At 37.1% G+C, this 144,179-nt stretch overlaps 3 protein-coding genes across 3 annotated transcripts; all 3 read right to left on the reverse strand.

Moving 5' to 3' along the window:
• Positions 1–8,549: 8,549 nt before the first annotated feature.
• LOC140168694 (uncharacterized) lies at positions 8,550–46,934 on the reverse strand. Its single transcript, XM_072192105.1, has 5 exons — positions 46,438–46,934; positions 43,136–43,209; positions 42,793–42,875; positions 9,390–9,500; positions 8,550–8,558 (listed from the first exon to the last, which is right to left on the reverse strand). Exons 1-5 carry the CDS (start codon positions 46,623–46,625, stop codon positions 8,550–8,552), a joined length of 465 nt encoding a protein of 154 aa, XP_072048206.1. The 5' UTR covers positions 46,626–46,934.
• Positions 46,935–48,902: 1,968 nt separating this feature from the next.
• LOC140168076 (TLC domain-containing protein 2-like) lies at positions 48,903–56,051 on the reverse strand. Its single transcript, XM_072191379.1, has 4 exons — positions 53,775–56,051; positions 51,550–51,623; positions 51,000–51,088; positions 48,903–50,693 (listed from the first exon to the last, which is right to left on the reverse strand). The coding sequence occupies exons 1-4, from the start codon at positions 53,960–53,962 to the stop codon at positions 50,340–50,342; spliced, it is 705 nt and encodes a 234-aa protein (XP_072047480.1). The 5' UTR covers positions 53,963–56,051; the 3' UTR covers positions 48,903–50,339.
• Positions 56,052–56,145: 94 nt separating this feature from the next.
• On the reverse strand, positions 56,146–67,711 carry LOC140167214 (TLC domain-containing protein 2-like). Its single transcript, XM_072190562.1, has 4 exons — positions 67,437–67,711; positions 58,173–58,246; positions 57,017–57,099; positions 56,146–56,601 (listed from the first exon to the last, which is right to left on the reverse strand). The coding sequence occupies exons 1-4, from the start codon at positions 67,622–67,624 to the stop codon at positions 56,251–56,253; spliced, it is 696 nt and encodes a 231-aa protein (XP_072046663.1). The 5' UTR covers positions 67,625–67,711; the 3' UTR covers positions 56,146–56,250.
• Between the last annotated feature and the right edge of the window lie 76,468 nt (positions 67,712–144,179).

Raw genomic sequence — 144,179 nt, forward strand, 5'->3', positions numbered from 1 at the left:
CCAGGAAGGGATTTTCCCTGGTCTTCTTCCTCGTGGGTAAACTTTATGCTGCCCGTAGGGTCGATGGTGTTGAGATGTTCTGTAAGCTTGAGTGTAGTATCTTTCTGAATGATCTCTAAAACATCGTCAACGTATCTCCTCCAGTACTTTGGCTTACAATCTAGTGGTGCTGTCATTATGGCCTCTTTCTCTAACCACTCCATGAAAAGATTAGCCACGATTGCGCTGAAACGGTCAAAGACACAAAGTTCACCCGAGCAAATAGAAAAGCGTCAACATCAGAACAACATAAGTCAGCAATCACAGATCACGTCGCCCAAGAAAATCATGGTATCAATTGGGAGGGGCCAGCATACTAGACAAAGACTCAAATGCTGTTTCAAGAAGAATCCGAGAATCAATTCAGATCCGCAAGAAGGGGGCTAATGCAATCAACCGCGATGACGGCTCTTTTTCTCTGAGTCACGTATATGATCCACTGCTAAAACAAACTTTGATCTCTATTTGATCTCCGACAGCTAATCACCACAGCCACTCGTATTACTGATACAACATCAACTTGTATTGATCATATTCTCACTAACAATCCTGAGAAGATGTGTCAATCTGGTACGAACAGTATTGGTCTCAGCGATCATCTCCTAATATTTTGTACTCGAAAAGCTGTCAGAGGTCAGGTAGGTCAGCATAGAGTTATTAATATCAGGTCTACTAAGAACTACAGTAAAGACATTTTCTTGTCCAAACTGTCCTCCATAAATTGGTCTTCTGTGTACAAATGTACTGATGTTAACCATGCATGGGACCTGTTTAGTACCATACTTCTGAAAATTATTGATGATATTGCACCGATGAAACAAATCCGTTTGAAGTCAAGAACAGAACCTTGGATGGATGATACAATTCTTGAAAGTATTCGGACAAGGGACCAACTTCTTTATGATTTCAAGGAAGACCGCTCAAATGCTGATCTTTACAACAGTACTGTAAAGTTAGAAACAAAATTCAAAGGGATATTAAAAGAGCAAAAGCTGGGTATTTTAGTAGTAAAATTGATGAGCATAAAAATAACCCCAAAAAAACTTTGGCAGCAGTTGAAAGCCCTTGGCTACAGTACTAAAACTAAAGAGCAGTGCAAAGTTGTTTTGGAAATTGACGGTGAAACTTGTTTTGATTCTACTAAAGTTGCTGATCACATCAACACTTTTTATACCACTGTTGCTAGTAACCTTGTCAAAAGCTTCCTCTCACTAAAAATGAATTCAGCACTGACTCATAAAAATTCCAGAAGTTTTATTCTGATAAAGGTATCACTGAATGTAGTTTTAAACTCTCTCCTGTTACCACTGATTTTGTCTTTTCTGAATTGTGCAAATTACATCCTAATAAAAGTACTGGATTGGACAACATTCCTACTAAATTTCTTAGGGATGGGGCTTCTGTCCTGAAAGATCCTATTACTTCTATTATTAATTTGTCTATTTTAACCAATTCAGTTCCTGTTGAATTGAAGTGTGCACGTGTCACCCCACTATTTAAAAAAGGTAGTAGATCAATGGTTGGTAACTATAGGCCCATCAGCATACTAAGTGTAATCTCAAAGATTCTTGAGAAGTCTGTGCACAATCAACTTTACCAGTATTTAACTGACCATCATCTTCTTTATTCCCATCAATCTGGTTTTAGAGGTACTTACTCTACCGACACTTGCCTTATTCACCTCACTGATCACGTGCGTACACAGATTTCTCAAGGCAATTACACTGGTATGGTGATGTTGGACCTACAGAAAGCCTTTGACACGGTCAACCACGATATTTTGTGCAATAAGCTCCGTGCAATGGGGATTGAATCAGTAGATTGGTTTAGGTCTTACCTAAGTGAGAGACAGCAGATAGTCTGTGTTAATAAATCCAACTCCAAACCTATGGCAATTACATGCGGTGTGCCCCAAGGCAGTGTCCTGGGGCCACTTTTATTTCTCTGCTACGTCAACGACATGCCGATTAGTGTTGACTGTAAGCTTTTACTTTATGCAGACGATAGTGCATTGCTTATTGACGGCAAAGATCCAAAGGAAATTTCTTCCAAGCTCAGCAAGGAATTGGAGTCTTGTCAACAGTGGCTTATTGACAATAAGCTGTCTCTTCACTTGGGTAAGACCGAGGCCATTCTGTTTGGTTCACACAGGAAATTGAAGAAACACTGTGATTTTAATGTCATGTGCAATAATGAACCTATCAATCTACCCAATCTGTTAAATATTTGGGTATCACATTAGATCAGTACTTATCAGGTGAATCAATTGCTAATATGGTTCTAAAAAGGCTGGTGCAAGACTCAATTTTTTATTCAGACAAGCTCAGTTTCTTGATCAAAAAACTCGCAAAACTTTAGTGTCTGCTTTGATTCAGTGCTATTTTGATTATTCTTGTTCTTCTTGGTTCTCTGGTCTTTCTAAAAAACTCCAAAATAAACTTCAAGTCATGCAAAATAAAATTGTTAGGTTCATTCTTGGTCTGGACTCACGGACACATGTTGGCCAGACTGAACTTGATAGGCTTGAGTTTTTAAATACTGTTGATAGAGTTAAACAATTGAAGCTTAACCATGCTTTAAAATTTTTTAATAACATGTCTCCAGATTATCTGAGTGACCATTTTATAAAAGTAACTGAAAGACACCGGTATAATACCAGGGATAGCCACCTCAATTTTGTTGTTTCAAAGTTTCATGGGCAAATTGGTAGTACCACCTTCCAATACACTACAGTCAAGGCCTGGAACTGTCTCCCAAGCAATATTAAATCCATCAATGGCTATGCCAACTTCAAAAAAGAAGTAAAAGCTCATCTTGCTACAAAAGCAAGATCACAAGAAGGGGGTAGTTCTAGTACTTGACTGTTTCGTTTGTTTCCTTCTTTTGTCATTGATGTTGTCCCCTCTTAAAGGACCCCAATGGAAATAAGCCTCCATGGCTTTTTGGGCTATCCTTGGTCTTATCAACGTGCTCTCTATAAATATGTGCTGTTTATATTCTTATTCTGTTTTTATAAAAATGTATTTAAGTATTTTCTATATGTGCCTTTTAAAATGTCAATTGTTGTTGTTGATAAGACTAAATAAAAATATGAAATGAAATGAAATGAAATGAAAGATCCTGAGGAGTGAGAGTGCATCCAAACACCACGGGAAATGCAGTGGACCAGATCACTTGTGATCAAGCCATCAGCCTGGAGGGCGAAAGCTCAAGTCAGTGAGTATATTTTATTGGATTTGTCACAAAAATCCAAATAACCCGTGAAGACAAGTTGTTGGTATTCTTGTCTCAGGTTGGACGATGTTGAAAACAGAGCCAGGAGAAATAACATTGTGTACCTGACTCTTGAGATAGAGAGAACATTCGATGTAATTCACAAACTTCTGATAGAGTTTGTGGGTGTTGATCAGAAATTTGGAATCCGATTCAGCGATGTCATCGCACCCCATCTTTTCAACTCCAGGTGTGGATTACACAGAAGCCACGCATGATTCACATGGCTTACTTGGATAAAGAACAGGTATGCAAATAGTGTATTGAAACCCCATGAGAACTACCTGCCGATTGGCCAAAAAGAAGTTTTCATTATCAACGTCTCAACAAGCCTATTTGACTCTACCACCTTAGACAATAGCTTGTCTGAATCTGATGTTTTTGAGAACACTAAGAGGAGCTTATCAACCAGCAGCAGCAGCTCTTCCGAACCAGGGTCACCAAATGCCCAGTCTTCGCCATCAAAGACATCCATGCACAGCAGCAGCAAACCTAGCTACAGCACTACCAATCTTCGTTCGCTTACTATAAACTTTCAAAGCATCTATAGAAAGAAGGAAGTGCTATGGAGTCTAATTGACGCTGTGAAACCCGACGTTATATCCGGTTGTGAAACCTGGCTTAAACCAGCTATAACTCATGGAGAAATCCTTCCTCCAGACTACAAATTATACCGTAAAGATCGGCACGATGGATACGGTGGAGTTCTTCTTGCTGTTCATTCCAGTCTTACCAGCTATCAACTTGAAACCAACTCTGATGCTGAATTTGTGGCTGCTAAAATCCTGAATGGTAAAGAGAAACCCCTGGTCATTGGCGCCTTGTACCGGCCAACCAACAACAGCCAAGAATACATAGACTCTCTAAACAAGACCATTGAAGATCTCTGTGTGTCAAACCCTGAATGTGCAATCTGGATTAGTGGCGATATCAATCTGCCTGATATCGAATGGTCTACTGACCAAGTGATCGGCCATCAATATCCAAAAAGCCTCAATGAGTCATTCCTGCAGACACTGTCACGTACTGGACTTGAACAGCTCGTCGACTTCCCCACAAGAGGTGACAACACTCTTGACATCGTGATCACCAACCGGCCTTCATTGGTCAACCGATGTGAAGGAATGCCAGGTCTAAGTGACCACGACATTGTTTATGTGGACTTGAATATCCAAGCAAGTCGGTCCAAACCAGTCAAGCGCAAGATTTACCTCTGGAAACGTGCTGACCTTGACGCAATCCACTCTGCCACTAAAACCTGGGCAGATAGCTTCGTCTCAAGATACTCCACCTCCACTCCAGTTGAAATACTTGCTACTGAAGTTGAAGATCAGCTTGAGAAGATCCTAAATGAGTATGTGCCATCAAAACTCAGCTCTTCAAGATTCAGCCAACCGTGGTTCTCAACTTCCACCAAGAGAATCTGCCGTAGAAAGCATCGTGCCTTTAGAAAGGCGAGAAAGACCAATAAAGACAGAGACTGGCGTCGCTTCAGGAGACTTAAGAAGCAAGCTCAAACAACATGCCGGCAAGCTTACAGCCAACATCTCACCAACATCATATGCAGTGAACCAGGTGGAAACAAACGTCTTGGTGCGCTAATCAAAGCCAAGCGCTGCGACCAAACAGGAACTGCTCCGCTTAGAGATGGCAACATCCTCCACAGCGATCCAAAGACCAAAGCAAGCATCCTGAACCGCCACTTTGCATCTGTATTCACTGATGACAAGTCAACCACCCTGCCAGACCTTGGACCTAGCCCGCATCCTTCAATGGATAGAATCACAGTCAACGTTCAAGGTGTCATCAAGCTTCTCCAGAACTTGAAACCCCACAAGGCTACAGGTCCAGATGGAATTCCGGCAAGACTTCTCAGAGAAACGGCAGTGGAAATTGCTCCTGCAATCACCTTACTATTCCAAGCTTCTTTGGATCAAGGCAAAGTACCAGCTTCTTGGAAGAAAGCATCCGTCGTTCCGATCTTCAAGAAAGGGAACCGCTCCTTAGCTGCCAACTACAGACCTATTTCTCTGACATCCATCCTGTGTAAGCTCTGCGAGCATATTCTCCACCATGCTATGATTGGTCACTTTTCCAAGCACCAAATTCTGACAGACGCACAACATGGCTTTCGGAAGAAGAGATCGTGTGATACACAACTCATCCTCACCATCCAAGACCTGGCTAAAGGCATTGACGAGAAAGGCCAGACTGACCTGATACTGCTGGATTTCGCCAAAGCATTCGACAAGGTGTCCCACAAGCTGCTTCTACACAAGATCAAGCACTATGGAATCCATGACAACACGATCCACTGGGTGCAAGACTTCCTTAGTGGCAGGACCCAGAAAGTGCTCGTAGACGGGCAAAGCAGCAGCGAAATCGGAGTAACATCAGGTGTTCCACAAGGCAGTGTACTCGGCCCCTCTTGTTTCTTGCCTTTATAAATGACCTTCCAGCCAGTACCAGAAGCTCTGTCACCCGCCTCTTTGCAGATGACTGTGTCCTGTACAGACGTATCTCAACGAGTCAAGACACCAAACTTCTTCAGGACGACCTAGATGCATTGCAGGAGTGGGAACGCACTTGGTTAATGCAATTCCATCCATCCAAGTGCCAGGTAATCCATGTCACCAACAAAAGGAAGCCTATCACCACTGCCTACAACATCCACGGTGTAACCCTTGAAGAGGTGTCCTCTGCAAAGTACTTGGGTCTGAACATCGACAGCAAACTCAACTTTAACACTCATGTTGACATCATCACCAAGAAAGCCAATGGAACCCGTGCCTTCCTTGGACGTAACTTCCATCGCTGCAGCAGGAAAATCAAGGAGGCTACATACAACACCTATGTAAGACCAATTGTAGAGTACGCTGCAGTGGCCTGGGACCCCCACACCCAGCGCAACATCAAAAAGGTGGAACAAGTCCAAAGAAGTAGTGCGCGATTCGTCACCAGCCAGTATGATCGTAGGACCAGCGTCACCTCACTTCTTAATGAGCTCAAATGGCCGTCACTCCAATCTAGACGTCGTCAAGCCAGACTCGCCATGCTGTACAAAATAAGGTACAATCTGGTCGACATCAACTGGGAGCAACATCTAACCGTAGCAACATCTAACACCAGAGGACATGCTTCCAGATTCTGGACACCATACTGCAGCTCCCAGACTTACTTGGCTTCCTTCTTCCCACACACCAGCAGAGAATGGAACGCCCTCAGGAAGGACCCAGGAGACTTCACCTCGCTCGATGCCTTCAAGGCAGCATTGAGCGAAGTCTCCATGTAACCAGCCGGCCTCCTTCCTTTTATCGCACATCACCTTGTATATATTTTGCACCTGATTCTACCTGCAGCCATATTCGTCATAGCAGGTACGCACAACTGCAGTGTGAATATATTCAGTTCCTGAAGCACACACTTACCAAGAAGAAGAAGAAGAAGAAGAAGGACCAATCAGCAACATTATTAGAATAATTTCACCAAGCAAAAAAATTGCGTAAATTGGGTGAATTATTTGCAAAGCTGCATTCTGATTGCTGATCCGGCCCAATTTTGTACCTATTTTGGCAGTTTTCGCAAAAAATATAGCGCATTGGTGACAAGTAAGATATGTAGGCCTATATTATAGGGCAAGGACTACAACTACACTCTCTACAGCACTGGAAATTTTATTTCAGCACAGTTGTGGAGTTACAGTCAAAAATGAGGTAAATTTAAAACCAATATTTAATCGATAAATCAATAACTACTTACCTTGAGTTGCTGAATTTTCAGTGTAGTAGTTGTAGTCCTTGCCCTAGGGCGGCGCTCAAGAATCTAAAAAGTGTGTGTGTGTGTGGGGGGGGGGGGTCAAATTTTTTTTTTTTTATTTTTTTTAACTAGTAACTACTACAACATTGAGCACGATTTCGTAACACATTAATCCTTTATAATATGGCTCTTGCAATTTGCCGACAATCACACATACCTTTGACTACATTTGCCGACAGTCACCTGGTTTTGACGAAAATGGTAAATTTTTGCCGACAAAATTGTGTAACACCACCATACCCACCCTCTAGCGACGTATCTGACCGTACGAGAAAAATATACTTACCGAAACTCTTCGTTAACCCGAAAAAAACATTTTCACCGACTTCTCACGTCACGTCGCAAATTGATTTCACTTCAACTAAACGGAAAAGACAATGACTCAAGCAAATCACGAACTGCAAAACACTTGAAAGTTGCAGAACTGTGAGAACACTTTATCACTGAGTTCAGTACGGTGTCTGAAGCATTGCCACGATTACGCGGGATTACGACCACTTGTTGCCACGCGACATGTTGACGCACTCAACGCACGCGTGATTACGCACTATCTGGGTCCTTCTAGCCTATGTCTCAAATGCCCTCTCTTGCAGATGGCAACATACCAGCGCAACCTATACGTATCAAGAACTAGAGGATTATAAAAAACTAGATTTCGCGGTTCTCGGGTTGGGCGGTTCTCGTGATAGGCCTATCTCTAATTACCCAACACCCGTTACCCATAATACTTGTCCTAACCTTTCAAACTACTACGATCTGCGTCGCTCAATGATTAATCAACTCTGTTAATGTTTTGTAGCTGTGACAGTAATTCCACAAGGAATTAGCCCCATTTACAAGAAACATTTACATGTTCTTTTTGCATGGATGCTTGAAAGGGACGACATTTAATGTTATACGTCAATTTTAAAGAATTCCATTTCCAAATATATCAGGTCACCCTCCTTTAATTTAGAGACAAAAAGCAAGCTTTCGTCGTCACCGCACCGTAGGGTAGGATGGAGCTGGAGCTAGTGTTAGGCTACAGGGGTAGGTCGTTACGATCACATTTATCATTACCCAGTATCATAAGATAACAATGACCAGACAAGAATCAAGAGCCAATAATACCCGATGTATAGCATTAGAGAGGCAGCGAGAGAGGAAAATGTTTTGCCGCCCTAAAGGTTTGAGTATACGTAAGATTTAAGATTGGGGCACCAAAATGAGGCCGTCTCCGATTGATGAAGGAGGGTGCGCGGAAGCGTTTGAAATACATGTATTTTATATGAATTGTACCTTAAATAATGAATTATACGGAGCCCCCAGGGTACTTACAAAAATACCTCACAAAAATTATTGGGGCCGACATCCCCCGGTTCCAATGACATATATTTGTTTTGTTATTTGTATCATGCTAAAAATTTAATGAGCACATAATATTAATAAAGCTATAAATAAAACCAGAGAGTTAAAACAAAATGAAATTACTATGAGCCTACGCCCTATATATACGCGTGGGTAAGTGCAGAACCTGTAGTAAGCATGGTATGCAGCATCATGATGAGTAACCAAAATACCAATTTATTCACATATCGTGCATATTGAGGGCAGTAGTAAAATAAATGCGCGCTTGAGTAATTATGTATTACGACTCCGCCCATTTCAGGAGTCAGTAGCGAATACTGAAGTTCCGCTCCGGATAGTGGTGAAATTACAGACAATACCCCTGTAAATGGGGATTAAATATGGACACACTGGTAACGTTCTGGTCCTGAAATGACACAGTCAACAATGGGACCCACAAAAATCTTAGGGGTGAACTACTCATAAAGTTCACCACCGGGGGTAAAACATTCCGAAATTCAGTCCTGCGTAACTATGGTAAAAGTGGTGAATTCTTTTGTTATACAGGGCTGGTTCTGGTCCGGAATTACCAGTCATTTTTACCTGGGCAAGCATTCAAAATCTTGATATATGCCGAAATTTTGCTCTATTTTCACTTTTTTGTGTAGCTTTAATTAACTGGTTGGTTATAAGAATTAGTCTTAGTACAAGTCTTTGGGCTTGCTTGTAACAGCATACGAAAAACACCCTAAAACGCATGTTTTTGGCCCTTATTTCAAAAAATTGCTAAATATTAAAATTTGACTTTTATTGCTATTAGGACTAACTAAAGGATTAGGATTTAGCTATGTTTCATTTGGCAAAACAGGATAATATTTTTAATCCCCAAAAATTAGGGAGTAGAGCTACAACAACATGTAAATCTGCTCGCTTACCTTCGTTTGTTTGTTGACCGGTTCGTAAGTGACCTTGGACGGTTTCTTCGAATTCGAAGAAACCGTCGTCCCCATATTCGAACGAAGGATGGAAGTTATGCTTGCAGTAAACTGAAAGAACAAAGATGAAAAAAAAACCAGGACAGTTGAGTTTGATTGCAATACTAATAATGAGGAAATCAAAAAACTGTTTGATAAAATGTAAAGCCCGTGAAGACAACCGTAAACAGATGCATCGGTAGGATTGTAGATCAAATTATTTAGATTTTTGTGTGACAAATCCAATAAAATATACTCACTGACTTGAGCTTTCGCCATCCAGGCTGATGGCTTGATCACAAGTGATCTGGTCCACTGCATTTCCCGCGGTGTTTGGATGCACTCTCACTCCTCGGGATCAAAGTTTGTTTTAGCAGTGGATCATATACGTGACTCAGAGAAAAGAGCCGTCATCGCGGTTGATTGCATTAGCCCCTTCTTGCGGACCTGAATTGATTCTCGGATTCTTCTTGAAACAGCATTTGAGTCTTTGTCTAGTATGCTGGCCCCTCCCAATTGATAACATGATTTTCTTGGGCGACGTGATCTGTGATTGCTGACTTATGTTGTTCTGATGTTGACGCTTTTCTATTTGCTCGGGTGAACTTTGTGTCTTTGACCGTTTCAGAGTCTTTTTGATGTTCTTTTAGACGGACGCCGAATTGCCTTCCTGTTTCTCCCACATACGACTTATCACAACCTTTGCAGGGGATTTCGTAAACTGCGTCACTGGTTTCTAAGATGTCTTTCTTGTCTTTGGGATGCACAAGAATGCTTTTGAGTGTGTTTGTAGGTCGCATGGCTGTTGAAATTTTGTGTTTTTGAAAAATCCTTTGGAGTTGTTCAGAAAGACCTTCGACATAGGGGATCACAACCATACCTTTTGATGGTGTTTCGTCGGATTTCTTAGGCTTTTTTGGCTCTTTGGTTTTCGCTTCCATCTGGTGTTTGACTCTGTCAAACGCCCACTTGGGGTAACCACATTCCATTAAAGCATTCTTGATCTTTCTTTCTTCTTCCCTTTTGTCTACTTCTTCCGTCACTATATTATCCTTTCTGTCCATGAGCGTTCTAATTACACCGAGCTTCTGGTGGAGTGGGTGTTGAGACTTGAAATTAAGATACTGATCCGTATGGGTCTTTTTACGGTACACGAGCATTTTACCGAACCATCTTCCTTGCGAACTATTAGAGTATCCAGGAAGGGATTTTCCCTGGTCTTCTTCCTCGTGGGTAAACTTTATGCTGCCCGTAGGGTCGATGGTGTTGAGATGTTCTGTAAGCTTGAGTGTAGTATCTTTCTGAATGATCTCTAAAACATCGTCAACGTATCTCCTCCAGTACTTTGGCTTACAATCTAGTGGTGCTGTCATTATGGCCTCTTTCTCTAACCACTCCATGAAAAGATTAGCCACGATTGCGCTGAAACGGTCAAAGACACAAAGTTCACCCGAGCAAATAGAAAAGCGTCAACATCAGAACAACATAAGTCAGCAATCACAGATCACGTCGCCCAAGAAAATCATGGTATCAATTGGGAGGGGGCCAGCATACTAGACAAAGACTCAAATGCTGTTTCAAGAAGAATCCGAGAATCAATTCAGATCCGCAAGAAGGGGGCTAATGCAATCAACCGCGATGACGGCTCTTTTTCTCTGAGTCACGTATATGATCCACTGCTAAAACAAACTTTGATCTCTATTTGATCTCCGACAGCTAATCACCACAGCCACTCGTATTACTGATACAACATCAACTTGTATTGATCATATTCTCACTAACAATCCTGAGAAGATGTGTCAATCTGGTACGATCAGTATTGGTCTCAGCGATCATCTCCTAATATTTTGTGCTCGAAAAGCTGTCAGAGGTCAGGTAGGTCAGCATAGAGTTATTAATATCAGGTCTACTAAGAACTACAGTAAAGACATTTTCTTGTCCAAACTGTCCTCCATAAATTGGTCTTCTGTGTACAAATGTACTGATGTTAACCATGCATGGGACCTGTTTAGTACCATACTTCTGAAAATTATTGATGATATTGCACCGATGAAACAAATCCGGTTGAAGTCAAGAACAGAACCTTGGATGGATGATACAATTCTTGAAAGTATTCGGACAAGGGACCAACTTCTTTATGATTTCAAGGAAGACCGCTCAAATGCTGATCTTTACAAACAGTACTGTAAAGTTAGAAACAAAATTCAAAGGGATATTAAAAGAGCAAAAGCTGAGTATTTTAGTAGTAAAATTGATGAGCATAAAAAAAAAATTCCAGAAGTTTTATTCTGATAAAGGTATCACTGAATGTAGTTTTAAACTCTCTCCTGTTACCACTGATTTTGTCTTTTCTGAATTGTGCAAATTACATCCTAATAAAAGTACTGGATTGGACAACATTCCTACTAAATTTCTTAGGGATGGGGCTTCTGTCCTGAAAGATCCTATTACTTCTATTATTAATTTGTCTATTTTAACCAATTCAGTTCCTGTTGAATTGAAGTGTGCACGTGTCACCCCACTATTTAAAAAAGGTAGTAGATCAATGGTTGGTAACTATAGGCCCATCAGCATACTAAGTGTAATCTCAAAGATTCTTGAGAAGTCTGTGCACAATCAACTTTACCAGTATTTAACTGACCATCATCTTCTTTATTCCCATCAATCTGGTTTTAGAGGTACTTACTCTACCGACACTTGCCTTATTCACCTCACTGATCACGTGCGTACACAGATTTCTCAAGGCAATTACACTGGTATGGTGATGTTGGACCTACAGAAAGCCTTTGACACGGTCAACCACGATATTTTGTGCAATAAGCTCCGTGCAATGGGGATTGAATCAGTAGATTGGTTTAGGTCTTACCTAAGTGAGAGACAGCCGATAGTCTGTGTTAATAAATCCAACTCCAAACCTATGGCAATTACATGCGGTGTGCCCCAAGGCAGTGTCCTGGGGCCACTTTTATTTCTCTGCTACGTCAACGACATGCCGATTAGTGTTGACTGTAAGCTTTTACTTTATGCAGACGATAGTGCATTGCTTATTGACGGCAAAGATCCAAAGGAAATTTCTTCCAAGCTCAGCAAGGAATTGGAGTCTTGTCAACAGTGGCTTATTGACAATAAGCTGTCTCTTCACTTAGGTAAGACCGAGGCCATTCTGTTTGGTTCACACAGGAAATTGAAGAAACAATGTGATTTTAATGTCATGTGCAATAATGAACCTATCCAATCTACCCAATCTGTTAAATATTTGGGTATCACATTAGATCAGTACTTATCAGGTGAATCAATTGCTAATATGGTTCTAAAAAGGCTGGTGCAAGACTCAATTTTTTATTCAGACAAGCTCAGTTTCTTGATCAAAAAACTCGCAAAACTTTAGTGTCTGCTTTGATTCAGTGCTATTTTGATTATTCTTGTTCTTCTTGGTTCTCTGGTCTTTCTAAAAAACTCCAAAATAAACTTCAAGTCATGCAAAATAAAATTGTTAGGTTCATTCTTGGTCTGGACTCACGGACACATGTTGGCCAGACTGAACTTGATAGGCTTGAGTTTTTAAATACTGTTGATAGAGTTAAACAATTGAAGCTTAACCATGCTTTAAAATTTTTAATAACATGTCTCCAGATTATCTGAGTGACCATTTTATAAAAGTAACTGAAAGACACCGGTATAATACCAGGGATAGCCACCTCAATTTTGTTGTTTCAAAGTTTCATGGGCAAATTGGTAGTACCACCTTCCAATACACTACAGTCAAGGCCTGGAACTGTCTCCCAAGCAATATTAAATCCATCAATGGCTATGCCAACTTAAAAAAGAAGTAAAAGCTCATCTTGCTACAAAAGCAAGATCACAAGAAGGGGGTAGTTCTAGTACTTGACTGTTTCGTTTCTTTCCTTCTTTTGTCATTGATGTTGTCCCCTCTTAAAGGACCCCAATGGAAATAAGCCTCCATGGCTTTTTGGGCTATCCTTGGTCTTATCAACGTGCTCTCTATAAATATGTGCTGTTTATATTCTTATTCTGTTTTTATAAAATGTATTTAAGTATTTTCTATATGTGCCTTTTAAAATGTCAATTGTTGTTGTTGATAAGACTAAATAAATATGATATGAAATGAAATGAAATGAAAGATCCCGAGGAGTGAGAGTGCATCCAAACACCGCGGGAAATGCAGTGGACCAGATCACTTGTGATCAAGCCATCAGCCTGGATGGCGAAAGCTCAAGTCAGTGAGTATATTTTATTGGATTTGTCACACAAAAATCTAAATAACCCGTGAAGACAAGTTGTTGGTATTCTTGTCTCAGGTTGGACGATGTTGAAAACAGAGCCAGGAGAAATAACATTGTGTACCTGACTCTTGAGATAGAGAGAACATTCGATGTAATTCACAAACTTCTGATAGAGTTTGTGGGTGTTGATCCAGAAATTTGGAATCCGATTCAGCGATGTCATCGCACCCCATCTTTTCCAACTCCAGGTGTGGATTACACAGAAGCCACGCATGATTCACATGGCTTACTTGGATAAAGAACAGGTATGCAAATAGTGTATTGAAACCCCATGAGAACTACCTGCCGATTGGCCAAAAAGAAGTTTTCATTATCAATGTCTCAACAAGCCTATTTGACTCTACCACCTTAGACAATAGCTTGTCTGAATCTGATGTTTTTGAGAACACTAAGAGGAGCTTATCAACCAGCAGCAGCAGCTCTTCCGAACCAGGGTCACCAAATGCCCAGTCTTCGCCATCAAAGACATCCATGCACAGCAGCAGCAAACCTAGCTACAGCACTACCAATCTTCGTTCGCTTACTATAAACTTTCAAAGCATCTATAGAAAGAAGGAAGTGCTATGGAGTCTAATTGACGCTGTGAAACCCGACGTTATATCCGGTTGTGAAACCTGGCTTAAACCAGCTATAACTCATGGAGAAATCCTTCCTCCAGACTACAAATTATACCGTAAAGATCGGCACGATGGATACGGTGGAGTTCTTCTTGCTGTTCATTCCAGTCTTACCAGCTATCAACTTGAAACCAACTCTGATGCTGAATTTGTGGCTGCTAAAATCCTGAATGGTAAAGAGAAACCCCTGGTCATTGGCGCCTTGTACCGGCCAACCAACAACAGCCAAGAATACATAGACTCTCTAAACAAGACCATTGAAGATCTCTGTGTGTCAAACCCTGAATGTGCAATCTGGATTAGTGGCGATATCAATCTGCCTGATATCGAATGGTCTACTGACCAAGTGATCGGCCATCAATATCCAAAAAGCCTCAATGAGTCATTCCTGCAGACACTGTCACGTACTGGACTTGAACAGCTCGTCGACTTCCCCACAAGAGGTGACAACACTCTTGACATCGTGATCACCAACCGGCCTTCATTGGTCAACCGATGTGAAGGAATGCCAGGTCTAAGTGACCACGACATTGTTTATGTGGACTTGAATATCCAAGCAAGTCGGTCCAAACCAGTCAAGCGCAAGATTTACCTCTGGAAACGTGCTGACCTTGACGCAATCCACTCTGCCACTAAAACCTGGGCAGATAGCTTCGTCTCAAGATACTCCACCTCCACTCCAGTTGAAATACTTGCTACTGAAGTTGAAGATCAGCTTGAGAAGATCCTAAATGAGTATGTGCCATCAAAACTCAGCTCTTCAAGATTCAGCCAACCGTGGTTCTCAACTTCCACCAAGAGAATCTGCCGTAGAAAGCATCGTGCCTTTAGAAAGGCGAGAAAGACCAATAAAGACAGAGACTGGCGTCGCTTCAGGAGACTTAAGAAGCAAGCTCAAACAACATGCCGGCAAGCTTACAGCCAACATCTCACCAACATCATATGCAGTGAACCAGGTGGAAACAAACGTCTTGGTGCGCTAATCAAAGCCAAGCGCTGCGACCAAACAGGAACTGCTCCGCTTAGAGATGGCAACATCCTCCACAGCGATCCAAAGACCAAAGCAAGCATCCTGAACCGCCACTTTGCATCTGTATTCACTGATGACAAGTCAACCACCCTGCCAGACCTTGGACCTAGCCCGCATCCTTCAATGGATAGAATCACAGTCAACGTTCAAGGTGTCATCAAGCTTCTCCAGAACTTGAAACCCCACAAGGCTACAGGTCCAGATGGAATTCCGGCAAGACTTCTCAGAGAAACGGCAGTGGAAATTGCTCCTGCAATCACCTTACTATTCCAAGCTTCTTTGGATCAAGGCAAAGTACCAGCTTCTTGGAAGAAAGCATCCGTCGTTCCGATCTTCAAGAAAGGGAACCGCTCCTTAGCTGCCAACTACAGACCTATTTCTCTGACATCCATCCTGTGTAAGCTCTGCGAGCATATTCTCCACCATGCTATGATTGGTCACTTTTCCAAGCACCAAATTCTGACAGACGCACAACATGGCTTTCGGAAGAAGAGATCGTGTGATACACAACTCATCCTCACCATCCAAGACCTGGCTAAAGGCATTGACGAGAAAGGCCAGACTGACCTGATACTGCTGGAATTCGCCAAAGCATTCGACAAGGTGTCCCACAAGCTGCTTCTACACAAGATCAAGCACTATGGAATCCATGACAACACGATCCACTGGGTGCAAGACTTCCTTAGTGGCAGGACCCAGAAAGTGCTCGTAGACGGGCAAAGCAGCAGCGAAATCGGAGTAACATCAGGTGTTCCACAAGGCAGTGTACTCGGCCCCTCTTGTTTCTTGCCTTTATAAATGACCTTCCAGCCAGTACCAGAAGCTCTGTCACCCGCCTCTTTGCAGATGACTGTGTCCTGTACAGACGTATCTCAACGAGTCAAGACACCAAACTTCTTCAGGACGACCTAGATGCATTGCAGGAGTGGGAACGCACTTGGCTAATGCAATTCCATCCATCCAAGTGCCAGGTAATCCATGTCACCAACAAAAGGAAGCCTATCACCACTGCCTACAACATCCACGGTGTAACCCTTGAAGAGGTGTCCTCTGCAAAGTACTTGGGTCTGAACATCGACAGCAAACTCAACTTTAACACTCATGTTGACATCATCACCAAAGAAAGCCAATGGAACCCGTGCCTTCCTTGGACGTAACTTCCATCGCTGCAGCAGGAAAAGCAAGGAGGCTACATACAACACCTATGTAAGACCAATTGTAGAGTACGCTGCAGTGGCCTGAGACCCCCACACCCAGCGCAACATCAAAAAGGTGGAACAAGTCCAAAGAAGTAGTGCGCGATTCGTCACCAGCCAGTATGATCGTAGGACCAGCGTCACCTCACTTCTTAATGAGCTCAAATGGCCGTCACTCCAATCTAGACGTCGTCAAGCCAGACTCGCCATGCTGTACAAAATAAGGTACAATCTGGTCGACATCAACTGGGAGCAACATCTAACCGTAGCAACATCTAACACCAGAGGACATGCTTCCAGATTCTGGACACCATACTGCAGCTCCCAGACTTACTTGGCTTCCTTCTTCCCACACACCAGCAGAGAATGGAACGCCCTCAGGAAGGACCCAGGAGACTTCACCTCGCTCGATGCCTTCAAGGCAGCATTGAGCGAAGTCTCCATGTAACCAGCCGGCATCCTTCCTTTTTATCGCACATCACCTTGTATATATTTTGCACCTGATTCTACCTGCAGCCATATTCGTCATAGCAGGTACGCACAACTGCAGTGTGAATATACCGTAAACGTTCGCCTAATGGCGCTTTTGGATTCTTAGAAATGTGACAGCGCCATCCTTGTAAAATCTCAACAGCATTAAGGATACGTGTATGTTAAATTGAGCAACCTGGACATAATGCCTTAGAAAAAAATATAGTGACATGACCCAATACTTTAGGTCACTAGGTTAGTTGCTAGAGCAGCAAATGTTTTGGGGTTTCTTCAGGTATTCTTTCTCAAAGTGCCATTGGACTTAATTTGTAAATCGATTTATACGTTATACTTAACTCATTTTGGTAAATCTTTTTATAACATTGTAATTTCTTCATATTTTTGTGTCAGTTCCTGCAGAACTGACACCTTTAGTACAGGTTTGACGATCACGTGACAATTCGAATCATCATATCGAAATATCACGTGCTCTGTAAAAATATCAATATCGATATCGATACTATTCGTCAATTCAGCCCCAAACCAAATCGCCCACATGCCAATTCGAACCCTGTATATTGATGTACAAAAAAGTTGGCCAAATTTAACTATTTCGTGATTTTCTCCATAACCGTTGTTTTTACACCAAATCTGTATATTTAGATGAATTGATGTCTTGCATTCGGTCACAAACCAATTCGTTGTACTTTGTGCAATAACCATCTATCTTTTAAACCAAATATCCTAAAGAGTCGTGCGATGTCGAACTTTGCCTCTGGTCATAAAGAACAAAACAAGTCAGCGTTCGCGTATCTGTACGTAGCCGCAGTTTGTGGCCCTCACAACACGGGCTTCCGGTCCTAGGAAATGGAATATTACCGATAAATATATAGAGATGGCAAAATCAGTAAACCACTTTAAGTTACAAATAAAGAAAAGTCTAATAAAAAATTACATCTAATATTTAGGGATTATTTAATGACCTCATCCCCCCCCCCCCCATCTCCACTCCAACTATCAATTTCTTGTGTGGACTGTGGAATATCTATATGAAATGTTATAAATATTTATATTGGAGTCTTTCTTTGCATGTTCTTCTCCTCTTTCTTTTTTCTTTTATTTGTTAACTTTGTGTAATTGTATGTTGTAACTTAAAGCAGTGTAAGGGGGTGCTCGCTTCAGACCTTTGGGCCTTTTGAGCATCTCCTCATTCAAATATTGTGTCTTATATTTTGTATGTTGATTTGAATGAAAATAAAATGATGATGTATGATGATGATGATGTACATCATTTCCTACAGAGTCGTGAGATATGTCAAACTTTTCCCTTGGTCATAAGGAACAAAAAAGTCAGTGGTCGCATATCTGTAGGATCATTGGTTAATAAGATATATTCACTTTTAAAAAAAATTTTAAACCAAATATCCTAGAGAGTCGTGCCATATGTCAAATTTTTCCTCTGGTCATAGGAACAGAAAAGTCAGTGGTCGCATATCTGTAGGATCATTGGTTAATGAGATATAGTCACTTAAAAAAAAAAATTTTGTGCACTTAACCCTCTATCTTTTTAACCAAATATCCTTGAGTCGTGCCATAGGCCCTATGTCGAATTTTTCCTCTGGTCATAAGGGAAAAAAAGTCAGTGGTCGCATATCTGTAGGATCATCGGTTTTAGATATAGTCACTTTTTTGTACGTTGTGCACTTAACCCTCTTTTTTTTTACTTCTGGATATCGTTTGGAGTCAAATGATTTTTCATTTTAAAGCTTATGATATATTTTCTAAACACGAAATAAAACAAAATTGACCGCGAGCCGACTTTACAGCTGTTTCGAGATGGACGGTCACATATATTCATTAACATATTAAATCGTTTATCCCTTTTGGTCAATATCGAATTGGTTTGTGGCTGACTTAGCTTGGGGCCAAATGCATGAATTGACATATGGCCAAGTCAACTGTGGACGAATTGATTTGGCCGAATCCACCTGCTTCCATGCTGACCAGGAAGTGCCGAAAAATTACGTACTTTTACAAGGCAAAAAGCAACTTTTCTAGGCATTGTTGACATGGTGCTTTCGCCCAAAAGGTTTCCTACTATAAAGACCTAACTTTTGAGATGGTTTGTATGTTTGAAGGTGCAAAATTAACAATAAGCTTAAAATCATGGCCCGGTTTACCGCCGAGTTTTGCAAGTCATCATCAACAGATGACGTCAAACACTTATCTCTGTCTTGATAATATCGACATTTAGGTTTCCTACTATAAAGACCTAACTTTTGAGATGGTTTGTATGTTTGAAGGTGCAAAATTAACAATAAGCTTAAAATCATGGCCCGGTTTACCGCCGAGTTTTGCAAGTCATCATCAACAGATGACGTCAAACACTTATCTCTGTCTTGATAATATCGACATAAGTCTTGATAGTATTACGCTGTCTTACTTAGCCTATATCTGGTGGCAGCAGCATTTTCTCTACAGTCACGTGATAATGGCGCCGGCGGATAATACACGGGGGGAACTGACGGTGTCCACATCTTTTTTTTTCTTTCTTTCTTTCTTTTTCAGTTTTTTGTATTTTATCAGTACTTGGAGCTGGTGGGGGAGAAAGCATTAAAATACATTCAGGAAAAATACAACTCGAACCAAAGATGAAGGCTCCATTTCAAAATCAAAATTACAAAAAAAAAAAAACACCAGACAATGAGCAGGTTCAAAGACCCACAGAAGGAAGATGACAAAACAGAGTCCTGACCCTATCCGAATCCTATTTTGACCTTTACACAAATAAACCACCAGCCCCTTCTTCATCACATACAATATTTTTTGTAAAAACATCCAGCATGTCCAGTGTTAATTAAACAAAAATCTTTTTGTATTGCGCTGGTATAGGAGTTGCAAGGGCCTGATACTTTGCTGATATCGAATGATGAAATTCGCCATCTTCCTCCTGTGAAAAAATTTGAAGAATAGAAGGCTGACGTTGCGCCAAAACACGCACGCATATGTAAATGTATAATTAGGCCTATTTAATGATAAAATGAACTACCACTAAATGTTCTTGTCAGTGCTGCTGTGCAAAACTTCTCTTTAACATTACATTAAATTAATAGTTACATTGTAAATTGGAACTGACACCAATTTTTTTCAGGAATACTTGTTTTAATATTCTTCAGTTCAAAATTACACCCTTCTATTGTCTGACCCGTTAGCTCAGTCGGTAGAGGGTGCGCCTTGAATGGTGAATGGTACTTGTTCGAATCTTGATTTCTGCCCCACACTTTTATTTGAAAAAGGGTCAAGAAATGTTTTTGGATTTTGTCCCCATTTTACGAACGAATATTGTGAATTTTTTTTAATTTAATTTTAATTTTCTTATTTTTTTAGATAAATAGGCACTGCGAACAAACGGCAACAAAAACCGCTGACAAAATTTGCTCCACCTGCTACCTATCAATGCGTGATATATTCCACTACATTTAACAGTTAAATGATCTTTGAAAAATAGAACGGCCTCAATGTTTCAAATTGTGTAACTACATTACTTTATTCATTTATGCATTTTAAATGATCACCTATTTTTTTTTTTCTTAAAAGGATCAAACCCAAGTAGATCAGACCATTGATCATATAACTATCAGACCACGAAGTAGTTACGTAACTCCGTGATGGTATCGGAACCAAGCACTGTTTGTATGGCGATCATTACGATCACGCTATTTTGGTATGCCTTTTTGTGTACTGATTGTTTCGATCGTGGTTCATTACTTAAGCGCGTGATCCCGTTGACATAGTAACATTACGTAACTTCGATACCGGGCTTCGATACTGAATAGTAATTGTTGAGTGCACATAATATGGAAAGCCATTGGGGTATTGTGTGCCTTCCAAAGCGCCTTATAACATGTTCTCATTGTGTTGTGGAATCCTAGCCAGTATTCAATGATAGCTACAGAGGCCTTTTGTTTATCGATTGGCTCCAAAGGATTTGAACCGGTTTCTTCCCCGTAATCATAGCGCAGTGCAGTCCATTCAATCAAATGTTGTCATCAACCTATTTGATCGTAGTGCATTTTGTTATGTGTGTGAGACGAACTGTCGCGGTAGATGCAATCATGCTTTTGTTGAATGCATTTGAGTAGTCAGTTGTATTCAGTTGGTCGTTGTATGATTTTGTTCGTTCACTCATTCAAATTTTATTTATATCATTTGAAGACTGAGCCTATTATGATACATCCTCCGTGGAACAGTTTCAAACAAATATAGCTAGGGATTATTGGGGCAGAGGTTATCTTGAATCCTCTTAGAGGGCTATCATTTTTTCGGAAGGGGGGTCCCAAATTTACAAAAAGTCTGCGTCAATAAAATTGCGCACCCCCTATTTCGGCAACAAAAATGTTATGATCCCAAACCCCAAAATTGTATTGAAATCAGTCTTTTTGAATAAAATAACACACTTTCTGTGGTCATCGTGTGACTCCCTACATTTTGGTCATAAAACATTTTATGACCCCTCCTATTATTCTTTCCAAGACTTTATGACCCCCGTATATTTGGGACCCCCCTTTCGAATAAAATGATATACCTCTTATGACCACTAATGCATAGGCAAGGACACTCGCGCGAATTAAAGACTTTCGTCTCACACACATAACAAATGCCTATACAATCAAATAGGTTCATTACAACATTTGATTGAATGGATTGAGTTACTCTAAAATGAAACGATAAAAACAACGAATCATGAAAAAAGACACATACAAGATAAAATAATAAAATTATATAAACAATGTTAAAGATAAAAGCAAGAAAATAGAGAATAAAATTTCCTCAAATCAGAAAAAAACCCAGACATCATAATCTGTCAGAAATTACTGCATGAGATTCGAACCATCAATCTTCTCCACATGTTCTCTTTATCCTCGCACTATAGTCTAATGCTCTGCTCACTGGGCCACAACGTATCAGGTGAATGATTACTGCATTATCATGAACAAGTTTGTTCGATCTTGTTCATAATTGTATGTGTCGATAGGTTTCACTCACGTACCCTTAATGATCAGTGATAATAGTCGGCTTTTACAGGGATGGCGCTCTCTCATTTCCATGAACTCCATAGCGCCATTAGGCGAACGTTTACGGTATTCAGTTCCTGAAGCACACACTTACCAAGAAGAAGAAGAAGAAGAAGAAGGACCAATCAGCAACATTATTAGAATAATTTCACCACGCAAAAAAATTGCGTGAATTGGGTGAATTATTTGCAAAGCTGCATTCTGATTGCTGATCCGGCCCAATTTTGTACCTATTTTGGCATTTTTCTCAAAAAATATAGCGCATTGGTGACAAGTAAGATATGTAGGCCTATATTATAGGGGCAAGGACTACAACTACACTCTCTACAGCACTGGAAATTTTATTTCAGCACAGTTGAGGAGTTACAGTCAAAAATGAGGTAAATTTAAAACCAATATTTAATCGATAAATCAATAACTACTTACCTTGAGTTGCTGAATTTTCAGTGCAGTAGTTGTAGTCCTTGCCCTAGGGACGGCGCTCAAGAATCTAAAAAGTGTGTGTGTGTGGGGGTCAAATTTTTTTCGAGTAAATTTTTAACTAGTAACTACTACAACATTGAGCACGATTTCGTAACACATTTATCCTTTATAATATGGCTCTTGCAATTTGCCGACAATCACACATACCTTTGACTACATTTGCCGACAGTCACCTGGTTTTGACGAAAATGGTAAATTTTTGCCGACAAAATTGTGTAACACCACCATACCCACCCTCTAGCGACGTATCTGACCGTACGAGAAAAATATATATATCGTTAACCCGAAAAAAACATTTTCACCGACTTCTCACGTCACGTCATGAAGAAGGACCAATCAGCAACATTATTAGAATAATTTCACCACGCAAAAAATTGCGTGAATTGGGTGAATTATTTGCAAAGCTGCATTCTGATTGCTGATCCGGCCCAATTTTGAATCTATTTTGTCATTTTTCTCAAAAAATATAGCGCATTGGTGACAAGTAAGATATGTAGGCCTATATTATAGGGGCAAGGACTACAACTACACTCTCTACAGCACTGGAAATTTTATTTCAGCACAGTTGTGGAGTTACAGTCAAAAATGAGGTAAATTTAAAACCAATATTTAATCGATAAATCAATAACTACTTACCTTGAGTTGCTGAATTTTCAGTGCAGTAGTTGTAGTCCTTGCCCTAGGGACGGCGCTCAAGAATCTAAAAAAAAGTGTGTGTGTGTGGGGAGGTTAAATTTTTTTCGAGTAAATTTTTAACTAGTAACTACTACAACATTGAGCACGATTTCGTAACACATTAATCCTTTATAATATGGCTCTTGCAATTTGCCGACAATCACACATACCTTTGACTACATTTGCCGACAGTCACCTGGTTTTGACGAAAATGGTAAATTTTTGCCGACAAAATTGTGTAACACCACCATACCCACCCTCTAGCGACGTATCTGACCGTACGAGAAAAATATACTTACCGAAACTCTTCGTTAACCCGAAAAAAACATTTTCACCGACTTCTCACGTCACGTCGCAAATTGATTTCACTTCAACTAAACGGAAAAGACAATGACTCAAGCAAATCACGAACTGCAAAACACTTGAAAGTTGCAGAACTGTGAGAACACTTTATCACTGAGTTCAGTACGGTGTCTGAAGCATTGCCACGATTACGCGGGATTACGACCACTTGTTGCCACGCGACATGTTGACGCACTCAACGCACGCGTGATTACGCACTATCTGGGTCCTTCTAGCCTATGTCTCAAATGCCCTCTCTTGCAGATGGCAACATACCAGCGCAACCTATACGTATCAAGAACTAGAGGATTATAAAAAACTAGATTTCGCGGTTCTCGGGTTGGGCGGTTCTCGTGATAGGCCTATCTCTAATTACCCAACACCCGTTACCCATAATACTTGTCCTAACCTTTCAAACTACTACGATCTGCGTCGCTCAATGATTAATCAACTCTGTTAATGTTTTGTAGCTGTGACGCTTACTTCGGTAGGCTACCCATAATCTGAAAACCCATCGTTCGCCTCTTTCAAACCCTGTCCTGCTACCACATTGAGGACCCCAAAATACCCCGAAATACAACGCAAACGGGTTATACCATAACTGATGATTTTATGTTAATCCTGTCTTGAAAATAGGCCTATTGGTCCGATGAGATGCACCTGTTAGTCACACTGTAATGTTTTTCCGATGCGCGCACTGTACTCCGCGCACACTCCGTTGATACTCCGCGATAGCGCACCGCGAGCACGCGATAGTGCACCGCGTGAACGCGAAACGCGCGAACGCGATCGCGATAGCGCGCGGACAGAGAAACTGATAGACCTATTCTTTGGTAATACGGTACTGTATTCGTTTCCTGCTATCTGCAGTGGCGGCGCCAGGAAATTTTTTTCGGGGGGCATTAGGGGGGCAAAGTGAATTTCAGGGGGCAAAATCAACAAAATTTGCGCAAAATTACCGCAAAAAGTAGAAATTTTCATAATTTTTGTTTTTTTCTGGGGGGGGCAACAGGGGGGGCAAGAGTTCTGACTGGGGGGCATTTGCCCCCCCATGCCCCCCCGTGGCGCCACCACTGGCTATCTGCTGTACATATCACTGTATTAATTTCCTATAAGGATTATACCGTATTCGTTGCCTGCTATCTACTGTAGATGGCACTATATTCGTTTTCTGCTGTCTACTGTAGACAAGGGGGTCAATCCGAAGTTGATCGTGGAGGGGATACAATGTTTTTGAAATATGATCCGGGAAGTGGGTTATCTGATGGTTTTTTTTCTTCTTTTTTTTGGTGGGGGTGTTTTTTGTATGTGTGTTTTTGTGGTTTTTGTTGTTGTTATCAACAGCACCAATTGGGAGATGAAACTAATATTAACAGAATACGATGAATCTCAGAGGAGGATAACTCAGCAGTAGATAACTACTTCATTAATACCGATATCAGAAGTAGCTAGCAACGTCATCAATACTGATATCAGCTGTCGATATAGTTACTTCATTAATACCGATATCAGCAGTAGATAACTACTTCATCTTACTATAAATATGCTAATGTTGTGACTATCTATCTATGTATGAAAGTGCAAATAAACCTTGATATAAAAGTAACTAGACTTAGCTGTGGTCTAAGACCACGAACACAGCCGTGTTGTGACCCCTTACTGACCTTTGACCCCAAATTTTATGAAAACGCCCATAGACATTGGCTAATGTCAATGCATGGGTGCACGTGGCGCCACTTTGCTGTTATTTGTGGCAAAAGGGCATTTGGAAGGTTTTTCGTCTCAGACCGGAAGTGACCCCTTAATGACCTTTTGACCCCAAATAAAAAAATACCACATATGAATTGGGTAACCACAATTCCAGTGTGAACATACCGTTACTGTCCTACGTTTTTCTTAGCTAATAAAATTTTTGAATGTATTTCGTTTTATACCGGAAGTGACCCCTTAATGACCTTTGAACCCAAATCTGTCAGGACCCCATAGACACTGGGTAATAACAATGCATGTGTGCAAGTGGCATCACTGTCCTACGTAATTTGTGGGAGAAGAAGCATTTTAAAGGTATTTCGTTTTATACCGGAAGTGGCGCCTTAATGACCTTTGACGCTAATTAAAAAATACCACATATGCACAGGGTAACTACAGTTTATGTGTGAACATACTGGTACTCTCCTATGTTTTTCTTAGCAAATAAAATTTTTGAAGGTTTTTCGTTTTATACCGGAAGTGACCCCTTAATGACCTTTTGACCCCAAATCTGTGAGGACCCCATAGACACTGGATAATAGCAATGCATGTGTGCAAGTGGTGTCACTGTCCTACGTAATCTGTGAGAGAAGAAGCATTTTAGTTGAAATCACGTTTTTGACCCCTATGAGCCCTGCGTGACCTTTGACCCCACGAGTTTCATATGACATGTAGGGGCATGGTCAATGATGGTTGTGACCAAGTTAGGTTAAAATCGGTGTAAGCATCTAAGTGCTAGAGCAAATGTAGTGGTCGGCAGAAGAAGAAAGAAACTAGACTAAGCTGTGGTCTAACCCACAAACACAGCCGTGTTGTTACCCCTAATGACCTTTGACCACAAAATATATGAAAACGGCCAAAGACATTGGCTAATGTCAATGCATGGGTGCATGTGGCACCACTTTGCTATGTTACTTGTGGCAGAAGGGGCATTTTGAAGGTTTTTCGTCTCAGACCGGAAGTGACCCCTTAATGACATTTGACCCCAAATAAAAAAATACCACATATGAATTGGGTACCCATAATTCATGTGTGAACATACCGTTACTGTCCTATGTTTTTCTTAGCAAATAAAAAAAATTGAAGGTTTTTCGTTTTATACCGGAAGTGACCCCTTAATGACCTTTGACCCCAAATCTGTGAGGACCCCATAGACACTGGGTAATAACAATGCATGTATGCAAGTGGTGTTACTGTCCTACGTAATTTGTGGGAGAAGAAGCATTTAAAAGGTATTTCGTTTTGTACCGGAAGTGGCCCTTAATGACCTTTTGACACTTAATAAAAAAATACCACATATACACAGGGTAACTACAATGTATGTGTGAACATACCGTTACTGTCCTATGTTTTTCTTAGCAAATAAAAAATTTTTGACGGTTTTTCGTTTTATACCGGAAGTGACCCCTTAATGACCCTTGACCCCAAATCTGTGAGGACCCCATAGACACTGGGTAATAACAATGCATGTGTGCAAGTGCTGTCACTGTCCTACGTAATTTGTCGGAGAAGAAGCATTTTAAAGGTATTTCGTTTTATACCGGAAGTGGCCCCTTAATGACCTTTGACCCTAAATAAAAAAATACCACATATACACAGGGTAACTACAATTTATGTGTGAACATACCGTTACTGTACTATGTTTTTCTTAGCAAATAAAAATTTTTGAAGATTTTTCGTTTTATACCGGAAGTGACCCTTTAATGACCTTTGACCCCAAATCTGTGAGGACCCCATAGACACGGGATAATAACAATTCATGTGTGCAAGTGGTGTCACCGTCCTATGTAATCTGTGAGAGAAGAAGCATTTTGAGTTGAAATCACGTTTTTGACCCCTATGACCCCTGCGTGACCTTTGACCCCACGAGTTTCATATGACATGTAGGGGCATGGTCAATGATGGTTATGACCAAGTTAGGTCAAAATCGGTGTAAGCATGTAAGTGCTAGAGCAAATGAAGTGGTCGGCAGAAAGAAGAAGAAAGAAGAATTAGCTGTGGTCTAAGACCACGAACACAGCCGTGTTGTAACCCCCAATGACCTTTGACCCCAAAATATATGAAAACCCCATAGACATTGGCTAATGTCAATGCATGGGTGCACGTGGCATCACTTTGCTATGTTATTTGTGCAGAAGGGGCATTTTGAAGGTTTTTCGTTTCAGGTCGGAAGTGACCCCTTAATGACCTTTGACCCCAAATAAAAAATATACCACATATGAATTTGGTAACCACAATTCATGTGTGAACATACCGTTACTGTCCTATGTTTTTCTTAGCAAATAAAATTTTTGAAGGTTTTTCGTTTTATACCGGAAGTGACCCCTTAATGACCTTTGACCCCAAATCTGTGAGGACCCCATAGACACTGGGTAATAACAATGCATGTGTGTAAGTGGTGTCACTGTCCTACGTAATTTGTGGGAGAAGAAGCATTTTAAAGGTATTTCGTTTTATACCGGAAGTGGCCCTTAATGACCTTTGACCCTAAATTAAAAAATACCACATATACACAGTGTAACTACAATTTATGTGTGAACATACCGTTACTGTCCTATGTTTTTCTTAGCAAATAAAAAAAATTGAAGGTTTTTCGTTTTATACCGGAAGTGACCCCTTAATGACCTTTGACCCCAAATCTGTGAGGACCCCATAGACACTGGGTAATAGCAATGCATGTGTGCAAATGGGGTCACCGTCATACGTAATCTGTGAGAGAAGAAGCATTTCGAGTTGAAATCAGGTTTTTGACCCCTATGACCCCTGCATGACATTTGACCCCACGAGTTTCATGTGACATGTAGGGGCATGGTCAATGATGGTTTTGACCAACTTAGGTCAAAATCGGTGTAAGCATGTGAGTGCTAGAGCAAATGTAGTGGTCGGCAGAAAGAAAGAAGAAAGAACTAGACTAAGCTGTGGTCTAACCCACGAACACAGCCGTGTTGTTACCCCTAATGACCTTTGACCACAAAATATATGAAAACGGCCAAAGACATTGGCTAATGTCAATGCATGGGTGCATGTGGCACCACTTTGCTATGTTACTTGTGGCAGAAGGGGCATTTTGAAGGTTTTTCGTCTCAGACCGGAAGTGACCCCTTAATGACATTTGACCCCAAATAAAAAAATACCACATATGAATTGGGTACCCATAATTCATGTGTGAACATACCGTTACTGTCCTATGTTTTTCTTAGCAAATAAAAAATGTGGAAGGTTTTTCGTTTTATACCGGAAGTGACCCCTTAATGACCTTTGACCCCAAATCTGTGAGGACCCCATAGACACTGGGTAATAACAATGCATGTATGCAAGTGGTGTTACTGTCCTACGTAATTTGTGGGAGAAGAAGCATTTAAAAGGTATTTCGTTTTGTACCGGAAGTGGCCCCTTAATGACCTTTGACACTTAATAAAAAAATACCACATATACACAGGGTAACTACAATGTATGTGTGAACATACCGTTACTGTCCTATGTTTTTCTTAGCAAATAAAAAATTTTGAAGGTTTTTCGTTTTATACCGGAAGTGACCCCTTAATGACCTTTGACCCCAAATCTGTGAGGACCCCATAGACACTGGGTAATAACAATGCATGTGTGCAAGTGCTGTCACTGTCCTACGTAATTTGTCGGAGAAGAAGCATTTTAAAGGTATTTCGTTTTATACCGGAAGTGGCCCCTTAATGACCTTTGACCCTAAATAAAATAATACCACATATACACAGGGTAACTACAATTTATGTGTGAACATACCGTTACTGTCCTATGTTTTTCTTAGCAAATAAAAATTTTTGAAGATTTTCGTTTTATACCGGAAGTGACCCTTTAATGACCTTTGACCCCAAATCTGTGAGGACCCCATAGACACGGGATAATAACAATTCATGTGTGCAAGTGGTGTCACCGTCCTATGTAATCTGTGAGAGAAGAAGCATTTTGAGTTGAAATCACGTTTTTGACCCTATGACCCCTGCGTGACCTTTGACCCCACGAGTTTCATATGACATGTAGGGGCATGGTCAATGATGGTTATGACCAAGTTAGGTCAAAATCGGTGTAAGCATATAAGTGCTAGAGCAAATGAAGTGGTCGGCAGAAAGAAGAAGAAACTAGACTAAGCTGTGGTCTAACCCACGAACACAGCCGTGTTGTTATCCCTAACGACCTTTGACCCCAAAATATATGAAAACGGCCATAGACATTGGCTAATGTCAATGCATGGGTGCATGTAGCACCACTTTGCTATGTTACTTGTGGCAGAAGGGCATTTTGAAGGTTTTTCGTCTCAGACCGGAAGTGACCCCTTAATGACATTTGACCCCATATAAAAAATACCACATATGAATTGGGTACCCACAATTCATGTGTGAACATACCGTTACTGTCCTATGTTTTTCTAAGCAAATAAAACATTTTGACGGTTTTTCGTTTTATACCGGAAGTGACCCCTTAATGACATTTGACCCCAAATAAAAAAATACCACATATGAATTGGGTACCCACAATTCATGTGTGAACATACCGTTACTGTCCTATGATTTTCTTAGCAAATAAAAAAAATTGAAGGTTTTTCGTTTTATACCGGAAGTGACCCCTTAATGACCTTTGACCCCAAATCTGTGAGGACCCCATAGACACTGGGTAATAACAATGCATGTATGCAAGTGGTGTTACTGTTCTACGTAATTTGTGGGAGAAGAAGCATTTTAAAGGTATTTCGTTTTATACCGGAAGTGGCCCTTAATGACCTTTGACCCTAAATTAAAAAATACCACATATACACAGGGTAACTACAATTTATGTGTGAACATACCGTTACTGTCCTATGTTTTTCTTAGCAAATAAAAAAATTTGAAGTTTTTTCGTTTTATACCGGAAGTGACCCCTTAATGACCTTTGACACCAAATCTGTGAGGACCCCATAGACACAAGATAATAACAATGCATGTGTGCAAGTGGTGTCACTGTCCTACGTAATCTGTGAGAGAAGAAGCATTTTGAGTTGAAATCACGTTTTTGACCCCTATGACCCTGCGTGACCTTTGACCCCACGAGTTTCATATGACATGTAGGGGCATGGTCAATGATGGTTGTGACAAAGTTAGGTCAAAATCGGTGTAAGCATGTAAGTGCTAGAGCAAATGTAGTGGTCGGCAGAAAGAAGAAAGAAAGAAGAAAGAAAGAAGAAAGAAAGAAGAAAGAACCTGTAAGAAAAAAGACACAGCCGTGACTAACGTCACGGCTGTGTAAAGAAAGAACCTGTAAGAAAAAAGACACAGCCGTGACTAACGTCACGGCTGTGTAAAGAAAGAAGAAAGAACCTGTAAGAAAAAAGACACAGCCGTGACTAACGTCACGGCTGTGTAAGAACCTGTAAGAAAAAAGACACAGCCGTGACTAACGTCACGGCTGTGTAATAATTTAGTCCCTATATAGCGAGGGTGGTCTAAAGGAAAAGATCGCCATGATATTAATATTAATGATTTGCGTTTCCCAGTATAAAATACAAAACGTTTTCGACATCATTCGCAACAGGAATATACCGAGACAGTAATGAGAAAATTTGGTGCATGATGCAGAAGTAAGAGCCAGAGAAAATGCGGAAAATATTAATATTAATGATTTGCGTTTCCCAGCAAATGTTATTAAACTAAAGGTTGTCAGAAAACGTTTAAATGTCGGGTAAAGGGTGCATAAATGGCATAAAACGTTTTCATAACATTTTGATAACCTATACTGCAAATATTTTAATATGCATGAACATGATAGAAATGGTAATTTATTTAAGCTCAATAAAATACTGGCATGCACATAAAGGAAGGTTGCCACTTCTTGTGCGCGAGTGTTCTCCGAATTGCCTTGACTTTCGACTTTGATTTAGTGGTATATTGATCGGGTACATATTGCCATTATTTCATCGGACACAAGGGAGCTAAAACTGAAAGAATAAATAAATGAATAAATAATTCATGTAAAAAAAGAAGCTATAATAATGAGAACAGAATTAAATAGATAACATGCAAACCGGAAATCACAAGCTAAGCAGGAAATATGAAAAATGGGAACAAAAAAAAGCCCAAGCTAAAAGGAGAAATGTAAGAAAGGGTAGATTTATAAAATAATGCATGGGAACGGGGTACAATAAATAAATAACATGGAAACGGAAAATCACAAGCTATTTTAAAGCAGCATATATTAAACAAATGGGAGCAAAATAGATCTATGTAGAAGAAACTGAAGAGAGAGAAAGGAGCTAAATGAATAAAAAACAAAATTAGAAAAAGAAGACAAAAAAGGTACGGGTATTATACGGGTTATGGTTTACTGTATAACTAAATGAAACGGGAGCAGGAAGGAAAGAAAGAAACTAATCAGGAAACGTCAGAAAAAAAGAAGCTAAAATAAAAAAAAACTAACCAGGAAAAATAACTTATAAATAACAACTGAAGGAAATGGGAAATCAAAAGCTAAGCAGCAAATAAAAAAAAGAAGCTAAAAGGGAAACGTATAAGAAAGGATAGATTTAGAAAATAATGGGAATGGGGTTAGGCAGTATAGATAGGTACTTACGACACCATCACCAACATAGCTATCTTATCAATGCCGATAGTATATAGCTACTCCATCAATACCAATATCACAGGCAGAAATAAGATGCTTAATAGCACTAGATAGTTACCTTCATCAACAACACCAATATCAGTTAGTAGATAGCTACTTCATCAATAACTATTTCAGCAGTAGATAGCTACCTACATCAATATCAATATCAGAAATAGATAGCTACTTCATCGATAACTATTTCAGCACTAGATTGCTACCTTCATCAACAACACCAATATCAGCAGTAGATAGCTACTTCATCAATACCAATATCAGCAGTAGATAGCTTCTTCATCAACACCAATATCAGCAATAGATAGTTACTTAGTCAACACCCCATATAGCATAATTATTAGCATTTCATCAACACCAATATCAGCAGTAGATAGCTACTTCATCAATACCAATATCAGCAATAGATAGCTACTTCATCAATAGATAGCTACTTCAGCAGTATAATTATAGCTAATCTATTAATACCAATATCAGCAGTAGATAGCGGGTACTTACGACACCATCACCAACATAGCTATTTTATCAATGCCGATATCAGCAGTATATAGCTACTCCATTAATAGCAATATCGCAGGCAGAAATAAGATACTTAATAGCACTATAGATAGTTACCTTCATCAATACCAATATCAGAAATAGATAGCTACTTCATCAATAACTATTTCAGCAGTAAATAGCTACTTCATCAATACCAATATCATCAGTAGATAGCTACTTCATCAATACCAATATCAGCAGTAGATAGCTACCTTCATTAATACCAATATCAGCAGTAGATATAGCTGTGATGTGCCCTGAGTAATTTGATTTAATTTAATTATTTAACTTTGTTTACAAGCTGAAAGTATTTCATGAGATGGGAAAGCCCCTTGTAATTGCAAGATAATGGTGTGGAAAGTCATTTTGGAATTCCCCCAAATTATTGTAAACAAAGTCAGATCTATGTTTGGAACTTGGAAAGCCCCAGTTCATTATTGCACCATCAGGAAAACCCCCCAGGAAGTGATGTAATGTGAATGTGTATAATTAATCTTGGGAAATCCCAAGATTGCAACAATGTTGTGAAAGTGTGATTGAAGTAATGGTTTATTAATAGATGATGGTTTTTTGCATGAGTACTGATATAAAAAGCTGGAGGCTTTTGTTGGGACTTTACAGAATGCCATGGGAGATTGAGATATTCCACATGTGTGTGATGGTCTTCGTGCTTCAAAAAGAAGTACATTTTAACCAGTTTATATAGCCAATAATTGAGCTAATTTTAATACAGCAACGAAGAAGACAGCGAGCACACAAAAGTGCTCTTCCTCATCAAAGGATTAAAAGTTCTTCTGTCAAATTGCTGGAGTTTGCTGGGTTTGTGAAGGCCACGCATCTGTCAAAAAACAGCGGAGCTGTGTTAAAGAAACCTGTTCCCTGGAAAAGAGTGATTGGTGAAAGAAACACCATTTTTGGAGAAAGTAGCGCAAGGAGATATATTTGAGGAGAAAGCAGCGCAAGGAGATATATTTGTGGAGATAGCAGCGCAAAGGAGATTGGAGGAAGCATCATCATTTTCGTATGAGGATTTTATGTGCAAGGATTTATAAATGCAAGTGTACGATGGACTTCGCTGATTTTCGCAGAACAAGTGAATAAGGATATATTACATCAGTCGTCCAGAACATTGCAAGAACTCTAGAATCACCAACAAGAAGACCGCTGGTTAAGTACCGATATAATAAAACTGATTGTGTGATTTTATTGTAATTGTTGTTATATGTACCAAGCATACTCTATTTTCAATTAAAGACTTAGATTTGTTAGCTTAAAAATCAAACAGTGTATTTGTGTTGTGCATTCGTGTGAGTTCGGGTAAAAGGTGATTTTGGCCTTGAGTCAAGTGGGACTCGTAACATAGCTACCTTCATTAATACCAATATCAGCATAGCAGTAGATAGCTACTTCATCAACACCAATATCAGCAGTAGATAACTACTTCATCAATACCAATATCAGTAGTAGATAACTACTTCAGATATGTCACCACATCATTCTAAAATGTTAGTACGCTCTTGCAAATGGCAACCCACTCCTATTCAATGTTGATTAAAGTACTTTTGACATTGGAAGCTCCCCAACATTGATTGAGGAGGAATGTGGGGGGGGGGGAATTGGGAAGGGGAAGCTTGAATTTGTACTTCTAATCAAATATAATCATAGTTATAAGCCTGCTATAATGAACTAGCAGCAGAGCACTAACCAAAGTTCCAACATAATTTTTCTTGATTGTAGCTACTTCATTCGTTCTTCAATTTTGCTTTCACTCTTTGTTTTTTTTAATTTAAAGTTTAGATTTTTTGTTGTTTATTGTCGGCTATTATTGTCTACTTACCATTCTCTCATTCATTCTTTCATTTTTTGTCATATATTTTTTTAATAATTATTATCATGATTATTGAATGAAATTTTGTTTTTATCCAAACATAATGCACGAAGAGTGGGATTAATATATCAACGCGCACAGACCGTGTCGAGCGCCCTACAATTTGAGTTGTTAAGAAATTGGAGTTGAATTCTAGGCAATTGAGGGCTCTCTACTACGATTCAGTTCGAGTTCGAATCACACAAATTGAAGCTATATGCAACGTAAAAGAGCGCCACACTAGATAATAGCCCAAATAATTTTGATAGATTCTCAGAGGATGTGCGATACTGGTTTACACAAGTATACTTACACACCTCTTCGATTGCCAAAAAAATCAACACAGATGATATTTAAGATAGAACACGCGATTTTAAATCAGCTTATAGTGCGCACTAAGCTAAGTTTTCATGAAGACTTGGTTCCGTCATTTTAAAGAACGAAACGGTATTTATAATAGTATCAGGATAACTACCGCCTTTCCGGCTGCGCTTACATACATAATTTCTGATTGGTTTATTACGTCATACAATCATGTTAGTGACCAATTAAAACACAGTTACTAAATATTTAAGCTCAATCCTCATTAGCCCTACCACCATTCTTACCACGTTGCTGATTGGCTCAATAAACAATAATAGTATTCTTGTAACTTGCAATCAGCAGGTAGTGCTCATACAAGGGTTTGGAAATAAAGTGGACCAAAGTAACATTAATCAATTGTGCAATTCTTACTTCTTGACATGTTTACTATTTCTTTAATTGTTTGTTCACTACAAACCTAATATGGTAAGAGCGTATTATCGTATATTCTATTGCACCATTATATAATTTACTTCCATTTGTTTTATCAACTTTTTTCAATGACCCCAACATGGTCAAATGTAACTTGTAATAATAAAAGGGCGACACGTTCTTTTGCAAATGTACGTGTCATACGATTAACAAACCTATGGCAAAATACAGTATCATTGTTTTAATCCCTTTGTATATTACAACCTTTTTACATGATTCAAATAGATTACTTGTTCACCAGCTTCAATATTTATTTATTTATTTATTTATTTGTTTATTTGTTTATTTGTTTATTTGTTTGTTTGTTTGTTTGTTTATTTATTTATTTTTTATTATTATTCATTATTTGTTACCGAATCGCTTCCTTGATGATTATTGATGCTTGCTTGAAGTGTTTTTACTTGCTTGATTTCTTGTTTTATTTTATTTGTCTGATCGATAAATTGATTGTTTCTCTTTGACTCTTCATCAATCAATTGTTTGTTTGTTTGTTTGATTGCCTTCTTGCTTTAATGCCGACTTTTTATATTATCCATCGCTTTTACAGAAAATCGGTCGCAAGCATTCTTAATGTGCAAATTGAACGTCTTTTTGCACACTGAGCATGCGCGCGATTCTCTTTTTTCTACCAAAGCGATCAACATGATCATATAAATTCATCTTGGCATGTTACACACACCCGTGTTGAAAGCGTATTTGTTTGTTTCCTTCATAATGTTCTGCTTCTTCCTTTTTGCTTATTGATTCGATCATGTTTGTTTCATTTTTGTTTATTTTTAGTTACAATTCAATTATTTGTCTTAACTATAATACAGCAGCTGTAGTTCTAAAAACAGACTTCAAATTCGATAGCAAAATATTATCTTCGAGAGAATCATTGAACAACACAATGCAGGAAATAGAAAATCGCAATGTTTTTGATGAATTCCTCTTTGGGTAGAACTTTCGCTGTCTGATGTTATAATCAAAGATCAATGTTGAATAAGGAGAACATTTGAAGACCTGAGCGCAAGAAGACCGTAAGTCCACTTGGCCCCTTAACATGTATACATTAAAGTTGCGTATAGTTTAGTATAGTTTTCACCCTGGAACATGTATTAAACATTATAAAACCCTAAGAAATTATACGTAACTTTAGTGTATACATGTTGATGGGGCAAGTGGACTTACGGTCTTCTTGCGCTCAAATCTTCATTGCGCAGATGATAGTATAATATTCTCTGTGAGATCAGAAATTGTTTGGCTGTTACAGTTGAAATCCATACACCCCCTATGGAAGACATGACCTTAATATTCCCATGACACAGGGGGTGTGAATTTCAGATGGAGTAACCTGAATGAGTGACCCCACTTGAAATCTACACCCCCCCCTGTGTGGGAGATTAAGGTCATGTCTTCCATAGGGGGTGTGTAGATTTCAATTGGAACAGCACAATGGGGGAAAAGATGCACTTAACATGGATCGAAAGATTTACTCCCAAATTGTATTTCGGGGAATCTTACAAACATTGTTTGACATAAAAGCAACGTATAAAAGAAAATGTCACATCACATGCGTGCACCGAATGTAAAGGTTTGAGGCCAAACAGTTATATATCGAGAAAGTCTCGTTCTGTAAATTTAATGTCTGCATGAATTTATGGATGGAGAAAGGATTACGCTTGGTAGGAATTTGTTAACCTAATTTTCACAATATATATACCTTTAAAAGTATCAAAGATTGGTATCGGTTTGAGTTTGAGTTCGACATGTTTGAGTTTGAGTTTGACAGAGTGCTGAATACGCAAATTCGCTGTTCTGAGTAAACGGCGTTTGAACATTTTGGTACCATTCATCGGTCATTCAAAAAATTGGAAACATCTATATTTATGACCAATCATTTTAAGTGAATATTATAGACATGAATGTAGAGTATTTATTTACAATACGTTTATGTTCTGAAAAAAAAATAGCCATGAAAACGGACATCTACCAAATTTGTACCGGAAAGAGTACGATTCGTCTCTTTGACAAATTCATTAATTTAAGTGCGATTCATCCAAATCAAAATTTTGATAAGATTTGCTATTGATTTTTGGTGGAAATGATCAACATGATCAAAGATCACCTGAATATAATCAGAAGCATACAGTAACTCAATTTGCTGAAAATTCTCGATTCGTCACTCTGTCTAACTTTTGGGGAATATGAAGCAGCGACTTCAACGGTCTCCGAATTTTGGAATTTGATATTCCCAATTGTACTAGTCATAAGCACATGCTTGTTCCAAAAATGTAAAAACTTAAGTGTTCCGATTTTAGCATAATCCTAATCGTAATATCTATACTTAACAATGCTTAAGGAGATATTACAGCAACATATATTGTCTCTTTTTTTTTTTAATACGCGACTTTCTGCTAAATTTGCAGACTCACTACCAGCAAAGAATTGAAAAAAAAAAGGATTTTTATACGATTTTCGAATGGGCAAATCGTTGAATGGGCCTTTCGTTGAATGGAAAAATGATGTTGTGGACACCTATATCACTGACATTGGGTGAACCGCGTTTTTTTAAATATTTTTTTAAGGCCACTCATATTTGATAAAGACAAAAGATAGATGGGCAGTCTGTGGCCTCTCTCTGGTCATAACATTTCATCCTCTCATCATGCTCACGCTGCCAGCTGCCAACATACTGGCCACATCATACACTCGATACATTAGCCCATGGCAAATCATAAAACTGATGAGAAAATATTATTTTACTATGACGTCCTCTTGCATCGGTCATCTCAGGAAATATCAATCATGTCAATCAAAGGGAAAACAATGACTTAACCTGAACATGTGTACTTACACTTGTCATTGTACGAACCACAATGGCCTCATCCAAATGGCATAGTTCAATAACCTCAATTAAACAACCACAGTGCAAAATGTGACCTCAAGTTGCAGAGTATGAGTTTTTGTACCCATATTTTCAAATGTCATTCAATGAATGTACAAGTGCATATGGGGTTAAACATGTTAAAGAACTGTGACCTGATAGATGAGCATGTTGTGGACCCTAGTGTGATGTGGTCAAGTTTATTTTCATGTTTATATTACCAAACATTGTAATTTTAATTTACCAGTCGAAGTGGACATCGAGTTTTTTTAAATGAATAACACGCTTTAGGCGACTAAGATGAGCGAGTGATGCAGGATATACCCGCAAGATATTTGACAATAATAATTGTCATTCAAACACATAGAATTTTGTGGAAACCCATTGAGGCATTGGATGTTAGCGTAAGTTGCCTTACATATCTTCATCCATTGCTCATTGATTTTTGCGAGCATTTAGCTTTATATATGCCCGTGGACTTGAGGTGCAAAAATCTTGAAAGATACGATCAATCATACGTCAGATATGTGTTGGTTTGACATACAGTGGATGACACGAAATCCATCTCTTTAAAAACGATGGGTAATACTTTGGCCTGGGTCGATCGCCGGGCCGGGGCCATTTGTCTTAGAAATGTGCGAGTGGATATAAGACAGTGCTGTTATGAAACATGTCCTGAGATCTGGTTTGGGTTGATTAAAGTCGTCCCTAATATGGTAAAATGTGCATTCTATTTTTTATCATTAACAAATTACTTCCTTTTGCCGTGGAAAAAGGTTATAATATATAAAGAGATTTAAACAATGTTACTGTCTTTTGCCATATTCAAGGTTAGTTAACTGTTATATGACAAGTTTGAAAAAAAATAACTTCATTTTAACATGTTTAATTTTCTTAACAATTACATCATTTTATCATGTGTGTGTCATTAGTAAAAAGAGTTGTAGAATATTTCGTAAACATGGTATTAATCATCATGAAAAGGAACCTCAAACTGAAACAGATTATTGCAGTACCTTTTGTCATGTATTTAATATACATCATATTGTTTTGTAAAGGGTAAAATATGTTTCGGTCATTTATACATAATTATTATTTCTCACTCACCCCCCCCCCCCAAATGCGAGATTGCAAAATATACAAAATACATGTACTCTCTATATGTAAAAGAGTGAAATTTTCACTCCCTGTCAAGAGTGAACTGATTTTCACTCTTATCGAGTAAAATTGGCTCCTATTTGAGTGACAAGAGAGTAATATAATTCATTCTAAAAAGATTGATTAGTTTTCACTCAATTAAGAGTGAATTACCACTTTCTTGGAGTGAGAGTCATTTCATTTCCAGTCTTTTGAGAGTGGGTTTCAGTCTTTTTAAGAGTGAGAAAGCACTCTTTTGAGAGTGAAATATTTTCACTCTTTACAAAGAGTGATTTTCATTCTTCAAGGACTGGTCCCTAGAGTCACTCTTTGTAAGAGTGAAAATTCACTCTAAAAGAGTGAATTGTCATTCTTTTACATTAAGAGAGTAAATAATTACTCAACGAATAAGGCCTATTTCAACATGCAGGTGGTGTGACTTATTCCACAATGACAAATCAAAATACGAGTGTCATGTGAAGAGACATAAAAGAAACCGCCAAACTAACATGAAAATCTTCAACTCATCAACATGTATCAAGTGACAGAAACGTTTCGAATGTTAAGACCAACGAACGAGGGACTAAAGCTGAATTCACACTTCAGTCGCTAGCGGCAAGCAGCCACCAATGAGACAAATCGTTTTTGTTGCTTTATAAAGAACGATCTATATATTTTATTGGCCAAAAATCAATCGCTCGTTGTTAGCGATTAGAGTATAAAGTCAGTTTCATACATAATGTAAACGAATCCTTAAATCTGTAAATCTTGATATCATATCAATTAATATGCGTAGCAGGTGAAGTGATGATCATGCCTTAATCCAGTATGTTACCATGTATATACTGACGATGTCTCCAGTCGCACTTCGCAGAATACAGCTGGTCCTGTGTTACAACCTGGGGTACCTTTGTGTTACATAGTAAAAAAAATTAAATGGTTCAAACATTTTACCTACGCATCTCATTTGAAGTGGTTCATCCTCCTGAGCATTTTGACACCTTTTTTTAAAATGGAAATCGGTTAAAAAATGAAAGAGTGCGGGCAAAAACAATCACAAAGTAGGGAGGATGTAACTCCACCTCTTTTTTCCACATTTACAATCATTCTGAGCAAGTATTGGTCTTTTAAATGAACTTCTGTATTTATTTACTTGGTTTAGATGTCTGGGAGTCCATTTAGACATTTTTTTACTAGATTCAAATTTTTAATGGGGGTTTTAAATAAAATTTACGATATGAATCCCTCCCCCTAATCCTCCTCCCCCTAATCCTCAGCCACCCTTGGCACATTTCATGCCAAACGTCATAAGAAAATAATTAAAAAATATTTTAAAACAGGATAAAAACATGAGTAATCTAGAATAAATTAGCCTCAATTTAAGACCTAATTGAATCTTCTAAGTGAAGGAATACTCAAGAGACAATGTTTTGAAATCCAAGCTGCACATCAAAATGTAACAAAACCACCTTTTTGGGTACCCCAGTATATGACACAGGATCATCTATATTTGATAAAACCACGTGTTACATAAAAATAACAAATGGGCTATTCCAGTTGAAATCTATACACCCCCTATGGAAAGACATGACCTTAATCTACTACATACATGACATATGGGTGTAGATTTCAGATGGAGTCGCCCAAAATAACCCCATATGAAGTTCACACTCTCTGTGTGGAAGATTGATAGGGCCATGTCTAGTCCGACGAGTAGGATATGACAGAACAGAAAATCCGGTTTTTCGTCGACAAACCGAAAACCAGGTTTATCGGCCGATAAACCTGGTTTTTTGATCGAAAAACCAGGTTTATCGACCAAAACCCAGGTTTTTCTGTTCGAATGTGCAATAAACTTGCCATAGTAGGACCTTTTTTCTTAGTTACCAAACTACACTCAGCTCAGACTATGATCACTATCTCTCATGGCGTAAGAAAGACGAATCGCAAAAATCTAGTGACTATAGCCATGTCTTCCACAGGGGATGCATTGATTTCAACTGAAATTGCCCAAATGTTTGAGTACACTGTGAGTACACTGATAATATAATATTGTTATGGAGCTCCGTTCCCGATTTTATTATAATCGGATGGCAGCTCCATGACGTCATTAACCTAACCTTATAATAAAATCGGGAACGGAGCTCCATAACAATACTTTTGTCTTGCCGTTCAATATTTATTATGAACAAAAAATCATCAACAAATCACAAAAAAAGCACATCAAACATTAAATGAATTTAATTATGATTACAAAATGATAGCTATAGACCAAATTGTACATGATCATAAAGCCATTATCATGATTATACCTAAAATAAAATAAAGATATTAAAATTCAAACTTCCATTTATGAAAATGGGAGCAATAAGCTTACCTTTCTTTTTTGCAATTATATATTCCACTTCCTTATATTGTTCTTCATGTAGGCCATAATGCTAACATTTGGTTTTTGATTTTAGTTTTAAAATATGCTTACAAACACGTGATGGTATTTAAAATATATAAGTTAAGAATTGATCATCAGGGACACAAAACAATTTGTCGCAATACCACCAACCCTTAGGGTTAGGGTTTAGAGTTATAGGGTTAGGGTTGGAGTTAGGGTTACGGTTAGCGAATTGCGGTCCATGGTTGCAGAAAATAAACACGCGGCCCGGAGGATGTCCTTGCTGTCTCGACGGTCATATTTGGCACTTCGCAAACAAAAAGAGTCTCCATTTCAAAATGATATCAAACAAATTTATCAGAAGAAAGAAGCTTCACAAACATGTATATATTAATCAATAAGAGCCCTGCAGAACCTGGAATCATGGAAAAATGCCACAAAACTGTCATTCTGTTGATGTCCCGAATAAGGAGAACTAATATAATAAGAAATGCTGGTACATGAATTGTTACGAACGAAACAATGAACAGCATATTATTGACTCTAAAAATGGTTGATGCTTTCGGGACATCATTCATGAGCATCAGTTGTCGGATATGAAGAAAGTTGGTGCTTATTTCGTTGGAGAAGAGACTCAGGATACCATAGCCTAGCCATTCTTGGTGATGTATCATGTTTATACCGAAAAAACAGCCCTGTAAAAGTAAACGGAATAAATGTTGGGGTAGTTGCCTAAAATATACAGTGTATGCCTATGTTATGCTTAAAGCCTCGAATATATTTTAATCTCCTTTTCAGACATGATAAATAAATAAATATAACAAGTTTACTTTACAAGTGACTAACTTTGGAATTTAGAGTGCTCAAACCCATTACAGGTGAGCTACAGAAACAAATTCAAAGTATAGACCTCTGGCAAGGCAACCGTTACTTAAAGTTTCACGGAATACCCTCACTTACGATCATTGGGTATACCGATCATCATCCGTCTGATGATCGGTATACCCAACATGCCCAATGATCGTAAGTGAGGGTATTCCGTGAAACTTTAAGTAACGGTTGCCTTGCCAGAGGTCTATACTTTGAATTTGTAAATAAATAAATAAATAAATAAATAAATAAATAAATAAAAAAAACCCGAAAAAGCGATAAAAACCGAACCGCGAAAGACGGGTGACCGGTAGAAAATAAATAAATAAATACTTACCATAACATGATGAAGTATAAGTGACGCAACCACGTTGGAATTAACGTTTCGAAGAAGTTTTATTGTATCATATATTGTGTAACCTGAAACCAACAAGAAACAAGTTTTTAAAAGACAAACTCCATGCACGCCTATAATACTAAGTATTGCACAATAGAACAGAAAAACCTGTTTTTTCGTTCGACAAACCTGGTTTTTCGAATCGCGAATTTCAAAAAATCTAACTTATTTGATATCAGACGGACATTCCTCGTATTCAGAATACAGTTTGGTGTGCTCTCAGGTCCCACAAAATTACTATGCAAACGTCGCTATCCGATTTTTTTGACGATACGAAACTTACCTGTGAAAATAGCCACCGTAGTTTCGCCAATGGACGTGTAGTTTAACACAAAATCAGACCATATGGTTGGTACACTACATGGAACAGAATTTATAATAAATAATTTATAAACATTTGACATCAAACATATTTGATTTTCCCTCAACAAACGTTCGTTATGAAGATACAAAATGTTGTTATATTATAATTATATTATTTGTGACCGTTAACGGCGAATGAGCCGTAAATTCCTCCCCCGGTCAATTTTGTTTTATTTCATGTTTAACAAATATGCATCATAAGCTTTAAAATGGTATATCATTTGACTTCAAACGATACCCAGAAGCGGGGTTATAGTTTGTTAAACTTTGCTCCTTCAACGACATTGAATACGACATTCGTACACATTTTACGCTGTAACTCAGAATACAATTTAGGGAATTTACGGCTCATTCGTGCTGTACGGTCACATTTATTAATAAATTGAAATAGATTGAATAACGATTGTGCCTACACATGACCCCTACTTGCCCTCTGACACTATAGTCTGAAGACCGATCGTATAGGCAGGGGCGTAGCAAGAGCCTCGTGGGCCCATGGAGGAGCATTTCGGAACCTATAAACATCTCCTTTATCAGCCTTATACCTAAGGGAACAACCTAGAAGTTCAATGAAGTCCTATAAACATCATAAACGAAAGTCCTTTCGTTATAGGAGGCTGAACTCCACCCCTAACTCTAACCAGGGAAGTGCCACAAGGTGTGAAATATCGAACATTCCAGTATTTCTAGGCAAATAAGAAAACTAAGTGCCCAAAATTATAAGGTTTAATTAGTCATAAATTTTCTATATTAATCTTTAAGGGATCTAAAATGAGCGTTTATTGCGTTTCGATAGTATTTTTTGTGGCACATGAGAGCACCTCAGACCTATCGAATTGTATTCTGAATACGAAGCATGTCTTTCTGATATCAAATAATTTTCATTTTTTGAAAATCACAATATAATACAAATTTTATGACAAATTATAAAAATTTGATATTTTTCGAATTTTTGATATATAACAGTCCTCGAAGTAAATTATATAAATCTAATGATATATTCTTAAAGTGTATGTAGCATGGAGGAAAAGCCGACGGTCAATTGAAAATTTTGACCTTTCATATTGAAAATATGGATTTTTTTCCCAAAAGACCTAATTTTTTTTGGTGTTTCTTCAATACCTTCAATACGAAAGGTCAAAATTTTCAATTGATCGTCGGCTTTTCAACCCACCTACATACACTTTAAGTATAAATCATCAGATTTATAAAGTTTACTTCAAGTACTGTTAAATATCAAAAATATCAATTTTAATGATTTGCCATAAAATGTGTATTAAATTGCGAATTTCAAAATTCAAAATTATTTGATATCAGAATGACATTCTTCGTATTCAGAATGCAATTCGATATGTCTGATGTGCTCTAATGTCCCAAAATAAATACTGTCCAAACGTTCATACCCCAGCCCTTAATATACACGAATTTTAAGACCACTGTTAAATAGATTTTTAAACATTTTACAGCGAGGCATACTATACATTAAGTAGGCCTAATTAACACAGGGGAAACAAGAGGCAAACATTTTGAATCTTAGTCATGTTTGTTGTTGGTTTTATATTTGAATGGCCCATGACCCTAGATGTATTCTATGGTAGCCACAACCCCAGAGGTCAAAGTTCAAAGGCTTTAAAAAGCAAACTAGGTACAACCTATTAACACAGTGTAACGCAATAGGTAGCGTTTTGTTAGCTACCTGTGTTTGCAATGACGAATCGTACGTCAAGGAAATTGATCACTTAACAAAAATATCCTTAAAAGGGAATGTGTAGGCATTTTGATATTGGTGCCTTGGACCACCTCAAAAGGCTGTCATTGTTGGACATGGAGTATGGTTGGTTAATGGGTGTTAGGAGGGTTAAGGGTTGTCACGGTTTGTAAGGGGGGTGACCAAGGGGTGGTCACCAGTTTTTTAGATTTGGCGCCCAATTGGGCGCTTTTTAAATATTTTAAGTGCTATGAGGATGATTCTTATATCAATTAAAGCTTATAAAAGGGCTTCCATATAATGGTCACCAACTTTTGATTTGGCGCCCAATTGGGCGCTTTTATATTTAAGGTGCTATGGGGATAATACTTATATCAATTAAAGTTTATAACAAGGGCTTCCACATGGTGGTCACCAACTTTTGATTTGGCGCCCAATTGGGCGCTTTTTAATTTTAGGTGCTATGAGGATGATTGATACTTATATCAATTAAAGTTTATAACAAGGGCTTTCACATGTTGGTCAGTAACTTTTGCATGGGGAGTGCTTGGTTAAGGGGTGGGGTCACGGGCATAGATATTCGTGTTTGCTCAAACACAAGTGGTTTCTAGTTATTCATCTGTCATTGATAATGAGAGTGTCATTCTTATCCATCTAAAGCAGGAGTAGGCCACCTTTTTAACACACCGGTCTAGAAATAACCAATGAAAAACTGCATGGGCTGCACATTTTTATTTTCAAAGTGCACTATTAAAATCATTTAGGGGCCAACAATAAATTAATTTGTTACCTATTTTGTCTGAATTAATTTTGTAACTTATGAAATTAATTCATATGTTTCCATGTTTGCTAAAGTCTATAATTCTTGGCCAAAATGTATGGTTATGAATTTTGAAACTTTAATGAGTGCAAAAACAAAATGGAAGAGGAAGTAATTCCATATTTTCATCAAACTAAATTTAATAGTCGTAAGTCTACCTGTAGCATGTGTAATGAATATAGTTATACAGAATTTCGGGGCATTTGATCATTGTAAAATACAATGGAAATTATTCATGCGTCTTCTCATGAATCAAGTAGTCATGGAAACTTTCGAAAAAATAATGTATACAAATCCCAGTCATATAAATCATTCATTGTCAACAATTTAGGCTGCATATTAATTTTCCACAGAAAATATTTGACATTGAAATAAGAAAAAATTGCGATTACACATACATTATATATATCAAGATATGAATGGATTTCGGTCAAACTTCTCAAGGGCTACACGACTTCATTAGCCATGAAGGTAGCAAATAATATAGGAAAACAGATACATTTCGAAAATGTTGTAAGTAATTATTATCATAACCAATTAATCATGTTAATAAAACAAAAATGACTCGGTTTATTTGTCCTATGATCACCTATATACCTCTATACGAAATTGAAAACATAAGATTTGTGTTTTTTTTGTTTTTGATTTCGCAAATTAATACTGATAATATTGTGGGTTTGTGAAATTAACTAACCTGAACATACTCATGAAGCACACAATACTTGTGTGTACTAAAGATACAACTGTGCCTCTCCATTTGTATTGAAGGTTACCCACATATCGTTTAGGAATTGGTATAACTTCAAACTCCAAGAATTTGTTAAAAAACGAGAATGTTCCAAAAGACGCCAAGATAATAACACAAGCAATTACAGATACCATGTTCACTCGTATAGACCGTACTATGTCGTATTGCCGGGAAGTGTTGTTATTTATCTATTCCAGCTCCAGTGACACCTCATTTAATAATTTCCCTTTCAGATGTACAGGTGTTGTGTTCAAGTAAACTAGAAGCACAACTAGAGCTACTGTGGCTCACGAGCCACGAATATCAGGCGGTGGTTTCTGATTGACCTCATTTTACCTTTGACCTTGGATAAACTCTGGTTGACAACTCATGCTCTCTCAAATCAAAGATAATTTGCATCACATCTAAACCCAATCAGGCCCATTTTAACATATGACCTTTCCTGACCTCAGATGACCTTTACGGTTTCATACTCCTCAAGGATCATTTTCCGCAAGTTACAGCCTGATCGGAGCAACTTTAAATTTGATCTGACCTTTGACCTCAGATGCCCTTTGTGGTTTCATACTCCCCAAGTGCCGAGGATTGTTTCCCCGAGTTAGAGCCCGATCAGAGTAACTTTAAAATGTGACTTGACCTTTGACCTTAGATGACCTATGCGGTTTTATACTCCCATAGTGTCAGGAATCATATTCCCCGAGTTACAGCCCAATCGGAGCAACATTGCATTTGATCTTACCTTTGACCTCGGATGACCTTTACGGTTTCATACTCCCCAAGTGTCACGGATCATTTTCTCCAAGTTACCGCCTGATCATAGCATCTTTAAATTTGACATGACCTTTGACCTCGGATGACCTTTGCGGTTTCATATGTTGCCAGGGATCGTTTTCCCCGAGTTACAGCCCGATCGGAGCAACTTCAAATTTGACCTGAAATTTGACCTCGGATGAAATTTGCGGTTTCATACTCCCCAAGTGTCAGGGATCAATTTCCCCTAAGTTACAGCCCATCCAGAGCAACTTTGAATTTGACCTAACCTTTGACCTCAGATGAGCTTTGTGGTTTCATACTCCCCAAGTACTGGGGATTGTTTTCCCTGAATTACATCCCCATCGGAGCAACTTTAAATTTGACCTGACCTTTGACCTGGGCAAAGTTTAATCACAACTTGATCACTCCAAACCCCACCACTCCCACTTTCCCTAATCACGACCGAAATTGCAGGGTCCCGATCAATTGTCACAAATACATCATTAAGGCATGATTTCCTGTGATCTAAATACTAGTAGTAACAAAAGGAAACCCCATTTAGCAGAAATGACCCCTAAATGACCTTAGACGAAATGACTCCTGGTCTTTCGGGTCATAAATATTTTTAACATGTTTAGAATGTGGTTAGGACCATTCCTGTTGAATTTGAGCTTGATTGGACCAATTTTAAAATGTGACCTTTGACCCCTAAACTTTGACCTTTGGGGTCATAAATATTTTTAACATGTTAAGGATGTCGTAAGGATCATTCCTGTTGAATTTGAGCTCAACTGGACCAATTTTAAAATTTGACCTTTGACCATAAACTTTGACCTTTGGGGTCACAAATATGTTTAATACTTTAAGAATGTCATAAGGATCATTTCTGTGCAAGTGGCATCGACACTATGTTACATGTAGCAGATATGAATTTTTGATTTTTTTTAAAGATTTTAACCGGAAATGACCCCTTAATGATTGTGATAAAACTACGTGTTACATAAAAATGGGCTATTCCAGTTGAAATATATACACCCCCTATGAAAGACATGACCTTAATCTACACAGGGGGTGTAGATTTTAGAAGGGGTCCCCCATTCAGGTAACTCTATCCATTTGAAGTTCACACTCTCTCAGTGGGTGCATTGATTTCAACTGAAATTGCCCAATGTTTGAGTGCACTGATAATACAATATCTTTGTCTTGTCTTTCAATAGTTATTGAATCTTTTTTATTATGAAAAAAAAAATCATCAACTAATCACAGAAATCACAAAAAATCCACCGCAAATATTAAAGAACATTATTTATGATTACAAAAAATGATAGCTAAACAAAGTATTGTACATGATCATGCAGCCATTAATTCAAACTTCCATTTACGAAAATGGGAGCAATAAGCCTGCCTTTCTTTTTTGTAATTATAAACATCTCAAAAAAGTAACTGACCCCCCTTAAATAATGACAATTATTCAAAAACGGGTGATTGTATTACAAATCTGTAAAATGCGTTGGAAACCTAATTTATTTCTGCACATTTTAACACCTCATTTGTAGCAATTGACTAATATTGACGTCACATCGTACATTGCGCAGAAATAAATTCTGCTTCCAACGCATTTTACAGATTTTGTAATACAATAACCCCTGAATAATGGCTTAAGGTTATTAATTATTTTAAACTGTTGTGATTTGGTAGTTCACATCATCTTACGAATGGTAGTGAGCTTTGGCAAAAATTGCATTGCTCAATTCATAGCGAGCGTGTAGAAGAATTAAAATATCACAGATATACTTTTATAGGTGCTGCGGTTCTTGAGCTACGTTGTGAAGAGGACTGAAACAACAACACTTTTGTAAAACGTACATAACTAATTAACAACAATAAATTAAGCAAGTTTGCAGAGTATACGATTTGTAGAATGAACTTTTGCAAAACATCATGGTGTTAATTTGCAATAATATCTTGATCTAGATAATGAAAATCGATTTTTATGTTGCTTCGACCAACAATACCTCGTCTACCCTTAAATGCTTACAAACATGTGGTATTTAAAATAGATAAGTTAAGAATTGATCATCGGGACACAAAACATTTGGTCAAAAAAATAAAATTGAAAAATCAATATCATGTTTTAATGATAAGCAAATTTAGCATATCCTCCTAAATAGATTACCACCTCACAATAACAAAACACGCGAGTTATTGTTTCAGGCATCTTTTCACAGAAAGTAGGCTACATAATGGCGAATCCCTTATTGAAGGAATGCCGAATTGAAGGTCTGAAGTAATCGCTGTCGAAGTGACGTAGTCGGATTAACTACCATAGCCATAGGTGAATACAATGTTTGAATAGATCGTTCTATACTCATCATATTTGTATGTCGGCAATCATAGATTGAATACAATACCGCTCTTTTCTAATATACTAATCTTACAGGTGCGAGTGATCAGCATTTCTTTGACATCTTCGGTTCAATGCATAGGTACCGCGTGCTATGCCGCGAGAACGTTGTAGTGCAGGGCGATCTATTCAAAATTGTATTCATATGCTATGGTAGTAAATCCGATTATTACGTCACTTCGACAGCGATTTGATTAATCTTACAACATGACCAATGTTCATTGCCTACAGGCCTTTACAGTAGCGGAATCATCATTACAAAAAATATATTTCGCCGATCTACCGACCCACCCCAAAAATCCCACTCCAGGGCAAACAAATAATATTTTAGCCTTATAAACATAACCGCACACCTTTCAAGCACCCCTACCAATACACCCCCACTCCCAAATACTTGACAACGGCAACCTGGGACTCACAACACCTGTTTGGTGCATGCGGGGACCCGATAATGGCCGACCAAATCCTGACCATGACTTGGCTCGTTGGATTCGTCTATACAGGAAAAACCTACTCTGATATTGTGTGACCGGGGGCAATAATAGTTTGTGCATTTGTCGCATTTGGGTGATTTCTGAATACATGTTATGAAAAATATAAACTGGTCCTTCTCTTCACATACACAATAAAAGCTGTAGATTGCAAACAAGGTCTTATCTGAACCAATCCCAAAGTGTGATATTCCTACGGATCACACAACGAAGTAATCAGAAGAAAGCAGCTTCACAAACATGTATAAATTAAGCAATAACAGTCCGGCAGAACCTGGAATCATGGAAAAATGCCATATAGCTGTCATTCTTTGGACATCCTGAACAAGGAGAACTAATATAATAAGATATGCTGGCGCACGAATTGTTACGAAAGAAACAATGAAAAGCATATTATTGACTCTAAAAATGGTTGATGATTTCGGGACATCATTCATGAGCATCAGTTGTCGGATATGAGTGAAGATGATGTTTATTTCGTTGGAGACGAGACACAGGATACCGTAGCCTAGCCATTGCTGGTGATGTATCATGATTACACCGAAAAAACAGCCCTGTAAAAGTAAACGGGAATATACATTTATGTTGGGACAGTTGCCTGAAATATACAGTGTACCGGTATGTTATGTATAAAGCCTCGAAAATATTTCATAGTTTTAATGTCTTTTTCAGACTTGACCTTATTTAAAAATAAATAAATAAATAAATAAATAAATAAATAAATAAATAAATAAATAAATAAATAAATAAATAAATAAATAAATAAATAAATAAATAAATAAATAAATAAATAAAAAAAAAAAAAATCGAATCGCGAAAGACGGGTGACCGCTGTTATAAATAAATAAATAAGTACTTACCATAACATGGTGAATTATAAGTGACGCAACCACGTTGGAATAATTTACGTTTCGAATTAGAAGATTTATTATATCATATATCATGTAACCTGAAACAAACAAGAATAAAGTTATTTAAAAAAAAAGCAAAAGACAAACTCCACGCCATGATGTGTATTATCAGGCTTTTTGTTCTTTTCAAATAGATTAAATCCTTCTTATAAATAAATGCAAAGGAGACTAAAAGTAATGGTTATCGGTAGAAATGGATCTGGAGATGATATTTGGATAGACTGCCCCGGACACCTAAAATGGGGACGAAGAAGCGGGAAAATGGGGACGAGAAGAAGGGGAGAAAAAAAGAGAAAGAAGGGAAAGGAGAGGGAAAGTGGAAGGAGAGGGGAATGAGAAGGGAAGGGTGGGAAAAATAGGGACGATACTAACATTTGCCCCCCCCCCTGCGGATGTGCTCTCAGGTTCCACAAAAAATATTGTGCAAACGTCGTTATCCGAGCCCTTGCGGACTTTTGACGAAAAATTTCGTTTTAATACTCGTTTACATTGTACTTACCTGTGAAAATAGCCACCGTAGTTTCGCCAATGGACGTGTAGTTTAACACAAAATCAGACCATATGGTTGGTACACTAAATGGAACAGAATTCATAATAGATAAAATAATAGTAATTTATCAACATTCAACGTCAAACATAATTGATTTTCCGTGAACAAACGTTCCGAATCCCAAAAGACTTAGACTAAACGATTAGATTAGATTTAGATTTATTATTATCTTTTCACTCATTACATGATACAAGAATAATACATAAGAATAATACAAAATAAAAGATATCAGGAATAATACATATATAATAAACTATGGAAATGCATAATACAACGATGAGTGAAGGAATTACAGTAAAGGCCCTAAGGCCTGTAGCTCTGTAACCCCTTGATACAGGTATATGGCATTTATTTGACATGGCAGCAGGTTGGTAGACAACAAAATGCCGAGTCCAACCAACCAGCTGTCATGTCCATCAATGACATATCCTATGTTAACATTTAAGGAAAAACAAAGAAAAACAAAATGCACATATCAAAAACTAATTATTGAAAGTAAATTAATGAAATTAGTGAACAAAATATTGGTGAGGTACACATGATTGAAAGACTAAGAATAGCTTTGCATAAGATGTTGTTTATACTTTTTCCGGAATTGCTTCACTGATGACGAGCACTTGATATCAGTATCAATAGCATTCCATAGCTTTATACCTGCATATTTAGTAGATTCCTCACAAAAGACTTTCTTGACTCGAGGTAAGACGAGATTGTTTCTATATCTAGTGTTTATAGCGTGAATTTCAGAGTGCTTTGTAAAAAGGTCGTCAAAAACATTGGGTAATATGCAATTTGTATGTTTATACATGAATGTCCCAAGCTCTAGAGCGTACATATCTTTGATGCTTAAAGTATTATATTTAAGTAACAGAGGATTAGTTCTAGATCTGTAATTACTGTTACTAATAATACGCAATGCTCTTTTTTGAATTTTAAACAGATTATGAATATATGAAGAGCAGGCACATCCCCATGCTAAAATACTATAATTCATGTACGGCAAGACTAACGAACAATATAATGTATACAAAGCTTCACTGGGTAGAAAATGTTTAACTCTGTTAATAACGCCGACATTTCGAGAACAAGTTTTAATGACATTTACAATATGCTCCTTCCAAGTAAGATTTTGATCAATTTGAAGGCCTAGAAACTTTGTGCTGGTGACTCTTTTTTATCTTCAATACAAAAGGTCAAAATTTTCATAATTATGATGGTCGGCTTTTCCTCCCAGCTACATACACTGTAACTACACACACAAAAGACCTAATTTTTTTGTGTTTTGGGAGAAAAATCTATATCTTCATATTATACGAAAGGTCAAAATGTTCATATGACAGACGGCTTTTCGTCCCAGCTACACGTATTTTAGAACATATCATTAGATTACACTGACATTTTACTTCACGGACTATTAGATTTCAAAAATATCAATTCTGAATTATTTGCCATAAAATTCGTATGATCGCGAATTTCAAAAATCAAAATTATTTGATATCTTAAGGACATTCCTCGTATTCAAAATGCAATTCGATATGTCGGATGTACTCTCAGTCGGTGACTGATGTGATCGCCGTAAAGGGCGTCATAATTACGCCAGGTAAATCACGAGAATGAAAGTTAACTGACTATCGTGATTATAATAATATTACTCGTGTCCTGCTCATTAACCATCAAGGCAGCAAATATGTGATGTGATCATAGATGATGCGATCAAGCAAAATCAGTCGGAACTCGGAAATATTAAATTTTCAGTTTCTTATAGGCCCTATGATAGTAATAAGTATTTGCGAAGCTGCATTTTGCAGAAAACCCCATTGAAACTGAACAACCTGATCCAAAGATATTAGCAATGAAAGAGTTTCCAAAACAAAAGGAAACAAAAGGAAATATTGCCTTTGTTGGGCTATTTCCGAGTTCCGACTGATTTTGCTTGATCGCTAACAGATAAATTTCATAACCATTATCATAACCAATTTATAATAAAACAAAACACTTGCCCTATGATAGTAGTACACATTATAGGCCTACCTTACACGAAATTAAAAACATTAGATTTTTTTTTTGTAAAAGTTTTTTAGCAAATTTTTACTGACAGTGTACCATGTCAGTAAATTAATATTTTGTTCTGGGACTGATTATTCTTATAGTGTACGTACGTGAAACTAACTAACCTGTATATACTCATGGAGCCCACAACACTTGAGTGCAGTAAAGATACAACTGCACTTCTCCATTTGTATTGAAGGTTACCAACATATCGTTTTGGAATTGGTACAACACCAAACTCCAAGAATTTGTTAAATAACGAGAATATTCCAAAAGACGCCAAGATAATAAAACAAGCAGTTACAGATACCATGATGACTCGTAGAACATCGCACAATGCGGTCAAGTTGCTAAAAGTGTTGTTATTTCTAGCTCCAGTGACACCTCATTTAATAATTTCCCTTGACATATGTACAGACGGTGTGTTCCGGTAACTAGAAGCACAATTATGTAATTTCCTTCAATTTTCGTGGTTTCTTTATAACGTATTAAACGCATGACGAATTTTGGTGGTTTGCGAGTGAAGATATGTCCGCACTATCGGCTGATTACGTAACTCCTTTGAATTATTTATTAGGTTTTTCAATACAATCAATGCAAAATATTACTCATTGATATATGATTGGTATTATGGGACAGGCCGCATACGGTATGACTTCCTGCTATCACGGCGTTTAGGTCAATGGTTCATTATTTTCTTCTTCTTAGTTTCAGTCGGCAGGGTGGCTTTAATTTACGTATGAGCTACAATCCGCGAAATTAATAGTTGGCACACTTGCACTAAACAAATGGAAATGCGTGCCCTATTAAAATTGGGGAGGCGAGGGAAACATGCATGCAATATATGTGAAGTATAGACTCCCCCCTATATCTCACCCTTCCCCATTCCCCATCATTCAATGTTGGAGGGTCTCACGGACCTGTTGACAACATGGCTTGGTCCAACATTTAATTGGGGGAGCGGGGGCAGAGATATACCAAAAGACAGGCAAACTGTGCCAACCTTTTTTTCCTGGATTGTAGACAAAAATGGAACACCAATGTTTTTGCTTGCTAGAGACTCTGAACACCCTCCTGAAAAGCATATTCAAAAAGGGCAACAAAAAAAAAGGCCACAGGGGAAAAATGTTAATTTACATATTTCCAAAATGGCCGCTAATGCAGGCCAAAATTGAGGAAATATGGATAGAAATCATCTAATTGTATCCTCTCATTATTAGGATTCAGAAAAAGTATAGTTTGACCTATCTCCGATGTATAGTTCTTGAGTTATAGGCATAAAGGTCAAATGTCAAAATAACTCAAGAACGGCATGTCGCAGGTAGGTCAAACTATACCATTAATATTGAAATACATATATCACAGATACATACCCCTACAACCCCGACGCCCCATGATCAGAATATACCTGACAACCCGACTCACTAATGTAGACTTTTCTTGCCGCGGGGTTTCATGCAAAAATATCGTTACGAACAATAACAGCATAGCACTTTCACGCTTTTATTCCAGCGGCCTCACTCTCCCGCACACCTCTCAAGCACGCTTACCAACTACTCTGATCTTAAGTCAAATTCAAGTTCAAGTTTATTTGTATTTATCTAAAGTCACATCATTGTTATAACATGGAAAATACAAGATAAGGCGAAGAAAAAAAGAAACCCTGTTCTACGGGCGGACGGACCTTTTAAGTAGGGTCGGTCGGTCGGCCTGTTTGGGTTTTTTTGTTGGAAATGACCCAAAAAATAATCAAAATCTGTAAAATACTTTGCAATTTGAGAAAATACAAAAAAAAATTGTTCCTGAAATTTCCAAAATTTGGGTCGGCATTCATTTGTACAGGAATTTTTTTCCCAATTTGTTCAAAATCTGGGTCAGTCGGGCCCGTAGAACAGGGTTTTTTTTTCGTCGCCTAAAGAATACCTACTCTGATATTCTAGGAAGTCCACTTTTATTATGCATCACAAGTCTACTGATTATGAACAAAGGTTGCAAAATTCGGCAAAGTTTGCTAGTTTTTTTTTGTTCTTTGAAGTCAATTGCGCTGAAGATGTCTTTGGGAGCCATGTACGTGCAGGGTTCGATTTACTTTGAAAAATTTATGTAGCAATTTTTAGCGAAAACTTTATTTAGGCGATGTTCTTATAATATTAGCATATGTTTACATTGTAAAAAAATGTTTTACAAGCTGAAGCTGAAATTTGTGTAGCAGGTTGTCCAAAATGGGGAGCATTTTGCTCCACAACACCAGTTAAATCGAACCCTGTGTACGTGTCAGGTCCTTATAATGTAGGCCCGGAGGCGTAATTATTTTCTGCAACCATAACGGGAAGCAAATTGTTTAAAAATCCTAACCATAACCCTAACCCTAACACTTACCCTAGTTCCAGTAACTGTAACCATACTCTCAGGTCCGTATATGTCATTATGTTTATGATAAAGATAAGATAAGTAAGTCTTGCTGGCAAGACTAACACTTACCCTATACCCAACCCCTTACCCTTTCCTATGTGTTCCTATGGTTGCAGAACAAAAAAATGCGTTCGACGGTCATATTCGGCATGCACTTCACAAGCACAAAGTCTTCGCTTCAAATTTGTATCAAACGAGTTTATCAGAAGAAAGAAGTTTCGCAAACACGTATACATTTAGTAATAACTGTCCAGAAACACCGGGAATGATGGCAAAATGCCACGCAGCTGTCATTCGTTTGATGTCCCGAATAAGGAGACCTAATATAATAAGAAATGCTGGGACACGAATTGTTACGAACGAACTAATGTAAAGCATATTATTAACTCTAAAAAAGGCTGACGATTTCGGAAAATCATTCATGAGTATCAGTTGTCGGATATGAAGGAAGATGCTGTTTATTTCAACAGCGACGAGGCACAGGATACCGTAGCCTAGCCATTCCTGGTGATGTATCGAGATTATACTGAAAACGCCGCCCTATAAAAGTAAACATAAAATATATTTTTTTGGGTATTGGTCTTAAATATACAGTGTATGTTATGTTTTAAGCCTGGAATATATTATGCCCTTTTTAGACTTGACCTTATTTATAATCAATCAATCAATCAATCAATCAATCAATCAATCAATCAATCAATCAATCAATCAATCAATAAATACATAAATAAATAAATAAATAAATGAATAAATAAATAAATAAGTAAATAAATAAATAAATAAATAAATAAATAAATAAATAAATAAATAAATAAATAAATAAATAAATAAATAATTTAATTAATTAAACTAATTAATTAATTAATTAATTAATAATTAATTAATTAATTAATTAATTAATTAATTAATTAATTAATTAATTAATTGATTAATTTTAAAATAAATAAATACTTACAATAACATGGTGAAGTATAAGTGACGCAACCACATTGGAATTAACGTTTCGAAGAAGTTTTATTGTATCATATATTGTGTAACCTGAAACCAACAAGAACAGTTTTTGAAAAAGACAAACTCCACGCCATGATGTGTATTATTAGAATTTTGTTCTTTTCAAATAGATCAGTGTATGATATAGCCTCAAGCTTATTTATCACCAGAATGTGCACAATTTGCACTTGGTAGTATTTCCATTTTGAAGACATTTTGCTGTCAATATGTCTTAAAAAGTGGTTGCATCATCATGGAAATAAGCCAGTAGATAAAACTATTTCCATGGTTGAATGTACTAATGTAATACATGTAGTATGTTGCATCTTCTACTGGGTATGCATATATATAGCTATGCATCATAATGTAGGCCTATACCACTTGATTGTTTTTATTTAAACCTGTGCAACAATATTTACGCCTGGTTTAAGGGCTGGGATAGCGACGTTTTCACGTATAATTTATTGTGGAACCTGTGGGCACATCAGACATATAGAATTGCAATTAGAAAACGAGGAATGTCCTTCTGATATCAAATAATTTAGATTTTTTGAAATTTGCGATATAATACAAATTTTATGGCAAATTATTAAAAAAATTTTTTTTAAATATTTAACCGTCCTAGAAGTAAACTTTATTAATCTTATGATATGCACCTTAAAAGGTGTATGTAGCTGGGATGAAAAGCCGACCATCAAATGAAATTTTGATTTTTCATATTAAAGATATACATTTTTCCCCAAAAAGATGTTTTGAGAAAAAATCTATATCTTCAATACGAAAGGTCAAAATTTTCATATGATAGACGGCTTTTCATCCCAGCTTCATACACTTTAAGTACATATCAATAGATTCATACAATTTACTTCGAGGACTGTTAAATTTCAAGAATATCAATTTTTAATCATTTGCCATAAACTGTGTATTATATTGCGAATTTCAACAAATCAAAATTATTTGATATCAAAAGGACATTCCCCGTTTTTAAAATACAATTTGTTATGTCTGATGTGTTCTCAGGTCCCACAACAAATACGTGAAAACGTCGCTATCCCAGCCCTTAAGGATTTTTTTGACGAATAATTTGATTAATTTCGTGTCTACCTTTCTGCCTTACTTACCTGTGAAAATAGCCACCGTAGTTTCGCCAATGGACGTGTAGTTTAACACAAAATCAGACCATATGGTTGGTACACTACACAGAACAGAATTTATAATAAATAATATAACAGTAATTTATAAACATTCGACATTATAACAGAATTGATTTTCAATGAACAAACATACATGTAGTATGGTCTGAATAGATTAGTTCCTCACAGTGGCGGCGGAGGGGGAACGTCAACGAGCATATTTTGTGCCCAGGCACATTTGTTACATTTCAGACTATTTTAGCCCTAAACGAAGGTTAATTTTGATATTTGAATGGCCAGTTGGTGTAATTTTGGCCCAAAATACGACGTTTTTCGAGCTAAAAAGGAAGATGCAAAGGACAATTATTGCTTTATCTTTTCTTCTAGTATAGGGTATGCAATCGACATTGCTCATGACAGAGTCATCCTCATTTAAATAAAATTGTGCCCCCCTCCCGCTTCCGCCGCCTATGCAAATCAAGTTCCAACATTAAGATGGCAACCCAATCGTGTTGCATCGCATGCAGTGCCATTCTACACCTTTCAGTGCATGACTTCTATTTAACAATTTTTGCTGAACCATGAAATGGTATCAGCCTATATGAGTGAATGTTACTAGCTTACTAGCTTACTTACTAGCTTACTAGCTTACTAGCTTACTAGCTTACTAGCTTACTAGCTTCCCAGCAAACACAAAACGTTTTCGACATCATTCGCAAAAGGTTATAAAAGGTTTTCAGAAAACGTTTAAATGTCGGGTTATATAAAGGGTACATTAATGGTATAAAACGTTTTCATGACATTAAAAAACATTTGTTGGTAATTTACTGCACAGCAAACACAAATGTTTTACAGAAAACATTTAAATGTCGGGTTATATAAAGGGTATAAAAACGTTTTAATAACATTCCAAAAACATTCTTGAAAACTTGGAACAAATCATTCTAAACAGAATGTTATTTTGGGGTTGAAAAAATATTTTGCAAAAAATGTTTGCCCAAAATATTTACAATAACGTTTTTAAAATGTTTTCACGACGTTTATATAACCCGACATTTAAATGTTATTAAAACGTTTTGTAAAAAACATTTTAAGAACATTTCTGTGTTTGCTGGGTGCAAATATTTTAACATAATGTTATTTAAGTGTTGACAAAATATTTGGCAAAAAATGTTTGCAAAAATAGTTTACAATGACATTTCGAAAACATTTTAAAAATATTGTTGTAGTGTGTTTTTATACAAAACGTTTTAAAACGATTTCATGACCTTTATATAACCCGACATTTTAATGTTATTAAAACGTTTTTACCTAAACCAAAACCCAAAATATAACTAATTTAAAACGTTTTAAAAACGTTTTTGTGTTTGCTGGGTTACTAACTGACTAACCATTTGGTCTGAAATGGACATATCTCTAAATGCCACGAAGGTATGACCCCATGAGTGGTGTCATATGAAAGAGGAAAACATAAAGAATATAATAAAAATATTTCCAAACGTCAGAGGTCATCCTGGGGTCACAGGGGTCAAAAAAGGTCATTTTAACCGAAAATGCTCCGATTGAGCTTAAATTTAAATGCAATGATCCTTATGACATTCTGAACATGTTTAAAACATTTAAAAATTTATTTAAGGGTACATGCCACCAAATAGCTTTCCATAGACTTTACGTGCAAAACAGGGGTCACGTTTTAGGCTATAAGTCGAGTTACGTCTTACTTTGAAATATATATTTGATATCATTTTAATCAGAACAAAATTCTGCATAACATATCTGAAAATGACACCATATTTTAGGTCTACTTTTTGAGAAAAATAGCGCTATATAAAAGACCCGATTTTCCCGTGTTTACGTCTGACTGCTAACCGCGTTTTGAACTCGTGTGTTCATGCGCTCATCATCGTAAACAACACTCAAATTTTCGCGTTTTCTGTTCAAATTAGTAGAGATCACATTCACAAGTTCTAGCAAAACACGATTTGCAACACTAAAATTGTTAATATTGTACCGATTTTGCACATTTTTATGCAAAGTTGGGACTATAGTCGTGATAAACTTTTACCGGAAACCGCTTCACACGCGGATTTAGTGGTATGAACCCTTGAAGAGGCTAAAACATCGTTTTTAGGCCTTGAAAATGATTTTGTTATCTTTTTCACTAAGTTTTGAATTAATTTAAAGAAATTTTAGGTTATTTTCTTTTATACTTTAGACACACTGGCGATTTCAAATACAAACATGATAACCGACAATTGCCATTTTTCGTCATTTTGACGCACATGAACGCACTATAGTTGCAGATTTGTAATTTTTATGCAGATATCAATTGATGTTAAGAATAAAAGTCACTTGAACATCTTCTACAAGTACATAACTTCAAAAATAAAACATTATAAGTACGTGCAGACTATTTAACAAGTCAAACAATGACAATCAAATAGGCCTACCCCCCCCTCCAGCTCCGTTTTAACCCGTTTTGTCCAAAAACCATATGTAATGAATGGCTATTTCAAATTAAATACTAATATGAATTTAGCTTTGAGTGTTATAACAATTTACAATACTGAACAGTGGTATAAATAAAGCAAACTAGAAACTTAAATATCTTAAAATCGAATTTTTTATGCAATTTTATTAAATATGAAGGCCAAAACTTGAGTTTAAATGACAAAAAGTTTAGCTAAAAAATAACAATGAATTTGACAAACCTCTTTGTAATTAAAACACCAATAAATAATGTTTTCAATATTTTGAAACTCTTCATTATTCATATCAAAAGGTTTCAAACTTCTACCAAAATTGGAACTTTTATTAAATTCGATATAAAAGTAAGCCTATTCGCGGAAAACGCACGTACAGCGAAAAACATGGCGGCGTCCATGCACGCGCTTGTTGATGTCCTTCCTCATTTCTTCGCGTGCATTTTAAATAGATAAAGACGCGCGCAAAACGCATGGAATTGCTCCTTAAAGGGTACATGCCACCAAATAGCTTTCCATAGACTTTACGTGCAAAACAGGGGTCACGTTTTAGGCTATAAGTCGAGTTACGTCTTACTTTGAAATATATATTTGATATCATTTTAATCAGAACAAAATTCTGCATAACATATCTGAAAATGACACCATATTTTAGGTCTACTTTTTGAGAAAAATAGCGCTATATAAAAAGACCCGATTTTCCCGTGTTTACGTCTGACTGCTAACCGCGTTTTGAACTCGTGTGTTCATGCGCTCATCATCGTAAACAACACTCAAATTTTCGCGTTTTCTGTTCAAATTAGTAGAGATCACATTCACAAGTTCTAGCAAAACACGATTTGAAACACTAAAATTGTTAATATTGTACCGATTTTGCACATTTTTTATGCAAAGTTGGGACTATAGTCGTGATAAACTTTTACCGGAAACCGCTTCACACGCGGATTTAGTGGTATGAACCCTTAAGATCATTAAGGGGTCATAAAGGGGTCAAATGTCAAGGATCATTAAGGGGTCATAAAGGGGTCAAAGGTCAAGGTTTTTAAAATGCTCCAATTGAGCTGAAATTTAAATGCAATGATCCTAATGACATTGTCAACATTTAAAAAATATTTTAAAATTCATTTAAGGTCATTAAGGGGTCATAAAGGGGTCAAAGGTCAAGTTTTTCAAAATGCTCCAATTGAGCTGAAAGTTATATGCAATGATCCTTATGACATTCTAAACATTTTAAAAACATTTTAAGATTCATTTAAGGTCATGAAGGGGTCATAAAGGAGTCAAAGGTCAAGTTTTCCAAAATGCTCCGATTGAGCTGAAATTTAAACGCAATGATCCTTATGACATTCTAAACATGTTTAAAATATTTTAAAATTCATTTAAGGTCATTAAGGGGCAATAAAGGGGTCAAATGCCAAGTTTTTCAAAATGCTTCAATTGAGCTGAAATTTAAATGCAATGATGACAGTGGTATAGGGCTACCACAATATACTGCCGAAGCCACATGGTTCAGCTATGGTGCGGTTATCGCTCTAGTTCATCGTTTATTACAACCGTTTCACATAGAAATTTTTCTCTGTGGTGATCATTTAAACCAGGGATTGGCAACATTTTTAACTTGCCAGGTCAGAAATAACCAATGAAAAACTACGTGTGCCGCACATTTTTTATTATTTTTGAAGCCCACTATATATGTCGACTGCTCAGTGCTAGAAGTGGGTAAGTGTAATAGCTGTACCCCACACAGGACAGCTAGTGCACTGGTCTATTGCCATTTGGTCTAAAACCATTTCGTCTAATTCCCGTTTAGTCTATATTCAACTGGTCTATTACCAGAAAGGCTAATTGCCACGTAGTCTAATAATTATATAGTCTAATGTCCATTTAGTCTAATTTTAAAAAATAACCATTTGGTCTAATACCCATTTGGTCTAATAACTGTTAGGTCTAATACTCGTATGGTCTAATAACCAGTTAGTCTAATACCATTTCGTCTATTTATTAATAAACTAAATGCTTGTAAGATTAAATGGCTTGTAGACCAAATGAGTATTAGACCAAATGGCTATTAGACCTATTGGTTATAGACCAAACGGGTATTAGACTAAATGGTTGTTAGACTAAATGGATTTAGACTTATTGGTTATTAGACTAAATGGCTATCGGACCAAATGGTTATCGGACCAAATGGTTAAAGGACCAAATGATTATTGGACGTAGTGGATATAGACCAAATGGGTTTAGACGAAATGGATGTAGACGAAATGGATATTAGACTAAATGGCATTAGACCAAATGGCAAATCCCCAGTGCACTTACCCACTTCTGACACTGAGCAGTCAATATAGGCCTAAGCTATTTCCAGACGATTTTCAAATCGTCTGGAAATAAGAAGGAATTCTTGAATTTTCCACCCATTTGTCTACATGAACTAATTTGGTAATGTTTGTAACGTAATTGCTATTTTTGCATTATTGGGTACTATCCATTTGTCTACATGAGTTAATTTGGTACTTGAGTAGGGTCCCGGTCCAGAATCTATGGTTATGAATTTTGAAACGTGTGATGACTGCATAAATATTGGAATAGGATGACATTCCATATCTTTTCCCATCGCAACCAAATTTAATAGTCCTAATATGTCTGCCTTTTTATGAACTTGATTCCTTTGCTATATACATAATTCATGCACGGGTCAATAGATCATAACGATATGAAACTACAAAGGACATTGTTAGTGTCATTGTTCATGAACTCACATCCATGGAAACTTTTGAAAAATAATTACTGATGCATAGAAATCAGACACTGTCAAGTCACACAAGTTTGACTACAGACTCTATACTGCGTACAAAAAGTATCCGAACACTTGCAAAAAAGCCCATAATTTTATAATATTGAAGAACGAATTAAAAATACTAGTTTGCATATGACGTTCTGTCAACCAGACCAAAAATGCCGTACTGCGCAGGTCAGCAACCAATCACGTCGCGCCTTTGCCCTGACGTCAGACGCAAACTGGTTATTTTAAATAGGTCTTCAATTCTAAAACTGAACAGTAATTAATCAAATCTTGAGTTTTAAGGGTAGACAAGGTACTGTTGGTCGAAGCAGCCAAAAAAATCGATTTTCATTATGTAAATCAATATAATATTATTGAAAAATAATACTTAATTGATGTTTTGCAAAATCTACAAACCATACACTTTCAAACCTTGCTTGATTTATCGTTGTTAATGAGTTATGTACGTTTATGTAAGTGTTGCAGGTGTTTCAGCCCTCCTACAACATAACTCAAGAACCACAGGACCTACAAAAGTATATCTGTGATATTTGAATTCTTGAGCAATGCGATTTTTGCCAAAGCTGACAACCATTCGCAAGATGCTGTGAACTACCAAATCGCAACACTTTAAAATAGTGTCAAACCTTGACAGGTGTAATATCTCATTTTATACATTTTGGCACCTCTTTGGATCTGCTGCGATTTCTGCAATTAAAGTTACAAGCATTGGGCTATTTATTCCATTTAAAATCCACACTCCCCTGTGGAAGATTTTGGAAATATCTTCCACAGGGGGAGTATGAATTACAAATAGAATGAGCACATCAGGCAGCTCCATTTAAATATCACACACCCTCTGAGAAAGTTTCAACCTGAATCTTTACCTTTGGGAGAATGAGTTTCAAATGGAGCTGATAATGTGTTCATTCCATTTGAAATTCATACTCCCCCTGTGGAAAATATTTCCAAAATCTTCCACAGGGGAGTGTGGATTTTAAATGGAATAGTCCATTTGAACGGACAAATGTCTGATTTCAAAAGTGACAAACAGGTGTCATACAAATTAGATAAAGAAGCGGGAAAACGACGTGTTTTTTTCTTCAGAAAATATTTATTGAAGCATTTTGTTTTAGTTAACAATTTTCTTCTCTGTACTTGTACTATTTTTTGTTCAGTTTCCTTGTTTCATTTTAGCTATTTGTTGCATTGATTCTTTCAATGTTTACCATGTTTAGGCAAAAACAAACAAACAAACAAACAAACAAAAACAAAAACAAAAAGCGATCATATGTAGGATGAACAATAATGATCATGATGATGGCTAACAAAATACTAAAGATGAACATGATGAAGGAAAGATAAGAATTGAAATTACAGAACTAAAGAAACTGAAACAGAAGAACTAAAAAAATGTTGTGAAAAGTACAGAGAAGAAAAGTTGAAAACAAAAACACAAAAAACATAAAAATGCTTTAATAAAGATTGAAGAAATTGCGTTGATGTTTATTTGTTCCATTTTTTGGAATATTTTCTCTTTGTAGAGCTATTTGTCCCTTTTATTTTTAGAATCAGACCTTCGCTCATTCAAATGCTCGTACATGCATGTGATTGTAAATGTCGCAGCGGATCCAAAGAGGTGTTAAAAATGCATATTGCAATAAGATATTACATCCATTAAAACTCAAAGATTAAAGATTGAATTAATTGTTGTTTAGTTTTAAAATTATGGTTTTTTTTGCAAGTGTTCGGATACTTTCTGTGCGCATATATACGCCAAGCATGTCGACAATGCACATTATTATTTTGTCAATGGGTTGTAGTGAAATTCATATGTGACATGATCAAGGGGAATGAGTCGGATGTCGTAAATATTGTTTCTGAATGGCAAAAACAGTGTTCAAATTCTTTTGTTTTATATTGTTTTAGCCATTGATAAATTGCTCATAACTCGGTAACCAGATGTTCGATTTTGATGGGGTTTGCATGAAATATAGCATTTGTAAACTGCCCGAAAATGTTGTAAAAAACTTCAAATTGAAAATTGCCGACATGTGACTCATTTCCCTTGATCATGTCACATATATGCATGTTATGGGTCCTATCCATAGTACGTTTCATTTGCAGTAGAACATTTTTGACATTTGAAATACATGTAATTGTGACTAAGTCGCAACGTAAAATCACAGAGTGCTTCTTTTATCGTGCACTTTCACTAAACAAGTCTCGCGGACCGAAATTCGCTGGCGGGCCGCATGTCTCCCGTAGGCCGTAGGGTGCACACCCCTGATAAACTATACCAAATGACCATAGTCCAAACCTAATGTTGTGCCAAGTTGAGCATGAGTAAGGCAATATCTCGATTACTCCACTTCACCCTGGTGTACTAACTTATAAATGGGTACCGACATTCATAAATGCTAGGAATGATTCCCCACCGCAACAATTCACGGCGAGTCTGGCCTAAATCGTTATCGAAAGAGAGATGGGCATTCCGTCCTGCAAAAAATGCAGGTTCGACTCCTTTACCTTTATAGTTTTTGGACATAGGTATATGTAACATGAGTAACCAACCTCTCTCTTACATGAAGCAAGTCATCAGAATTCTATATCATGTCAAGAATGAGACTTTGATGTGATATTAAACATGTTAAGTACCGTGTGACTTGCGTCATGAATGGACTCCGTGTTGGCTACTCCGGGGTTACCGTACTCGCGTCACCAATGTTACCAGGAGTTATATGACATTTTAGAACAGTTTTTTGACACTGTCAAACCTTTTGTAAGGTTTCCGTGCTTGTATAACTTATAGATCTACACCAGGCACAAAAAGAAACTCGTCAGTTATATTCCTCCTTGCTGTTCAATAACTTGATAATTTTGGATTATTCTGAAATATACATTTTGTTAATTGGACTTTGCTTGCTCATTTGACACCCTGTTCGTGAAAAACGAACAAGAATTGACCAAGATATGCGCCTCCAAAGCCTCAAACCCCAAAATCAAAAGTTGCATTTTCAACGATTTTCAATGGGAACGCATCGTGGTATTGCACACAAGCACCACGGGCCAATCAATAAAGCACACAGTGTAACAGGCACAATTGAATCGTTAAAATTGCAACTTTTCATTTTGGGGTTTGAGAGTTTGAGGCGCATATCTTGGTCAATTCTTGCTCAATGTTCACAAACAGGATGTCAAATGAGAAAGAAAAGTCCAATTGACAAAATGTATATTTCAGAATAATTTAAAATTATCAAGTTATTGAACAGCAAGGATGAATATAACTGACGAGTTTCTTTTTGTGCCTGGTGTAGTATTGTTCTTGTGGAGAAATTGAATACAAGTAAGTACTAACGCTCGTTAGAGCAAGCACGAAAAATACACCTTATATTTGCGTGCTGCAATTATGAGTCCATACGGACACGAAGCCTTCCACTTTGAAAACGCACACTTTTATCAATATTGGGTCGTTTGCGGACAAATGAATTTGCATTAAGGGGGTACTACACCCCTGGCCAATTTTGTGCTTATTTTGTCATTTTTCTCAAAAATTATAGCACATTGGTGACAAGTAAGATATGTATATTATAGGGGCAAGGACTGCAACTACTGTACAGAAAGATTCAGCAACTCAAAGCAAGTAGTTATTGATTTATTGATCAAATATTGGTTTCCCTTATTTTTGACTGTAACTCCACAATCGTTGTCCGTGCTGAAATTAAATTTCCAGTGCAGAAGTTGTAGTCCTTGCCCCTATAATATACATATCTTACTTGTCCCCAATATGCTATAATTTTTAAGAAAAATGCAAAAATAGGCCCAAAATTGTGCATGGGTGTAGTACCCCCTTAAATGCATGAAATTTCGAAGCGTATGTTAGTACACCTAATATACCTCTAACAAAAATTAAAAGAATTTTTGTAAAAAGTTTTTTTTATTTCGCAAATTACTGATATTACTGATATATATGTGAAACTAACGAACCTTATTACACCTATGACGCACACAATACTTGTGTGTACTAAAGACACAGCTGTGCCTCTCCATTTGTATTGAAGGTTACCAACGTATCGTTTAGGAATTGGTATAACACCAAACGCCAAGAATTTGTTAAACAACGAGAATGCTCCAAAAGACGCCAAGATAATAACACAAGCAATTACAGACACCATGTTGACTCATATACACCGTAGACTGCTTTATCCATCATCCTATGGCGACCGGGCCTTTGCAGTGGTGGCACCCTAACCCTTGCCCATTTCGCTTGAGTATTACTTAACAAAAATATTTTCACATTATTTTTTCACATTATTCGCAAAAGGTTATTGGAAACGTGTAAATGTCGTTTCTATAACATTCAGAAACATTTTTTGAAAACTTGCTGCCAATTCTATCATAATTTAAGTATTGACACGATATTTTGCAAAATATTTTGCAAATATGTTTGCACAAACATTTTACAGTAACATTTTGGCAACATTTGACAACTGTTTTTGTAGTGCTTTTCATATACAAAACGTTTTCATGACCTTTCTATAACCCGACATTTTAATGTTATTAAAACGCAAAACCAAAAACCAAAATATAACCCGTTTAAAATGTTTTAAAAAAGAAACATTTTGTGTTTGCTGGGTATACATACTCGGGAAATATCTTTGAGTACTGATACTACAATAATTGATAGTAACATGCCGAAGTGCCCATTCACGGTTTTGCTTGCACAAAAAAGTATTAGAAAAGTCCAGTACCAGCACAACACCTGCAAGGATCGAACACTACAAACACACCCAACACACCCCACCCACACCCCCGCACATACATAGAATGGCAATACCCGATAGCAACCTAAACTTTCCATTTCCGGGATATCCTCGCAAAAATATCGTTATGAAATTACAGAATTAAAATGCAAGGATTCAAGTACCCTCAACACATACACTCCTATACATCCAACAACTCCACCCCCACCCCACCCATTATATACAGGCACATCCATACCACCCACAGAAAACAGAATATAGCAATACCCGATAGCAACGTAAACTTTCCATTTCCGGGATATCCTCGCAAAAATATCGTTATGAAATTACAAAATTAAAATGCACGGAAGGATTCAAGCAGGGGCGTAGCCAGGGGGGGTTACAGGGCTGATAAGATGAGGACGACAAAGAGTAAAGTATCTTTAAAATAACTAAAAATGGGGCACAAAATTGACAAGTGGGGACGACAATGTGGCTTTGCCCCCTAACACTAAAATCCTGGATATATCAAAAAGTGAATGTAAAGCAGTCTATACTGTGAATACGAATCAACATGGTGTATACTGGATTCAAGTACCCATGTTTACAAAAACACCCCGACACACACACCCAACTCACCCCCTGACACCCACTCCTATTATAATACACAGTTTATACACATCCCACCCCCCCCACACACACACACTTACGCTTGACAATCTGACAACATATGTAGACTTTCCTTGCCGCGGTATTTCATGCAAAAATATTTGTACGAAATAAGACAAATATAGCACTTTTAAATATTGGGTCCCGTCGCTCATGACTATGACAGACACATAGGTACAACACACACCCACCCCACACACCCCTACCCACCCCAACAAATGCCATTACCGCCACACACCCTAAACCCCCGCACACACCCCCTCTCTCTCTTACACAGCATGTAGTTCGTTTTACCACACCACTGACTTAAGAGCGTTTCGACAGTATTTTCGTGGGACATGAGAGCACATCAGACATATCGAATTGCATTCTGAATTTTTGAAATTCACGATATAATACAAATTTTATGGCCAATTATTAAAATTTGATATTTCTCACATTTTGATATATAACAGTCCACGAAGTAAATTTTATAAATCTAATGATATATTCTTAAAGTGTATGTAGTTGAAAAGCCGACGATCAATTGAAAATGTTGACCTTTCATATTGAAGATGTGGATTTTTTCCCAAAAGACCTATTTTTTTGGTGTTTTGGGAAAAAAATCCATATCTTCAATACGAAAGGTCAAAATTTTCAATTGATCGTCGGCTTTTTTATCCCACCTCATACACTTGTATAAATCATCAGATTTATAAAGTTTACTTCGAGTACTGTTAAATATCAAAAATATCAATTTTTAGTAATTTGCCATAAAATGTGTATTACATTGCGAATTTCAAAAAATCAAAATTATTTGATATCAGAAGGACATTCTTCGTATTCAGAATGCAATTCGATATGCCTGATGTGCTCTAATGTCCCACAATAAATACTGTCCAAACGTTCATACCCGTCCCTTTAAGGAAGAAATCGTTAGTGGCATTTAAATACCAATAAAGATTTTAAAAGCCTCCATTTTGTTACAAAATCTGACTTTTAATAAGTAATGATATATTCTAGCATATCCTGCTAAAAAAACCATAACTCATTTTCATAGTAATCCACTCGACAAAATTGAATTTCAAGTTATACATTAACTTCGGTTGCCTTCAACAACTGTCTACAAGTTTATTGTGTGATTTCCGTTAGCCCTTTGCTGAATACCCAATTAACATTGAAAGTTAAAGGAAATCAGTAATTTGCTCAAAAATTTAAGTAAAACTAGCTCTATCCATCGTAGGAAATTAAAGGTAGCATTATGAATATGAAATTATCTGAAGCGGGATTCAAACCGGTGACCTCTTTTGGATTCTGAGTCCGTTGCAATACCCTTTATGATCGTAGACGAGAATCCATATTTATATTACCAATATTATTTTGCTCGAACAGCGTTTTAAAAGAAAATACTACATTATTATCATCATACAAGTTGGGGTGAGTACTGTTGGGAGTATGTGTGCCTGTACGTTTTTGTAAACGTGGGTAATTGAATTCTTGCATTTTAATTATATGCAATGTCATAACGATATTTTTGCGAGGATATCCCGGAAATGGAAAGTTTACCGTGCTATCGGGTCTTGCCAGTCACTGTTTCTGTGGGTGGTATGGATGTGGCAAGTTATAGCATATCTTTAATCATGGAGCTAACCCCTTGCTAATTTAATCGTTGTTTTTTGTTCATAATTCACCATAGCACTATGAAAATTACATCCGGTTTTAGAAATGTCCCCGGTTTCTATTTTGTCAGCCTATTCAATTGATACTTTTGCCGTGTTTAAAGATTTTTTTACTGTAAAATAATAGAAATACAATAAAATACGTGCAACGCGTCACCATATTGCTTTTATGGCGGGAAAATATCAGACGGATGTCTGCTTCTTACAATGGCGCCAAAAATTATAGACTACATAATCTCGATTCGACTTAAGAGACGTGATGTCAACCATAATGTGTTAGAGATCAACTGAATGACAGATCAAGTGCATTTAGAATAGACAAACTGATTTCATTAATGGCGCGCTTTTCTTCTGCGTGCTTTGCTCCCGCGCGATCATCTCAATGAAATATTATTCACACAAGAGGAATATCATTTCACAAGAACCACTGGACCAATACTAGGCATGTTTGTACTCATTCGAATCCATTTTTCATGCAGATTTCAAATATGATCAAAAAACTGCAAACAAAAAGACTCATTTTTTGAAGAAAAAAAAATTAAAAAAGAATAGTTTGGAATACCTGTTGATTTCAGCAGGCGATAACCACGTGGATGGGTTAATATGACTTTTGTATGGTTCTTCACCACCGACAACTGATGAACACACATATAGAAATCTGTGCTCCATTTGCTTATGTTGAAGTGCTGGTACTTGATTCCAAGTGCTTTTGATGAATGGTTTTCAAAATGCTGCACTTAATTTAGTTATGCATTTTGCAAATGTGCATGGTAGGATTATTGTTTGGTACATGGAATAATTAAATATGTAGTTACATATATTCATGTAATAGATGGGCTCGAGTGCAATTAACACAAATATTGAATGTAACATTCTAGCTTGATGAGTAGACACATTCAACCAAATGGGATACTTTATTAATTGGCTCAGTTATATAGTTACCCTACTCGTTTTCCATTTAAAATGCGAGCTAGCTTTATGAGAGCCTCATATTTTTGGGGTGAATTAACATATGACATTTATCATAATTGGAGAGCTTTAATCAACTATTTTATTGGGACAATAGACACAAGTGAGCAGAATTTATCTTTGAAGTTCATATATATTTATATATACTACTCGATTTTCTCCGTTCATATATTTCTCTGTCTTTTCTTTGTATTATACAGTTTAAAGCATTTTCCTCACGTTTTCGAAGAAAGCAAACATTTCATAAAACAAATGCCATCAGCTATCAGTTCAACACTATTTGTTCAAATATTAAGAATAAAGAGCAGTATTTATTGTGCTTTTTGATCGTAAACTTTTAATATATACTTATAAATATCAAGTGTCCATTATGATATACCTTCTTGAGTGAGTTGAATGGTACTCCAAAACTCAGTATGTAAATTTTCAGAAAAGTTGTCACAATTCTGTCTTTGTCTGATGCGTTCGTCACAAAAGTATAATTAATAACAAAATCAAAATGATGATCTTTTTATGCTTGGTAAATAACAATTTTAGATGATCTACCACTCGAATAGCACTCAAATATTCATAAGTCATATTTATGTCCATCAATTATATTGATCGTACTAATTTTTGTCAGTCTTGAAAAATGATTGAGTAAACTAAATAGAGTCAAAATCTAGGTATTTCTTAAGAGATTGTAAAAATTCTGATTCAGATTTTCAAAATATTGATGAAAGTGTTTTTCAAGTAACTGCTTGTCCATATAAACCTTTGCAGTAAAATCCAATCGGCAATCTCGTGTTATATATACCGGTGACGTAAAAGTTTACGGAATAAACACAATTAATGTTACGATAGTGTACTGTACTACGTGGTTGTATGACGTCACGAATTGTATAATACGAGATTGACCCAGAGTCAAGGTCACTAATTTACTTTAACATGTTTGGGAAAGTTACATATATCTTTCAATTATGATTAACCTGATTGACAGCCTCATCCCCCACTCACCCCCATCAAAATGCAGATTTTGCTATCAGGTGAAAGTTCATTATTTTACTCATTAATATATTGAAATTAGGAGTTCCAAATCGGTGTATTTCCGAAGAAATCATTAAAAAACTGTTAAATTAGTCTTAACTGTGGTATACCACGTTTGAGACTAATTCGACAGTTTTTTGATGATATCTTCGGAAATGCACCGATTTGGAACTCCTAATTTCAATATATTAATGAGTAAAACAGGATCTCTCATTTGGTATCAATTTATTACATGATTATCATTAATAAAGAATAATGTAGACTATATTAATCATGATTATCACGCTGTAGGCCTATTAATGTCAGTCCATGAGGAATTAGTCCCATTTACAAGAAACAGTTACATGTTCTTTTTGCATGAATGCTAGAAAAGGACGACATTTTATGTTATACGTCAATTTTTAAGAATTCCATTTTCAAAATATATCAGGTCACCTTCCTTTAATGATGAAATTAGACTCTTGTCGCTAGCCAACCAACAGGATCGTAAGTTAATATATCGAAATAACCGATCCACGTGATTGGTCAGATTTTGTTTGCACCCCGGTAGCGACTAGAGTATCGTTTCATATTTATAGTTCGGTGTGTATGGGGTGTGTTGGGGTGGCCGGGTAGGGGTGTGTGCCGGGATGTTTTTGTAAACGCGGATAATTGAATCCTTGCATTTTAATTCTCTAATTTCATAACGCGATATTTTTGTGAGGACATCCCGGAAATGGCAAATGTACGTTGCTATCAGGTATTGTCATTCTCTGTATTCTGTGGGTGGTATGGATGTGAGAGTAGGGGTGATTGTGTATGATGTGTGCGTATGACTTGTGGTGTGTATGGGGTGTGCGCCCGTCCGTTTTTGTAAACGTGGGTATAATTGAACCTTTACATTTTAATTCTGATTTCAAAACGATATTTTTGCGAGGATATCCTGGAAATGGAAAGTTTACGTTGCTATCGGGTATTGCCATTCACTGTTTCTGTCGATACTGTGTGTGGGGGTGTGCATGTGTGGGGTGAGGTTGTTGGATATGTAGGTGGGGGTGTGCCTGTATATTTTTGGATAACGTGGGTACTTGAATCCTTGCAGTTAAATTCTGTAATTTCATAACGATATTTTTGCGAGGATATCCCGGAGATGGAAAGTTTACATTGCTATCGGGTATTGCCATTCACTGTATTCTGCATGTGAGAGATATTAATGTGAGAGTAGGGGGGGAATGTGTGTGGTGTGTGGGGGTGGGTTGGGGGGGTAGGGTGTGTGTGCCTGTCCGTTTTTGCAAACGTGGGGAATTGAATCCTTGCATTTTAATTATGCAATTTCATAACGATATTTTTGCGAGGATATCCGGAAATGGAAAGTTTACGATGCTATCGGATCTTGCCATTCTTTGTCTTTTGTGGGTGGTCACTGTATATACTCGGTATGTGGGGGTGTGTGTGTGTGTGTGGGGGGTACATGTGTCGGATGTGGGGTGAGGTTGTTGGGTGTGTACACTGCAAAAACAGTGTCTAAAGATTAAACACCATTCTAGACACCATCTTGTCCTCGTCTTGTAAACATGTTTAAATGATAAACATGTTTAGGAATGTGATGCCTTATGTTTAGATATTAAACATTTGATGTTTTAAAGTTTGACTGTGTTTAAATTTTACACGTGTTTACAAATCAAGGACAAAATGTGTTCAATCTCTAAACACATGTTCTGCAGTGTAGGATTGTGTGTGCCTGTCTGTTTTTGTAGACGTGGGTACTTGAATCCTTGTATTTATAATTTCAAAACGATATATTTGCGAGGATATCCAGCAAATGGAAAGTTTACTTTGCTATCGTGTCTTGCCATTCTCTGTATTCTGTGGGTGGGTGGCATAGATGTGGGGGCTTAGGTGACTGCATTAGGAAAAGTGTCGTGCTGTGTGTGGTGGGTGGGTTGTGTGGGGTGTGTAGGGGTGTGTATATGCCTGACTCTATGTTTCTATAAGCGTTGATTCATCGCTACCATTTTGATTAAGAAAAAGTTGAAGGGACATTCCGGCAAAGGACAGTTTACATTGCTATCACGTATTGCCATTCCCTGTGTGTGTATGAAGGTTTGGTATGGTTGGGTGGGGTGTGTGCGTAGGGGTGTGTACGGGCGTCATAAATTGCAAGTACGTCCATCAGTTCAATTTCTGCTAATATAATTTCAAACATGTCTGTTTAGTTTGTATACTCATCATAACACAAAAATGAACAATTATCGGTAATTACAGCATTGATATTTTATTAAATTTCGTGAAAAATGATAGTACATTTAATACAGATATATTAAGCAAATACAAGAAATCAAATAAAGTTGTTGTTAAGTTTGTCTGTTTGTTTGTGCGTCACAATCAAGCAAGACAAAGTCACATGAATTGGTATATTTTATTTTTTTATCGTTCTCTGCAAATACGATCCTATTGTCTTGACAATCGAGACAATGGTCTTGGTAAATAACATTTACATAATTGCTTTACCGTTACACGTGACATGTCTTGCTCTATGTTACCGATTTCCAATTTATTAGGACATCACTACGTATAATAATTGAAGACCGAATTAAAAAGACTATAGTTTGCGTCTGACGTCAGGACAAAGGCGCGACGTGATTGGTTGCTGACCGGCGCAGTATACAGCATTTTTGGGCCGGTTGACAGGACGTCATACGCAAGTCTTTTTTTATTTATTTTGTTTTATTTCGGTCTTCAATTATAAATCCGTCATCATAAAAGTATGCTTTTCTGTAAGGACGCACAACTTTAACCATACGCTTATACTCATTGAATGAACTTATCATAATTTGAATAGGTGTGTTGAAAACAATACAGGTAATTCAATGTCTACAATATTCCTGTTCACATAAATTATTCTTGTATATAAGTGTTTTCAAGATCAGTGACAATATTGGGTCTTGCCTTCATGTAAGGATCACGACATTTTTATATCCCTAACCCTATTCCTAAGACCTAACACTTACCCTAATCCCTAACCCTAAACATTAACCCTTAACCCTATAACCAAACTTTAAAATTCGTGATAATGCTTGTATGAATTAGGTAGGGCCCAATATTAGCAAATAGGACATATCAAGGCGGGGCCGTGCCAACCCCCTCTAAAAAGAACAACAACATTGGACAAAGTTTTAGGAGTGGCACCCATTCAGAAACCTGGATCCGTCCCTGATTGGTAACACTCCGCAGAGATGTATGACCAAGTTATAAAAACAAACAAACAAACAAACAAATAAACAAACAAAGTCGAATATGGAAAAATAGACTCAGTGTTCATCTTTCTTCTCCTATTTGAGGAGCACAATACCCATCTGTGTTTTTGGACCGTTCCAAGGACATATACATCTTGCATCTTTCTCTATCAAGTCCACTATGAATGGTCAATTCATCATAGATCCCACCATGGATGGGACGATGAGGCAACGTATGGTCCGCAGTATCAATATCTGATAAATTATAGTACTTTACAAATAAAACAATTACTATGATACAAAATATCACCGCAACAACGGCACTTATAGCAGTTGTGATTATCCAAAACAATACACCAGATGAAACAGTTTCACACTGATCTTTACAATTCTCAAGTAAGCTTTTTGACGTTTCGGAACTGACACCGTTACCTTCGTCATGCTGTCCTGTCCGTTGTGTACTCCCAATATCATCATCTATTGGTACAATCATGGATGAACTTCTTGGTGTTATTGTTAATGGACCAATATGGCATGTTGATAGTTTTCCTGGGAACGCCGCGCTTGTTAATTTACACGTAAAAACAACGTTGTTAAGATCTTTACTGGCATAAAAAGTCAAGTCCGTACTCACTTTCTTATTTAAAGTATGCTTTTCTATACGCATATTACCAGAAACATCCTTTCCACTCTTCTCCCAAGTAAGAGTCACAACTGGATTACCAAGATCAGACGTACATGTGAATTTAGTCCGTGCCCCTTCCTGTAGCTCAGTATCACCAGCGCAAACAGGATTTTCAGTTGCTGGAAAATACACAAAATGAATCCGCACAGATCCATCAGCAATCTTCGTGTTTTCGTAAGGGTTGGTAATTTTACACTGGTACAACCCTTCATCACTGCTTGTCGCGTACATTACTGAAAGAAGATACACGAAGCTACCATCCGTGAGTTGACGAACTGCAAGAAACATGCGTTCATCCTCTTCTACAAGAAGCGTGTCATCGATCGATAATAACTTTGGCAAAGCGCCGGAAGTTTTGCGAAATATTTGCACCGAATGTCCTTCTTGGATGTTGTCAACTAGGCAGTGTACTGATAGTATGCCACCTGTATCAACTGGGTTGACTGGCGCGGATACTGTGATGTCGGTTTCGCCTCTGGCAGGTATCAAATATGTTTGGAGAGTAATCCAATAGAGAAATGTTACACAAAGTAAGTTGTGACATAAGGTAGTCACCAGGCTGGTATCGAATGAAATCATCATTGTAAATGGTGTATCTGGTTCGGTGATTTTAACTGGATACTAACGCACAACGTAAAGTCTCAAATCAGAGATTTAGAGTTCACTTATATGACACCATCAGGCTGGTCCCCATAAACAATTGTTACTGCAAAGCTACACCTGATTAAAATACAATTTGCATGTTGTATTCCGTATGCCAGTTACTTTGCTGCCTGAAAACGTCTTTTTGTGATGTCGTGCTCATATCGCTGACACACCAAATGATGAAATATGCGTGTGTTGAGTCGCGGTATTTTTTTAGCACATCGTCTCCTCTGCCTGTGGAACCTATATTTATCGATTCCGTAAAAATAGATCAATGTTTCGCTGCTGTGATGGTTGATTCGTGTTGTTGCATCAAAGTCCGGATTTAAAATGTAGCAAAAAGAAATAGTTCTCTCTTACAAATTGAACCAAAATTAAGTAAAAATAATCAGCTTTTGACGATAGTCGCTCAAATAAAATATGCTCCAAACATCAAAATTTCGCACTGCTCAAGTTTTGACGTTTCATTTTCTATATACCATACAGCTGTGATGAACTGTGATGTTTAGCTTTTGACGGTACTTGACAGTATGCGGATGTCTTTTGCCAGTCATCTTTTAAGTAAACTAGCGGCAGAACAATGAACCGGCTGACTGCATCACGCGTGGCATGCAACTGATCTTAATGATGAAAAAGTGACCCAAGTGATTATCTGTAGCTGGTGACGGATGGGAGCACTTGATGGTTGAGGAGCTTTAAAGCGAGGAGGGAAAAGCAAACGAGCACTTAAGACTGCATCGAGCAAAAAATCGTATTCCCAGCCAGCAGTGTTGCTGGGTGTTTTGTTACAAAGCGCGGCGCTTAGCAAGACGATGGGAACGTTGTTATTTGGCTTTGCATTACCAAAAATCAACTCAGTTATGGGACAAAAACATTACATAGGGCCTGCACTTTGGCTCGTTTTTGCAGGTTTACATGGTCCAATAATCACAAGATGACTGACATGTGGTAACAAAGGAAGCAGTCACTGCAATTTGATTATGTCCCATATGATTGGCCATTCAAGACACCCCTGTGAATATACTATAGCGGCCTTTTCAAAATATAATACCTGTTTGCTTGACTGCATTGACAATACCCGGGAACAATACACACAGTGTATGCATTGGAAAAACTTTTTACAATAAGCATGATAAGTGATGATGTGACCTCCAGATTTATACATCGTTCGTCTCGCACACTGACGACATTTGATTGAATGGACTGCGCCGTGATTACGGTGAGGACACCGGTTCAAATCCTTTGTTTGGAGCCAATCGATAAAAGCATGCAGGGCCTCTATACCCTATACCCATGTACAGTTTATATCCCTTACATAACCTATGTCTTGAATACGCTGGCAACGTTATGTAATAATCGGATTAATACTATATAGCAGCAGGTAAAAACAAGTTTCATCCCAGCGAAAGTGAAAAAAAAATCAAATTGTTACGAGTATAAATTTTTTAATGAAAAACAAATGGCAAAAAAACAAAACAGGAAAACGACAGTATTGACGAAGTTGAAGCCCCATTCAAATACATGTAGCTAATTTATATACTGTCAGTACCGGTATATAAATTACAGACTCACGTAAATGCATTGTTTTTTTTGTCTTAGACACACGGCTTTCGGCTGAACCACTACACTAGCAAGCTATGTTAGCACATCTATGACAATGACGAAACGTACAAAATCAGCCATAGGCCTTTTATGACCTTTGACATTCTTTTGTGGCGAGTGACATGGTCTTTCTTTCAATTCACGCCGAGTGTCCTTGACAGGTTCGACTATGCTTCAGTGGTCATGAAAGAATTCAAAAGATAACCTCTGCCCCAATAATCCCAGGCAATTATCTGAAACTGCTCCTCGGATCATAAGAACTCAGTCCTCAAATGATAGTCATAATAATGTCCAAAATATAAAAATTACTGACTATCATTGAAGACTGAGTTCCGCAGTCTAGTATCCAAAATCTGAATTTTGATGATTTTTACGATCGTCGAGATGAAAAAAAAAAAATCAAAAAATCACTGAATGGGCCTTTAGTTCCCTACTCTCCTTACCCTGGCAATATAAATCAAAGAAAAAAAGAAAAAAAAAAAGAAAACAAGAAAAGAAAAAAAAAAGACAAAGAAAACGCATTCTGAATACGAAGAATGTCTTTCTGATATCAAATAAATTTCATTGTTTGGAATTCACGATATAATACAAATTTTATGACATTGATATTTTTCACATTTTTGATATATAACAGTCCTCGAAGTAAATATCATAAATCTAATGATATATTCTTAAACAGTCCCTGGCATACCATACATGTATAGGCCTATGTATAGTACATTAGTCTGCTTTATCTGTTTTGTGCTGTTTAAGCAAATTTAAACATAATTTCCATAAAATGTAAGCTTTTACTGTCAGATATGTCCCTTTTAATTTTGAGCAGAACAAGTGAGGTAAAGCAAAGAAAATTGGAATTTACTACTACTAGCGCCAATGAATGTTATACGATTGTAAAGCGGTACGATCCTCTGGTGTGTGTGTGTGGGGGGGTGCGTATGTGTGTCCTGCACGCGTATTTTTCTGCAACTATAACGGGACGCAATACGATACCGGTATGTTATAAGAATCAAACTTACAAGAAAGATGACTCTTGTCAAATCCTACAATTCTGTCAGAGAAAATATGCATATTTGCATTAAATTTTTATTAATTGACATAATTGATTAATTAATAAATATTTTATTTAATGATTTACCATAGTTCCAAACATGTCAAACAATATGTCAAATTAAAGCTAATGAAATGCTTTATAAATTGGTAAGAGCACATTTTGCAGAATGCATTTAGTATTTTAGTTACATGATTCCAAACATTCTATTCCAATTTTTTGCTACACACGCATAGGAGCTGTACTTTTAGAATCCGCGCCTAATCAATAATAATAGTCTTTCAATCCATTGTCAAAGTACTGTGCTCCCTGTAGCATTATAGTGACCAGGTCGCGATATTTTTTTCCTAGTCAACATTTGCATCACATAATACATTTACATGATATAGGCCTATATGAGGCTGGATTGAGCTGTGTTCAGTTTTATACGGCGGGTTTATTGCCATAATTATTACCTCTTACTTAACAAAAGAAAAACAAATGTATTCCAATTAAAATTCTACCAGGGTTCGAACCCACAACCTTTTATTTAACAGTCGAGATCGAATACCACTACGCTGTGAGTGCTTCTGCCAGAAATGCGTTTGTTCATCATACTTATTGATTACGGAATAAATCGCAAACACACGATATATATATATTACTTGTCTATAGTATTAGTAATAAATACGTATATAATCTCCAATCAATAATGAACCTTGCCTCCGACTATGCGGTTCCTATGCAAATGTTGACTAGTAAATAGGCGACCAGGTCCTAGAGTGTGATGGTTTTGTAGCAGATGACAGTGCTCATTCAAGCCTGTCAAGGTCAGTTAGTAGCCACTTGCTGAATTGATGGCCATTATCAGCTATCAAAGAGATGCCTTGTGCAGCTACCAATCACAGTAGAGGTTTGATAACATTTTGTTAACTAGAGCGATAACCGCACCATAGCTGAACCATGTGGCTTCGGCAGTATATTGTGGTAGGCCTATACCTACAATTGAAGCATTTTGAAAACTTGACCTTTGACCCCTTTATTGCCCCTTAATGACCTTAAATGAATTTTAAAATATTTGCAACATGTTTAGAATGTCATAAGAATCATTGCGTTTAAATTTCAGCTCAATCGGAGCATTTTGTAAAACTTGACCTTTGACCCTTTATGACCCCTCAATGACCTTAAATGATTCTTAAAATGTTTTTAAAATGTTTAGCATGTCATAAGGATCTTTGCATATAAATTTCAGCTCAATTGGAGCATTTTGAAAAACTTGACCTTTGACCCCTTAATGACCTTAAATGAATTTTACAATATTTGCAACATGTTTAGAATGTCATAAGGATCATTGCGTTTAAATTTCAGCTCAATTGGAGCATTTTGAACAACTTGACCTTTGACCCCTTTATGACCCCTTAATGACCTTAAATGAATTTTACACTATTTGCAACATGTTTAGGATGTCATAAGGATCATTGCATTTAAATTTAAGCTCAATCGGAGCATTTTTGGTTTAAATGACCTTTTTTGACCCCTGTGACCCCTGGATGACCTCTGACGTTTGGAAATATTTTTATTATATTCCTTATGTTTTCCTCTTTCATATGACACCACTCATGGGGTCATACCTTTGTGGCATTTAGAGATATGTCCATTTCAGACCAAATGGTTAGTTAGTAACCTAGTAACATACACACTTATAGGCTGATACCATTTCATGGTTCAGCAAAAACCCAAATGTGATATAAGGACAAAGCTGTGCATGTTGGTACTTAATTGTTTGGATTCTTATGTTGAAATTCCCTTGTATTAGTATTTTTATGTGTAGTGTATATTGTTCATAAATTATATAGCTTTTAAATTTTGGGCATTTTTGCTCTATTGCACTGTACCATTATGGAATTTGAGCAAATCAATTACCGACACAAGCAGGTATACAGTGTATTATTTTATTTTTGCTGAACCATGAAATGGTATCAGCCTATAAGAGTGTATGTTACTAGCTTACTTACTAGCTTACTTACTAAGTTACTAGCTTACTAACTAACCATTTGGTCTGAAATGGACATATCTCTAAATGTTATGAAGGTATGACCCCATGAGTGGTGTCATATGAAAGAGGAAAACATAAAGAATATAATAAAAATATTTCCAAACGTCGGAGGTCATCCAGGAGTCAAAAAAAAAAAAAAAGGTCATTTTAACTGAAAATGCTCAGATTGAGCTTAAATTTAAATGTAATGATCCTTGTGACATTCTAAACATGTTTCAAACATTTAAAAATGTATTTAAGGTCATTAAGGAGTCATAAAAGAATCAAAGGTCAAGGTTCTCAAAATGCTCCAATTGAGCTGAAATTTAAATGCAATGATCCTTATGATATTCTAAACATCTAAAAAATATTTTAAGATTCATTTAAAGTCATTAAGGGGGTCAAAGGTCAAGTTTTCCAAAATGCTCCGATTGAGCTGAAATTTAAACGCAATGATCCTTATGACATTCTAAACATGTTGAAAATATTTTCAAATTCATTTAAGGCCATTAAGGGCAATAGAGGGTCAAAGGTCAAGTTTTCAAAATGCCTCAATTGACCTGAAATTTAAATGCAATGATCTTTATGACATTCTTAACATGTTTTAAATATTTTAAAATTCATATAAGGTCATTAAATAAGGGGTCATACAGAGGTCAAAAGTCAAGTTTTCAAAATGCCAGCTTCTCACGATCAAGGTATATTAAAACGGCAATTAATGAAACAGTCTTATTAAAATTAATACTATCCTGCACAGTATTGCTGCTTGATCAGATCGTCACAGTCATCCGCCTAACTTACCTCGTGCCCTTGCAAAGGGCACAGTTGCTCTAGTTTATTTTATATTCTTTACTTTTCCCGATTCATTAACACCATTCGGGTGGTCATACCTTCGTAGCATTTCGAGTTATGTCCATTACAGACTCCGGGTGACAGTGGTATAGGCCTACCACAATATACTGCCAAAGCCACATGGTTCAGCTATGGTGCGGTTATCGCTCTAGTTATTTCGTATCTCAGGAGCACAGCTCACTTGGTAAGGCGTCAGAATTTGGTACACGAGCGCTTCGAACTTTAAATCGGAAGGTGGTGAGTTCGAGCCTCATCACGGTCACATTAATTTTATAAACCAAATATTGTTCGAACTTTTCATATTTGTTTTTCTTTTATTGTTCAGATTTTGTACAATGATATAGTCAGTAATAATCTTTTGATCATTATTAACTATCATCATCCGAAGAGCAGTTTCAGACAATTGCTTGGGATTGTTGGGGCAGAGGTTATCTTTTGAATTCTTTCATGACCGCTGAAGCAGAGTCAAACCTGTCAAGGACACTCGGCGTGAATTGAACTGATTTAATTTATATACTGATTAGCTAAATTAGCTACATGTAGGCCTATTTGAATGGGGCTTCAACTTCGTCGATACTGCCGTTTTCTTGGGTTTTTTGCCATTTTTTTCATTAAAAATTTTTATAAAAGTAACAATTTGATTTTTTTCACTTTCGCTGGGATCACTGAATGGGGCTTTGCAACGCGATATATTCAAAACTTGTATTCACCTACTGTTATAGCATTAATCCGATTATTACACAACTTCGCCAGCGTATTCAAGACATCCAATGCAAATAATCACCTAGATTATGACGTTCATACCGTAAATATGGCGGAGTACTCAAATTCATTCAACAAAAGCATGATTACAAGCTATTGCAATCTACCGCGACAGCTCGTCTCACACACATAACAAATGCACTATAGGATCAAATAGGTTGACGACAACGTTTGATTGAATGCACTGCATTGCGCCATGATTACGGTGAAGGACACCGGTTCAAATCCTTTGTATGGAGCTAATCAATAATTTCACGCACATCCTCTATCATTGCCCAATTATTGCCCGGGATGATTGCACACTGTAAAAGAGCTATTGTTATAATGTTTGATGAAATCGTGTTTAACTATTTGCTTAAGAAAGGCACAATACAGATAAAGCAGACAGATTTACTACATGTGGTACATGTATATACATATAGGGAATGTGTTCGAGTATTACCTAATTATAATAGTAGGGATGCCCACTCTCAATACAGTTTCCACTAGAACGATTTTTCATTTACTGTGTGCGTGCACTCACACACGTATTGTCTATGGAGAAACTGATCGATACAAGAAATCCCAGGCATGTTAAATGGCGTACGTATACTTGTTTTGATCCAAATGTAGGCCTATATCAGGGTGTTTCAAGAAATTCCTGATTCCACCAGAAAACATTCACCAAACTTTTTCCTGTTTGGTCAGTAAATAGAGAGGACCTTCCTGCATGAAGAGATCAACTTTTTTAATGAAAAATTTAATGAGATGAGAACTACAACAGGTTGAAGTGACACCATTCCGTGCATCAGGTGTTCAAACGCAATTATCTCCGAATTTGGAGTGAATCAGACAAGCAAACTTACATACTCATAAAATTTAACTATTTATGAAGACAAAATGTGTAGGATGTTAAGAAATTTAAGAATGTTTAAGCCTACCGCGGCCCATCTCAAATCATGTACTTCCCCGTGCACTTCTCACTACCATGTCCATTTGATAGGGAGTATAAAACCGGGGACCATCATGGCTTCCATGCACACAGTGTATTGCTCAATGTAGTAAAGATAACCTTTGAGTTGGAGCAAATTTCTCAAAATTGGTAGTGATTAATGTTACCAAACTTATGCCATGATGAAATATAATAATTTTTGAAGATAAAATGTGCTGACCTTAAAAGATTGAACAATGTTTAAGACTACCGCTTTTCATTTGAAATAATGCACTTATTGTTCATCTCCTCTATGGAGATATTTTCCATGGCGGCCATCTATGATCATGCTTGAGGTTTCAACAAACAAACCATGGGTTTTGAGGTCTTATAGTTTTTGTTGTATGTCAACAAAATCGATTAAATTTTCAGGATGATCTTATTTTCATGTTGTTATAAGCAAATATAATGTTCCAGATAAGATAGTTAATAAATACATTAAGAAAAAGTACCTTAAAGTTGCACTTTCTGTTAGTATTCCTTTTGGACTTTAACTTTTTAACATGTTCTAGCAGCCCTATATAAAACCGTGACACTCGAAAGGCCATATCTCTGGAATGAAACGTCCGATTAAGATTATTTAAACGCCAAAATGTTTCTTTCATCAATTCCCATCCAATAAGTTAGGTCTGAATCAATTTAAAAGTACTTCAATTTTTAGTGGACATGCCTAATAATAGGGGCGTATCCAAAAATGAATTCACACCCCTTTCAAATGTCGAGCCAAAGTGCAGGCCCTATGAATGTCAACGTTTGTTGATGGCGAGGCTGCATGGTGTAAGTAAATGTATTTCGTGTCCGAAAAGCGTGAACTAACTTATAAAAACGTAAAAAACAATAAAGAAATTCTGATATATTTTCAGAATATTAAATAAGTATGATTTTCAAAGTAGAAATTTACTATCTACTGAAGATAGCTGCCATATTAACCTGCTATCTACTGGAGATAGCTGTCACAATAAACTGCTATCTACTGAAGATAGCTGTCACATTAAACTGCTATCTACTGAAGATAGCTGTCACATTAAACTGCTATCTACTGAAGGTAGCTTTCACATCAACCTGCTATCTACTGAAGATAGCTGCCATATCAACCTGCTATCTACTGAAGATAGCTTTCACATTCAACTTCTTTCTACTAAAGATAGCTCTCACATGCACTTGCTATCTACTGAAGATAGTGTCGTTTTACAGTGTTATCTTAATTTTCAATTAATTTTACCTTTTAAATTATATTAAATGAGTCCATGTATTATTCGACATGACAGATATAATGAATTTCTTCCTCAATTTCTGAACTTATTATTTAAAGAAGACTTAGGATTAGGGTCATGGTTGGGATGATCATAATGTCAAATTCAGAATAACAATATGGAGAATTTTGGTTTAATTTAAGTGTATGGTCGATAATTTTAATTTAAAGCAACTGTTTAAAAGCAGTTGCTTTCAAATCTTCACATTATCAATTTTAAATTACAAAGAACAAACATATATTCAAAAAGCGGCTAGAAATCATCAAAAGCAGCCCAACTTAGTGGATTCGTGGAGGCGATGGCAACACCACGGTATTCCCCGTTGAAAACATCTCAACAAAGTCAGCTGACAGGTGAAGAAGATGACTATAAATGACGCCCCCACCTTTGGCGCGCGCGGGAACTTTTAGTGCTAATCATATTATTGGTTAACACGCTGTAATGGGTTGCTCTACATCTGTAACAAAATTTTGTAAAAAATCTATATTCTACCGCAAAACCTGCTGAATCAAACTTATTTTGTATATATTCGCAAGCATTTATATCTGCGGAGTTGTTAATGTTATAACTATATGAGAATGGTGCATTTGAAGAAATTTGAAAACGCTGACAAAAACAATGCTCTAGGAAAGGCTAATAAAGAATGGCTCACATAAGGTTATAATGTTGAGTAGTCCCTGACATATCATAGGGAAAAGAACGTACGCGTTAGTGACACATAGTAACCCCGTTGAGGATAATTTACTTTGAAAAGGGGCTCCTTTTATGCCCGCCTTGAATAAATGCATTTATGTAACTGGGGAGTGATAAGAATTTGAAAAGAACTGGATTGATGCCCGTGTTAATGGAAGAATGGATAGAGTGTGAAAAGGCGTTCATATTTTACGTGCAGATCGAATTATTTACTGAATTTAGATTGAAAGGGTGGCTATGTATAGAAGGAGGAGAGTAGAATGGTTTAATAATTCATACTTCCATTATGTGGCCTTCATTGAAGGGAGTTTCTCTAAGTGCTACTATTGTTTTGGTTTTTTTGGCATTTTTTGTTTAGGATAGTTGACGCGAAACATGTATGACTACACTTGGGCCTTAGGTGTAGTCAGTCCATATAATAGGTTTAATGTCACCTGGGGTATAAGCTGAGTATATCAATCATTGCTATAGAAAGGTGAATAAATTGAAGAAAACTTAAAGAAAGAACACAATGTGTAAAAAAATACTGTGAAAACAAAATGGGTGTGAGCAAGACCGTGATAAGAAGACAAATTTGGGACTTAAAAGCAAGGAGCTATACCAATTAATGTATGTGTTTTAAAGGCGTTTAGCTAATTCCTTCTTTTCATTAGTTTAAAATGAAAAATGCTTAATGATCTATGATATGGGTTCATGAGAGAAAGGGGTGGGGAGAGGGAGCAGGGGGGGTAAGAGGGAGGGGAGGGGAGAGAGAGGGAGAGAAAGAGAGAGATAATTAAAAAGAAAAATAACAATAGGAGAGACAAAACAGTAAGAAAAAGAATATCACTCTTTTGAAGTTCTTTCCTTATAAGAAAGCCAATATTTCAAAAAGATCTCGATGGGAAAAAACAGGTTAACAGGAATTGAAAATGGATCAAAATGAGTTCAAATAAGATGCAACGAAAAATGATTTTATAACAAATACAAATGCTTATATTTACCAGATATTCTTGCGTATGACACGGGTATTATCATTTTACATTATTTATTATAACAAAATACGGCTGAAATAATTGTATTAAGTTGAGAAGTCACTAGATAGATTGTTGCAACTGAAAGATACGACTCATTTTGTCTCCATTAGTAACACAGGCAAAACGTGACTGTGACTATGAACACTTTAATTTAATCTGTCTTTAGATTGTTTATATTGTTTGACATCCTTCTTGGAAAGTCGCAGAATTAGATTTGCTGAAAACATTTTAGATCAGTTGTGTGAATTACTCTTCTTATTTGATAACAATACGAATTGAACAATACGATTTTGGAGTATAGCGAAATTGATTGAATGTATTGATAAGTGACTTCGAACAAAGTTTTAATTTGTAAAGTTTAGAAGTAATGTGAATAGATATGGTAGCAAGTGCAATTTTTAAAAACATATCTACTGCAGATAATTGATAGCGACTGAAGATAACGGTCACAATAACCTGCTATCAGCTAAAGATAGCTGATACATTAAACATTAACCTGATTAACCTGCTATCTACTGAAGATAGCAGACCTGTTCACATGCTATCTACCGAAGATAACTGAAACACAATGTGCTCTCTACTGAAGATGATAGTTTGATATTCTGAAGATACCTGCCATATTTAACTGCTATCTACTGAAGACGTCTGTCATACCAACCTCCTATCTACTGAAGATAGCTGTCATATCATCATCATCATCAGCATCATCATCATCATCATCATCATCATCACCACCATCACCACCATCATCTTAATCATTTCTTTATCTCATTGTATTTTTATATTGTCATCTATTCTTTATTATTTAATTTCTTCGTCTCCTCCCTTCCATTTCTTCCTCCTTCCTTTATTTTCTGTGTTTGCATCTTAGTATTTTATCATCCTCTTTGATGAGGATGCACACCAGCAGACATAATTATGTCGCTTACGGCGATACTGTATTATTATAGCAACCTATGATGCTTCACCAGTTTTAGCATCATCAATAATTGTCATTGCAGTTCTATAATTACGCATTTATAGGGTTATAATTGTCATTGTTGTTCACGTTTCATCAATTTAGATAATTGACGTCAACTTTCTGTACTTTTGAAAGCTTTGTGACAATTCATTGTCATTTGTCTGGTATTTATATCTGAAGAAATAAACGCAGTATAAGGCACAGTTCTTTAACCCCAACATTTGCACATTCATTGAATGACCTTTGAAAATTTGGGTACAAAAACTCATACTCAAATTTTGCACTATGATTGTTTAATTGAGGTTATTGAACTATGCCATTGGGATGAGGCCATTGTGGTCCATAGTGTATGTAAACGTGATGGTAGTTTTAAACACGAATTAAACACGTTAATCTAATTGAATTTAACAGAAATTTGTGTCACTTTCTTTTTTATTGAATAGATAAGCTAATACAGGGCAAATTCGTATATTATAAGTAAAAGGTAAAAATCAATTATTAAGAATTATAAATCACTATAAATTGTCCTTAAGGGGGCAAAAAATCTCTGGGGCCCTTCGAGGCCTCTACCCCGTGTAGATGTGGCTTCAACAGGGTTCAGATGACGAAGGGGAAGTTTTCTTTTCGCTAAAAATCAGCGCAAAGGATGGTCCCTCGAGTATATCCTATTTGTGGTACTACAAACCCGAGTAAAATGACGGATGAAAAACTCGTGGGGTTACAACCAAACCCCAGCTGAGCTGCAACAACTCCTTTACATTATATAGGATCCACAACATGCGCATCTATCAGGGCACAGTTCTTTAAGCCCAATACATTTGTACATTCGTTGAATGACCTTTGAAAATTTGGGTACACAAACTCATACTCTGCAATTTGAGGTCAAACTTTGAACTATGAGTATTTAATTGAAGTCATTGAACTATGCAATTGGGATGAGGCCATTGTGGTCCATAGTGAACATGACAAGAGCAGGTCAAGTACATGAGTAACATTGCGATAAAATGAACATCACTCAAAGCATTCAAGTCTGAAAATAGTACACACGATCCATGAAAAGCCACTTAAGTGATCGCACGATCTAATAAATTACCGCTAATTATTATAACGTGTAATTTTATACCAAATTTTGAAACGAAACATTTTAAAATATTAAGAGCAGACGCCTGTAAGTACAGGGGGTGTCAAGGCTAATTTAGTATACAAGGAAACGTCAAGTCGTAATTGGCAAAGTTCTTATGATCGCTCTAAACATAATCACGTGCAGGAAAAAAAAAAATGATCAAAATGTTTGACTTTGTTATCTGCATTTAGGGGAAAGCAAGATTTACAACTTACAATGTGAGTAACTATGGCAAAGAGTAGCTTCTTCGTGCTAAAAGTATGCAGAAAAATAGTACAAAACGTGATTCTATTTGTCGTAACATAACTATTACCAAAAATATACAATAAATTCTTGTTTATGCAAAATGCCATAACACGATTATTGCTACTGGTTTATGTTTATGGGCACCAATGCTTAAAGCCCCATTCAGTGATTTGCTCATCCGGACGATCGTAGAAATTATCAAAATTCAGATTTTGGTACCTTTGTCATTGTCTTAGATGTATTAACATAGCCTGCTGGTTCGGCCGAAAGCCGTGTATTTAAGACAAAATCAGGCATTTACATGAATATGTAATTTATATACTGACAGCATATAAATTAGCTACCGTACATAATTGAATGGGGCTTCAACTTCATCAATACTACTGTTTTCTTCATTTTTTTGCCAAATTTTTCATTCCAAAAATACCAAATGATAATTTGAATGACTTATCCTTCACTTTTAAGCAATTTATAAACAATTTCATTTTTTTTACACTTCTGCTGTGGTCACTGAATGGGACTTTAATCTTGTGTTTTATAATAATTATTTTAAGCAATTATGCACAATTGTTAGTATCAAGTGTGCATGGTCAAAGTTATTTTGGGTAATGTTTCATAAAATCAAATAATTTATTAAAGCTGAAAGTTACTGCCATATTTACTTTGAAACAAAATATGCAGAAAAATGTTTAAGTGCAAAATACCATAACATCCATTTTGCTAATGGTTTATGAACAATCGATGCTCAAATTCCGATTGCATACAGTTATGATTATGAAATATGTTATATGAACACTATGACCTAATAACATCATCTCACACACCAAAGTTCAATAGTATCCATTCAGCATTAATAATCAAAAGCTATTGACCTCATCTTGAGGTATGATGTTTCGTACCCAATGAATTCAAAGGTCATTATATTCGCGCACAAACAGGTTGAGGTTAATAATTGTGTCCTGATTGATGAGCATGCGTAAAATCCTGTAGTAACAGCAGCGTATTCCCTCCTTAGCAAAAAGGCAGTATCTACGAACAAAGTATGAAGCAGATACCCTCTTTTTTCTTGGGAGACAGGTGTCTTTTGAATCGGTCTGCCCACATAGTAAAAATCGTTAAGTGTAGTAGAATGTAATAGCTGCCTTTTGTAAAACACATATTGTCTGCAGCAGAATCTCCTCATCAATGTAAATTGTTAACGTTCTGCCATGCATGCCTGCATTACTTTCCTGATATCCTCAAAGCCAACCCAATACCGTAAAACCTCGTCTACAAGCATATATAGTGTTTTCTATGAAAGATAAATTAATTCGAACCAAGTGTAAATATGCCAATACAGTCGATTGATCTTAGAATAATACTTGTTTGTATATGCTTGGATCCGTGATTTATTTGCTCAAACTCCATAATGGCGCCTGGATCATCAGAAGCACTCTATATGCTTGTAGACGAGATTTTACGGTATATCACTTTTACATGTAGTTGGTGCTCTTCGTGTGTTATTGATCCAAAGTAAGTACATTGATAAAATATTGCAAATGGCCGCTATTATATTCTACCCCACTTACGATGGTTTGCACTCTGCCCATGAAACGTCGTATCTACAAGTAAAAACATGGTACATACTGTGTTTTACCTTGGAAGGAAATATTTTGAATTGGTGTGCTCCCAAACTAAAGGACAGTATCAGGTGATAAGTAACAAAGCATATACGGTATTTATGCTTGAGAGGGTAGATTTGAAAGATCACAACACTAACTGCAATCGGTCTCTAACGTCCACTCGTGTTAGGACGAATGTCTCGTCTTTCAAACGGAAGAGTCAAAAACCGATTTTGCGCATTTCCTTAAATGCCTAATGGGATGAGCTCTTGTAAATACACTTCATTACGCGTTCAATATTCCGTGGAGTCCCAGGGCGAGTTGCGTTTAGTGACAAAGGTCCGGTTCCGTGCACCATCAACGAATACCAACATGTGCGCATGAATATACATGTAGGATACAGCTTGGCTGGAGACACCGATGAAGTACATAATTAAAAGAAATTATTGGCTAATGTTCGTGACGACCAGGCCAGGTACAGGAAATCAAAAGTTGCATCTAATTTAGGCATGTATTTTTAAACAGGTAAATATAGAAAACGTTGTATGACATTCTATTGAACATTCATGGGCATGTCTTTGGAATTTATAACATTCTCAGTCTGTATGAATTGAGAATCACGAAATGATAACCCTGAAATCTCTAGAAGATGCCTGGTACATTAATCTGTATCTATTGAAGATAGCTGACACATTAAACTGCTATCTACTGAAGATAGCTGTCACATAAACTGCTGTCTTTTGAAGATAGCTAACACATTAAACTACTATCTACTGAAGATAGCTAACACATTAAAGTGCTATCTTCTGAAGATAGCTGACACATTAAACTGCTATCTACTGAAGATAGCTGACACATTAAAGTGCTATCTTCTGAAGATAGTAGTTTAATGTGCCAGCTATAGCTGCCACATTAAACTGCAATCTTCTGAAGATAGCTAACATATTACAGTGCTATCTTCTGAAGATAGCTGACACATTAAACCACTATCTACTGAAGATAGCTGACACATTAAACTGCAATCTACTGAAGATAACTGACACATTAAACTGCTATCTACTGAAAATAACTGACACATTAAACTGTTATCTACTGAAGATAGCTAACACATTAAACTGTTATCTACTGAAGATAACTGACACATTAAACTGTTATCTACTGAAGATAGCTGGCACATTAAACTGCTATCTTCTGAAGATAGCTGCAATATCTACTGAAGATAGCTGCAACATAAACTGCTATCTACTGAAGATAGCTGACACATTAAGCTGCTATCTATTGAAGATAGCTGACACATTAAACTGCTATCTACTGAAGATAGCTGCCATATCTACTGAAGATAGCTGCAACATAAACTGCTATCTACTGAAGATAGCTGACACAGTTACCTGCTATAAACTGACCCATTAAGCTGCTATCTTCTGAAGATAGCTGACACATTAAACTGCTATCTACCGAAGATAGCTGTTACATCAACCTGCTATCTACTGAAGATAGCTGCAACCTCAACATGCTATCTACTGAAGATAGCTTACTTAATACCTACTCTTCTGATGAAATTTGCCTACTATAGCCGTCGTAACATAAAAGCCGATGCGTCCGATGCTTTGATGTTTTCATTTGGTTCGTACTTGTACAAACAAAAATCAAAACAAGCACAAACATGAAACACGCAGGTTAAACATAATATTGTGGAATTGTGGATCTATTATCTTAGTAAAATTTAAAAACAAATTATGAAGATGCAAATTCGTAGTCATCCAGGAAATGACATAAACATGACTTTAATAATCAGAAAAAACCCAGCATGCAGTATCAGCATAAACGATACCATTGAGACGCCAGAAGTGATTTTTATAAATAAGTATAACCATGATATGACAACAATCAATATCATGTTATCTCGCTAATAAAGCATGCCATTTGAATTCATTAATGACATTACATCATTAAACATAATCATTAGAATGCAACGATGTTCATTTATTGATGATTCACATGATGGTTGCTAATTACCAGGGCATCATCAATAAAATCCTGTCAATCTGAATTAACAGTTGCTGTCATATTAAAATGTTTCACATCTTGACGTTGATTATACCGTACTGTCAAGTCCTGATCAGCAGTGTTTTTTTTATTCAATGCCTCCTAATAGAGCGGGTTCAACTAAAATAAATCTTCGAACAATCTTAAAGCATATGTGTGTCGGCTAATGATGTATGATGTGAAATTCATGTTACTATATTTTGCCTGAAAAAAACCATCTAATTTATGATTAACAAAATACATAAAGGTTATTTGTCTTTAGGTGTTTGAAATACTTCTATTAGAAATATGTTTTCGTATTTTGTAAGCACTCAATACATTAAAAGTATGACATTGAAAATAGTTAATTAATCAAGTTATCCGTGCACTTTTAGGAACAAGAGCTTAGCTGTAGAAATGTAGAAATGTAGAATTCTTTCATTCTATCTGTGATATACATAACTTGGAAATGTTCTCTTCAGCTACTGTGGTAACGTACGTTACCTTTATATGGACTCGTAACATTTTCGTTACATCAATAATTACAGTGCTCATCCTATTACAATTTGAAATCTATTATTCCCCACTGATTATTCAGTATTTACACTGGTTTTTGTATACATAGTTTTGTTCCCCATGTCGAATAAGAAATTAAATAAAATGCTACATATTTAAATATAGAATATCCCCCTCAAAAAAAAAAAACCACAAACACACAGCACATCTTTTGAAACGTTTATTAAATATTTTCAATGATTTATAAAATGTTAAAATGACTTTAATTATCGAAATATTAAACTGTTAGGAAACTGTTTTAAATTCTTCTGTATCCAAAAATATTTTTAAATGTTTTCAAAACTTTATTATTAATTTGGTGGGGGTGTGGGGTGTGTGTGAATTATTTAAACGTAAAATATTTTGTCATCACCTAAATAACATTATCCTTCAATTTTTTGTAGAAATATTAAAAAGAAATGTTATTACAACGATGAAGGTGTATCCTTCGTGTAAGAGACCACCAAAGAAATCCTAGCTCTAATCGTAAATAATCTTCACCCTAACCCTAACCCTTAACCTTACCCTAACCCTAAATCCTAACCCTAATTCTAACTCAAATCCTATTAGTATTTCGTGCTCTCTTACACTATAAGGATAAAATAACGTTTGGTAACAAGCTCGACATTTAACTCTGGCAACATTCATGCGACCTTTTGAAAATGTTACGAAACAGTTTGTGTTTGCTGGGATAAAAGTGACTCGACGTGTTTTGATGTAGAATTTGTTATATTTAGTCCACTTGTGATGATATTATAAACATTACTGACATCATAAGTGCTTCCAATGACTGTTATTTTTCATTTATGCGGCCTTTTGAAACTGGTACCAGTGGTTACGAAACAGTTTGTATTTGCTGGGGTAAAAATGACATGACAACAAGATATTATAAACATGATATAATACAAGTGCTTCCAATGACTGTTATTTTATCAAGAATTAATGTTTGAAAAACATTTACTTAGTCATAACCTACCGTATATGTCTTATGAATTAATCAATAAGTAAAGATAATATAATGCATGTTTATGATCAACAACGAAATTAAAACTGGGAAAATAAACTAAATATCAATTGTTTCTACCCACTTAAATCAAGATCGTGTACACACTATAATTTGCATAACATTAATAAACATAATGCCTTAGACACACATGCATGCGCTCAACGCTTTACGCTTTTTACAATTTTTTTCACGACGTTGTTAACTTTTTTCAAAACATCCAATATTTACTTTGTATTTGAAACCACTTATCTTCTCAATAAGTCAGGAGAGTTGTTCAATTTACTGACAAAAACATCGTTTGATATCTTGAAACGTTTTCTAGTATTTCCCAACATGAGTGTCGTGTCAAAAATATTTCTTATGCACTCAACCCGATGATGAATATCGACAAGCCTATCTTTAGACTATTTTTGAAGGCGCATTTTGACATCACAGATCTTTTCTAATCCTCAAGAGCCTCCAGGACTGCTCAGGGCCATCTCACTCTTTGTGCACGCTTGCCTTTACATTTTTCTGCTGCTTGTGTTTTTCTTGTCGATTCACCTGTCACAACGTTTTTGATTTAAAAAGACCACGGTTTGGTTTAATAATACACTGCAAAAAATAATTCACTCAACATTGAGTAAAAAGGTCACAACTCAACAGTTGAGTCAAAATTACTCAACATTGAGCTCATATATGTGTACAACTCAACAAATGAGTAAAAAATTACTCAACATTGAGCTCATGTTGAGTATTTTTTACTCATTTGTTCAGTTCAGTGGCGGCGCCAGGAATTTTTTCGGGGGGGGCATGGGGGAAGTGAATTTCGGGGGGGCAAAATTGGAAATTTTGCGCAAAATTGCCGTAAAAAGTGAAAATTTACAGGATTTGGGGGTTTTGCCTCAAAAGTGGGGGCGGTGGAAAACTGGGGGCAAGAAAAATATTTGCCCCATCCCGTAGCGCCGCCACTGGTTGAGTTGTGACCTATATGAGCTTAATGTTGAGTAATTTTTACTCAAATTTTTACTCTTTTACTTTTTATGTTATGACCTTTTTACTCAATATTTTTTGCAGTGTATGCTTTTGTGGTGTGTAGCCCGTGTCCATGGTGCATGTATGTATCTGATTCTTTTGTTTGATAAAATCTAGTTCTGTTTTCTTGAATCAACCAACAATTCTATGACAGGATTTATGTAACAAACACCAAATATGTTTGAACTTGTTTTCATTTATTCACCGCGACATTCTTCATTTTTTGACATTTTATATGGAACTGGTGTGATGTAGTGTCGATCTACCTCTGATATTCAGGGGAAGACGTTTAAGGGGGTACTACACCCCTGGCCAATTTTGTGCCTATTTTTGCATTTTTCTCAAAAATTATAGCACATTGGTGACAAGTACGATATGATTATTATACGGGCAAGGACTGCAACTACTGTACTGAAAATTCAGCAACTCAAGGCAAGTAGTTATTGATTTATTGATCAAATATTGGCTTTCCTCATTTTTGACTGTAACTCCACAACTGTTGTCTGTGCTGAAATAAAATTTCCAGTGCAGTAGTTGTAGTCCTTGCCCCTATAATATACATATCTTACTTGTCCCCAATGCGCTATAATTTTTGAGAAAATGCAAAAATAGGCACAAAATTGGACAGGGGTGTAGTACCCCCTTAAGGATTCAGTATACTTATAAGGTTACTTTTAAGATACACTCATACTAGAAATAGAGGAAAGAAGAACACGAAGAAGAACTATGGAACGGCTAATTCCATTTGAAATCCATACACCCGTTAATTTGTGTAAGATATGACCATAATCTCCCACTCAGTGGGTGTAGATTGTAAATGGAGCATGTATAACCTATTCAGGCAATGAAAGTCACATTCTCTGTGGAAGATCAAAGGTAATGTAGTCCATAGGGGTGTATGGGTTTCAACTGGAATAGCCCAATTGGATAGGATTAAAAGTAGAGAAATGAAAAAAGAGGGGTGGAAATGGCGATAAAATGTTGCTGATGTTGATAAAAAGTAGAACAAGAAGAGGACAATGAAGGAGGACAATTATGAAGTAGGTAAAGAGGAAGAAGAAAAAGAAGAAGACAAAAGAGGAGGAGGAGGAGGAGCAAGAAGAAGAAGAAGGCGAAGAAGAAGAAAAAGAGGATGAAGAAGAAGATGAACAAGAAGGTGAAGAAGGAGGAGAAGAAGAAGGTGCAAAATAAATATAATGACATGAAAAAGGTAGAGGAGAAGAACAAAAAAGAAGAAATGAAAGAAAATGAACACGAACAAATGAAGAGAAAAACAGAAGGAGGGAAAATGGAATGAATAAGATAACGGGTAAAGGAGAAAGAAGAAAACCATGCTCGAAATGTTCAGTGATTATGTTCATGCATGCTTATGCAAGAAAGTAATAATATACCAAATGTGGAGAGTGCAGGATGTTTACCAAACCTGTAAATGCATCCGTTTTATAACGCAACGTGACTTTTCACACGAACTGTGCGTGACATGGTCGAACATTGGATGGTGCACTTTGGCTTTTCAGTTGAAGAAAGTGAACTAAATAAAAAAAATCAGTATCGACTCAAACGAAGAGACGAACTTTTAATTCATGATAAGAAATCAATTAGATTTTAATTGTTAATATGGTAGGGCGATCGGTGTCACGCAGTTCATCCTGTTAAAAAATAGATTTTAAAGAGCAGAAGCTCTTTAGTAATTTTATCGTAGCGATTAATCTTCTCGTTTTTGGTAAAGAGGCTTGTATGGTCATGTAGGAAAAAAAATAATTTGGTAATTTTTGGTTAAGAAAACATTAATCATAAACTAAAAATTTCACAGTAAATGTTTTTGGAGATTCTATTTTGACAGATAATAATAATTAGTATAGACGGTGTAAATATGTTTACAGATATGGATGTATCATAGGAATCTTCAGTTTAGAAAGTAAATAATGACAGCTATCTTTGTATGTTAATTTAACAGTAGATAGCAAGTAAATGTAGAAGCTGTCTTCAGTAGATAGCAGGTCATTGTGACAGCTATTTTCAGTAGATAGTAGATTAATATAACAGAACTATCTTCAGTAGATAGATTAATATAACAGAACTATCTTCAGTAGTAGATTAATACAACAGAACTATCTTCAGTAGATAGTAGATCAATATAACAGAACTATCTTCAGTAGATAGTAGATTAATACAACAGAACTATCTTCAGTCGATAGTAGATTAATACAACAGAACTATCTTCAGTAGATAGTAGATTAATATAACAGAACTATATTCAGTATATAGTAGATTAATATAACAGAACTATCTTCAGTAGATAGTAGATTAATATAACAGAACTATCTTCAGTAGAGAGTAGATTAATACAACAGAACTATCTTCAGTAGATAAGTGGATTAGTACAACAGAACAATCTTCAGTTGATAGTAGATTAATATATACAACAGAACTATCTTCAGTAGATAGCAAGTAAATGTAGAGCTGTCTTCAGTAGATAGCAGGTCATTGTGACAGCTATCTTCAGTAGATAGTAGATTAATATAACAGAACTATCTTCAGTAAATAGTAGATTAATATAACAGAACTATCTTCAGTACCGGTACATAGTAGATTAATTCAACAGAACTATCTTCAGTAGATAGTAGATTATTACAACAGAACTATCTTCAGTCGATAGTAGATTAATATTTCAGAACTATCTTCAGTAGTAGATTAATACAACAGAACTATCTTCAGTAGATAGAGCATTAACGTGACAGCTTTCTTAAGTAGATACCAGGTTGCCATTACAGCTGTCTTCGATAGATAGTATAGTAAACTTAATTTAACAGTAGATAGCAAGTAAATGCAGGAGATATCTTCAGTAGATAGCAGGCAATTATGACATCTATCTTCTTCAGGACAACAGGTTAGGTAATATAACAGTTTAATAATATCAATGGATATCAGGTAGAAATTTGAAGTTGTTAAAGCTATCTGTAGCTGTAAGCAGGATAATATGACAGCTATCTGGATACACGTAATAGCTATTTTCAGCAGGTAAATGTAACAGCTATATCTTCAGTAGATAACATACTATTGTGACAGCTATCTTAATTAGAAAGTAGCTTAATATGGCAGCTATCTTCAGTATAGCAGATAGGTAGATATGTTAGCTATCTTCAGAAGATAGCAAGTTGATGTGACAACTATCACCAGTAGATCGCAGGTTAATATCTACAGTAGATCGCATATATGGCAGTATTCTTAAGTAGATAGCAGGTTGGTATGTCATTTATCTTTAGTAGATAGCAGGTTGATATGGCAGCTATCTTTAGTAGATAGCAGGTTGGTATGGCAGCTATCTTTAGTAGATAGCAGGTTGGTATGGCAGCTATCTTCAGTAGATAGCAGGTTGATATGGCAGCTGTCTTTAGTAGATAGCAGGTTGATATGGCAACTATCTTCAGTAGATAGCAGGTTGCTATGGCAGCTATCTTCAGTAGATAACATGTTGATATGTCAGCTATCTTCAGTAGATAGCAGGTTGATATGTCAGCTATCTTCAGTAGATAGTAGGTTGATGTGACAGTCATCTTTAGTAAATAACAGGTTGATATGGCAGTTATCTTCAGTAGATAGTAGGTTGATGTAACAGTTATCTTTAGTAGATAGCAGGTTGGTATGGCAGCTATCTTCAGTAGATAGCAGGTTGATATGACAGCTATCTTCAGGAGATAGCAGGTTGAAATAGCAGCTATCTTAGTAGATAGCAGGTTGATATGGCAGCTATCTTCAGTAGATAGCATGTTGATATGTCAGCTATCTTCAGTAGATAACAGGTTAATGTAACAGCTATCTTCAGTAGATAGCAGGTTGATATGACAGCTATCTTCAATAGATAGCAGATTGATATGGCAGCTATATTCAGTAGATAGCAGGTAGATATGTCAGCTATCTCCAGAAGATAGCAAGTTGATGTGACAACTATCATCAGTAGATCGCAGATTAATATCTACATGAGATCGCATATATGGCAGTTATCTTCAGTAGATAGTAGGTTGATGTAACAGTTATCTTTAGTAGATAGCAGGTTGATATGGCAGCTATCTTTAGTAGATAGCAGGTTGGTATGGCAGCTATCTTCAGTAGATAGCAGGTTGGTATGGCAGCTATCTTCAGTAGATAGCAGGTTGATATGGCAGCTATCTTTAGTAGATAGCAGGTTGGTATGGCAGCTATCTTTAGTAGATAGCAGGTTGGTATGGCAGCTATCTTCAGTAGATAGCAGGTTGATATGGCAGCTGTCTTTAGTAGATAGCAGGTTGATATGGCAACTATCTTCAGTAGATAGCAGGTTGCTATGGCAGCTATCTTCAGTAGATAACATGTTGATATGTCAGCTATCTTCAGTGGATAGCAGGTTGATATGTCAGCTATCTTCAGTAGATAGCAGATTGATATGGCAGCTGTCTTTAGTAGATAGCAGGTTGATATGGCAACTATCTTCAGCTATCTTCAGTAGATAGTAGGTTGATGTAACAGTTATCTTTAGTAGATAGCAGGTTGGTATGGCAGCTATCTTCAGTAGATAGCAGGTTGAAATAGCCGCTATCTTAGTAGATAGCAGGTTGATATGGCAGCTATCTTCAGTAGATAACAGGTTAATGTAACAGCTATCTTCAGTAGATAGCAGGTTGATATGACAGTTATCTTCAATAGATAGCAGATTGATATGGCAGCTATCTTCAGTAGATAGCAGGTAGATATGTCAGCTATCTTCAGAAGATAGCAAGTTGATGTGACAACTATCATCAGTAGATCGCAGATTAATATCTACATGAGATCGCATATATGGCAGTTATCTTCAGTAGATAGTAGGTTGAAGTAACAGGTATCTTTAGTAGATAGCAGGTTGATATGGCAGCTATCTTTAGTAGATAGCAGGTTGGTATGGCAGCTATCTTCAGTAGATAGCAGGTTGGTATGGCAGCTATCTTCAGTAGATAGCAGGTTGATATGGCAGCTATCTTTAGTAGATAGCAGGTTGATATGGTAGCTATCTTCAGTAGATAGAACATTAACGTGACAGCTTTCTTAAGTAGATACCAGGTTGCCATTACAGCGGTCTTCGATAGATAGTATAGTAAACTTAATTTAACAGTAGATAGCAAGTAAATGCAGAAGCAATCTTCAGTAGATAGCAGGCAATTATGACAGCTATCTTCTTCAGGACAACAGGTTAGGTTAATATAACAGTTTAATAATATCAATGGATATCAGGTAGAAATTTGAAGTTGTTAAAGCTATCTGTAGCTGTAAGCAGGATAATATGACAGCTATCTGGATACACGTAATAGCTATTTTCAGCAGGTAAATGTAACAGCTATATCTTCAGTAGATAACATACTATTGTGACAGCTATCTTAATTAGAAAGTAGCTTAATATGGCAGCTATCTTCAGTATAGCAGATAGGTAGATATGTCAGCTATTTTCAGTAGATAGCAAGCTGATGTGATACTCATCAGCAGTAGATCGCAGATTAATATCTACAGTAGATCGCATATATGACAGCTATCTTCAGTAGATAGCAGATAAACATGTAAATATAAGAGCTATCTTCAGTAGATAGCAGATAGATATTACAGCTGTCTTCAGTAGATAGCAGATAAATATGGCAGCTATCTTCGATAAATAGCAAGGTGGTGAGACAATAATCAACAGTATAGATAGATAGCAGGTATTTGTAACAGATATCTGTAACCAATTATGAATATATACATAAAATTTTGAGATTTACTTATAGCTTCTTGTCAGAACCAATATGTTCCCAGCAAACACAAAAACGTTTTAAAAAAGTTTTAAATAAGTTATATTTTGGCTTTTGGTTTAGGTAAAAACGTTTTAATAACATTAAAATGTCGGGTTATACAAAGATGATGATAACGTTTTAAAACGTTTTGTATGAAAACACACTTCAACAATACTTTTAAATGTTTTCATAAAATGTTATTGTAAACTATTTTAGCAAACACTTTTGCCAAATATTGTGTCAATACTTAAATAACATTATGTTAAAAATATTTGAACCCAGCAAACACAGAAATGTTCTTAAAATGTTTTTTTTCAAAACCTTTTAATAACATTTAAATGTCGGGTTATATAAAGGTCATGGAAATGTTTTTAAAACGTTATTGAAAATATTTTGGGCAAACATTTTTCGCAAATTATTTTTTCAACCCCAAAATAACATTCTGTTTAGAATGTTTTGTATCAAGTTTTCAAGAATGTTATTGGAATGTTATTAAAACGTTTTAATTCCCTTTATATAACCCGACATTTAAACGTTTTTTATAAAACATTTTTGTTTGCTGAGCAGTAGATTATCAAAAATGTTTTTAAGGTTATGAAAACGTTTTATACTCTTAATATACCCTTTATATAACCCGACATTTAAACGTTTTCTGACAACCTTTTATAACCTTTTGCGAATGATGTCGAAAACGTTTTGTGTTTGCTGGGTTGCCATATGAGGTTAGGCTACAATTTAGCCGTTTTCTCCCCTAGCATCTTTTCTACTATAAATACATCTTGTTATAAGAAACAATCTGTAGAGGGCGTAGTGTATGTACGACAGCATTATCACTGCTACTCCCAAGGAAACACGAAATGTTTTTATAAACGTGTTATAAATGCGTTTTGGTTTTGTCAAAAGGTTTGAATAACATTTAAATGTCGGGTTATATAAAGGGCATGGAAATATTCTTAAAACGTTTCATGTTACGTTAAAATGTTTTGCATCAAGTTTTCAAAAATGATTTTGGAACGCTATTTAAACGGTTTATACCCTGATGGACTCATGGCATGAGAATGCAAATACTGATTTACACTATCAGCAAAAAGGTTCTATATCTGTTCTCTATAGACGAATCTAACGAGCCAAGTGATGGTCAGAATTCAGTCGGCCATTACTGGATCCCGTCTGCACTAAACTGATGTTGTTACTGCCCAATTGGGTGGATTAAATCCACTTAAAAAAATCGATGTATAATTGTATTGTGTTGTAAACTTTCATCATTCTTTTGTCTACGTGTAACACGGGTGATGGAATGCAGTTTAAATACCCCCGCCAAGGTGACATCATAAGGGGACCCAGCTATGGCTGCCATTGAGGTGTAGGAATGCGTGAAAATGGATTCGTGTATATGGAACCCTCAACGGTTTTGTAACGAACGAAAAAGGTTATATTAAGGCCAAAATGGTTTTACAAAGGGTTAGATATCACTTTTAAGCCCTAAAGGATTCTCCCAGTTTAAGGTGGTACTACACCCCCTGATAAATTTATCAAGGGGTGTAGTACCACCTTAAAGAACCTTTTCTTGCGGTTTCTATATAGAGGACCAAAAATTGTTCTTTTTATTGAACCGAAGGTCTATTATACATCACTGCTCTGCTCCATCTGACCTAGGTTCAAATCCTGGATAGTCAGTGAATTGTTTTCACTAGCCTGTCATTTATGTTTATGGAGACTTAAGTATTAAAAACCTTTCTGATATTCTTTCTGATATGCCGTTGTAGAACCTTTATTTTTGAGAGTGTACTACATCCGATATCTTTCGAGTGTCATTTAAACTTTGTCTATCAGAGTACACCTATTCAACTTACACTCCAACGAGTTACAATTATTTTATTGTAAAATCAAATACTTGAATCACACTATTGTAATGTGAGACTTCAATAAGTCTAAACCCTGAACTCTGGCTATACTTGGCGCAGGGTTTTTTTCGAAGTCCGAAGTTCGTTGCACCACGGATCCTGATTGCGATGTGAATTTTCATGTTTTTGTAAAAAGGTCTACTGTATTGAGGGAATGCATATGTAATGATAGCTACCATACGTGCATTAATTAAGCACCATGAATCCAGCGGTAATAACCGTAATATGGAAACTTTTGGCTGGCATCATAACGGCTACAGTGACCGTGTTCAATATCTTCGGAAAAATCAATAACTTCTTCACCGTACATGACCGTTATAAGACAAAATTGGAACACCTTGAAAGAAAAGAAAAGAAACTCAGCGAATACCAAAAATCAGAATTGGACAATAATGTGATACCATGGCTAGAAAAGAACAAAAAGACATCATTTCTGACGACGCGTGCAAACAATTTATCAGGGGAGATCAATGCGATCACAAAAGAGACCTCTGCCTTACGCGCTGAATTAAAGGAAAAAGGATATTTGTATCGGAAGAAAGCACAAAGAATGTATTATACAACTACAGACCCGCGTTGACGAGGCTGTGACAGAAATGAATGGTATAAATATTGACTATGATAAGTGGTAAGAATCATATGCATAATGTTCATGATAATTTTGTTAATCAAGCAATTATTAGTAATTTTGTACAGTATGTACAATAGGGCCTAGTTTAATATATTAATTTGTATCTTGATTTGTTTTTCTCACTAGGAGGAGGAGGAGTGATTCGTAGTGCAAGTTCATGTAGAGAGCTCTATATCCGGCAAGTACTTATAGTAATAGTGGTGGGTCACAGTGTTAAGGAATCCTGATGTTTCAAATTTCTTAGGAAACAGGCTTATTTGATGCAGTATGATCTCCTGAGCATTTTGACACCATTTTCATAAAAATTTATCAAAAAATGAGTTAGTGTCGGCCAAAACAAGTATTTGGGGGGGGGGGGGGTCTGAAAATTAATATTTTTGACGATAATCATTATTATATGCCTAATTCGGTTAAAGTTGGTGCTGATTTGTATGTAATTGATGTCTAGAATTTCATTTATGAAAATTGCAATGTTGACAATCAATTGCTGATCAATGCGCCTATATCTGTTTTGCGTTTAAACGTATAACTGAAAGTCGGAAATTGTTTAAAAAAATATTTCATAATTTATTCAAAAATAATAAAACTAGGTGTGCCGTAAGATTAAATTATTGTTATTTCAATAGTCGTGTCATTTATGTACAAATTACAATGAAAAGTACACCAATGTGGCCGTTTACATTCATGTTATGCCCTGTTGAATAAAACAATTATCATGTACAAAAAAAACCCCGAAAATTTTATGTCAAATGAAGTCATATCTCTGGAACAATACATGAAAAATCTTTTGGGGATCCTCAGATATTCAGGTAAAAAATCCTGTATCTATTTCAAATCCGGGGTTTTTGTTTAAGAAAGCGTATTTTTTTGCGTATATTCTGCTGTCCTAATACGACTTTAACGATTTGAGTCTTTGTTATAATACTAATAGAAAAAAGTGTTTATTTCTTTATCTGTCGCTTTCTCCATGCCTCTATATTCTATGGCTTTCTGCATCTCTCGCTCCCCTATTTCTCTACTCCCATGCTTGAGATTTAAAACCAAGCATAAAATCTGAATGTTTTAATTTTATCAATGTCTCCATTTACACAGGTTTGACGTTTTGCCGAGTTCGTGAGGTGTACTCGTACTACTCGAAACTCAAATTCAAATGAGTGCAAGGAACCTCCGACTTATAGCCGGATGTATTGTATTGGTTGTCTTCACAATAATACATTACAAAGATATGTTGCACACAATATACTAAACATTATTTCAAATGTAATGTACACGTTTCCTATATAGAGGTTAGTTCATAATTTTACAAACATTATTATATTTTCAATGTTGGTAAAAGTTTGCTCAATAAGATTTACTCAGTACTGCACATTGTGTTGACAGTGTACATGGTGTATACATCATCGTGTTCTGAAACTTAAGTAAAATTATAGTAGGCCTACAGAGCGCTAATGGGTGATTTTTGGTTTGGGATCATTTTTCCTATATTAGTGGAACCAATGTTTTTTAGCATCCTTACGCCTCAAAGATTAAAACAAGAATTGGTTCCATTTTTTCTATGCTCCCTATGCTTCCCATATCACTTGTCATATTGCAGTAGGATGCTTAGTTCAGGAGTTATGGAGTAAATAAGGTCAAATGTCAAATATCTCATTTGTTTTAAATTAGGCTACTTCTCTCGGCAAACCAAAATAGGAAACTAATTTATTTGAGAAATAGATAACCTCAGAATCAAATGAAATCATGGGTCAAATGTTATGCTTGTAATTGTGCATATTTCTATTGGACTTCGGCTGCATGAACCCTAAAGGGGGACACGACAATACAAACATGCACTTAAATTGTGAATTAAAAGGGCATTTCGTGATCCACAGCCTCACCCCCCCACTTTTCTCAAAAAAAGTTGAGATTTTTATATCACTGGAATACTCTGGCTACATAATGTATATTGTTATGACCAACGTATATACCAACCTTACTGATGGCCTAGGGACAGAATACCCTTTACTACCAGGTTCACACAAAGTAAACACAGTACACTGTTTTTACTATTTCAGAACAATAAAACACTAGTAGGCCCCCTAACATTTATTTTGGGGTTAATTACATCATCAGGTGGGGCTTTAACCATGTTAACCTGCTTCACAAGTTATAATACACATACACAATCATATAATGTATAGCATACTAGCATAGAGTAAGAATATTAATATGTTATCATTGGCAGTGCCATCATTGTGGCATGAGATGATCTAGAGTCATTTGTTATCCATATCATGTCTTGATCTGTAGTTGGGAGTTTCCATGAAGACTAGTCTGTACTCTGTAGCCAGTTAATGCATGCTCGCAGTTCGCGTTTTTTTGTGTACACTACTCAAAGTCATGTCATGACAGAATCAAATAACACAGCACAGCTAGCTTAAGCTTAACAGTTCCTTGGAATGGTTTCATACCAACGTATAACTTTACCTCCACTAGGTTCTTGAATAACTGCTAAGTCTTTCTGGTGAATCCCTTGCATTTACATTGCAAATGTTAGATATAAAAATCTGCAACTATCTCAGCCCATGTGCCATCCGTGTTGCTCAGGTAGGCAGCCATTTTGATCTCCCTGTATTTTCAGTCTGTAGGCAATTAAGCCTGTCTCCCAATTACTAGTAGCTGGCAGGGGGTGTCTGATGCTGGATGCTCAATGCCTCAATCAATCCTATGATATACCAGTGGACATCACACCTCCCCTTAAAAGAGAAGTTTACATGTAATGAAAACTTCACACTTTCTTTAGTGTTTTACTTCATAACTGATTACTTAGTATATTATCCTGTAGTTGTTATACCTGAACTTTTTGTCAACAAACACCTTGACTGTATAACACTACACAAACTATAAAATGTTGACATTGGTTCATGACCATGTCACTGCTTTTCCTTTTAAAAGCAATTTTTGTTTGATAACAAAACTCAAAGTTTTATACAGCACAATTAATAGAAAAATTTGAATGCCATGAAAACTTAACTTTGAACATGTTCCATACATGTAATCTACTTGAAAAGTACACTGCTTTCCTTTTTAAAAGGAATTCTTGTTTCACACACTGTTTATGGCATTTGGCAATGTTAATTTAATTGTGTGCTCTTGATAGGGCATCTGCCACTACATTGTCCTTTCCTTTGATGTGCTTAATATCCAAACTGTATCCTTGTAAAGTCAGACTCCACCTCACAAGTCTCTGATTCTTATTTTTCATCCTGTGGATGAAGGTGAGGGGGTTATGATCAGTGAATATCAATACTGGATACACTGTTGTACACAAGTACACTTCAAAATGTTGTAAGGCAAGGAGGAGGGCAAGACATTCCTTTTCTATGGTGGAATAGTTCTTCTGATGTTTATTGAACTTCTTAGAGAAGTAACATAAACTAGATATATTGCATCCTTAGTAAGGCTGCGAAGTCTAGCCGTGACCTTGGAATGACATCTGATGACCTTGAAATGACCTTCACCACATTTTGCATCATATCCACATAACATATACTAATTTTCATTCAAATTGAATAAACTTTGTAATTTGACCCCTTTTGACCTTTAGTTGACCTCTGGTGACCTTGAAATGACCTCCAATATATTTTGAATCATATCAAGATCACATATACTAATTTTCATCTAAATTGGACAAATATTAGAATTTGACCCTTTTTGACCTTTCGTTGACCTCTGGTGACCTTGAAATGACCTCCAATATATTTTGAATCATATCAAGATCACATATACTAATTTTCATTTAAATTGGACAAACTTGAGAATTTTACCCCTTTTGACCCCAAAACAGACCCCTCCTCAATGTTTAAGCCAAATCTGATTACAATCGTATATGAACATAATGCTAGAGCCCTTTTGGCATTATTCTGATGATCACAGCACGTAATATGCAGAAAATATTGAATTTTAAAGTGATTTTCAGTAATCAACCATTTTGTCCCTGTTTGACCTTGAACTCAAAATCTGTGAGGACCCCATAGACACCAACTAATGTCAATGCATATGTGTCAGTCGCATCTCTGTACCATAGAATCTGTAGGAAAAGAAGCATTTTGAAGGTATTTGGTTATGTGCCAGAAATACCACCTTAATGACCTTTGACCCCAAATCTGTGAGGACCCCATAGGCCCCGGCTGTAGCCAAGGTCAATGTATAAATCTCATTACTGTACCATGTAATCTGTAGGAGAAGAAGCATTTTTGGTAAAAATCACATTTTTAGCCAAAATTACTCATGCATGACGTTTGACCCCAAATGGGTCATGTCAAATGTAAAGGCTGGGGTAGTGGAGCTTGTGCCCAAGTTTGGTCATAATCGGTCAAATAATAAAGGAGCTAGAGCAAATTATGTTAAATGTTGACAGAAAGAAGAAGAACGAGATCTGATTGGTTGCGGTCACCTGCGACCGCGAGCACAGCCACCAGGCGGTTTTGTTGATAACCGGAAGTGATCCCTTAATAACCTTTGACCCCGCAAAATATTACATACTGCTCAGGATGTCATAAGGAATATTCCTGGTAAATTCCAGCTTAATCGGAATTTATAAATGGATTTTGATTTTTTTAAATTTATGATTGACCTTTTGACCCCCTTAATGACGTTTGACCTCAAAAAAAAAAAAAAACCTTATATACACCGACAAAATGCATTGTTCCAATTTTAATTTAAAAATTCTACTTTGTTTAGTTGTCGAGATAAAAATTCTTAAAGTTATTTAGCTAAAAACAGGAAGTGAACCCTTAATGACCTTTGACCCCCAAAATAAAAATACCATGCATACACCAGGTAACACTAATTCATGTATGATGATTATATTACTCTGGTCTGTTTACATTTTGAGATAAAAAATTTTAAAACTTTTTGATAATTTTGATTTTTGACCGGAAGTAACCCCTTAATGACCTTTGACCCCAAAACTGTAGGCATCCTAAAGACCCTAGCTAGTAGCGATGCATGTGTGCTAATGGCGACTCTCTGCTATGTAATATGTAAAGACAGTGATTTTTGAATATTTTTACAAATTTTTCAGACTTTTACCGGAAGTGACCCCTTAATGACCTTTGATCCCAATTCTGTGAAGGACTTTTAGACACTGGCTATAGGTGATGTATGTGTGCAAGTGACGTCACGATGCTATGTTATATGTGGGAGGAGTAGCATTTTAGTGAAAATCACGTTTTTGGCCACTGACCGGAAGTGGATGACATTTGATCAGAAGTTGATCATGTGACATCTGTGGCACCACCCAATAGTCCTAGTGACCAACTATGATCAACATGGCTGAAAGCATGTGGCTACGATGGCTGATTTAATGATGTTGACAGAAAGAAGAACTAGATCTGGTTGCGGTCGCCTGCGACCGCGAGCATGCACAACCGCCAGGTATTTTAGAAGGTATTTTGTTTAACACCGGAAGTGACCCCTCATAACCTTTGACCCTAAATAAAAATCAATAATGTAAACGAGATCTGATTGCGTTCGCCTGCGACCGCGAGGATGCACAGCCAGCAGTGACAAATGAGTTATGGCTCCGAATCTGTGAGAACCGGAAGTGATCCCTTAATTACCTTTGACCCCGCAAAAATATTACATAGTGCTTAGGATGTCATAAGGAATATTCCTGGTGAATTTTCAGCTTTATCGGAACTTATACATGGATTATGATTTTTTAAATTTATGATTGACCTTTTGACCCCTTTAATGACCTTTGACCTCAATGAAAATAAAACCTTATATACAACGACAAAATGCATTGTTCCACTTTTAATTAAAAAATTCTACTATGTTTATTTGTTGAGATAAAAATTCTTGAAGTTATTTAGCTAAAACAGGAAGTTACCCCTTAATGACCTTTGACCCCCAAAATAAAAAATACCATGCATACACCATGTAACACTAATTCATGTATGATGGGTATATTACTCTGGTTTGTTTACATTTTGAGATTAAAAAATTTAAACTTTTTGATAATTTTGGTTTTTGACCGGAAGTAACCCCTTAATGACCTTTGACCCCAAAACTGTAGGCATCCTAAAGACCCTAGATAATAGCGATGCATGTGTGCTAATGGCGACTCTCTGCTATGTAATTTGTAAAGACAGTGATTTTTTGAATATTTTTACAAATTTTTCAGACTTTTACCGGAAGTGACCCCTTAATGACCTTTGATTCCAATTTTGTGGTATAACTTTTAGACACTGGCTATAGATGATGCATGTGTGTAAGTGACGTCACGGTGCTATGTAATATGTGGGAGGAGTAGCATTTTAGTGAAAATCCAAGTTTTGGCCATTGACCGGAAGTGGATGACATTTGACCGGAAGTTGATCATGTGACATCTGTGGCACCACCAAACGGTTATACTGACCAAGTATGGTCAACATGCCTGAAAGCATGTGGCTACGATGGCTGATCATAGTGTTGACAGAAGAAAGAACTAGATATGGTTGCGGTCGCCTGCGACCGCGAGCATGCACAACCGCCAGGTATTTTAGGGGGGCTGATGCAAAATAAAAATGACCCCTTAATCTGTGAGAACCGGAAGTGATCCTTTAATTACCTTTGACCCCGCAAAAATATAACATAGTGCTTAGGATGTCATAAGGAATATTCCTGGTGAATTTCAGCTTAATCGGAACTTATACGTGGATTTTGATTTAAAAAAATTTATGATTGACCTTTTGACCCCTTAATGACTTTTGACTTCAATGAAAAAAAAACCTTATGTACACCGACAAAATGCATTGTTCCAATTTTAATTAAAAATTCTACTATGTTTAGTTGTCGAGATAAAAATTCTTAAAGTTATTTAGCTAAAAACAGGAAGTGACCCCTTAATGACCTTTGACCCCCAAAATAAAAATACCATGCATACATCAAGTAACACTGATTCATGTATGATGATTATATTACTCTGGTCTGTTTACATTTTGAGATAAAATTTTTTAAACATTTTTGATAATTTTGGTTTTTGACCGGAAGTAACCCCTTAATGACCTTTGACCCCAAAACTGTAGGCATCCTAAAGACCCTGGCTAGTAGCGATGCATGTGTGCTAATGGCGACTCTCTGCTATGTAATTTGTAAAGACAGTGATTTTTTGAATATTTTTACAAATTTTGCAGACTTTACCGGAAGTGACCCTTAATGACCTTTTGATTCCAATTTTGTGGTATAACTTTTAGACAGTGGCTATAGATGATGCATGTGTGTAAGTGACGTCACGGTGCTATGTAATATGTGGGAGGAGTAGCATTTTTAGTGAAAATCCAAGTTTTGGCCATTGACCGGAAGTGGATGACATTTGACCGGAAGTTGATCATGTGACATCTGTGGCACCACCAAACGGTTATACTGACCAAGTATGGTCAACATGCCTGAAAGCATGTGGCTACGATGGCTGATCATAGTGTTGACAGAAGAAAGAAAGAAGAAGAAGAAGAAGAAGAACGCGGTAAAAAGAATGCACATCGCCGATGGCGGATGTGCAAAGAAAGAAAGAAAGAAGAACTAGATATGGTTGCGGTCGCCTGCGACCGCGAGCATGCACAACCGCCAGGTATTTTAGAAGGTATTTTGTTTAACACCGGAAGTGACGCCTCATAACCTTTGACCCTAAATGAAAATCAATAATGTAAACGAGATCTGATTGCGTTCGCCTGCGACCGCGAGGATGCACAGCCAGCAGTGACAAATGAGTTATGGCTCCGAATCTGTGAGAACCGGACGTGATCCCTTAATTACCTTTGACCCGCAAAAATATTACATAGTGCTTATGATGTCATAATGAATATTCCTGGTGAATTTTCAGCTTTATCGGAACTTATACATGGATTATGATTGTCTTAAATTTATGATTCACCTTTTGACCCCTTTAATGACCTTTGACCTCAATGAAAATAAAACCTTATATACAACGACAAAATGCATTGTTCCACTTTTAATTAAAAAATTCTACTATGTTTAGTTGTTGAGATAAAAATTCTTGAAGTTATTTAGCTAAAACAGGAAGTTACCCTTAATGACCTTTGACCCCAAAATAAAAAAATACCATGCATACACCATGTAACACTAATTCATGTATGATGGGTATATTACTCTGGTTTGTTTACATTTGGAGATAAAAAAAATTTAAACTTTTTTGATAATTTTGGTTTTGACCGGAAGTAACCCCTTAATGACCTTTGACCCCAAAACTGTAGGCATCCTAAAGACCCTAGATAATAGCGATGCATGTGTGCTAATGGCGACTCTCTGCTATGTAATTTGTAAAGACAGTGATTTTTTGAATATTTTTACAAATTTTTCAGACTTTACCGGAAGTGACCCCTTAATGACCTTTGATTCCAATTTTGTGGTATAACTTTTAGACACTGGCTATAGATGATGCATGTGTGTAAGTGACGTCACGGTGCTATGTAATATGTGGGAGGAGTAGCATTTTTAGTGAAAATCCAAGTTTTGGCCATTGACCGGAAGTGGATGACATTTGACCGGAAGTTGATCATGTGACATCTGTGGCACCACCAAACGGTTATACTGACCAAGTATGGTCAACATGCCTGAAAGCATGTGGCTACGATGGCTGATCATAGTGTTGACAGAAGAAGAAAGAAAGAAAGAAAGAAAGAAAGAAGAAGAACGCGGTAAAAAGAATGCACATCGCCGATGGCGGATGTGCAAGAAGAACTAGATATATTGCATCCTTAGTAAGGCTGCGAAGTCTAGCCGTGACCTTGAAATGACATCTGATGACCTTGAAATGACCTTCACCACATTTTGCATCATATCCACATAACATATACTAATTTTCATTCAAATTGAATAAACTTTGTAATTTGACCCCTTTTGACCTTTAGTTGACTTCTGGTGACCTTGAAATGACCTCCACTATATTTTGAATCATATCAAGATCACATATACTAATTTTCATCTAAATTGGACAAATATTAGAATTTGACCCCTTTTGACCTTTCGTTGACCTCTGGTGACCTTGAAATGACCTCCAATATATTTTGAATCATATCAAGATCACATATACTAATTTTCATTTAAATTGGACAAACTTTAGAATTTTACCCCTTTTGACCCCAAAACAGACCCCTCCTCCATGTTTAAGCCAAATCTGATTACAATCGTATATGAACATAATGCTAGAGCCCTTTTGGCATTATTCTGATGATCACAGCACGTAATATGCAGAAAATATTGAATTTTAAAGTGATTTTCAGTAATCAACCATTTTTGTCCCCTGTTTGACCTTGAACTCAAAATCTGTGAGGACCCCATAGACACCAACTAATGTCAATGCATATGTGTCAGTCGCATCTCTGTACCATAGAATCTGTAGGAAAAGAAGCATTTTGAAGGTATTTGGTTATGTGCCGGAAATACCCCTTAATGACCTTTGACCCCAAATCTGTGAGGACCCCATAGGCCCCGGCTATAGCCAAGGTCAATGTATAAATCTCATTACTGTACCATGTAATCTGTAGGAGAAGAAGCATTTTTGGTAAAAATCACATTTTTAGCCAAAATTACTCATGCATGACGTTTGACCCCAAATGGGTCATGTCAAATGTAAAGGCTGGGGTAGTGGAGCTTATGCTCAAGTTTGGTCATAATCGGTCAAATAATAAAGGAGCTAGAGCAAATTATGTTAAATGTTGACAGAAAGAAGAAGAACTAGATATATTGCATCCTTAGTAAGGCTGCGAAGTCTAGCCGTGACCTTGAAATGACCTCTGATGACCTGGAAATGACCTTCACCACATATTTTGCATCATATCCACATAACGTATACTAATTTCCATGCAAATTGAACAAACTTTGCAATTTGACCCCTTTTGACCTTTGGTTGACCTCTGGTGACCTTGAAATGACATCCATTATATTTTGAATCATATCAAGATCACATACACTAATTTTCATTTTAATTGGACAAACTTTAGAACTTGACCCCTTTTGACCTTTGGTTGACCTCTGCTGACCTTGACATGACCTCCAATATATTTTGAATCATATCAAGATCACATATACTAATTTTCATTTCAATCGGACAAACTTTAGAATTTTACCCCTTTTGACCCCAAAACAGACCCCTCCTCCATGTTTAAGCCAAATCTGATTACAATCGTATATGAACATAATGCTAGAGCCCTTTTGGCATTATGCGGATGATCACAGCACGTAATATGCAGAAAATATTGAATTTTAAAGTGATTTTCAGTAATCAACCATTTTTGTCCCCTGTATGACCTTGAACTCAAAATCTGTGAGGACCCCATAGACACCAACTAATGTCAATGCATATGTGTCAGTCGCATCTCTGTACCATAGAATCTGTAGGAAAAGAAGCATTTTGAAGGTATTTGGTTATCTGCCGGAAATACCACCTTAATGACCTTTGACCCCAAATCTGTGAGGACCCCATAGGCCTCGGCTATAGCCAAGATCAATGTATAAATCTCATTACTGTACCATGTAATCTGTAGGAGAAGAAGCATTTTTGGCAAAAATCACATTTTTAGCCAAAATTACTCATGCATGACGTTTGACCCCAAATGGGTCATGTCAAATCTAAAGGCTGGGGTAGTGGAGCTTGTGCCCAAGTTTGGTCATAATCGGTCAAATAATAAAGGAGCTAGAGCAAATTATGTTAAATGTTGACAGAAAGAAGAAGAACTAGACTAAGCTGTGGTCTAACCCACGAACACAGCCGTGTTGTTACCCCTAATGACCTTTGACCCCAAAATATATGAAAACGGCCATAGACATTGGCTAATGTCAATGCATGGGTGCATGTCCCACGACTTTGCTATGTTACTTGTGGCAGAAGGGCATTTTGAAGGTTTTTCGTCTCAGACCGGAAGTGACCCCTTAATGACATTTGACCCTAAATAAAAAATACCACATATGAATTGGGTACCCACAATTCATGTGTGAACATACCGTTACTGTCCAATGTTTTTCTTAGCATATAAAAAAATTTGACGGTTTTTCGTTTTATACCGGAAGTGACCCTTAATGACATTTGACCCCAAATAAAAAAATACCACATATGAATTGGGTACCCACAATTCATGTGTGAACATACCGTTACTGTCCTATGTTTTTCTTAGCAAATAAAAAAATTTGAAGGTTTTTCGTTTTATACCGGAAGTGACCCCTTAATGACCTTTGATCCCAAATCTGTGAGGACCCCATAGACACTGGGTAATAACAATGCATGTGTGCAAGTGGTGTCACTGTCCTACGTAATTTGTGGGAGAAGAAGCATTTTAAACGTATTTCGTATTATACCGGAAGTGGCCCCTTAATGACCTTTGACCCTAAATATAAAAATACCACATATACACAGGATAACTACAATTTATGTGTGAACATACCGTTACTGTCCTATGTTTGTCTTAGCAAATAAAAAAAATTGAAAGTTTTTCGTTTTATACCGGAAGTGACCCCTTAATGACCTTTGACCCAAAATCTGTGAGGACCCTATAGACACTGGATAATAACAATGCATGTGTGCAAGTGGTGTCACTGTCCTACGTAATCTGTGAGAGAAGAAGCATTTTAGTTGAAATCACGTTTTTGACCCCTATGACCTCTGCGTGACCTTTGACCCCACGAGTTTCATATGACATGTAGGGGCATGGTCAATGATGGTTGTGACCAAGTAAGGTCAAAATCGGTGTAAGCATGTAAGTGCTAGAGCAAATGAAGTGGTCGGCAGAAAGAAGAAAGAAAGAAGAAGAAAGAAAGAAAGAAAGAAAGAAGAAAGAACCTGTAAGAAAAAGACACAGCCGTGACTAACGTCACGGCTGTGTAAGAAGAAGAAGAAGAAGAAGAAAGAAACTACTGGGAAACAGGAGTCTAGCCGCCGCTCGGCTAGACTAAGAAGAAGAAGAAGAAGAAAGAAACTACTGGGAAACAGGAGTCTAGCCGCCGCTCGGCTAGACTAACTAGATATATTGCATCCTTAGTAAGGCTGCGAAGTCTAGCCGTGACCTTGAAATTACATCTGATGACCTTGAAATGACCTTCACCACATTTTGCATCATATCCACATAACATATACTAATTTTCATTCAAATTGAATAAACTTTGTAATTTGACCCCTTTTGACCTTTAGTTGACCTCTGGTGACCTTGAAATGACCTCCAATATATTTTGAATCATATCAAGATCACATATACTAATTTTCATCTAAATTGGACAAATATTAGAATTTGACCCCTTTTGACCTTTCGTTGACCTCTGGTGACCTTGAAATGACCTCCAATATATTTTGAATCATATCAAGATCACATATACTAATTTTCATTTAAATTGGACAAACTTTAGAATTTTACCCTTTTGACCCCAAAACAGACCCTCCTCCATGTTTAAGCCAAATCTGATTACAATCGTACATGAACATAATGCTAGAGCCCTTTTGGCATTATTCTGATGATCACAGCACGTAATATGCAGAAAATATTGAATTTTAAAGTGATTTTCAGTAATCAACCATTTTTGTCCCCTGTTTGACCTTGAACTCAAAATCTGTGAGGACCCCATAGACACCAACTAATGTCAATGCATATGTGTCAGTCGCATCTCTGTACCATATAATCTGTAGGAAAAGAAGCATTTTGAAGGTATTTGGTTATGTGCCGGAAAGACCCCCTTAATGACCTTTGACCCCAAATCTGTGAGGACCCCATAGGCCCCGGCTATAGCCAAGGTAAATGTCCAAATCTCGATACTCTACCATGTAATCTGTAGGAGAAGAAGCATTTTTGGTAAAAATCACATTTTTAGCCAAAATTACTCATGCGTGACGTTTGACCCCAAATGGGTCATGTCATATGTAAAGGCTGGGGTAGTTGAGCTTGTGCGCAAGTTTGGTCATAATCGGTCAAATAATGAAGGAGCTAGAGCAAATTATATCAAATGTTGACAGAAAGAAGAAGAAGAAGAAGAAGAAAGAAACTACTGGGATTCAAGAGTCTAGCCGCCGCTCGGCTAGACTAAGAAAGAAGAACGCGGTAAAAAGAATGCACAGCGCCGATGGCGGCTGTGCAACTAGACTAAGCTGTGGTCTAACCCACGAACACAGCCGTGTTGTTACCCCTAATGACCTTTGACCCCAAAATATATGAAAACGGCCATAGACATTGGCTAATGTCAATGCATGGGTGCATGTGGCACCACTTTGCTATGTTACTTGTGGCAGAAGGGCATTTTGAAGGTTTTTCGTCTCAGACCGGAAGTGACCCCTTAATGACATTTGACCCTAAATAAAAAAATACCACATATGAATTGGGTACCCACAATTCATGTGTGAATATACCGTTACTGTCCAATGTTTTTCTGAGCAAATAAAAAAATTTGACGGTTTTTCGTTTTATACCGGAAGTGACCCCTTAATGACATTTGACCCCAAATAAAAAATACCACATATGAATTGGGTACCCACAATTCATGTGTGAACATACCGTTACTGTCCTATGTTTTTCTTAGCAAATAAAAAAATTTGAAGGTTTTTCGTTTTATACCGGAAGTGACCCCTTAATGACCTTTGATCCCAAATCTGTGAGGACCCCATAGACACTGGGTAATAACAATGCATGTGTGCAAGTGGTGTCACTGTCCTACGTAATTTGTGGGAGAAGAAGCATTTTAAACGTATTTCGTATTATACCGGAAGTGGCCCCTTAATGACCTTTGACCCTAAATATAAAAATACCACATATACACAGGATAACTACAATTTATGTGTGAACATACCGTTATTGTCCTATGTTTGTCTTAGCAAATAAAAAAATTTGAAAGTTTTTCGTTTTATACCGGAAGTGACCCCTTAATGACCTTTGACCCAAAATCTGTGAGGACCCTATAGACACTGGATAATAACAATGCATGTGTGCAAGTGGTGTCACTGTCCTACGTAATCTGTGAGAGAAGAAGCATTTTAGTTGAAATCACGTTTTTGACCCCTATGACCTCTGCGTGACCTTTGACCCCACGAGTTTCATATGACATGTAGGGGCATGGTCAATGATGGTTGTGACCAAGTAAGGTCAAAATCGGTGTAAGCATGTAAGTGCTAGAGCAAATGAAGTGGTCGGCAGAAAGAAGAAGAAAGAAAGAAAGAAGAAACTAGATATATTGCATCCTTAGTAAGGCTGCGAAGTCTAGCCGTGACCTTGAAATGACCTCTGATGACCTGGAAATGACCTTCACCACATATTTTGCATCATATCCACATAACGTATACTAATTTCCATGCAAATTGAACAAACTTTGCAATTTGACCCCTTTGACCTTTGGTTGACCTCTGGTGACCTTGAAATGACATCCATTATATTTTGAATCATATCAAGATCACATACACTAATTTTCATTTAACTTGGACAAACTTTAGAACTTGACCCCTTTTGACCTTTGGTTGACCTCTGCTGACCTTGACATGACCTCCAATATATTTTGAATCATATCAAGATCACATATACTAATTTTCATTTCAATCGGACAAACTTTAGAATTTTACCACTTTTGACCCCAAAACAGACCCCTCCTCCATGTTTAAGCCAAATCTGATTACAATCGTATATGAACATAATGCTAGAGCCCTTTTGGCATTATTCGGATGATCACAGCACGTAATATGCAGACAATATTGAATTTTAAAGTGATTTTCAGTGATCAACCATTTTTGTCCCCTGTATGACCTTGAACTCAAAATCTGTGAGGACCCCATAGACACCAACTAATGTCAATGCATATGTGTCAGTCGCATCTCTGTACCATAGAATCTGTAGGAAAAGAAGCATTTTGAAGGTATTTGGTTATGTGCCGGAATTACCACCTTAATGACCTTTGACCCCAAATCTGTGAGGACCCCATAGGCACCGGCTATAGCCAAGGTCAATGTATAAATCTCATTACTGTACCATGTAATCTGTAGGAGAAGAAGCATTTTGGTAAAAATCACATTTTAGCCAAAATTACTCATGCATGACGTTTGACCCCAAAGGGGTCTGGTCAAATGTAAAGGCTGGGGTAGTGGAGCTTGTGCCCAAGTTTGGTCATAATCGGTCAAATAATAAAGGAGCTAGAGCAAATTATGTTAAATGTTGACAGAAAGAAGAAGAAGAAGAAGAAGAAGAAGAAAGAAACTACTGGGAAACAGGAGTCTAGCCGCCGCTCGGCTAGACTAAGAACCTGTAAGAAAAAAGACACAGCCGTGACTAACGTCACGGCTGTGTAACTAGACTAAGCTGTGGTCTAACCCACGAACACAGCCGTGTTGTTACCCCTAATGACCTTTGACCCCCAAATATATGAAAACGGCCATAGACATTGGCTAATGTCAATGCATGGGTGCATGTGGCACCACTTTGCTATGTTACTTGTGGCAGAAGGGCATTTTGAAGGTTTTTGTCTCAGACCGGAAGTGACCCCTTAATGACATTTGACCCCAAATAAAAAAATACCACATATGAATTGGGTAACCACAATTCATGTGTGAACGAACCGTTACTGTCCTATGTTTTTCTTAGCAAATAAAAATTTTCGAAGGTTTTTCGTTTTATACCGGAAGTGACCCCTTAATGACCTTTGACCCCAAATCTGTGAGGACCCCATAGACACTGGGTAATAACAATGCATGTGTGCAAGTGGTGTCACTGTCCTACGTAATTTGTGGGAGAAGAAGCATTTTAAAGGTATTTCGTTTTATACCGGAAGTGGCCCTTAATGACCTTTGACCCTAAATAAAAAAAATACCACATATACACAGGGTAACTACAATTTATGTGTGAACATACCGTTACTGTCCTATGTTTTTCTTAGCAAATAAAAAAATTTGAAGGTTTTTCGTTTTATTCCGGAAGTGACCCCTTAATGACCTTTGACCCCAAATCTGTGAGGACCCCATAGACACGGGATAATAACAATGCATGTGTGCAAGTGGTGTCACCGTCCTACGTAATCTGTGAGAGAAGAAGCATTTTGAGTTGAAATCACGTTTTTGACCCCTATGACCCCTGCGTGACCTTTGACCCCACGAGTTTCATATGACATGTAGGGGCATGGTCAATGATGGTTGTGACCAAGTTAGGTCAAAATCGGTGTAAGCATGTAAGTGCTAGAGCAAATGAAGTGGTCGGCAGAAAGAAGAAAGAAGAAACTAGATATGGTTGCGGTCGCCTGCGACCGCGAGCATGCACAACCGCCAGGTATTTTAGAAGGTATTTTGTTTAACACCGGAAGTGACGCCTCATAACCTTTGACCCTAAATAAAAATCAATAATGTAAACGAGATCTGATTGCGTTCGCCTGCGACCGCGAGGATGCACAGCCAGCAGTGACAAATGAGTTATGGCTCCGAATCTGTGAGAACCGGAAGTGATCCCTTAATTACCTTTGACCCACAAAAATATTACATAGTGCTTAGGATGTCATAAGGAATATTCCTGGTGAATTTTCAGCTTTATCGGAACTTATACATGGATTATGATTTTTTTAAATTTTATGATTGACCTTTTGACCCTTTTAATGACCTTTGACCTCAATGAAAATAAAACCTTATATACAACGACAAAATGCATTGTTCCACTTTTAATTAAAAAATTCTACTATGTTTAGTTGTTGAGATAAAAATTCTTGAAGTTATTTAGCTAAAACAGGAAGTTACCCCTTAATGACCTTTGACCCCCAAAATAAAAAATACCATGTATACACCATGTAACACTAATTCATGTATGATGGGTATATTACTCTGGTTTGTTTACATTTTGAGATAAAAAAATTTAAACTTTTTGATAATTTTGGTTTTTGACCGGAAGTAACCCTTAATGACCTTTGACCCCAAAACTGTAGGCATCCTAAAGACCCTAGATAATAGCGATGCATGTGTGCTAATGGCGACACTCTGCTATGTAATTTGTAAAGACAGTGATTTTTTGAATATTTTTTAAAAATTTTTCAGACTTTTACCGGAAGTGACCCCTTAATGACCTTTGATTCCAATTTTGTGGTATAACTTTTAGACACTGGCTATAGATGATGCATGTGTGTAAGTGACGTCACGGTGCTATGTAATATGTGGGAGGAGTAGCATTTTTAGTGAAAATCCAAGTTTTGGCCATTGACCGGAAGTGGATGACATTTGACCGGAAGTTGATCATGTGACATCTGTGGCACCACCAAACGGTTATACTGACCAAGTATGGTCAACATGCCTGAAAGCATGTGGCTACGATGGCTGATCATAGTGTTGACAGAAGAAGAAGAAGAAGAAGAAAGAAAGAAGAACGCGGTAAAAAGAATGCACATCGCCGATGGCGGATGTGCAACTAGATATATTGCATCCTTAGTAAGGCTGCGAAGTCTAGCCGTGACCTTGAAATGACATCTGATGACCTTGAAATGACCTTCACCACATTTTGCATCATATCCACATAACATATACTAATTTTCATTCAAATTGAATAAACTTTGTAATTTGACCCCTTTTGACCTTTAGTTGACCTCTGGTGACCTTGAAATGACCTCCAATATATTTTGGATCATATCAAGATCACATATACTAATTTTCATCTAAATTGGACAAATATTAGAATTTGACCCCTTTTGACCTTTCGTTGACCTCTGGTGACCTTGAAATGACCTCCAATATATTTTGAATCATATCAAGATCACATATACTAATTTTCATTTAAATTGGACAAACTTTAGAATTTTACCCCTTTTGACCCCAAAACAGACCCCTCCTCCATGTTTAAGCCAAATCTGATTACAATCGTACATGAACATAATGCTAGAGCCCTTTTGGCATTATTCTGATGATCACAGCACGTAATATGCAGAAAATATTGAATTTTAAAGTGATTTTCAGTAATCAACCATTTTTGTCCCTGTTTGACCTTGAACTCAAAATCTGTGAGGGCCCCATAGACACCAACTAATGTCAATGCATATGTGTCAGTCGCATCTCTGTACCATAGAATCTGTAGGAAAAGAAGCATTTTGAAGGTATTTGGTTATGTGCTGGAAATACCACCTTAATGACCTTTGACCCCAAATCTGTGAGGACCCCATAGGCCCCGGCTATAGCCAAGGTCAATGTATAAATCTCATTACTGTACCATGTAATCTGTAGGAGAAGAAGCATTTTTGGTAAAAATCACATTTTTACCCAAAATTACTCATGCATGACGTTTGACCCCAAATGGGTCATGTCAAATGTAAAGGCTGGGGTAGTGGAGCTTGTGCCCAAGTTTGGTCATAATCGGTCAAATAATAAAGGAGCTAGAGCAAATTATGTTAAATGTTGACAGAAGAAGAAGAAGAAGAAGAAGAAGAAAGAAATCGCCCAGAAACAGGAGTCTAGCCGCCGCTCGGCTAGACTAAGAAAGAAACAAGAGCTATATAGAAATTGTCATGCGAGACATGACACACAAGCCGACCTGTTGATGGGTCAAGTTTGAGCAATTTAGAAATTTGACCTTTGACCCCTAAAGTTTGACCTTTGGGGTCATAAATATTTTTAACATGTTTAGAATGTCGTAAGAATAATTCCTGTTGAATTTCAGCTCGATTGGACCAATTTCGAAATTTGACCTTTGACCCTATAACTTGACCCTTGGGTCACGGATGGGGTCAACTGCTCTTGCATTGCGCTTAGGATGTCATAAGAAAGATTCCTGGTGAATTTCAGCTTAATCGGAACTTATACATGGATTTTGATTTTTTTAAATTTTTGATTGACCTTTTGACCCCCTTAATGACCTTTGACCTCAATGAAAAAAAAATCTAACGTACACCGACAAAATGCATTGTTCCAATTTTATTTAAAAAATTCTTACATGTTTAGTTCTTGAGATAAAAATTCCTAAAGTTATTCAGTTAAAAACAGGAAGTGACCCTTAATGACCTTTGACCCCCAAAATAAAAATACCATGCATACATCAGGAAACACTAATTCATGTATGATGGGTATATTATTCTGGTCTGTTTATCTTTTGAGATAAAAATTTTTTGAACATTTTTGATAATTTTGGTTTTTGACCGAAAGTAACCCCTTAATGACCTTTGACCCCAAAACTGTAGGCATCCTAAAGACCCCGTCTAGTAGCAATGCATGTGTGCTAATGGCGACACTCTGCTATGTAATTTGTAAAGACAGTGATTTTTGAATATTATTTACAAGTTTTTCAGACTGTAACCGGAAATGACCCTTAATGACCTTTGACCCCTTATCAATGAACACCCTATATACACCGACCATAGACGAGTCATGTGACCAAACCGTGTCATCATCGCATGTTGTTTGTAGGAGAAGATACATTTTGAAGAAAAATCACATTGTTGACCTCTTTATCTAGGTCAAAGGTCACACGTAGTTCAAAGTCATATGACATATGCGGGCAATGCCAACGGTCCTTCTGACAACGTTTAGTTAAAATACGTCAACCCGTGACTGAGTTATACGTACGAATGTGGTCGACAGAAGGAAGAAAGAAAGAAAGAAAGAAAGAAGAACGCCAAGAAGACAGTACAAGCCGACGTTCGTCGTCGGCTTGTAAGAACCTGTACGAAAAAAGACACAGCCGTGACTAACGTCACGGCTGTGTAAAACTAGATATATTGCATCCTTAGTAAGGCTGCGAAGTCTAGCCGTGACCTTGAAATGAACATCTGATGACCTTGAAATGACCTTCACCACATTTTGCATCATATCCACATAATTATACTAATTTTCATTCAAATTGAATAAACTTTGTAATTTGACCCCTTTTGACCTTTAGTTGACCTCTGGTGACCTTGAAATGACCTCCAATATATTTTGAATCATATCAAGATCACATATACTAATTTTCATCTAAATTGGACAAATATTAGAATTTGACCCCTTTTGACCTTTCGTTGACCTCTGGTGACCTTGAAATGACCTCCAATATATTTTGAATCATATCAAGATCACATATACTAATTTTCATTTAAATTGGACAAACTTTAGAATTTTACCCCTTTTGACCCCAAAACAGACCCCTCCTCCATGTTTAAGCCAAATCTGATTACAATCGTACATGAACATAATGCTAGAGCCCTTTTGGCATTATTCTGATGATCACAGCACGTAATATGCAGAAAATATTGAATTTTAAAGTGATTTTCAGTAATCAACCATTTTTGTCCCCTGTTTGACCTTGAACTCAAAATCTGTGAGGACCCCATAGACACCAACTAATGTCAATGCATATGTGTCAGTCGCATCTCTGTACCATAGAATCTGTAGGAAAAGAAGCATTTTGAAGGTATTTGGTTATGTGCCGGAAATACCACCTTAATGACCTTTGACCCCAAATCTGTGAGGACCCCATAGGCCCCGGCTATAGCCAAGGTAAATGTCCAAATCTCGATACTCTACCATGTAATCTGTAGGAGAAGAAGCATTTTGGTAAAAATCACATTTTACCCAAAATTACTCATGCATGACGTTTGACCCCAAATGGGTCATGTCAAATGTAAAGGCTGGGGTAGTGGAGCTTGTGCCCAAGTTTGGTCATAATCGGTCAAATAATAAAGGAGCTAGAGCAAATTATGTTAAATGTTGACAGAAGAAGAAGAAGAACTAGTGGCAAATGGTGGTCATAGACCACAAACCTAGCTGGGGCATGTTGGTGTTTTGGAGGTATCTGACCCCTGCAAAATGTTCCAAAAATGTTCCCCTGGTCATGAGGTTTGTTGTCACCGAGTTTGAGTCCCATACGACTTGCAGATGCCCAGAAAGTTAAATTTTACGATTTGACCCAGATGACCTTTGACCTAACCCTTGTACAGCATTCCAAAGTGTTCCCCTGGTCAGTAAATTTGTTATCACAGAGTTTGAGCCCCATACCCCATACAGATATCCAGAAAATGAAATTATATGATTTGACCCCAGTTAACCTTTGACATGACCCCTGCAAAGTGTTCCAAAATATTCCCCTGGTCATTAAGTTTGTTGTCACAGAGTTAGAGCACTGTACCCAGATGTCCAGAAAATGCATTTCTAAAATTTGACCTCTGCATGACCTTTGACCTGACCCCTGTAAAATGTTCCCCAGGTAATGAGATTTGTTGTCACTGAGTGTGAGCCCCACACCCCTTACAGATATCGAGATAAGGCAAAATAGATTTTACCCCTTAATGACCTTTGACCCCAATTCTGTGTGCAAGGTATGGGCACTGGGTAAAGCCGATGCACAGGTGTAAGTGACGTCATTGTGCTATGTAATATGTGGCAGAAGAAGCATTTTGAAGGTATTTGATTATATACCGGTAATGCCCCCTTAATGACCTTTGACCCCAATTCTGTTTGCACCCTATGGGCATTGTATATAGCCGATACATATGTGCAAGTTACGTAATTGTAGGGTGTAACATGTAGGAGGAGAAGCATTTTGAAATTAATTGCCAGAAAGAAAGAAAGAAAGAAAGAAAGAAGAAAGATCCGATAGCAAAACAGTACCTAGCTCGGGGGGTTGGAAACCCCCCAGCTAGGTAACTAGATATATTGCATCCTTAGTAAGGCTGCGAAGTCTAGCCGTGACCTTGAAATGACATCTGATGACCTTGAAATGACCTTCACCACATTTTGCATCATATCCACATAACATATACTAATTAGTCTAGCCGAGCGGCGGCTAGACTTCTGTTTCCCAGTAGTTTCTTAGTCTAGCCGAGCGGCGGCTAGACTCTTGAATCCCAGTAGTTTCTCTTCTTCTTCTTCTTCTTAGTCTAGCCGAGCGGCGGCTAGACTCCTGTTTCTGGGCGATTTCTTTCTTCTTCTTCTTCTTCTTCTTCTTCTTCTGTCAACATTTAACATAATTTGCTCTAGCTCCTTTATTATTTGACCGATTATGACCAAACTTGGGCACAAGCTCCACTACCCCAGCCTTTACATTTGACATGACCCATTTGGGGTCAAACGTCATGCATGAGTAATTTTGGGTAAAAATGTGATTTTTACCAAAAATGCTTCTTCTCCTACAGATTACATGGTACAGTAATGAGATTTATACATTGACCTTGGCTATAGCCGGGGCCTATGGGGTCCTCACAGATTTGGGGTCAAAGGTCATTAAGGTGGTATTTCCAGCACATAACCAAATACCTTCAAAATGCTTCTTTTCCTACAGATTCTATGGTACAGAGATGCGACTGACACATATGCATTGACATTAGTTGGTGTCTATGGGGTCCTCACAGATTTTGAGTTCAAGGTCAAACAGGGGACAAAAATGGTTGATTACTGAAAATCACTTTAAAATTCAATATTTTCTGCATATTTACGTGCTGTGATCATCAGAATAATGCCAAAAGGGCTCTAGCATTATGTTCATATACGATTGTAATCAGATTTGGCTTAAACATGGAGGAGGGGTCTGTTGTGGGGTCAAAAGGGTAAAATTCTAAAGTTTGTCCAATTTAAATGAAAATTAGTATATGTGATCTTGATATGATTCAAAATATATTGGAGGTCATTTCAAGGTCACCAGCGGTCAACGAAAGGTGAAAAGGGGACAAATTCTAATATTTGTCCAATTTAGATGAAAATTAGTATATGTGATCTTGATATGATTCAAAATATATTGGAGGTCATTTCAAGGTCACCAGAAGTCAACTAAAGGTCAAAAGGGTCAAATTACAAAGTTTATTCAATTTGAATGAAAATTAGTATATGTTATGTGGATATGATGCAAAATGTGGTGAAGGTCATTTCAAGGTCATCAGATGTCATTTCAAGGTCACGGCTAGACTTCGCAGCCTTACTAAGGATGCAATATATCTAGTTAGTCTAGCCGAGCGGCGGCTAGACTCCTGTTTCCCAGTAGTTTCTTTCTTCTTCTTCTTCTTCTTCTTCTTCTTCTTCTTAGTCTAGCCGAGCGGCGGCTAGACTCCTGTTTCTGGGCGATTTCTTTCTTCTTCTTCTTCTTCTTCTTCTTCTTCTTAGTCTAGCCGAGCGGCGGCTAGACTCCTGTTTCCCAGTAGTTTCTTTCTTCTTCTTCTTCTTCTTCTTCTTCTTCTTCTTCTTCTTAGTCTAGCCGAGCGGCGGCTAGACTCTTGTATCTCTTCACGCTTTTTCAATTTAGCGCAATTCCCTTCTTCTCCTAGAGCAGTTGACAGAATTCCACGAAATTTACTCAAACTGTTTATTGACTAATGTAGTTTATGGGGTCTTCACAGATTTTAGATCAACCGTCATTAAGTGGGTCATTTTGGTCTTTTTAATTACTGCAGTCTCTGCATCGGCTATCAGTCACGCGATAAGAGCCTATACCGGTCATAGGAATTCTGTGTTATTCTTCACCGTCCATCTGACACGAAAACAACATGATGGCGAGTTGATGTGTGCCAGATGAGTTGCCAGGATTTATCCCGAATTTGCCGCGCCGGCGAACGCCCAAACAGATTTTATCATCATTTTATAGAGTCCCCGACCTTTTCTAATCACCCACTATGACTGTGTATTCGGTGTATAGGCAACTGCTACGATAAAGCAACACTATGGTTCTAATCCTTTTCATTCTTCACTATACATTACATAATATTAAATAGGCTTTCTAAGGATTATTACCGAGTCCTGCAGGGATTACGTCAGACCGGTATTGTTGACTAAAATGTCCTTTATAAACTGGTATTGATCATAATACTACAGTGTACATGGTAAGAAAAAAAACATTCATCCAATCTATTCACAATATTCAACCATGAATGGGTGCTTTTATCATGCTAATTCCACCACTATCATCAACACTATACATCAGTTCTATACAATTTGGATCCGACCTCAATGTTATACAATAACACCAACACATACTACTTGGAATTTGTTCAGAAAACTTCAGCATCCTCTATAGCGCAGCGGTAAGAACCCCGGCTTGTGGCTCTGATCTCGCTCTACGGGTGTGGGTTCGAACCCTACCTGTTTCATGTATTTTTTTTATTTTTTTTTGCTAGTCGTGACTATTTTTAGTCTAGCCGAGCGGCGGCTAGACTCTTGTATCTCTTCACGCTTTTTCAATTTAGCGCAATTCCTTCTTCTCCTAGAGCAGTTGACAGAATTCCACGAAATTTACTCAAACTGTTTATTGACTAATGTAGTGTGGGGGGTCTTCACAGATTTTAGATCAACCGTCATTAAGTGGGTCATTTTGGTCTTTTTAATTACTGCAGTCTCTGCATCGGCTATCAGTCACGCGATAAGAGCCTATACCGGTCATAGGAATTCTGTGTTATTCTTCACCGTCCATCTGACACGAAAACAACATGATGGCGAGTTGATGTGTGCCAGATGAGTTGCCAGGATTTATCCCGAATTTGCCGCGCCGGCGAACGCCCAAACAGATTTTATCATCATTTTATAGAGTCCCCGACCTTTTCTAATCACCCACTATGACTGTGTATTCGGTGTATAGGCAACTGCTACGATAAAGCAACACTATGGTTCTAATCCTTTTCATTCTTCACTATACATTACATAATATTAAATAGGCTTTCTAAGGATTATTACCGAGTCCTGCAGGGATTACGTCAGACCGGTATTGTTGACTAAAATGTCCTTTATAAACTGGTATTGATCATAATACTACAGTGTACATGGTAAAAAAAAAAAACATTCATCCAATCTATTCACAATATTCAACCATGAATGGGTGCTTTTATCATGCTAATTCCACCACTATCATCAACACTATACATCAGTTCTATACAATTTGGATCCGACCTCAATGTTATACAATAACACCAACACATACTACTTGGAATTTGTTCAGAAAACTTCAGCATCCCTCTATAGCGCAGCGGTAAGAACCCCGGCTTGTGGCTCTGATCTCGCTCTACGGGTGTGGGTTCGAACCCCTACCTGTTTCATATATTTTTTTTTTTTGCTAGTCGTGACTATTTTTAGTCTAGCCGAGCGGCGGCTAGACTCTTGTATCTCTTCACGCTTTTTCAATTTAGCGCAATTCCCTTCTTCTCCTAGCACAGTTGACAGAATTCCACGAAATTTACTCAAACTGTTTATTGACTAATGTAGTTTAGGGGTCTTCACAGATTTTAGATCAACCGTCATTAAGTGGGTCATTTTGGTCTTTTTAATTACTGCAGTCTCTGCATCGGCTATCAGTCACGCGATAAGAGCCTATACCGGTCATAGGAATTCTGTGTTATTCTTCACCGTCCATCTGACACGAAAACAACATGATGGCGAGTTGATGTGTGCCAGATGAGTTGCCAGGATTTATCCCGAATTTGCCGCGCCGGCGAACGCCCAAACAGATTTTATCATCATTTTATAGAGTCCCCGACCTTTTCTAATCACCCACTATGACTGTGTATTCGGTGTATAGGCAACTGCTACGATAAAGCAACACTATGGTTCTAATCCTTTTCATTCTTCACTATACATTACATAATATTAAATAGGCTTTCTAAGGATTATTACCAAGCCCTGAAGCAATTCCGTTCACCATGCAATGATTCCGGCAAGTCACTTTATACACTTGTATTCCCCTACTACTTTTCTCAGTAGGCTTCTCAGTATTCAGTCATCGGCGCATGTGCTATCAGCCTTATTATTATCAGAACGTTCCAATCATTTATTAATATTTTGATCGCACAAAATGTCTTAAATATTATTTTGTATTTAAATTTGATTTTTTGAAATAAATTAAGACAAACTTGACAGATACGAAACCCTGAACAGCGCCATCCCGAATTTTAGCAGACACTTGCGCCTCCTTCCCAGTTACGGCCATGCTATTGTTCCGAGAGCCTGTCACCCATGCACATTCGATTCGGAACGTTTTCTGAACAAATTTGTAAGGTTGAGCTCCTATTCTATCGTTTTTATCAACTCAACCAAGAGTCACTCAAAATTCGGTTCCCTCGGAACGCCGATATATTTCGCTTAGGCACTATTTTTTACCGGGACTATGAAGGGTTACACCAAATGCGGAAGGATTTAGTGTTGTGCGCCTGGCGAAATCTACACGGAGCACGTATGCAATGCAGGGGCCACACCAATTAATTATTTGAAGTACACGTAAAAACTTCACCACAGGCAATCACTGCCCGTGACCACGCTTTGTCACATGACAATCGTGCGGTCAAATATCACACAGTTGTTTGATATGATGCAAAACGTGGTGAAGGTCATTTCAAGGTCATTTCAAGGTCACGGCTAGACTTCGCAGCCTTTTAAGGATGCAATATATCTAGTTCTTCTTCTTCTTTCTGTCAACATTTGATATAATTTGCTCTAGCTCCTTCATTATTTGACCGATTATGACCAAACTTGCTTGCACAAGCTCAACTACCCCAGCCTTTACATATGACATGACCCATTTGGGGTCAAACGTCACGCATGAGTAATTTTGGCTAAAATGTGATTTTTACCAAAAATGCTTCTTCTCCTACAGATTACATGGTAGAGTATCGAGATTTGGACATTTACCTTGGCTATAGCCGGGGCCTATGGGGTCCTCACAGATTTGGGGTCAAAAGGTCATTAAGGGGTATTTCCGGCACATAACCAAATACCTTCAAAATGCTTCTTTTCCTACAGATTCTATGGTACAGAGATGCGACTGACACATATGCATTGACATTAGTTGGTGTCTATGGGGTCCTCACAGATTTTGAGTTTAAGGTCAAACAGGGGACAAAAATGGTTGATTACTGAAAATCACTTTAAAATTCAATATTTTCTGCATATTACGTGCTGTGATCATCAGAATAATGCCAAAAGGGCTCTAGCATTATGTTCATGTACGATTGTAATCAGATTTGGCTTAAACATGGAGGAGGGGTCTGTTTTGGGGTCAAAAGGGTAAAATTCTAAAGTTTGTCCAATTTAAATGAAAATTAGTATATGTGATCTTGATATGATTCAAAATATATTGGAGGTCATTTCAAGGTCACCAGAGGTCAACGAAAGGTCAAAAGGGGTCAAATTCTAATATTTGTCCAATTTAGATGAAAATTAGTATATGTGATCTTGATATGATTCAAAATATATTGGAGGTCATTTCAAGGTCACCAGAGGTCAACTAAAGGTCAAAAGGGGTCAAATTACAAAGTTTATTCAATTTGAATGAAAATTAGTATATGTTATGTGGATATGATGCAAAATGTGGTGAAGGTCATTTCAAGGTCATCAGATGTCATTTCAAGGTCACGGCTAGACTTCGCAGCCTTACTAAGGATGCAATATATCTAGTTTCTTCTTCTTCTTCTTAGTCTAGCCGAGCGGCGGCTAGACTCCTGTTTCTGGGCGATTTCTTTCTTCTTCTTCTTCTTCTTCTTCTTCTTCTTCTTCTGTCAACATTTAACATAATTTGCTCTAGCTCCTTTATTATTTGACCGATTATGACCAAACTTGGGCACAAGCTCCACTACCCCAGCCTTTACATTTGACATGACCCATTTGGGGTCAAACGTCATGCATGAGTAATTTTGGCTAAAAATGTGATTTTTACCAAAATGCTTCTTCTCCTACAGATTACATGGTACAGTAATGAGATTTATACATTGACCTTGGCTATAGCCGGGGCCTATGGGGTCCTCACAGATTTGGGGTCAAAAGGTCATTAAGGGGTATTTCCGGCACATAACCAAATACCTTCAAAATGCTTCTTTTCCTACAGATTCTATGGTACAGAGATGCGACTGACACATATGCATTGACATTAGTTGGTGTCTATGGGGTCCTCACAGATTTTGAGTTCAAGGTCAAACAGGGACAAAATGGTTGATTACTGAAAATCACTTTAAAATTCAATATTTTCTGCATATTACGTGCTGTGATCATCAGAATAATGCCAAAAGGGCTCTAGCATTATGTTCATATACGATTGTAATCAGATTTGGCTTAAACATGGAGGAAGGGTCTGTTTTGGGGTCAAAAGGGGTAAAATTCTAAAGTTTGTCCGATTGAAATGAAAATTAGTATATGTGATCTTGATATGATTCAAAATATATTGGAGGTCATTTCAAGGTCACCAGAGGTCAACCAAAGGTCAAAAGGGGTCAAGTTCTAAATTTTGTCCAATTTAAATGAAAATTAGTGTATGTAATCTTGATATGATTCAAAATATAATGGATGTCATTTCAAGGTCACCAGAGGTCAACCAAAGGTCAAAAGGGGTCAAATTGTACAGTTTGTTCAATTTGAATGGAAATTAGTGTACGTTATGTGGATATGATGCAAAATATGTGGTGAAGGTCATTTCCAGGTCATCAGAGGTCATTTCAAGGTCACGGCTAGACTTCGCAGCCTTACTAAGGATGCAATATATCTAGTTTTCATTCAAATTGAATAAACTTTGTAATTTGACCCCTTTTGACCCTTTAGTTGACTTCTGGTGACCTTGAAATGACCTCCAATAAATTTTGAATCATATCAAGATCACATATACTAATTTTCATCTAAATTGGACAAATATTAGAATTTGACCCCTTTTGACCTTTCGTTGACCTCTGGTGACCTTGAAATGACCTCCAATATATTTGGAATCATATCAAGATCACATATACTAATTTTCATTAAAATTGGACAAACTTTAGAATTTTACCCCTTTTGACCCCAAAACAGACCCCTCCTCCATGTTTAAGCCAAATCTGATTACAATCGTATATGAACATAATGCTAGAGCCCTTTTGGCATTATTCTGATGATCACAGCACGTAATATGCAGAAAATATTGAATTTTAAAGTGATTTTCAGTAATCAACCATTTTTTTTTCCCCTGTTTGACCTTGAACTCAAAATCTGTGAGGACCCCATAGACACCAACTAATGTCAATGCATATGTGTCAGTCGCATCTCTGTACCATAGAATCTGTAGGAAAAGAAGCATTTTGAAGGTATTTGGTTATGTGCCGGAAATACCCCTTAATGACCTTTTGACCCCAAATCTGTGAGGACCCATAGGCCCCGGCTATAGCCAAGGTCAATGTATAAATCTCATTACTGTACCATGTAATCTGTAGGAGAAGAAGCATTTTTGGTAAAAATCACATTTTTAGCCAAAATTACTCATGCATGACGTTTGACCCCAAATGGGTCATGTCAAATGTAAAGGCTGGGGTAGTGGAGCTTGTGCCCAAGTTTGGTCATAATCGGTCAAATAATAAAGGAGCTAGAGCAAATTATGTTAAATGTTGACAGAAAGAAGAAGAAGAAGAAGAAGAAGAAGAAAGAAACTACTGGGAAACAGGAGTCTAGCCGCCGCTCGGCTAGACTAAGAAGAAGAAGAAGAAAGAAATCGCCCAGAAACAGGAGTCTAGCCGCCGCTCGGCTAGACTAAGAAGAAGAAGAAGAAGAAGAAGAAGAAGAAGAAGAACTAGATATATTGCATCCCTGTAAGGCTGCGAAGTCTAGCCGTGACCTTGAAATGACCTTGAAATGACCATCACCATGTTTTGCATCATATCCACATAACATATACTAATTTTCATTCAAATTGAACAAACTTTGTAATTTGACCCCTTTTGACCTTTGGTTGACCTCTGGTGACCTTGAAATGACCTCCACAATATTTTGAATCATATCAAGATCACATATACTAATTTTCATTTAAATTGGACAAACTTTAGAATTTTACCCTTTTGACCCCAAAACAGACCCCTCCTCCATGTTTAAGCCAAATCTGATTACAATCGTATATAAACATAATGCTAGAGCCCTTTTGGCATTATTCTTATGATCACAGCACTTAATATGCAGAAAATATTGAATTTTAAAGTGATTTTCAGTAATCAACCATTTTTGCCCCCTGTATGACCTTGAACTCAAAATCTGTGAGGACCCCATAGACACCAGCTAATGCCAATGAATATGTGTCAGTCGCATCTCCGTACCATATAATCTGTAGGAAAAGAAGCATTTTGAAGGTATTTGGTTATGTACCGGAAATACCCCCTTAATGACATTTGACCCCAAATCTGTGAGGACCCCATAGGCCCCGGCTATAGCCAAGGTCAATGTATAAATCTCATTACTGTACCACGTAATCTGTAGGAGAAGAAGCATTTTTGGTAAAAATCACCTGTTTAGCCAAAATTACTCATGCATGACGTTTGACCCCAAATGGGTCATGTCAAATGTAAAGGCTGGGGTAGTGGAGCTTGTGCCCAAGTTTGGTCATAATCGGTCAAATAATAAAGGAGCTAGAGCAAATTATGTTAAATGTTGACAGAAAGAAGAAGAAGAACTAGATATATTGCATCCCTGTAAGGCTGCGAAGTCTAGCCGTGACCTTGAAATGACCTCTTATGACCTTGAAATGACCTTCACCACGTTTTGCATCATATCCACATAGCATATACTAATTTTCATTCAAATTGAACAAACTTTGCAATTTGACCCCTTTTGACCTTTGGTTGACCTCTGGTGACCTTGAAATGACCTCCACAATATTTTGAATCATATCAAGATCACATATACTAATTTTCATTTAAATTGGACAAACTTTAGAATTTTACCCCTTTTGACCCCCAAACAGACCCCTCCTCCGTGTTTAAGCCAAGCCTGATTACAATCCTATATGCACATACTGCTAAAGCCCTTTTGGCATTATTCTGATGATCACAGCACTTAATATGCAGAAAATATTGAATTTTAAAGTGATTTTCAGTAATCAACCATTTTGCCCCTGTATGACCTTGAACTCAAAATCTGTGAAGACCCCATAGACACCAGCTTAAGTCAATGAATATGTATCAGTCCCATCTCCGTACCATATAATCTGTAGCAAAAGAAGCATTTTGAAGGTATTTGGTTATGTACCTGAAATACCCCCTTAATGACCTTTGACCCCAAATCTGTGAGGACCCCATAGGCCCGGGCTATAGCCAAGGTCAATGTGCAAATCTCAATACTGTACCATGTAATCTGTAGGAGAAGAAGCATTTTTGGTAAAAATCACATTTTTAGCCAAAATTACTCATGCGTGACGCTTGACCCCAAATGGGTCATGTCAAATGTAAAGGCTGGGGCAGTGGAGCTTGTGCCCAAGTTTGGTCATAATCGGTCAAATAATAAAGGAGCTAGAGCAAATTATATTAAATGTTGACAGAAGAAGAAGAAGAACTAGATATATTGCATCCTTAGTAAGGCTGCGAAGTCTAGCCGTGACCTTGAAATGACCTCTGATGACCTGGAAATGACCTTCACCACATATTTTGCATCATATCCACATAACGTATACTAATTTCCATGCAAATTGAACAAACTTTGTAATTTGACCCCTTTTGACCTTTGGTTGACCTCTGGTGACCTTGAAATGACATCCATTATATTTTGAAACATATCAAGATCACATACACTAATTTTCATTTAAATTGGACAAACTTTAGAACTTGACCCCTTTTGACCTTTGGTTGACCTCTGCTGACCTTGACATGACCTCCAATATATTTTGAATCATATCAAGATCACATATACTAAATTTCATTTCAATCGGACAAACTTTAGAATTTTACCCCTTTTGACCCCAAAAGAGACCCCTCCTCCATGTTTAAGCCAAATCTGATTACAGTCGTATATGAACATAATGCTAGAGCCCTTTTGGCATTATTCGGATGATCACAGCACGTAATATGCAGAAAATATTGAATTTTAAAGTGATTTTCAGTAATCAACCATTTTTTTTCCCTGTATGACCTTGAACTCAAAATCTGTGAGGACCCCATAGACACCAACTAATGTCAATGCATATGTGTCAGTCGCATCTCTGTACCATAGAATCTGTAGGAAAAGAAGCATTTTGAAGGTATTTGGTTATGTGCCGGAAATACCACCTTAATGACCTTTGACCCCAAATCTGTGAGGACCCCATAGGCCCCGGCTATAGCCAAGGTCAATGTATAAATCTCATTACTGTACCATGTAATCTGTAGGAGAAGAAGCATTTTGGTAAAAATCACATTTTAGCCAAAATTACTCATGCATGACGTTTGACCCCAAATGGGTCATGTCAAATGTAAAGGCTGGGGTAGTGGAGCTTGTGCCCAAGTTTGGTTATAATCGGTCAAATAATAAAGGAGCTAGAGCAAATTATGTTAAATGTTGACAGAAAGAAGAAGAAGAAGAAGAAGAAGAAGAAAGAAACTACTGGGAAACAGGAGTCTAGCCGCCGCTCGGCTAGACTAAGAAGAAGAAAGAAATCGCCCAGAAACAGGAGTCTAGCCGCCGCTCGGCTAGACTAAGAAGAAGAAGAAGAAGAAGAAGAAAGAAACTACTGGGAAAACAGGAGTCTAGCCGCCGCTCGGCTAGACTAAAGAAACTACTGGGAAACAGGAGTCTAGCCGCCGCTCGGCTAGACTAAGGATGGTCTATGCACTTTTCATCTTCTTGCATGAGCACTGCCCCACAACCAATATCGCTTGCATCCACAGTCAACTTAAACTGTTTGAGAAAATCTGGAGCTGACAAAATTGGCGCATTTATCAGGATGGCTTTGATTTTGGAAAACGCGCTTTGACACTGATCAGTCCAAATAAACTTCTCATCCTTTCTGAGCAAATTGGTCAAAGGATGTGCTATTTCTGAGAATTTGGCGCAGAACTTCCGGTAATATCCGGCCATGCCAAGAAATCTCATCAATTCTTTCTTAGACATTGGTGTGGGGAACTGCTCAATAACTTCTATCTTGGCTTTAATTGGTTTGACCTGTCCCTGTCCCACTACATGACCTAAGTAAGTCACTGTGGTATGACAAAATTCACTTTTCATTAGGTTCACAGTGAGATTGGCTTTGGACAGTCTCTCAAATAGCTGGTGGAGTTGCTGTATGTGTTCTTCCCAAGTTTGACTGTATACTATGATGTCATGCCACAGCCATGTAGGTCCGAAACTAGACTGTTGACTAATCTTTGGAATGAGGCTGGGGCATTTTTTAACCCAAAGGGCATTTTCTTGTATTGGTAAAGCCCTTCTGGAGTACAAAAGGCTGTGATCTCTTTTGCTCTTTCCGTGAGCGGAACTTGCCAATAGCCCTTTAATAAGTCAAACTTGCTTACAAATTTGGCATTTCCAATCTTATCAATACAGTCATCAATCCTTGGGATTGGATATGAATCGGTCTTGGAAAAATGATTGACTTTCCGAAAATCTGTCACGAATCGATAAGAACCGTCAGGTTTGGGGACCAAAATACAGGGCGAACTCCACTCGCTATTGCTAGGCTCTATAATGTCATTATCTAGCATATACTGTATCTCTTTGTTTAGATACTCTTGTTTGATGGGATTGACTCTGTATGGGTGTTGTTTTATAGGCTCAGTGTCACCCACATCTATATCATGGTATGTCAAGTCAGTAGTGTTTGGCACATCTGGAAAAATAGTTTCCCATTCATGGACTAAATCTTTCAATTCACTTTGCTGATTTGGAGGAAGATGTGTCCACTTTGTGTCCAAGTCAGAAAGCACATCAGAATTTTTAAGACTGCATTCAGTGTGTTTATCAGAAAGACTGTCACTGGGGTCACTCATACATGTATCTTCAGTATGCTTAATTGTGACTTTCTCCTTTTCATCACCATGTGGCATAGGTGCAGTGGCAGTAGCACACACTGGTTGAGAATTTTGCTCTGATCTTTCAAAGTACTCTTTTAGCATGTTGATGTGACACAATTTTTTTGCTTTGCGTCGCCCTGGGGTTTTCACTATATAATTAACTTCCCCAACTTTGGAGTCAATTTCATAGGGTCCAGTATATCTGGCTTGCAAGGGCTGTCCTTGTATGGGAAACAGTGCCAGGACCTTGTCACCTGGTTCAAATACCCTGTTTCTACTACCCTTGTCATACCATATTTTCATTTTCTCTTGACTTTGTTTGAGATTGTCATGGGCAATTTCTGTAGCTCTGAATAACCTTTGTTTGAAGTTTACAACATAGTCCAACAGATTCAAGTCTGTGTGTTCACTCAACCATCTTTCTTTCAGAAGCTTCAAAGGACCACGTACCGAATGACCAAACACAAGTTCAAAGGGGCTAAACCCAAGGGAGGTTTGCACCGCTTCCCTGGCAGCAAATAACAGGAGATGTACCCCTTCATCCCAGTCCCTTTCAAACTCATAGCAGTAGGTTTTGATCATATTCTTTAGCGTTTGGTGAAAGCGTTCAAGCGCTCCTTGAGATTCGGGGTGGTATGCGCTGGACTTGAATTGCTTTATTCCTAATTGCTGCATCACCTGCTGGAATACGCCAGACATAAAGTTGGATCCCTGGTCAGATTGTATTTCTTTTGGTAATCCAACCAAAGTAAAGAACTTGGTAAGGGTCTTCACTATTTGGGGTGCTTTTATATTCCTCAGCGGTATCGCCTCAGGGAATCTAGTGGAAGCACACATTATGGTAAGTAAGTACTGGTTCCCAGATTTGGTTTTAGGAAGGTCCTACGCAATCAATCAGTACCCTACTAAAAGGTTCTTCAAATGCTGGAATGGGTTTGAGTGGTGCCGAGGGTATTTTCTGGTTTGGCTTGCCCACCATCTGACAAGGGTGGCAAGTTTTACAATACTCTGCTACATCTTTCTTCAGTGAAGGCCACCAGAAATGTTGTAAAATTCTGTCATAAGTTTTCTTGACCCCTAAATGACCTGCCATTGGGGTATCATGAGCAATGCTTATCACATCATTACGATATACTTTGGGAATCACTATTTGATGGACTACCCTCCACTCTTCATCCATTTGAGCATCTGGAGGCCTCCATTTCCTCATAAGCACTTCATTTTGCTTATAAAAACACACAGGAGATTGCTCTGCTTCCTGCGGGGTCAATGCCCTTTGACCAAGTATGCTAATTTCAGGATCATTTTCCTGTTCAAAAATCAGCTTATTATGACTCAAGGGATCTTGCTTACTGTCCCTAATTTGCACAGGATCTGGGGTCTTTTGTTCCCCTTCCGACTTTGTTAGAAATGTATCTTCCAAATCATAGCTCTGGTCATTTACTCTACTTTCCTCTATTGCTTCTAGAGACGCTTGTTTACTCATTGCTCTGGTAACAGCGCAAGCAGGGTATATATCATTTTCCTGAGTACCATCATCCTGTAAACAGGGCTTATCGGTCACGATTGGATCGGGAAAGACCTTCTCCCCTGCCAAATCATTTCCTAACAGCATGGAAATGCCTTCTACTGGCAATTCCTGTCTTACTCCTATGATTATAGGACCCGACACCAAGGTTGAGGTCAAATTAATTCTGTGGAGGGGTACACTAAGCACCTCCATCCCAACACCCCTGATCAATGCATGGCCCACTTTACTATCCTCACTAAAGGGTAACGTCCCCTCCAAAATCATAGATCGTGCACAGCACGTATCACGCACAATCTTGATGGCTTGGGGACTATCCGTATCATCCAGTGACACTAATCCCTCTAACATGAAAGGTTCAAACATTTTACTCTCATTAATACGCACAGGGGCTGCGCACGCTACAGGAGTTGAACTTGGTTTCCCATGAAGCTTCCAACATTGGGACATCAGGTGCCCTTTTTTCTTGCAATGATAGCATGAAGGCCCTGATTTAGGCTTACTTTCATAGTTAGCCCGAACTTGTTTCTTAGAGTCACTGGGAACTTCTGTACTTTTTGTATCACGAACCTCAGTTGACGAAACTTTTTCTCCTTGTGTGCTTCTACCTGATCCCCTGTAAAAATTAGAGTTTGAGTGGGGCTTTCCCAGTCTTGCTTTGTGGGTGAGGGCATATTCATCAGCCATTGTGGCTGCCTCATTCAGAGTTTTCAACTTATTCTCATCTAGATATGTTTTGATGTCTGAGTGTACACACCTCTTGAATTCTTCAATGAGCAATAACTGTCTTAAATTCTCATAATCTTTGGCAACTTCCTTAGAAAGTAACCATCTGTCAAGCAGAACTTCCTTACTTCTAGCAAATTCTAAGTGTGTTTCTAACTCAGTCTTGCGTGTATTTCTAAATTTCTGCCGATAGGCTTCCGGTACGAGCTCATATGCGTTCAGGATGCTCTGCTTGACTGTGGGGTACTTAGCGTCGACTGGTAACGAGGAAAATACCTCCATAGCTTTACCCACCAAAACACTCTGTAGTAATAAACACCATTGATCTTCTGGCCAGGACAAACTATTGGCGATTTTCTCGAAATGCAGGAAATATTTGTCAACTTCACATTCATTGAATTTTGGTACCAACTTGATATATTTTGTGACATCAAATTTTTGTGGTTTTCTCCCAGCTTTTTCTCTTGAAAGCTAATTCTTGTTTCAATTTCTCATGCTCAAGTGACATTTTCATTTCTAATTCTTTCACCCTGAATTCTTCTTCCATCTTTAACTTTGCCATGCTTTCTTGCTCTGCGATTTTCAATTTCTGCATTTCTATTTCCTGTTGCATTTCCAGTTGTTTAAGTTTTACTACATCCACCCCACCAACCTGAATTTGGACTTCCATTTTCTTATCCAAATATTTTTCATCAAGAAGATCGTCACCAACCAATACATCTATCTATGAGAGCATTTTTAATTACTTGTTTTCTCATTGCCTGTTTAATATCTAACTCAAAATATTTGCCTAATGACACCAACTCAGGTCTACGTAACTTGTCAAACGTTTCCCATGTTACATCCTCAATGAATTCTTCTGGTTTAAACTCCATGATGATGATACTGATTAAACCCAATTTTTACAGTGTATTTCTTTCTTTACGTACAGTGTACTGTAATTTTTAATTCAATATCTCAGAACACGAGCCCCTATTTCTGGCTCCAAATTACTTAATTCATTCCCGGACGAGCCCCCAATTCCGTTATGACCAACGTATATACCAACCTTACTGATGGCCTAGGGACAGAATACCCTTTACTACCAGGTTCACACAAAGTAAACACAGCACACTGTTGTTACTATTTCAGAACAATAAAACACTAGTAACATTTATTTTGGGGTTAATTACATCATCAGGTGGGGCTTTAACCATGTTAACCTGCTTCACAAGTTATAATACACATACACAATCATATAATGTATAGCATACTAGCATAGAGTAAGAATATTAATATGTTATCATTGGCAGTGCCATCATTGTGGCATGAGATGATCTAGAGTCATTTGTTATCCATATCATGTCTTGATCTGTAGTTGGGAGTTTCCATGAAGACTAGTCTGTACTCTGTAGCCAGTTAATGCATGCTCGCAGTTCGCGTTTTTTTTTGTGTACACTACTCAAAGTCATGTCATGACAGAATCAAATAACACAGCACAGCTAGCTTAAGCTTAACAGTTCCTTGGAATGGTTTCATACCAACGTATAACTTTACCTCCACTAGGTTCTTGAATAACTGCTAAGTCTTTCTGGTGAATCCCTTGCATTTACATTGCAAATGTTAGATATAAAATCTGCAACTATCTCAGCCCATGTGCCATCCGTGTTGCTCAGGTAGGCAGCCATTTTGATCTCCCTGTATTTTCAGTCTGTAGGCAATTAAGCCTGTCTCCCAATTACTAGTAGCTGGCAGGGGGTGTCTGATGCTGGATGCTCAATGCCTCAATCAATCCTATGATATACCAGTGGACATCACAATATGTACAAAATATTTCTTGCAGATTAATTCGTTTAGCAAAGATATCGCGAAATTTGAATTTCGTTCTGGTGCACCAGAACGAAATTACAACGTATTGTCTATGGAGCAGTGTAATACACATGTATAAATCATGCATAACTCGCAAACGCAAAATCGGAATCAACTGAAATTTGGAATATGCTTTTTTCGTGGATATGTACTGAAAAATGTCATAAAAAGAGGATGCTAGGATCACGAAATACTTGTTTGAGATTTCTAAAATGTTAAAAGGGGAGTAATTTGAGACCAGTTTCGATGAAATCGGACTATTTTGTAATTTTGACCTCTGTGTATGAACTTAATGACATTTGACCTATTCGATCTTATAACTCATGAACTAAGCACCGTAGAAAAATATGACAATTGACTTTTTTTTATTCCGTGTGATGTGAGTAACAATTTGAGACAGGCATACATTACAACATGGTGGAACTGTTTAAAGTTTTTCCCCAACAGTGACCTTCGACCCCTCGTGGGAACCACATGGGTCGTAGAAAAATGGAACCAATCAAATTGTTATCATTTCAGGTGGGTTAAGGGCTGGGGTATGAACGTTTGGACAGTATTTATTGTGGGACATTAGAGCACATCAGACATATCGAATTGCATTCTGAATACGAAGAATGTCATTCTGATATCAAATAATTTTGATTTTTTGAAATTCGCAATTTAATACACATTTTATGGCAAATCATTAAAATTGATATTTTTGATATTTAACAGTACTTGAAGTAAACTTTATAAATCTGATGATTTATACTTAAAGTGTATGTAGGTGGGATGAAAAGCCGACGATCAATTGAAAATTTTGACCTTTCGTATTGAAGATAATGGATTTTTTCCCAAAACACAAAAAAAAAATTAGGTCTTTTGGGGAAAAAATCCATATCTTCCATATGAAAGGTCACCATTTTTAATTGATCGTCGGCTTTTCCTCCCTGCTGCATACACTTTAAGAATATATCATTAGATTTATATAATTTACTTCGAGGACTGTTATATATCAAAATTTGAAAAATATCAAATTTTATAATTTGTCATAAAATTTGTATTATATTGTGATTTTAAAAAATGAAAATTATTTGATATCAGAAAGACATGCTTCGTATTCAGAATGCAATTCGATAGGTCTGAGATGCTCTTATGTCCCACAAAAAATACTGTCGAAACGCAATAAACGCTCATTTTGGATCCCTTAAGGATTCCAAAAAACATTGGTTCCACTAATGTAGGAATATAAAATCCCAAACCTATATAGCGCCCTGTACTAATACACATTTACTCTTCAGTTTACACTTTGTTTGACAGTAGATCAAGCATTTAGTATTAAATTATTAGAATTTAATTTTGCCTGATCAGGATATTCGCACTAAACACAATAGCAAAATTAATTAAATACACTCACAATCAACCTATGGAACACAACACCCACACCCCCAACTCACCCCACCCCCACCTCACACACACCACCGCCCACACCCACCCACTCATTATAATATGAACACCAATGCTCATTTGTTAAATTTGATGGACAAACTTGATATCAGAGTGATTTTTCCTGCTGCAGGATTTCCTCACGAAACTTTTGTTTAAATTAAATACACCCACACTCAACCCAGCACCCACACCCCACTTCGCATACATATTTTTTTAAAGTTATAATTGAATGAAAAAAAAAATTAAAAAGATAATTGAAGAAACCTCCAAAAAGGAAGCGGGAGGGGACGTGAAACATGGTATTTTTTTATTTGGCCTTAGAATTCATTATACTAGTGATGCTTACATGAAGGTAGAAATTAATGGATTTTCCAAAATCTGAATTTTACTCATTTTGTCATTTTTGTCAAGCAGTTTACTGCATTAATGTAATCGTGCATTATGTTATATTTTCCTTTTTCATGGCACCGGCGGTTTGATACCGATGTACAATGCACAATTATTTGGCACTGTGTTCTTTGTTTATTCTCAATAAAAATAATAAAAATGACTGTTCGCCTTGTATAATGTGGGAGCTTTGCAGCTGCCGTGTTAGACTGTCTCACAGTCTCGGCTCTGTCTCCACTCATTAAAGGTCCCATTAAAAATTAGGGACTGTGCAATAATAATGAGCCCGGGGTAACATTTCCAAACGGCGTGCCACAAATTGCTTGCCCCCCCTCTCGGCCTGCTAAAAACAAAACAAAACAAACAAACAAAAAAAAAAAAAGATCTTTTTTTTTGTTCCTAATTTGTAAACCTTTTAATGGTATATATAAAGTATGATGCGAGCGTAGCAAGTAGGAAATATTGCATATTCATGATATTTGAACGTTTCTGTACTGTTTTCCTAAGCCTTTTTAGAGCATGTAATTAAAAAAAAAGTGTCGCGTAAATGTGTTCCAAAA

This window comes from Amphiura filiformis, chromosome 13, assembly GCF_039555335.1.
Source record: "Amphiura filiformis chromosome 13, Afil_fr2py, whole genome shotgun sequence".
In the NCBI taxonomy this organism is placed as follows: domain Eukaryota; kingdom Metazoa; phylum Echinodermata; class Ophiuroidea; order Amphilepidida; family Amphiuridae; genus Amphiura; species Amphiura filiformis.

Excerpts from the sequence above, each read along its gene's own strand:
- LOC140168694 (XM_072192105.1), bottom strand. The coding sequence starts at position 46,625 with ATGGTATCTGTAATTGCTTGTGTTATTATCTTGGCGTCTTTTGGAACA. Across the intron at positions 43,210-46,437 it reads TGCTTCATGAGTATGTTCAG|TGTACCAACCATATGGTCTG; the intron begins GTTAGTTAATTT and ends TGTTCCATGTAG. Across the intron at positions 9,501-42,792 it reads TTATACTTCATCATGTTATG|TTTACTGCAAGCATAACTTC; the intron begins GTAAGTATTTAT and ends TTGTTCTTTCAG.
- LOC140168076 (XM_072191379.1), bottom strand. The coding sequence starts at position 53,962 with ATGGTATCTGTAACTGCTTGTTTTATTATCTTGGCGTCTTTTGGAATA. Across the intron at positions 51,624-53,774 it reads GGCTCCATGAGTATATACAG|TGTACCAACCATATGGTCTG; the intron begins GTTAGTTAGTTT and ends TGTTCCATTTAG. Across the intron at positions 50,694-50,999 it reads TTATAATTCACCATGTTATG|GGCTGTTTTTTCGGTGTAAT; the intron begins GTAAGTACTTAT and ends TTACTTTTACAG.
- LOC140167214 (XM_072190562.1), bottom strand. The coding sequence starts at position 67,624 with ATGGTGTCTGTAATTGCTTGTGTTATTATCTTGGCGTCTTTTGGAGCA. Across the intron at positions 57,100-58,172 it reads TACGGTGGCTATTTTCACAG|GTTACACAATATATGATACA; the intron begins GTAAGTAAGGCA and ends TGTTGGTTTCAG. Across the intron at positions 56,602-57,016 it reads TTATACTTCACCATGTTATT|GGCGGCGTTTTCAGTATAAT; the intron begins GTAAGTATTTAT and ends TTACTTTTATAG.